The sequence below is a fragment of the Trichomycterus rosablanca genome, chromosome 15 (assembly GCF_030014385.1).
Source record: "Trichomycterus rosablanca isolate fTriRos1 chromosome 15, fTriRos1.hap1, whole genome shotgun sequence".
NCBI lineage: Eukaryota > Metazoa > Chordata > Actinopteri > Siluriformes > Trichomycteridae > Trichomycterus > Trichomycterus rosablanca.
The window spans coordinates 22,366,361-22,482,555 of record NC_086002.1 but is presented as its reverse complement, the minus strand read 5'-3'; the positions used below and the strand labels follow the sequence as shown (position 1 = coordinate 22,482,555).

The window sequence follows — 116,195 nt, the reverse complement described above, 5'->3', positions numbered from 1 at the left end:
TTTTATTAAGATAATTGCAGCAAGTAGTGTAATAATAATCATCAGAATATTATAAATAAGACCAATTACAAAAGCAAACCAAAATGACAGCTATATAAATACTATATGTAGAAAATAACATATTGCACACACACACACACACACACATACAGAGTATATATATATATATATATAAACAATATAAAGAAGTACTGTTTGTTTGTTCGTTTATCAGGATTTTAACCTCATAACACAAGATTCATCAGTTCACAAGGTTAAATCGAACACAGTCATGAACAAGTTAGTGTCTCCAATTCACCTCACTTGCATATCTTTGGACTGTGGGAGGAAACCGGAGCACCCAGATGAAACCTACGCGGACATGGGGAGAACATGCAAACAACACAGAAAGGACCCAGACCGCCCCACCTGGGGATCGAACCCAGAACCTTCTTGCTGGATCTTGTGACCTTGGCTGATGATCTACACCGGCTGTTAGATGCTGCAGAGTAGTGTTCATAGTTTTTACTCATGTATGAGAGGTGAATAAGCAAATGTGGCTCAGTGATGGTAGTGGACACTTGAATATCTACAAAAAATACAAGGGACAACCTTTGGGTTATAAAATTATACACGATCAGCCATAACATTAAAACCACCTCCTTGTATGTATACTCTTTTTCTATCAGCTCCACTAACCATATAGTTTACTAACCATTTACTGACTTTCCCTATGGGATTAATAAAGTTATCTATCTATAGGTGCACTTTGTAGCTCTACAGTTCCACTGTCGCTTTTTATGCTTATCTATGCTGAAAACACATTGAGCCGTGTCAATTCGAAATGTAAAAATTCAATTAATCACCACATAGATACGTTAAAAGCGCTTCATTAAACTTCCCTGACGCATTGTGCAATGTCAGTTTTAACAAAGTATTATGAATGTAGAAAATCAATTAAACACCACATACATGAGTTTAAAGCGTTTCTTTAAACTTTTCTGTAAATCTTTTCTGTTAATGTTATCCACAGTATTCAATGAACTTTATTATATTCGATGATTTAGCAGCTGTTGTCTAATGCTAGAAACTGTTAGCCTTTTAGCTAACGTTACCTGAAGTGTTTCAGTTCAGACCACCAGTTAACCTAAAACTCACTAGATAACATTACCTAACAGTTTCCATTTCCAAATTGCTCTCTATCTTAATCCAGAACTCATTAATAGACTTTCTGCTTACATTTTACTAAGTAAAAAGTTGTTAAGATTAAACGTTTATTTACCTCATACGAACGAACGATTCCTCATTTTCAACGGCTCGCGTCGCACTGTTGCCATGGTGACGCTGTTCAACATGGGCCAGATGATTGTGCTAGCTGGGTTAACTTAGAAACCTTCCGGGAACGTTACTGGAACAATACTTTATACACATAAGAAATAAAACTTTATACAAGCTTTAACTAATGTTCTCTTTTAGTTCTCATAAAACCATGAGAGAACGTTAGGTTTCATAGTTTTATAGTTGGTACTTGTAAGTAAAGGTTGATCTACATGGACCGTCTCAAGCAAAAGGCTGTTTTTTTTTGTTCCTACTAAAAAACTTTAAAGATCGTAAGAAAACCTTCCGGGAACGTTACTGGAACGTTACTTTAAACACATAAGAAAGAAAACCTTAAGGCAACTTTTAGATAACGTTCTCTGTTAGTTTTCATAAAACCATGAGAGAACGTTACCCAGATAGCATACGGGTGTGGGCCACTTCTGGCAACGTTACGGCACTGCCGGCTCACTGCCGGCATCGGCAAACAGCATATGAGCCAAAAGTGGCCCACATATAGGAAATGCTTATATGGCCCACATGTCCCAAAACAGATCTGGGCCACATCTGGCAAAGACATGGCACCACTGGCAAACTAAGTGAGCCAGTAATACTGGCTCTTATATTAAAAATGGTAATGTCCCACTTTCTAAAGCATTCAAATGCATTAATTTGCAAATAAATAAAACAAAAACGACAACATTTGCAAAATTAATGAAAATTAATATTACTACTGTAACTAAGAATAATAAGATACACTGTAAAACATTTCAGCCTCAATAAGTTATGTGAACTCATTTCTTCTTTTCAACTCAAATTGTCATGACAAGTTTTGGATGATTTTGAACTCAGGTTATTAAGTTTTCAGAAAATCTAACGTAAAATAATCAGTTGTCTTGACTACTTGTGAGTTTTTCTATGTTGTCAATGTTCATTTAACTCATGTCTGTAAGTTATCAGTTAAACAAAAGGTGGGGAAAGAGTGGGCGATTCCTATAGGTGGGACAATTTTTGAGTTAGACAGAACAATAATATTTTTTTAAACGTTTAAACCATGGGAGCATGGGGCTAACCTATTTTTTTCACAGTCGAAAAGCCATTAATATTAATACTGATAAAAACAAGAATAACACACGTTATACGATAGTGGACTACATTTAGCGGCGGAGGGACACACCTGACTCTGGACTACAGTTTGAGGCGGATTGATACACCGAGTGGAGTTTGGCAAGTTGGAGCGTTTACTACTGAAAGCATCAATGGTGGGAAGCAGGTGAGTTTATCAAAGTTTAAAACCTGTGTGATAAAAAGTGAAATTGTGTACGTCGACCATTAAATGTGACAGAACTGACGGATTTACTTGTTTCGTTATGTTTACCGAGGCCATAAACGCTTAACATTAGGTTAACAGTTAGCTACTACACCACTTGGGTCCATGGCAGATATTTTAAATGGTGGTTGTGTTGGTTTGTGCTGTAATGAGTATAACGGAACGTTAACTGTGGTGAAATAAACTTTGGTTTGCTTTTAAACGAAACGTCTGCATGCGTGCTCGGGTAAGCTAATAGTGGAAAAGATTGTTAGCTAGCTAGCTAATTCGTTAGCCATCCACTTTCAAAAGTAAATAATGACTTGTAATAATGTGCGTTTTTACACTGTGTTGATCTGCTGAGCGTTAAAGAATTTGGTTTTCTTTTTAAAGTTGTAATTGGGTTTAATTGACCTATGTAGGGATGAATGAAGAGAGCTAAATATCTCCCTATCCAGATAATAATTTTATTCACATACATTTTTGAGAACACAATTTAGCAGTCTTGTTTTTTCTCTCTGCAGAGTTCTGAAGATCCCTTTCATGAAGTGGAAATGGTCAAGGAAGAATACTACTGTTTTTATTTTGGGTACACATTGCTGTTTTTAAAAGATGTACCAAGAGCCAAGGTGAAAACTTATGAAATATTTGTTTAAATAAATGTTATTTATAAACAGAAGTTGTAAGTTGATTCATTATAAAGTTTAAAGAAACTGGGAAACATTTATTAGTCAAGTCTAGAAATGATGAACATAAGCACTGTTAACTTTAGACAATAAGTTATGTGAATATAGCTGAAGTTTTATGAACTTAAAAGTGTGTGTTAAAATAGTGAGGAATTGTACGTTTGACTAGATAGTTCATTTTCTAAAATGGATAAAATAAACATATTAAGTTATTTTGACTCAGTGCATCAAGTTGAAACAATGAATAAAGTGAGACATTTAAATGTTTGTTGTATTGTTATATTGATGGAAAACATGATTAAGTGATGATTATTAAATCACAGGGTGTGATGATTAATGGGATTGGGAGAGGGGCATCAGTAAAATTTGGATCTGGGCCACATATGGCATGGTAACAGCCCAGTTGTTTTACATGTGGTTGAGTTGTGGGTCATTTCTGGCCCTGCTGGTTTAAAGGTGGCTGAGATGTGGCCCTTTTATGGCTGTAAAACGGCCGAGTTCCGGCAACCGCATCTGATCCTCATCTGTGCCATCATTCCATGTGGTATGTGGGCCGCAAGTAAGTGCCGGATGTGGCCCAGATTCGGGCCATATCAAATTTGCTATCTGGGTTACCATCAAGCAAATGTAAAACATATTTCTATATGAAGAGCATCTGTTTCCAGATAATATACACTGAGGTGTAAAGCATAATGGAGCGGGTTCAGTAATTGTGTAGTAGTTTAAAAGTGTCAGTAAGTCTGTGTCTGTTGACGTCCTTGACGCTCACTCTGGCTGCACGCTTTCTGTCTGCTCTCCGCTTGCTTTTAGTTTTTAGCTATTTTAGTTATTTTTTATCTTTTATTTCTAAAATATAGAGCTCAATCAGCAGACACCGACAATAGATCGGCTGGAAAGGCACAGAATTACAGAACTACATTAAACTAGACATTTAGTTGACGGAGTTTTCCACTAGCCGTCAGACTAAACTCGAACACAGTTATCAGGACTACCATGGCTCCTATCACTACAGCGGGTTCTTCGTGCTGCTCCAACTGCTACAGACTTCTACGGAAAATCGCTGTGCTGGAGACGAAAATGCTCACAATCCTACCTGGAACGGACAGGAGAAATGGTTCCAGATCACTCGAGGGTGAGTCAAAATCTAACACAGAACAACCAGCTAAGCTAAGGCTAGACAGCTTAACAGACTTCCCGAAGCTTGACAGAATTCAATCAAAACAGGGGAACAGAAACGAACCATGTGAGAGAATAAGTCGGTGGCAAAAACTTGGAGCAAAACCAAAACCACAAAAGCAGCAGGTGGCTGTCTTAACCCCTTGTTAGTCCGGCCTATTTTTGTGCATTTTCCGCCTGAAAGACATACCTAGTTTCTAAGGCTTCTCATTCAAAAAGTTTATAAGATAACACAAAAATTATACTTCAGTGTTATAGAAAACCCTTTAAAGTATCAGAAAAACACAGCCAAATGCCATGATGTTATGTTACAATGATCAAATGATGACAAAAACACCCCAAAATGTAGGCGCTTTTTACATTTTTTTTTAAAGCCAAAGTTTCAGTGAGTATAAGTAGGACTGCAGGTCTGCAGACCATCTACAGAACATATCTAGAGTTGTAGCCAAAAGGGTTTTCTGTCACAGGCCCAAATTTTAGACCTCTAACTCATTCTGATTTTGAGTTATTGCACCTGGAGTGGCATCACACTTTACTGCTCTCCAAAGCTTTCCATAGCTTTCTAACTGACAATAAACAGATTATACTGCAGATAAAATGTGTAAAATGCATTATTTATACTTTATAAAGTCATTATTTATAACATTTGAGTGTTTTTTGGAGTGATGAACTCTCACAGTGAGCCAGTAAGCGCTCCCTTCCCCCAGCGCACACACACATATACAAACCGCTACTTTTGTAACAAGATACATGCAGCCGGTTGAACTTTTCACGAACTGAGTCGTTTAAATAGATTCACACTGTATTATCAGCCCTAAGAGAAAAGTTTGACTCACTCTACTGATTCAGAAGCTCACATTCCAGCGTGCGTAATGTGTATCCATGGTGACGGCTGGTGAAATACAGCTGTTTAGACTAATCCGAGAGGCTAAATGCAAAAAGTGGGGCGGGATATAAGCTGGTCCTCCAATCAAAAGCAAAATATGCTAATATTTTTGCATTTCTCCAATGAAAAACAAGTATTAGGTGGTGAGATGGATACTGTCTCTACATTGGCTGTAAAGGTATTGCGCAATCTCACAGCCAAACAGGGAACGCTATCTGTTAGAGGAAGGTTTTGTGATTACTGTGAGCGCTCTCTCATTATGATACGATCTGATATTCGCGTGTTATTGACTTATAAACTTATACAACATGCTTGTAACTATTCAAAATGGCCGCCGGTGTTTGTAAACATTTACAAAAAGTGGATTTTATCTGGAATGGAAGGACTAATGAACATAAATTTGGACTCAGATTGAAGATAGAATATCCAGGTATGTGCTGGTATAGCTCTCATGCTTTTGTTTGATATACATTTGTCGCGGTGGTGTTGTTTACCGAGTGCTTGATGCATTGCATGCTATGCATTGATGGCAGAGCTTTATCAGATGTAAAACTTTTCTGTAATATTTTGGATGCTGATGTATTTGAAGTAAAACAAACAGCAGAAATGTGATGGTGAAGTTGTGCTGGCTTGTTTGGTATAAATGTTGTCGGTATGAAAGTAAGTACCGCAGTATAATATTACAAAATATAAAGGCTGTATTTCTGGCAGAAATTTTTCAGACCTACAATTCTTTTGTGTTTTTAAAAGAACTTATAAACAAAATAAGCTCAATGTTTACGTTGCTAAAAACTAGAGATTTTAAGCTATCAGAAGGTTCCTTGTTTACCATCAATGATATTTTGACGGTGTGACAGTATACAGAGAAACATAAAAATTCAAAGCCCGTTCACGGGCTAAAGACCACCATGGGGTTTTAATGTCTTCCACGCCAGACTGTTCATCATGGGCTCGGAAAGCTAAAACTATTCCAAAAGCTAGCTCAATTGCACCCCGTGGAAAAATAGCAGGGTCGCAACAAAAACCGATCCCTTTGCTGAATCGTTTTGAACCGCTCAGAAATCTGATCGAGGTTATCCCCAGTGGTAATGGTAACGAAACAAAACCAGCGAAGCTGACTATAAAAGGGGACTCAAAGCGGGCTAGCAAAAACACGAGGCTGATTAAGCAGAGGCCCTTGCCTGACGCAGAGAACGCTCCGAAAACTCTGATCGTCGGTGACTCTGCCATCAAGAATATAGGCAGCAGATCAATGCTAACATGCTGTCTCCCGAATGTGACTGTCTCGGAATTAAATGAGGAACTTCCCAACATCCTCTCCCAGCATGGAGCGATCGACCGAATTATTCTGCACGTGGGCAGAAGTGACATTCGCAGAGAGGAGTCAGAAATCTTAAAGAACAATTTCACTGAACTGTTTAATACACTTGAGAAGCTGACTGCTCAGAAGTTCATCAGTGGGCCTCTCCCAGCCCGAGGATCTAATATGTTTTCACGGCTCCTCAACCTCAACACGTGGCTAAGCAGAACCTGCAGTTTGAAAGATATAAATTATATTGACAATTTTAACTTATTCTGGGGGCGCAGAGAATTTTTTTACCCAGATGGCACCCACCTAAGCAAGACTGGAGTGAAGGCACTAAAGGACAACCTCCATTTTGCTCTTCGCCACCCATCTGCTTCTTGGACTGACTCGACACAATACGTACATCCTCAACCTCCCTCACCTGCTTTCAACCATGAAGGACCATCAAACATACAATCCCCATCACTGAAGAACACATCTCAGGCTGAGTTTCTGACTATTGACGAAAGTTATTATGACCTTCATCATCAGACAGTGACACAGCAGTCAGCAGCAGAGACATCACAGTCATCCTGCAACTTCTCTCTCTCAACAACATCACCTCCACATATGGATTTTACAGAGAAAATGGAGAAACTGGTGTGTGTTGGGACTAAATTCTCACACTCCATCTCAGCCAGTCCACAGGTTTCACCCAAAAAGCCCAGGGCACCCCTTCCCCCCCGTGCTCTGAGGCCACTTCAGCACCGTCAGCAGCAGCCTTGTACTTCATCTACTCTGGCTGTACAGAGTTCAGAATGTTTAGCGAGTGCTACTGATAGCGACTTCAGAATACAAAACAATGATAACACGTTGTGATGTGTTCAGGGTCCTTGCTATAGCAGATATGATACTGACAACAGTTTGGAGAGTAAGCTTGGACCCAGTATGTCTGAAATGTTTTCTATTCCTGTGTTGATTAGAAATAGAAAGAATAGAACGCATTCAGCATATCAAGTCAACCAGTTTAACCTCTTACCTGTACCACGACAACCTCGGGCTGCCCCAGGGGCTCCTGTGGTTCCTTTAAAGCTAGCTCTACTTAATATTAGATCTCTAGCCAACAAATCTTTTTTAGTGAATGACATAATTTACATTTACATTTACATTTTCAGCATTTAGCAGACGCTTTTATCCAAAGCGACTTACACAGTGAGCGGAACACAATGAGCAATTGAGGGTTAAGGGCCTTGCTCAGGGACCCAACAGTGGCAACTTGGTGGTGGCGGGTAATTCTATCCTACAGTTTAGATTTTCTGTTTCTAACTGAAACATGGTTAGCAGAAGGCAGCAGTGCCACTGTTCTTAATGAAACAGCACCAGCAAACTTCAGTTCTATGAATGTGTGTGGAAGTGGTAGGAAAGGTGGAGGAGTAGCTGCCTTATTTAAAGATGTATTCCAGTGCAAAGAGACTGTACTTGGCAATTTTATGTCTTTTGAATACCTCTGTTTTATTTTAAAAGGTACTCCCAAAATTTTATTTTTAACCATTTATAAACCTCCAAGATACTCTGCATATTTTATAGATGAACTTGCTGAACTACTGTCAGTTATCTCCACTGAGTACAGCTTTTTCATCATAACTGGGGATTTTAACATCCACTCAGATAATAACAAGGACAATAACACCAAAGAACTTTTTGGACTTTTTGACACGTTTGGTCTATTGCAACATGTGAAAGGGCCTACACATACTCGAGGGCACACTCTGGATCTAGTCATTTCTAAAGGTCTTAACATTTCTTCTGTTATGGTCAAGGACTTGGCCCTCTCTGATCATTTTTGTGTCTTCTTTGAAATGCTGATCACTCCAGATGCTCAAACTAGCTCTGTTTCTGTTAAGAAAAGGAATATAAATGAAAGTACTAGTTCTCAGTTTATGGAGGCCATAGCTATATCACCAACTTTAATTGCAGAGTCGGTTGATGAACTCCTGGATAACTTTAACGTGAAAATATTGACTGTCATGGATGTGGTTGCCCTGGTAAAAGTCATGAAAACATTGAGCAAACAGAAAGCACCATGGCGTAACACAATGATGGTAATAGCTCTGAAAAGAGAATGCAGGAGAGCTGAACGTAAGTGGAGGAAAACTAAACTTCAAATCCACTATGATCTCTATAAGCAAAGCCTTTGTAGTTTTAACTCGGAGTTATGCAGGGCTAGACAGCTGCACTTCTCTAAGATCATTAACAGGAACATCAACAACACCCGCACTCTATTCAACGTGGTCGACAAGCTTACAAATCCTCCAAAACGGATCACGCCAGAACTTCTGTCCACAGAGAAATGTAATGAATTTGCTCATTTCTTCTGTGAAAAAATCAAAACTATTAGACTGACCATCAATGCCACTCAGTCAAACGATGAAACCATGCTGCCCCTACAGACACCTAGAAATAACATGACTATTATGTCACAATTTAATACAATAGACCAAAACACTCTGGAGAAAACAGTTCAGCATCTTAAATCATCGACATGTTGTCTCGACATGCTGCCATCTGAATTTTTTAAAACTATTTTTAACTCTGTAAAAACTGATTTGCAACACATAGTTAATGGCTCACTAGCATCAGGTGTTTTCCCAGAGTCACTGAAAACAGCTGCCATTAAGCCACTCCTAAAAAAGAGAACTCTGGATGCGTCTGTGTTAAACAGCTACAGGCCGGTCTCAAATCTTCCTTTCATAGCTAAGATCATTGAGAAAGTTGTTTACAGTCAAGTCAGCAGTTATTTGAATTGCAGTGGTTATTTTGACAAATTTCAGTCAGGCTTTCGAGCTCACCACAGCACTGAAACGGCTCTCATAAAAGTGTTAAATGATCTACGACTGAATACTGACTCAGGTAAAATATCAGTTCTGGTTTTACTGGATCTTAGTGCAGCCTTTGACACTATAGATCATAGAATACTGCTGGACAGGTTGGAAAACTGGGTTGGACTTTCCGGAACAGTCCTTAATTGGTTCAGTTCTTATTTAGAAGACCGGAGTTACTTCGTCACTATTGGCAGCTGTGAATCTGACAGGGTAGCTATGACATGTGGAATCCCCCAGGGATCAGTTCTCGGACCTCTTCTGTTCAATCTTTATATGCTGCCATTAGGCCAAATGCTACAGGCTAACAACATTGATTACCATAGTTACGCAGATGACACACAGATATATCTGGCTCTCTCACCAGATGATTACAGCCCAATAGATTCACTGTGTCAGTGTCTGGAGGACATCAATAACTGGATGAGCCAGAATTTTTTACAGTTAAATAAGGACAAAACAGAGATTGTCATGTTTGGCAGCAAAGAGAAGAGGATTAGTGTCAGTGAACACCTCAGTTCCCGGGCTCTAAAAACCAAAGACCAAGTCCGAAATCTTGGCGTTCTAATTGACTCAGATCTCACATTCACCAGCCATATTAAAACCATCACCTTCTACCATCTTAGAAATATAGCCAAAATCAAGGGTCTAGTGTGCCAACAAGACCTAGAAAAGCTCATCCATGCTTTTATCTCCAGTAGGGTGGACTATTGTAATGGTCTCTTAACTGGACTTCCCAAAAAGACCATTAAACAGTTACAGCTCATTCAGAACGCTGCTGCTAGAGTTTTAACTAAGACGAAGAGAACTGAGCACATCATTCCAGTTCTAAAATCTCTACACTGGCTTCCGGTTAGTTACAGAATAGAATTTAAAGTGCTGCTACTGGTCTATAAATCACTGAATGGGTTAGGCCCAGAATACATCTCAGAAATGTTTAGAGAATATAAACCCAGTAGATCTCTTAGATCCATGTACTCAGGTCAGCTAGTTGAGCCCAGAGTCTAAACTAAACACGGTGAAGCAGCATTTAGCTGCATATAACTGGAACAGACTGCCAGGAGATATTAGATGTTCCACAAATGTAGAAATCATTAAATCCAGGTTAAAAACTTTTCTTTTTTCTTGTGCCTATGATTGAGCTCGAAATTTTTGCTATTACCCTCATTTTATCATATTTCTTTTAGTTTTTCATGCTCTTAATAATTCTTTTTATAGAGTAGTGTACATTCTAAATTGTAATGTATATTTTACTATATTTTCTTTTAGTTTTCATGTTTTAATTGCTTATCTCTCTTGTTTTAATTTCGTATTTCCCAAATTGTAGGGTATATTTTACAATATTTTCTTTTAATTTTTCACGTTCTTAATTTTTTATCTCTCGATTGAATTTCATATTCTCTTAATTGTAACTAAATGTTTGCAAGAAGTCTTTCTGAGATTCTAGATCTCAGGAATGTTTTAATGCTTTTAATTAATTTTTTTTCCTTATGTGAAGCACTTTGAATTGCCAGTATGTATGAAAGGTGCTATACAAATAAACTTGCCTTGCCTTGCCTTATAACAGGGCTAAGTGAATTAGCATGAACAAATTGAGTATTTCTGAATGTAACTGTTGGCAGGTCAAATACTGCGCTTTTATCTAAAGCAACTTACAAACTTGTGATGAATACCATGAATCTAAGCAATTGAGGGTTTAGGGCCTTGCTCAAGGGCCCAACAGTCACAACCTTACAGTGGTGGTGCTTGAACCAGGGACCCTCCAGTTACTAGACCACTGACTGTAAACTCATTAACATGATGTATACTCTGCATTTTACCTACTAGTAAATAAGTAGTGGCAACCACTTATTTATTTATTTATATTCATAAAAATTTTGTCACCTGACCTGCTGACATCACATATATAATGCCTATGAAATTACATACAGAACCTTGTCTCAGTAGAAAGTAAAAGCCACTAGATTTTGTGCTACACAATGCTGTGACTAAGATAACTGTGACAGCGGTGAGTCAGTTGAGTGTCAACACAGACATAACTGACTATGTCTTAACTATCCTGGATAAATAAGGAGGGTCAGGAAGGGCATTTGGTGTAAAAACTTGAATAACTTTAACTCAGGTGTGTACCTACACTGTAGCTCCACTCTTCTCCTCCTCTGCTGAATAAACAAGTACAATCCGTTTCAAGTGAAAGAGAAAGCCCGTTTGCAGGAATATACAGTTGTTCAGGGGAAAATCACAGTAAGAAACTGAATTCACTGATGTAATGTGTGAATGTTATAAATCTACACTTCATAAAGAAGAATTCTGTTGTGCTTCAGTGTTTCTCTACATGTAAGAGCAGCTTAAAAGCATCAATCTGTAGGAAAAAACTAAAGCGTTAAAACAAATCTCTCTGAGAAGCTGAGGAAAGTAGTCAGAAGGTGAGTAAATTTATTTCTCAGTTAAAATAATGATTAAGATTATTACTGATCTGTGTCAAAGCTTTTTTTTTTTTTTTGCTTTAATACATTGATTAAACTAATAGTTTTAATTGCTGTGTAACAATATGAGCTATGATGAGACAAGACGGTTCGGACACATGCAGAGATGTATAACAGTGCTTAAGGAGAACAAGACACGACAGGATTACACAAGACAGGTTAGAACAAGACGAGACAAACAAACCACCTATGTGTAGTATTAAGCTTTGGGAAAAAGGTGTTAGCTCAGTGGTGTAACTAGGAGCTCATGAACCCCAGTGCAAAAAAAAAAGAAATTGGGCCCCCCTTCACAGATTTTACACACACACATATACAGTGCCTTCACTTATTCCACATTTTGTTACGTTACAGACATATTCGAAATCCGATTTGAGTATAGTTTTCTTTTAAAAAATCTACACGAAATAGCCCATAATGACAAAGTGAAAACATGTTTTCAGACATTTTTGTAAATCTTTTAAAAATGTAAACATTTAAACATAATTCACACCCTTTGCTATGACGCTTAAAATTTAGCTCAGGTGCATCCAGTTTACACTGATCATCCTTGAGATGCTTCTACAACTTGATTAGAGACCACCTGTGGTAAATTCAGTTGATTGAACATAATTTGGAATGGCACACACTTGTCTATAAAAGGTCTCACAGTTGACGGTGCATATCAGAGCAGAAACAGCAAGCAATGAAGTCAAAGGAATTGTCTTTACACCTCCAAGACCGTATTGTGTCAAGGCACAAATCTGGGGAAGGATACAAAAAAATTTCTGCAGCATTGAAGGACCCAAAAAGCACTGTGGTCTCCATTATTCGGAAATTGAAGAAGTTTGGAACCACCAGAACCCTCCCTAGATCTGGCTGCCCAACCAAACTGAGTAATAGGGGAAGAAGGACCTTGGTCAGAGAGGTGACCAAGAACCCAATGGTCACTAAGGCAGAGCTCCAGTGTTCTCTTGTGGCGATAGGACAACCATCCAGTAGGTCAACCATTGCTAACACACTCCACCAATCAGGCCTTAATGGTAGAGTGGCCAGATGGAAGTCACTCCTCACTAAAAGGCACATGGCAGCCCGCTTGGAGTTTGCCAAAAAGCAGAGAATCAAAATTCTCTGGTCTGATGAAACCAAACTAGAACTTTTTGGCCTGAACTACAAGTGTCATGTCTGGGGAAAAACAGGCACTGCTCATCGCCTGGCTAACACCATCCCTACTGTCAAGCATGGTGGTGGCAGCATCATGCTGTGAGGATGTTTTTCTGCGCCAGGAACTGGGCGACTAGTCCGCATAGAGGGTAAGATGACAGCAGCCAAATATAGAGAGATTCTTCAAGAAAACCTGCTCCAGAGTGCTCTGGAACTCAGACTAGGGCGACGATTCATCTTCCAACACGACAATGACCCAAAGCACACAGCCAAGACAACAAAGAAGTGGCTTCAGGAGCAGTCTGTGAATGTCCTTGAGTGGCCCAGCCAGAGCCCGGACTTGAATCCAATTGAACATCTCTGGAAAGACCTAAAAATGGCTGTCTACAGATGCTGCCCATCCAACCTGACTGAGCTTGAGAGGATCTGCAGAGAAAAATGGGAGAAAATGCCCAAAAACAGGTGTGCCAAGCTTATACAGACATACCCAAGAAGACTTGAGGCTGTGATTGCTGCCAAAGGTGCTTCAACAAAATATTAAGCCATGGGTGTGAATACTTATGTATATTTTCAATACATTTACAAAAATGTCTGAAAACATGTTTTCACTTTGTCATTATAGGCTATTTTATGTAGATTAAAAAAATATATACTCAAATCGATTTACAAATATGTCTGTAATGTAACAAAATGTGGAAAAAGTGAAGGGGTGTGAATACTTTCTGATGACACTGTATATTTTATTGTTTAAAATAATGTCATCAGGGACTGTTGGCCCTCGAGCACTTTCACATTATTCAGTCTGGCCCTCATAGAAAAAAAGATGGACACCACTGCTTTAACCGATTCAAGTTCAGTGTCGCGTTCAACTGCTACTCCAAATCTCCCACTTTCTGAGTTCAAAGTCGTAAGTACAATCAGAATCTACACTAGAGAAGATTTTAGTGTTTAACAGTTAAACATACTGATTCAGACATTTTTCATGTGCAGTTGCCACTTTATTACCACAATCTTAACTTTCATTCCGTGTCAAGTTCTGTCAAAAATACCTGCTTTCCACTCATACAGTCTTCTACAAAAGTTTGTGCACCTCTGGTCAAATTTTATTGTTGATCAACTGAAAATAAGTCACAACAAAATGGTATACTGGAAACTAGTTTAACAATGGCATTTCCTGCACATTTTAATGCACTTTTAATAATGTCTGATTATTTACTTAACATATTAGTTAGAAAACACACCTAACTGTGCTATAACGTTTTTGATAGCAAGAAAGCAGAATTAATGGTTCCATCAAAATTAATAAATCATTTTGAGGGTCGTCTAGATTAAGTTATTTTGGCAAATGAGAGACGAGCCTTTGTGTTCTTTTTAGTTTCCTTGTCCAGTGTCTTTATTTTGGTGGAACTGTGTACATCGACCTTAACTGAGGCCTGCAGATCTTTAGATTTTCTTCTGGGTTCCTTTGTCCCCTCCTAGAAGAGTCATCAATGTGTTCTTCAAGAAGTTTTTAGTAAATTGGCCACTCCTAGGAGGGTTCACTACTTTTTTCCATTTGTTGATAATGGATCTTACTGTGGTTTGAGTTCCAAAGCTTTAGCAATGGCTTTGTAATTGTTTTTAAACTGGTAGATTTTAATAACTTTATTTCACATCTGTGTTCGACTATTTGTAAAACGTTAGATTATGTGCTGCTTCACATTACCAGACAGGTTCTATTTAGGTGATTTTTAGATTTAGTAGCTAAGGGTGCGGTTACTTTTCCTTATAGGGCCACACACATAATTTTTCTTTCAATAAATGAAACCATTGTTTAAAACATTTTGTGTTTATTTCGTCTTTAATATTAAAATGTGTTTTATGGTCTGATACATACAGTACAAGTGAGAAAACTGAAATAAATATTTTTTCACTGCACTACATTACTGCAGGAAGATAAAAGTGATTAAGAATATAATCATCACACAAAATATTCCCAAAACATAATGATACAGTAGTTCCAATCATTAAAGGTAAGATGAACACAAGGTTTATTCAAAATACCACTTATAATGTATTAGTGATATTTTTAATATTATTATTAGTTTTTAACAGAGCTACTACAATTACTGTCTTTTTTATCTAAAATTTACATTATGATCAGCTACTATATTTAACATAATAAGAATCACATTTTGTTTATCATCATTTTAATCTATTGTAGTTTATTGCTTTAATCATTACTGTAGTTTATTGCTTTAATGCCAGGTTGCCACTGTTGGGCCTCTGAGAAAGGCCCTTAACCCCTTAACTGCTTAGACAACAAACTGACAAAAATCATGTTTACAGATTTGAGCAGGAAGAAGCTGAACAAAGCATCACCACGTAGAATTCGTGTGAAAATAGTAGATGGTGTTTATCTTCACTGCTCTTCATCTCATAATTCAATGCATTAGTATCAAATGCTGTAGAACAAACATGATCAGGTTTTTTAGTCACCTATCAGACTCGACACAATCAGAATCAATATAAACACCAGCACACACACACACACACCAGCTGAAACAATAATACAACATTTTACATGATTCATTGTTCACTGAAGAACCCTGATACAGATGAAGTTCTGCTAATGAGCAGTTCTGATTCCACAATACAAATGCATGTATGTGTATGTAGTGTTTGTGTGTGTGTCTAAGTGTGTGTGTGTTTAGGTGTGACTGTGTATAAAGCAACAGTAGCTTACCTTAATTTTTTTAGGTTACATTGTGGGTCCATCTGTAGATCCTTGAGCAGTTTTACTCCTGATTTTTTTGCATGATTGTCATTCAGATACAGTTCTCTCAGACGTGATGATGGATTTGATTTCAGAACTAAAGCCAGAGCAGTAAAACCTTCATCTGTAATACTGCAGCTCCTCAACCTGCAGAAGAAAATCATTTAATAAAAATCATACATCATCTTGTCCCACCTCCTCCTCCATTCAGATCCACAATCAGACAACATCACTGAGAAATCTTCAACATGTAAAACTATTTTATTATATTAATGATTAAGTGTTTTATCTTGTGTGGGGAAAAAGAGTAAAATATCAACCTCCTACACACATCAATAACAGTTTCTGTATGAATGATCTTCTGTATCTACAGTGTGAACATGAACATCTTACCCCAGTTTCTCCAGTTTACAGTGTAGATTCTCCAGTCCAGCAGAGAGCAACTTCACTCCTGAATCCTTCAGATCATTTTTATCCAGGTTCAGATGTTTCAGACTGGAGGAGTTTAAACTGAGAACTGAGGACAGAACTTCACAACTTTTCTCTGTTAGATCACAATTCCACAACCTGAAGAGAAAAAAAATAGATCAATCAGAGAAATGAAAGACGTCACCCTGCACCAGTAGGTGGAATCCAAGATCTTTGTAAGCTAGTAAATCATTTAGCATCAATCACACGACGACATCTACACAGACCAAGATGGCGGTGCGTGCACAATGCGAGGCTCAGTGTCTCTCCAGACTTTGCATATTAGTAGTTATTAGTCTACTGTTTTTTAGTTTTTGCGTTCCATACTGCCAGGCGAGCATCTCATATAGCCGGCAGACACTGATTAATATTGGTTTAAATAACTTAAACGGTAAATTTGATCTGCAACTTCCTCTGGAAATCTCTGGATCATCGTGGACTACGGAATTGACTCACTCAGCTGAACGAAGCCAGCGCAAGCGCAAAGAACGTAAACAAAGGCGAGGAAAACACGGAGGGCTATGGGCTAAGCTAACGCTAAACCCGCATCGTACGAGAAGGGTATCTCTGCAGACCGGAGCCAGCCGCAAGTAGGAGGGGCTAATACCGCAAGTGGGAGGATACCTGCAAGTGGGAGGGGCTTATACAACAAGTGGGTGGTACAACTCCAAAGTTCCTAAGGACAAAAATGTCCCATTGAAAACCACTGAAAATGCTATTTTTTAACCCACATTTATCTAAACATAAACTAATGCTTTCATTTAGGTTAAAATTTCATTTTAACCAAAGCTTTCAATTTTGAATTTATATATTTTTCTAACAGTTGGCACTACTTTTTCCCTTTAAAAGCATGCAGCAAAATTTCACAATTTTTACTGTTTTCTAAAAGGGTGCCTTGATAAGTGTGTCACTATTGATGTTGGATAATAGTGTGTGTGTGTGTGTGTGTGTGTGTGTGTGTGTGTGTGTGTGTGTGTGTGTGTGTGTGTGTGTGTGTGTGTGTGTGTGTGTGTGTGTGTGAAAAAGTGTCTTGAAAAGTGTATCACTATTGATGTTGGTGTGTGTCCAACTTTTTAAATCTTTTCTCTTTGAAGACCACACTCTGCATTATAAACTAATTCAATAATAAAAACGATGAGTAGAGAGAACTAAAACAAAATAGGACTTTGTTTGGGCTCGCTCAGGTTGTTTATGTAGGTGTACTGCAGCCATAGGTATAAGTATTAGCAGTAGTGCAGGAGTGGTCATTTTGGAGATGACAAGTCCTTACAGCACCCAGGAGGTGCTGGGATTGATCATGCACTCTGAGTCCAACTTATCTGAAGATGACAGCAGAGAGGACATGGACGAAGCAGCGGCAAAAATGAACTTCAAAAAATGGCAAAATATTTTGGTCTCCCTCAAACACCGAGGCGCTCCATTACATCCCAGAAGCCAGGTTTAATCCTGGGATCTACACACTATGCCACCGCCTGGATAAATTAATCCTTAGCCTCTGGAGGAGATGAGGGTGGTCCTGTAGATGACAGAAGGGCTCCAGGGACACATCATTACCTGTGACAATTTTCTCACCTCCTTTGCACTGGCAGAGGAGCTGCTCAGATGGAAACTGGCCCTGTTTGGCACAATTCACTGACACAAGCCTGAGCTTCCCCTCAGTTGCTCCAGGCAAGAGCGCTCTTCTCCTCCACCTTTGCTTTTATGAAGACTCACACACTGGTCTCTTAGTCCTTGACTGGGCAGGGATGTGCTGCTCCTAAGCATGAAACACCGCACAAGGTGGGAGAAATGCCCCACACATCAAAAAGAGAGGGCATCTTCTATCTTCCAGCTGCTGCAGGAATAGTAATTTATCCTACTTGCTCTCTCTTTCTCTCTCTCTCTCTCTTGCCCTATATATATTTTTACAGCAGTTTTGGGAAGAGGCAATTTTATGTCCTTAGGGACAAATGTGTTAGAATATTAAGGACCTCTTAAAGGTTAATTATTTGGGTGTTAGATTTACAAGAAGGGGGTTATAATGTTATGCTTCTACTATAGAATTACTAATATTGTTTAGTAATACCTCTTATCCAAAATCAGAATGTAAATGCATTTTATTTAACTTGTACCTGTAACCTGTACCTGACAATGATATTTGAACAATAACAGGTAACATATACTATTTTAATTGTATTTTTATTATGTTTCTGATGTCAAAGTTGCATATTAAATAGTGGGTTAAGACCGGAAATTCATTGAATACTACTTCTTTAGGACCCTGTCTTGCAAAGACGTTCTTTCGCTGATATCCACCCATTTTTGTATAAGCCCCTCCTATTTGCGGGTATCCTCCCACTTGCGGTATAAGCTCCTCCTACTCAGGTTCTCCAGTCTGCAGAGATACATACAGTGGGGCTAAAAGTATTTAGTCAGCCACTGATTGTGCAGGTTCTCCTACTTAGAAAGATGAGAGAGGTCTGTAATTTTCATTATAGGTACACTTCAACTGAGAAAAAAAAATCCAGGAAATCACATTGTAGGATTTTTAAAGAATTTATTTGTAAATTATGGTGGAAAATAAGTATTTGGTCAATAACAAAAGTTCAACTCAATACTTTGTAACATAACCTTTGTTGGCAATGACAGAGGTGAAACGTTTCCTGTAAGTCTTCACCAGGTTTGCACACACTGTAGCTGGTATTTTGGCCCATTCCTCCATGCAGATCTCCTCTAGAGCAGTGATGTTTTGGGGCTGTCGCTGGGCAACACGGACTCCACAAATTTTCTATGGGGTTGAGGTCTGGAGACTGGCTAGGCCACTCCAGGACCTTGAAATGCTTTTTACGGAGCCACTCCTTTGTTGGCCGAGCCGTGTGTTTGGGATCATTGTCATGCTGGAAGACCCAGCCACGTTCCATCTTCAATGCTCTCACTGATGGAAGGAGGTTTTGGCTTAAAATCTCACGATACATGGCCCCGTTCATTCTTCCCTTAACACGGATCAGGCGTCCTGTCCCCTTTGCAGAAAAACAGCCCCAAAGCATGATGTTTCCACCCCCATGCTTCACAGTAGGTATGGTGTTCTTGGGTTCTTCTTCTTCCTCCAAACACGACGAGTTGAGTTTTTACCAAAAAGTTCCATTTTGGTTTCATCTGACCACATGATATTCTCCCAATCCTCTTCTAGATCATCCATATGCTCTCTGGCAAACTTCAGACGGGCCTGGACATGTACTGGCTTAAGCAGGGGGACACACCTGGCACTGCAGGATTTGAGTCCCTCTCGGCGTAGTGTGTTACTGATGGTAGCCTTTGTTACTTTGGTCCCAGCTCTCTGCAGGTCATTCATTAGGTCCCTCCGTGTAGTTCTGGGATTTTTGCTCACCATTCTCATGATCATTTTGACCCCACGGGATGAGATCTTGACCCCAAGGGAGATTATCAATGGTCTTGTATGTCTTCCATTTTCTTACAATTGCTCCCACAGTTGATTTATTCACACCAACCTGCTTGCCTATTGTAGATTCACTCTTCCCAGCCAAACAGGTGCCATTAATACAGGTAATGAGTAGAGGACAGAAGAGCTTCTTAAAGAAGAAGTTACAGGTCTGTGAGAGCCAGAAATCTTGCTTGTTTGTGGGTGACCAAATACTTATTTTCCACCATAATTTACAAATAAATTCTTAAAAGATCCTACAAAAAAAGATTTCCTGGATTTTTTTTTCTCATTTTGTCTCTCATACTTGAAGTGTACCTATGATGAAAATTACAGACCTCTCTCATCTCTCTAAGAAGGAGAACCTGCACAATCAGTGTCTGACTAAATACTTTTTGACCCCACTGTACTTGCATTGTACACCGGTTCCCAGCATTTTTCTCACCAATGTACGATCTCTGTCTAACAAAATGGATGAGCTGCGACTCTGGACTATAACACACAAGTGAATCATGGAATGTAACATCATGATTCTGATGGAGACGTGGCTGAATTGCAACATCCCCATCAGCGCTGTGGAGCTGGATGAACGTAGCATGTTCAGAGCGGACAGAGTGGCAGCAAACTCCGGTAAGAGTAAAGGAGGGGGTCTGTGCAGTTATGTTAACAAATCGTGGTGTACAGACTCCATTGTTACTGAAAGTCACTGCTCTGTGAACGTGGAGTATCTGATGATTAAGTGCAGACCTTTTTATCTACCGAGAGAGTTCTAAACTGTTGTTGTTACTGCAGTTTACATTCCACCTGATGCCAACGCCAAGTTAGCTTTGGAAGAACTGAGTACAGCAGTCAGCAAACAACAAACTGCACACCCAGACGGAGTTTTTTATAATTGCGGGGGATTTTAATCACACCAACCTGAGGACTGTTCTACCAAAATTCCATCAGAATGTCTCCTTTTCCACTAGAGGAAAGAACACCCTGGACCGTGTGTATTCAAACATTGCAGTGGCATACAAAGCCACCCCCCTCCCCCACCTGGGACAGTCTGATCACCTTTCATTGTTCCTGCTCCCCAGGTATGTGCCACTCATCAAATGTGTGAAAACCACAACAAGGGCAGTTAAAGTGTGGCCAGACAGAGCCATCTCCTCCCTACAGCATCAGTTCCATAACACTGATTGGAGCATATTTTCGTCTGAAGCCTCCATGGACATAGACTTGGACACATACACATCATCTGTAATAAACTACATCAACACGTGTATTGATAATGTCACCTCTGTCAAGCATGTGAAAATCTTCCCCAACCAGAAGCCCTGAATGAATGCCGAGGTTCGACTTCTGCTCAAAGCATGGGACGCTGCATTCAGGTCGGGTGACACTGAGGCCTACAGCTCAGCCAGGGCAAATCTGAAAAGGGGCATCAGAAGAGCCAAACACACCTACAAACTGTCTGTTGAGGAGCACTTTCACAACTCTGACCCCCATCGTATATGGAAGGGCATTCAGACACTCACCAGATACAAACCATCACATCCAACCTCTCCATCCAACAGTGCGTCCCTCCCAGATGAGCTTAACAGGTTCTACGCTCGCTTTAACTTCAATGGACTTCACACCACACAGAGTCGACCACCTGAGGACTGCAGCCTCCTTACACTCTCTACAGCTGAGGTGTGTTCAGTACTAAGTAAAGTAAATGCGAGGAAGGCTGACGGCATCCCTGGACGTGTCCTGAGAGCATGTGCTGAACAGTTAGCCCAGGTCTTTACTAACATCTACAACCTGTCACTGGCCCAGGCTACTGTTCCTACGTGCTGGAGAACATCGATCATCATTCCGGTGCCAAAGTGTACTACTGCAGCTTGCCTGAAGGACTTCAGACCGGTAGCACTCACACCTATCGCAATGAAGTGCTTTGAGAAACTGGTTCTCTGCCATCTGAAAGCGGCACTTCCACCAGCACTGGATCCCTACCAGTTTGTCTACTGTACAAACAGATCAACAGAGGATGCCATTTCCACTGCCCTTCACTCCACCCTCACCCATCTGGACAATAATGACACTTACATACGGATGCTGTTTATTGACTTCGGTTCCGCCTTCAATACGGTTTTCCCAGCCAAACTGGTAGCCAAACTCAGTGACCTGGGAATCAGCACCCCTATGTGTAACTGGGTCTTGAACTTTCTAACAAACAGACCCCAGTCTGTAAGGTTAGGTAGTCAGGTGTCCTCTAGCCTGTCTCTGAGTACTGGTGTTCCACAGGGCTGTGTGTTAAGTCCACTGCTTTTCTACCTGTTCACCCACGACTGTGTGCCGCTGCATACAGTGTATCACAAAAGTGAGTACACCCCTCACATTTCTGCAAATATTTTATTATATCTTTTCATGGGACAACACTATAGAAATAAAACTTGGATATAACTTAGAGTAGTCAGTGTACAGCTTGTATAGCAGTGTAGATTTACTGTCTTCTGAAAATAACTCAAAACACAGCCATTAATGTCTAAATGGCTGGCAACATAAGTGAGTACACCCCACAGTGAACATGTCCAAATTGTGCCCAAAGTGTCAATATTTTGTGTGACCACCATTATTATCCAGCACTGCCTTAACCCTCCTGGGCATGGAATTCACCAGAGCTGCACAGGTTGCTACTGGAATCCTCTACCACTCCTCCATGATGACATCACGGAGCTGGTGGATGTTAGACACCTTGAACTCCTCCACCTTCCACTTGAGGATGCGCCACAGGTGCTCAATTGGGTTTAGTCCATCACCTTTACCTTCAGCTTCCTCAGCAAGGCAGTTGTCATCTTGGAGGTTGTGTTTGGGGTCATTATCCTGTTGGAAAACTGCCATGAGGCCCAGTTTTCGAAGGGAGGGGATCATGCTCTGTTTCAGAATGTCACAGTACATGTTGGAATTCATGTTTCCCTCAATGAACTGCAGCTCCCCAGTGCCAGCAACACTCATGCAGCCCAAGACCATGATGCTACCACCACCATGCTTGACTGTAGGCAAGATACAGTTGTCTTGGTACTTCTCACCAGGGCGCCGCCACACATGCTGGACACCATCTGAGCCAAACAAGTTTATCTTGGTCTCGTCAGACCACAGGGCATTCCAGTAATCCATGTTCTTGGACTGCTTGTCTTCAGCAAACTGTTTGCGGGCTTTCTTGTGCGTCAGCTTCCTTCTGGGATGACGACCATGCAGACCGAGTTGATGCAGTGTGCGGCGTATGGTCTGAGCACTGACAGGCTGACCTCCCACGTCTTCAACCTCTGCAGCAATGCTGGCAGCACTCATGTGTCTATTTTTTAAAGCCAACCTCTGGATATGACGCCGAACACGTGGACTCAACTTCTTTGGTCGACCCTGGCGAAGCCTGTTCCGAGTGGAACCTGTCCTGGAAAACCGCTGTATGACCTTGGCCACCATGCTGTAGCTCAGTTTCAGGGTGTTAGCAATCTTCTTATAGCCCAGGCCATCTTTGTGGAGAGCAACAATTCTATTTCTCACATCCTCAGAGAGTTCTTTGCCATGAGGTGCCATGTTGAATATCCAGTGGCCAGTATGAGAGAATTGTACCCAAAACACCAAATTTAACAGCCCTGCTCCCCATTTACACCTGGGACCTTGACACATGACACCAGGGAGGGACAACGACACATTTGGGCACAATTTGGACATGTTCACTGTGGGGTGTACTCACTTATGTTGCCAGCTATTTAGACATTAATGGCTGTGTGTTGAGTTATTTTCAGAAGACAGTAAATCTACACTGCTATACAAGCTGTACACTGACTACTCTAAGTAATATCCAAGTTTCATGTCTATAGTGTTGTCCCATGAAAAGATATAATGAAATATTTGCAGAAATGTAAGGGGTGTACTCACTTTTGTGATACACTGTAAACATACACACACACACACCCTTATACACAAACTTACATGCACATACACTAACATAAGCACACTCACAAACACACACATAAATCCACAAACACTTGCACATAGGCATACATACACCAGCATGCTCAGATTCTGACACAATCATATATATATATATATATATATATATATATATATATATATATATATATGATTGTGTCAGAATCTGAGCATGCTGGTGTATGCTCATGCTGGTGTATACACACACACACACTTGCATACACTCACTCACACCCACATGCACACAGAATAGACACTCTTGTACACATGCACTTGCACAGCCCACGACCACACACACGATCAACACAGTTGTTCGCTGGACAACTTAAATACATATAACTACTGAATTGTACTACTGTGACTGTATTACACATAAATGTCATCTTCCTGACCTACCACTTACCTACTTAGTACCATGTAGTGACCAATACTTGTGTCTAGTCTCGTCTCCCTTAATTACTTTTTAGTACAACCTCTGGCAAACAAAATGGATGAGCTGCGACTGTGCACCACAACACGTGGGTGAATGGTGGAGTGTAACATCATGATTCAGACGTGGTTAAACTGTAACAGCGCGGTGGAGCTGGATGTTCGAAGCATGTTCAGAGTGAACAGAGTGGCAGTAAACTCCGGTAGGAATCGAGGAGGAGGTCTGTGCATTCATGTAAATAAATCAAGGTTTACAGACTCAACTGTAACTAAAAGTCATTGATCTGCCAATCTAGAGGATCTGATGATTAGGTCTGATCACCTTTCTTTGTTCCAGGTGTGTGTGTGTGTGTGTGTGCCGCTCAGCAAACGTGTGAAAAGAGTTAAAGTGTGGCCAGATGGAGCCATCTCCTCTCTGCCGCCTTCATAACACTGATTGGAGCATTTGAAAAAGTTAAAAAGTGTTTCTTCAGCAGCTGTTTCTAATCATTCATTATTTATTCTTTGACTAAAAATTATTGGTGTAAATGTTTTTGATATACATGTTGTGTAAGGTTACAGTAATTATCACTAACAGCACAAATAAAAGAAATAATAAACACTAAAATCAAAGAGGGACATTTTTTTATAAATTAGGTGTGTGTGTGTGGGGGGGATAAAATCATTTAAGTAAAATATTGAAAAATAAACAAATGGTGAAATTTAAATGTACACCATCACCACTGTTATGCTGCAGCACTGAGACCTTCTACCTTTGTGACATCATTGTGATGACACTGAGTGTTCTATGAGAGCTCAGTTTAGTTGAACCTTCAGTGTTTGTACATAATTTCTCACGATGGCTGCTGAACAGGAGAGACGTGCTACCGACCGTCCTTCTCTAATGCGACGCTTTTTGACCAGTCTACGTCTGTGCTGGCCGTTCGATCGAGTTCGTCCTCAGATGTCTTTTCAGGACGTCTGTGGTGGCGAGATCGAACCGGAGGGCAGCGTGGATGCAGAGAACCAGATAGTTATGGAGGGATACTTGTTGAAGAGGGCCAGTAATGTCTTTAAAACATGGAGCAGGTTTGTAGAGAGCTAGAACACACGATGAGCAAACATTTAGGTAGAAATGAATGGATAATTAAACACCTCGTATCATCATAGTAATCGTTTCCTAAACATTGTACATGTTACTGACTCAGACTGATCAACGGCTTGTTAAATCAGAATACACGACGATTCAACTCTGAATGATTTAATGTGAAGCTCATTTTATATCATTGTATTAGTTACAGGTGAAACTGTCACGTGGGAAGAAGGGAGGACTCACACGCAGAGATAAATACAAATTATATATTTTATTTATTAATAATAAACAGAAAAATAAACAGGGAAAATAAAAGGGCAACAGAAAAACCGATCGGAACCTCCGACGGGAGAAGCGAACCAAAAAATGACAAAAAGGAAAAAACTGAAGAGAGCTGACGCGAACCCCGGTCTTCTAGGCGAGAGCCGGGAGCGTTACCACCGCGCCACTCTGGCACGGGTTAACAAAACGCGCGTAGACGCTGAAAGCGCTACGGAGCACCGTTGCGGGAAAAAACCTCCGCTGACTTCTAGCCCCAGCACAGCGGTAGGCTAGCGTGGGAATCAATCGGTGACAGATCAGCTTACGGTCGCCGTAGCTGAAGCACACCGATCTGAAAAAGAGAAAAGATACAAGTTCAGATTAGGCAAGCTCAAACATGCGGATTCGAACCGGGGTTGCTGGCAGACCAACCGAGTACCTTACGGAGTCACCACCCAGCGGTTGTGGAATCCAATGAATAGATTCAATATAAGCAATGTGGCGGAGCACTTGAACCAGCGCCGATTCACAGCGTGTATGCAACCGCTAATGCTAAATGCTAATGGAAATAAACAAACAGCAGTACGAGGACTGCACGGCGTCGCACCACGCTATGTCTAAGAGGAGAAAGGAATACTGACTACCTCGACCTTGCGGTCTACACACCCTAATGGCCTTGTGCCACCAGGGGAACCACCTAAGGCTACGAACAGAGTGTGGACGAGCTGCCACCAGGAGAGCGAAAACAAACAAAAGGTGCGACACCCGCTGCTGCACGGAGCTGGCTTAAATAGCCAGCCCCACAGCTGCGGGTGATCAGCCCTAATGAGCCACCTACCACTTAAGGCCTTGTTTTCTGAGCTCTGTAACACCTGTTTCGCTGGGAACCCGGGGCACGTTCACCAGCTACTACAGGCCTCGTTATAGGACCCCCTCCTCTAGGGACAGCTCCTGAGGTCCCAAGACCCGCAGCTCGGTTCCTACGGAACTCGCGGATCAGTTCAGGGTCCAGGATCTGACGAGCCGGTACACATGAACGTTCCTCAGGGCCGTAACCCTCCCAATCCACCAGGTATTGGGTGCTACCCTGGACCTTCCTGCTATCCATCAGCCGGCGGACAGTGAAGGCAGGGGCACCTTGGATGATACGAGGGGCGGGAGGCTTGGGAGGGGGTGAAACTCCCCCGCAAATAAATGGTCGGATTTGGGAGACATGGAAGGTTGGATGCACTTTCATCTTGGGAGGAAGCTCCAACCTATACGTCACCGGGTTGATCCGCTTTACCACCTTGAACGGACCAATGTACTTGGGCGCCAACTTGTGAGGGGCACCTCGAAAGGGGAGATCCCTCGTTGAAACAAGTACCCGTTGGCCTGGCCGGAAGGTAAGAGCCGGCTGCCGCCTGCGGTCAGCTTTGCGCTTCACAGAGCGCTGGGTGGCCACAAGTGCCTGCCTTGCTCAACGCCAGGCGGCGCGGCAGCGGCGGACATGAAGCTGTACAGACGGGACCGCTACCTGCTGCTCCTGCTCAGGAAAGAGCGGCGGAGGGTACCCGAACTGAGCCTCAAACGGTGACATACCAATCGCCGAATGATGCAGGGTATTGTGAGCAAACTCTGCCCACAAAAGTTTATCCGACCACGTGGTCGGATTCCCTGCTGTCAGGCATCTAAGCATCTTGCTCAGATCCTGGATCAGCCTTTCCGACTGCCCGTTCGACTCGGGGTGATACCCCGAGGATAAGCTGGCCTTAGCGCCAATAAGTTGGCAGAAGGCCCGCCAGCACTGGCTCACAAACTGCGGGCCCCGATCAGACACAATGTCTGACGGGACCCCATGTGCTCTCACCACATGTTGCAGAATGATTCGCGCAGTACCCATGGCGGATGGTAGCTTGGGCAGCGGAACAAACAGGCAAGATTTGGTAAACCGGTCGACAATTACCAATACCGCCGTGAATTCTCTGGACCTTGGCAAGCCTGTCACAAAGTCCAGGGCAATATGGGACCACGGTCTAGCTGGTATCGGCAACGGATGGAGAAGGCCCCTTGGGCGTTCCCTGGGACTCTTATTCAGAGCGCACACAGAGCAGGCACGGACGAAGTCACGTACCTGGTTCTCCATCCCCGGCCACCAAAATCTTCGGCGCAGCAACTCCAGGGACTTAGTCACGCCTGGGTGCGCCGCAAACGGGGAAGCATGAGCCCACTCAAAAACCTGACGCCGTACGGTAGAAGGTACATACAGCCTGTCAGGAGGTCCCACACCGGGGTCGGGTTCAGCCCGCTGGGCGTCCCGAATGACCTTTGAGATGCCCCAGGTGACTGGGGCAGCTATCTGGGTCGAGGGGATCACGGGATCAGGTCCGGTCTCCGGCCTAGTCGGTTCCCACTGTCTAGACAGGGCATCCGGTTTAGTGTTTCTGGATCCCGGTCTATAAGACAGTGTGAAGTGGAACCTACCAAAAATTAAGGACCACCGGGCCTGACGTGAGTTCATCCTTTTTACTTGCTGGATGAACGACAAATTCTTGTGATCTGTCCAGACAAGAAAAGGATGTTTGGCCCCCTCGAGCCAATGTCGCCACTCCTCTAAAGCCAACTTAATGGCTAAAAGTTCCCTGTCTCCGACCGGGTAATTCCGCTCAGCCGGAGTCAGGCGGTGCGAAAAGAAGGCACACGGATGCAGCTTCCTTCCTGGCCCCACTTCCTGGGACAAAATTGCCCCTACCCCGATCTCTGAGGCGTCCACTTCGACCACGAAGGGTTCCTCAGGATCGGGCAACTGCAAAACTGGTGCAGTCGTCAGGAGAGCTTTTAGCTTGTCAAAAGCCTGTTGGGCCTGCACCGACCACTTGAAAGGGACTTTGCCCGTAAGGACCATTAATGGAGCGGCGACGGAGCTAAAGTTCTGGATGAAACGCCGGAAAAAATTTGCAAAGCCCAAAAACCTTTGCGTCTGGCGTACAGAACTTGGAGTTGGCCACTTCTCCACAGCAACGACTTTAGCCGGGTCCATGCGAAGGGTGCCCTCAGCCACTACAAACCCCAGGAAAGAAACCGTGGGGGAGTGAAAGACAGACTTCTCCAGCTTGACGAACAACTGGTGATCGAGCAAAAGCTGGAGAACCCGTCGGACATGCCCTACGTGCTCGTCGATGGACCGACTAAAGATAAGAATATCGTCTAGATAGACATAGACGAATCTATCAAGAGTCTCCCGCAAGACCTCATTGATAAACCTCTGGAAGACTGCGGGGGCATTCATTAACCCAAATGGCATCACTCGATACTCATAGTGGCCAGTGGGCGTAATGAACGCAGTCTTCCATTCATCATCCTGCCGGATCCGAATCAAATTGTACGCGCTGCGTAAATCGAGCTTCGTAAAAACAGATGCTCGCTGAAGGGCTTCGAAAGCCGTGGCCATCAGCGGCAGCGGGTACCGATCCTTGATCGTTATGGCATTCAGACCGCGGTAGTCGACACAGGGGCGCAAGGTGCCGTCCTTCTTGTTGACAAAAAAGAACCCTGCCCCAGCTGGGGAGGACGAAGGACGGATGAACCCCTGTTTAAGGGCCTCGCGCACATACTCCTCCATGGCTACCTTCTCTGGACCGGAGAGCGAGAAAAGGCGCCCTCTAGGGGGAGTAGTGCCGGGCAACAAATTAATGGCACAGTCGAACGGTCTGTGGGGGGGCAAGTTCTGCGCCCGGGACTTGCTAAAAACCTCCCGTAAATCATGGTACACAGGAGGAACTGTGGCCAGATCCGGGGTCTCCATCTTGGGTACTGGCGGGTCGGGATTCGCGCCAGCCTGAAGCAAGCACGAATCTCGGCACCGTGTTCCCCAGATGAAGATTGATCCGGAGGCCCAGTCGATCTGGGGGTTGTGTCTTTGCAGCCACGAGTGCCCCAAGACCACCTGGAGGTGAGGAACGTGAGTCACTAAAAAAGTAATCCGTTCCTCGTGGTCATTCAGTCGCAACGTCAAGTGTTGCGTCCGGTGGGTAACCGGGCTGCCCGCTACGGCTCGGCCATCAACTGCATGGACCGAGACCGGCCTGGTTAGCGGTTGGACCTCTATCCCCAGCCTGCGTACCAGATTGATGTCCATAAAGCTCTCTACCGCCCCCGAATCCACACAAACCCTAAGGTTTGTGTCTCCCGAACCCCAAGACAACTGGGCCGATAGGAACAGGCCCTGAGTAGGGATGTTAATAGGGCCCTCTCTCGTCTCCCTGGCACGAGAGCGGCCTACCTGTTTAAAGGTCGTCGATGTTGGGGAGATGAGCCAGATGCCGGAAGGGCATCCGGTCCCGTCGACCCAAGCTGCATGGGTTCGGGATCCGGTTCGGGTGGAGAAGCTCTAGGAGAGACCTGTGCACGAACAAACGGAGGACAGGTACTCCGTTCTCGCGCACGCTGGCGAAGGCGCGTGTCGACGGATGTCGCCAGCGTATAAAAGGCCTTTAGTGTAGTGGGTGGGTCCCTAGTGGCGAGCTCGTCCTTGATCTTACCAGAGAGACCACGATGGAAGATGGCGGTAAGGGCTCCCTCGTCCCAACCACACTCTGCTGCTAGCGTTCGAAACTCAATAACATAATCCGCTACTGATCGACTACCTTGGGTGAGCTCGAGAAGGCGTGGACCCACCTCGCGGCCCCCCGAAGGGTGAAAAAAGGTCTCCTTAAGGGCTTCCTTGAAAGCGCTTTCGGATGAGCACTCAGGGGCATTTTGCTCCCAGAGGGCAGTAGCCCACTCTAATGCTCTACCTGACAACAAGGACACGATGTAGGCGACTTTAGAACGCTCGGTAGGATAGCGAGAGGGTTGTAGTTCGAACGCTAGTGCACATTGAAGGAGAAAGCCGCGACACCTCTTAGCGTCCCCCGAAAATCTTTCGGGGGGAGGTATGGGGGTGTCGCGGACTCCAGACTCCCCAGAGTGGGTCACGGGATTTGGGATGGGCTCAGAGGTTGGCGGATGCCAGGTGAGCGTAGCTACCCGCTGAGCCAACTCATTAAGGGCCACCTCATGTCTGCCCAACGCCACACCTTGGTGGCGTAACACGTCCGCGAGCTGTTGGGGCTCTGCTGAGTCCATAACTGGTCGCACCTTTCTGTCACGTGGGAAGAAGGGAGGACTCACACGCAGAGATAAATACAAATTATATATTTTATTTAATAATAATAAACAGAAAAATAAACAGGGAAAATAAAAGGGCAACAGAAAAACCGATCGGAACCTCCGACGGGAGAAGCAAACTAAAAAATGACAAAACGTGGGGCACGTTCACCAGCTACTACAGGCCTCGTTATAGAAACCCTGCAGAACCATTTCAGTACTATGCACTTGTTTTCTTTCTGTGATTTCTTTTTGTTTCTGTTTCTTTCCTTCAGGCGCTGGTTCCTGATTCAGGACAACCACCTTATGTACAAGAAGAAATCCAGGGTTAGTCACGTGTCCTTTGTCTAAAGTAAAATCAGTAGCAATGGTGGCCTTCATCAAAATCAACATGAAAAGGAGAAACTGCTCCTGAACAATCAGTTTTAAGCACTCGTTTGCTAAAGTTTGAGTTGTCTTGCCTGTGCTTTGATTTAAAACTGGAATATTAGAGGTAACGAAATGTTTGAGAAACCTTTTGTGCCCCAGCAGAATAGCATGGTGGACATAGCCGATTTACGCCAGTGCACGGCCAAACACTACAGGAGCATCGGACGCCGTTGCTGCTTCCAGGTGGTTTCACCTACAAAGTAAGTCCAGTGTACCATCAGGCATGAAAATTCATTTTCTTTCTTTTATTATGACACGCTGAAGGGCGTGGCTGTGCAACAGTTCTGCCAAAGAAAGATGAATTGAAAAAGGAACATTTTACTCTCTTTATAATAGAAATGACATGAAAACCAGAGCACTCTGTTGTGCTGTAGATTCGTGCCATGTTCAGGGTGTGTGTATGTGTGTGTGTGTGTGTGTGTGTAGGATCTGGGTATTGCAGGCTGATTTAGAGGAGAATAGAGAGGCTTGGATCAGAACCATTCAGAACATGGTTGCTAACACCGATGGTGACAGAACAGACGACTCCATCACTTCCCGATCAGATGAGGTGGTGGATTTGAGCCCAGAACAGGAAGGATCCAGTAGCTCCTCTAAATCACGTGGATCACAACACACACAGAGTGACTCGCTACGTCCACAATCCGCTTCTGGAACTTCAGGTGGGTTTGAAAGATTCACTCTGTGACTGTTTGAAAGTCGATATAAAACGCTGATTCTAACACAAAACACGTCTTTTAAGTCGAGAGCGTTGAAGCTACAGTTGGAGGGACCTCACACATTGAAGAGAGCCCGGAGGAACTGAGCACCAGCACTTCCTCCAGCGACTCCATCCACACAGGTCAGCCAGAGCTTTACTGAACCATTCAATGATATTGTGAACTGGTAGGATTTAATGATAAAACATTTGTAACGTATGACTCTGTAAAGCTCTAGACACGTGTTGTACATCTGATGTGTTAGAGATCATTGACTAACAGCGATTAAATGACATTTGTGTGAACAACAGCTGGTGATGAGAGCACGACTACAGGAAAGCACTCGGTCCAGAGAGGCAGCGCTCCTTCTGAAGGTCTGTCCAGCCTCACACCTTTCATAGAACAAATATTTTCTAGAGCTTAAATCATACTGCTCACGAGTTTTACTGAGAACTTTACTGATTAACAACACGCCCCGCTTTACAGAGTGCTTCAATAGCCGATACAGAGTGGGAAAGCTTCTGGGGAAAGGAGGCTGCGGTTCTGTGTTTGCAGGACTTCGTGAGGCCGATGGAAAACAGGTGAGATATTTACTCAGCTCTGCTCAGAGTGACACGAGAATTGTCGATCATTACAATGACTACACATGTCATCAAACTTGCAGTTAAAAAGCGAACGGCCCTTTTGGTTATTGTTGGCCGAGCTGTAAAGTACGTTCCCGTAATATTCGTTCCTGATTTGAATCGTTTTGTTTTGCATGTTTTAATAGGTTGCTATTAAGGTTGTGCTGAAGAGATTCATCACCATTGTAAGTGACATTTGTTTCACTTGTGAAATATAACAAAGATGCATCAACCATATAAAAAAACCTTATCTTATAAACGACATGATGCATTAAAATGCAAAATAGCATCTAATGTAACCGTCACTCTGCCTATTCCAACCCCATGCTAACCATGTCTGCTCAAATATTAGCTTGGCGAGAAGAACGCTCTCCCTGTAGAGGTGGCGTTGATGCTGATGGTGTCCGAGCCACCTCGCTGTAAATACGTCCTGGAGCTCCTGGAATGGTTCGACATGCCCGAGTGCTACGTCTTGATCCTGGAGTGACCCGCCCGCTGCATGGACCTCTACGAATACCGAAGGAACGGCTCACTTCCCGAATGTCTGGCTCAGATGATCATGTGGCAGGTGGTTCTCGCCGCCTGTCACTGCCGTAATCGCGGGGTTCTCCATCGGGATATCAAGGAGCAGAACCTTCTGGTCAGTTTCCACACCTTAGAGGTCAAGCTCATAGACTTTGGCTGTGGGGACTTGCTGAAGTCGACCCCCTACAGACGTTTTGCAGGTAATTGTACCTCGGCGTTCAGTAGCTATGACACACAGATGACAGCGATGGCATAGGAAAGCCGTGTGTGTGAGACCCGTTTCTCTCACGTTTATTCAGGCACCATGCTATACGCCCCACCTGAATGGATCGAGGAAGGTAAGTATCACGGTTGCGCTGCAACGGTGTGGAGCCTGGGCGTCCTTTTGTTTGTTCTAGTGTGTGGAGAGCTGCCATTCTGGAATGAGAGGGAGATCGCTGCTGGACACCTGATCTTCAAAGCTGGTGTGTCTAAGGGTAAGAAAATGCAGAAACATAAGAAACACGTCTCTTTTCGTTTTTTTTAAATGATGTTAAATAGTTTCTATTACAATGTTGTAACGACCCCATCACTGCACGCACAGCCTGCCGTCATCTGATCAGACGCTGCCTGGCGAAGGATCCGAATAAGAGACCCAGCCTCGAGATGATCCTGGAGCACCACTGGTTTCCAGAGATCCTTAGGAACTAAGTCCAGGTCAGTCAGAACACATAAGGATAGACCTAAATGGATATAGCTAAGAGTCTGTGTTAGCATATAGGCCAGATCACATGTTGCAATGAATCATCGTTACATTTTGCTAATAACATTAAAGACACCAGTTTAGTAATTGGTGTGTAAAGAACTTTTAACCAAATAAAATCATACATTTTTATAGCTATAACAACAATTCCTCATGTCAAACTGTTTTTTTTTTTTTTTTCTTTACTTTACAGGCACCTGCACGGGTTTGTAGCAGACAAATCATGGGTGAGCATATCGGAGACTAAGCAATGACTAAATGTGTATGAACAAAACCGTCCACTGATTGCTTTTATGCTATGTCAAAGTAATCTGAGAGCATGATCACCAGAAAAACACAACAGGAATGATTTGGAGATCAGCAACATTTTGTGGATCAGCTTGATGAGTCAGTCGACTGAATAATACTTTTTTAGTTTTTCAAGCTGCTTTTCATCTGTTTCCCCCCTCAGATAATTATTAGCTTAACATCCCCTTAACACATGAGGGAAATCAATCTCACATTATGTTTTCACCACCACAGCCCAGGTCTGCTACAAGAACACATCCAGAGGTTTCTGGCTGAGGTTCAGATCACCTCCATTCCTCAGCACCGTGTACATACCACGCCAGGTCAGAAAGGTGAGTGCTGGAGAAAGTGGCTTAGGCAGTTAAGAGTTTAACATCATTTAACATCAATGATTGATATGGGTGTGTGTGTGTTCTGGGTAATTGTCTTGTAGAAAGCCCCATCAATGAACGAGTCTAACCTACTGGAAGAAGCAACCAGATTAGATTTGGGCCCAAGCACCCTGATACCTGGCAGAAGATGAAACGTTCTTGAGTCACCACAACCATCTACGGTTGGTGTCTGGGAATGGAACCTGCAGACTTTTAACACATGTGTATTGTGCCTTGATTGCAGTTGATGATCATTTAACGGTCAGCACATTGTTTTTTGTCCCTACAGATCAACGACCACGTCTGTCGTCCTGAAAGCACTTTGACCTTCTCTGTGGTGGTGTATGAGACAAGAGATGAAACAAAACCAATAAAATATTGAATAAAACTGTTTGTACTGGCGTGTGTATTTTCTTTACCCACTTTATGACTTGCACAACACAGGAGAGCACATTTTATAAAGAATTGATGCAGAAATGTAGATGAATCCTAAACAAGTTTGGAATGACCTTTTCTTGCAGCTGTAGTTTTGTACAGCTGAGAATGTATGGATATGAAAAGAAATGATCAAAAAGACCCTTGACACATCAAAATGACAATTAGACACATTTTGTCCAGCAACATTCGAGGGAACAAGACTTCACCTAAATCACTAAAGTAAACCTGACCTTAGACCTTAGCAGAGGGTCTAATCTCATGTAACAAAAAGCTTTTCACTAAACTGATTTTGTTCATTAAAACATGTTACATATGACATGTTCTGACATTCCAACAACAAATATTTAAAACACAACATAAAGGCACTGATCTCCTAAACTCTAGTCCAGTGGTCATCAACAGGAACACTTTTCATGTGTTTAATCCAAGACTGTGCAACTCCCCAGCACATCACTGTTGTTTAGAACTCTTCCACTGGCACTCCTTATGTCTGTCCAAAGATCTCTCATTGTTCTGTACACGCTAAACAACAGAAACAGAAAAGAACACCCAACTGTTCACATAAGTCATTAAACAACGTGAACAGAAATGAACAGGCAACTGTTCACATAAGTGATGAAATATTATAGACGGAAATCTTCATCAACGACTAATTAATTAGAAATTATTCACGTTCCACCAAGCAAAGCACTGCATATGCTAACTTTTAGCCATAGTTTGAATATTTCATACTGAGAATTCCTTTTAAATATTCTTCTGTTGGACCTCTTTTGCTTCTTGGCTCACAAGAGCCAAGGTGTTACTCATTTGAGAGTCGTTGCCCCACCCTGCCAGGTGTGAATTGGGGTTAAACTGACTAGGAGGGCTTTATGGGTGGCTGACCAATTGGTGTGAAGTCTCTTGTCCCTGGGATGAAGCAGTGTTTGTGTAAAGGTGACTAAAGGTGTTGCTGGGTCTGAAATGCACCAGGGTCAGGGATGGACTGGTCATCGGGAGGGTCGGGAGTTTTCGCTGAGGAAGTGAAAAATACATTCTGTTTTAAATAATCCTGAAGTGTGCATTGGCCCACCACAGTATCCTCACTGCATGTCCATTGGCCAATCACAGAAATGTCCCTCCCCCAGGATAAACCGTAATCACAACCACCAGTACAAAAACTATGAATGAGTGCGAGATGGAGAAAGGGTCGAAAAAGCATAAAGGAGGTGCAGAAAAAGCACCGTGATTTAAAAAAAAAAAAAAAAAAAAGCTGCAAACAGATGCAGGAAAGTGCAGGAAACTGGACAACCTGTTTGGCAGTGAGGAACTACAGCATAGCCAAAGAGCAAAGAAGGTGAGTTAGAGTTCAGAGCCTCTGCTTCGTTAGTAACGCCGTTTAGGAGGAGACTGTGGGCCCATCTCAAATGTCGCCTATGCCCTACTTGGGGTACTTCCTAACAGTACAAACCATTTCTTTTAGCAGTCACTGAATGATTAATAAGTAGTTATCTATCATATCATAGTGCACTACATAGGGCGGTGGATATAATTTGAGATGGTACCATTAGTCTCTGCTCTTCAGAAAAAGTAAACACTATCTTGTCCTGGGTTGAAGTGCAAAAGCATAAACACCACCGTCTATAAAAGAATGAACTGCGAGCTTGATTAGTTTATAAAGGCTCCCCCGTCCCAAGTGTTTTTGTAAGATGTTGAAGAGGCATGAAATGAGCAGTTGAGGTGAAAAGGGGTTTAGCAGCTGTGTGGTGTGTGTTGTTCTTGTTGTGTTTTGCCACTATCGAACGCATTTTAAAACGGGGCATGTAGAATAAAAGAAAAATAAAGACTAAACCTCGCGAAGTGAAAGGCTGAAGGATGGACGACTAGAAACGTGAAGCTATTTGTAGGATCTCTCACTTGCAACCATACCACCCTGAGAACGCCTGATCTTGTCAGATCTCGGAAGCTAAGCAGGGTAGGGTCTGTTTAGTACTTGGATGGGAGACTGCCTGGGAATACCAGGTGCTGGAAGCTTTTCATCACACATCTTTACTTCAACCTCCTGCTGGAGGAGCCGAACATTTTCTTTTTTCTTCATCATCATCAAAGCAATACGTGAAGAAAAAGGCCAGCTGTCACTTTCATTCTGAGTAAAACACTTATCCATCCTGCCTGTATGATATTGGAAAAAACTGACATTGTGATTTTTCTTTTCCCTGCGATATGTATATTGCAATATTAAAAAAAGTGCAAAAATTTTCACCACATTATTAATAATATCTTACTCTAAATAAAGGGCTCATCTGTGAAAAAGGGTGGTGCCTACAAAGGATACAAAAGATTATGACAAGCTACATCTTTGTAGTGGGTTGAAACTGAGCATTAAACTAAGAAAGCTTCAATATCACATGAGGGAATTAACAGGATTGACAAAATTGGTCATTTATTATTTTATTTCACAATCAAAACCTCTTCAAGTAGTACACCTAATACACCTGTTCAAAATCCGAGATGCCTTAGTTACTAAGCTCACTACTGAGGCATCTTAATATTTCAATGTTATTTTTACTTAAGAACGAGTGAGAATCGGAAGCGTCCCTAGTGATGAAGGCAATCCCAGAATTCATTGCGGCATATCTTCTCTCACAGAAAAATAAACATGGCTGACGGTGCGGACAGGAAGTTATTTTTTAAAAGTAAATAAATAATTATTGATTTTTAACGAGTGTTTTTATTTGCAAGTTTGGGCTTGTCAGCAAATGAAACAGTTTTCTGTACACGAATCCAGATGTTAAATTGACATGTTAGTGCCGTCCCACCTCATTCCACAGTTTTTAATGGCAAGATGCTAAATGCTAAACGCGAAACCTGATGGAATCGCTAACTAGCTCACTAGGTTTTTGAACACACTGGTAGATATGTCATGGAAAATGAGAAGGTGTGAATTTTAGTTCAAGCAGCAAAAAATTTGTAGCATGACGAATTTGATTTAATTTGCATGAAGTGACATCGCACGTCCTGCGATGTGACTATTGCGCATGCACACATTGCGATGACGATGCTGTAATGATATATCGTGCAGCCCTATTTGATTCTCATCCAGTTGATGCTTACATTTAGGTCATGAGTTCGATCCTCACATGGGGCAAGGACCTTGATGTACCAGTTTAGTTACTGTGCCTAATCTAAGCCCAGTTAGCAGACTGGTTTCATGTCATTTAGTGACTTTAATCAGCACTGTAAATAGAACAGGTAGTGACCATACACTTACAGTCAGAAGGGTGTAAGTTTGATTCTCAACCAGTTTTTGATGCTTACATTTAGATTCTGCTTTTCAATATTGTGCCTAAACTACAACTACAAAAACTGCCAGATTCAGTCTAGCCCTGTTGCTGTCAGCCTCGTTAGCGCAGTAGGTAGCGCGTCAGTCTCATAATCTGAAGGTCGTGAGTTCGATCCTCACACGGGGCAAGGCCTCATTTAGTCACTGTGCCTAATCCAAGCCCAGTTAGCAGACTGGTTTCATGTCATTTAGTGACTTTCATCATAAATAAAACAGGTAGTAAACATTCATTTACAGTCAGAAGGGTGTGAGTTTTAGAATTTAGATTCTGATCTAAGCCCAGTTTGCAGATGGGTTTCATGTTAAAGATAACTTCCCCCGTGATAAAATCATAGCAGTAGTGCACGGTCTCTGGTGCCTTATTGCTTTACTATCTAATTTGTTTATGGTTACAGCACCTTTTCATGTAGTGAGTTGTAGAAATGTAGTTTTTACAGGATCCAGTGAAATTTTCTATATTAGTAATTTAAGTGTCTTGTCTTATCTAAGTGCAGCGTTTCATAAGAATGTCAGATTTTGGGGTTAAAATGTCTCTGTCAGCAAACTGGCTAAATGAAAACTTTCTAGATTAGCAGTGATTAGACGTGCTGAGGCGTAGTTATGGTAACAAACCGCAAATTAAAGAAACAGTGGCCACATTTCATGTCAGTCACGCTGACCTGTTTGAATGAGGAATGATGTACCAGCGTGTACTGTGTGATTGACGTAGTGTGCACCCCTGATCTAGACTCTCTATCAGAATGAATACTGCCAACCTGAAAGCAGTTTGCTTATTATTCACCGTAAAAAAAAGATTCTGATGTTAAAGCATTGGTTTTGTACTTCATTTCTCCGCCCGTCAGACTTGGCTCCCCTGTCATGCCACTCACTTTGAGAAACACTGGATTGGGCACAGTAACTACAATGATCCCTCAACTTCCTTGGCCCATGTGAGGATCAAACTCACGACCTTCAGATTATGAGACTGACGCGCTACCTACTGCGCTAACGCGCTAGACTGAATCTGACAGTTTTTGTAGTTGTAGTTTAGGCACAATGTTGAAAAGCAGAATCTGAATGTGAGCATCACGAACTGGATGAGAATCAAACTCACACCCTTCTGACTGTAAGTGTATGGTCACTACCTGTTCTATTTACAGTGAGACATCTGATAATAATATTGAAAAGCAGAATCTAAATGTAAGCATCAAGAACTGGATGAGAATCAAACTAGTGCTGGGCGATTTTCACGATTAATTTGGTTCATTTGCATGAACGTTTTCACACGATGTTAGAAATGAGACAATCACGATTGTTTACATACTTTATATTTTAATTAAAATACCAACATGTCACGAGGCAGAAAGTGACCAGACACTCATGGAATTTAAATCAGGGAAAGTTTAATATCAAAAGGGCAAAACTACGGTGGCCGAGAAGTGCAAAACAAATTAACATTTTAGAAAACAAAATTACAACAGTAAAAACAAAATTACAAAGGTAAAAAAAAAATACATTTTAGAAAACACAATTACAAAGGTAAAAACAAAATTACCAGTGCCGAAACAAATTTACAAGAGCTGAAAAACTTTTACCAATGCCGAAACAAATTTACAAACGGCAGCTCTGACGGAAAAGGTAGGAACAATATACAGGAAGTGCTTGTTGTTTACCTGCTGTCAATCAAACTGTTTGGCGGGGATAAAGTGAACAGAGTTGTGTCGGCAGTTGTGACGGTGAATGATCAGCGATGTTTTGTCCATTTTGTGGCAATCATTTTAGCCAATTAGTCCGCTTTTGTTTTTCTTGCGGTAAATCGTTAGAATTTTTAGAAGAGCAGTCAAAAGAAGACGTAATAAATTTGTGTATAGGGTATTTCAATAAAGGCCACTCCTACGATGTTATCGTTGACATGATGTCCTCCTTACATGGTGTTAACATTAGTTTGCGATCTCTTAAAACTAAACTTAAACAGGCTGGACTGTACCGTAGAAAGGGCTATTCTTCTACACACGCTGTCAGGAATGCTATAGGGTTGGAGCTTCGTGGACCTGGACAGCTCTTTGGCTATCGAACAATGTGGCAAGTACTCACGCAAAAGTACAATCTACGAGTAAAGAGGGATGATGTTATGGTGTTACTACAGGAGCTTAATCCTCGAGGATGTGAGATGAGAGCACGCAGAAGGTTTATTAGAAGAACCTACCACTCAATGGGGCCGAATTACATGTGGCACGCTGACGGTTACGACAAACTCAAGCCATTCGGTTTGGCCCTTTCGGGATGTATAGACGGATTTTCGCGGAAAGTACTGTGGCTTGTATGTGGACCAACAAATAACAACCCCTCAGTTATTGCTCACAATTTCATCACTTGTGTGCGAAACCTTGGTGCTGTCCCCATGAGATTGAGGACCGATTGCGGTACGGAGAACGGCATTATGGCTGCAGTTCAGTGTACCCTACGGCACCAGCACACTGATTACTACTCGGGAGCGTCTAGCCATATGTATGGTTCATCCACCAATAATCAACGCATCGAGTCATGGTGGTCCATATTCAGAAAGGGAAGGTATGTACCTGAGTTTCCGTTTTCATAACTACTGTTAAGACTATAGGTTTTTGCCGCTTTGTTGTATCAGTTATAATCTTCTAGATTAACTGACATGAACCTCACTATAAAGAACCTAAATTCAATAGTTAAGTGCGTGAAAACACACCGGTTAATACATTTGTTGTACAGTATATTTAACCTCACTGTAGACCGTTAATGTTAATTTCTATAGGTCTCAGTTCTGGATGGAGTTATTTGCAGACCTCCGAGATGCAGGATACTTCAATGGAAGTCATGAACACCAATGCTTGCTGAGATTTTGCTTCAGTGATGTCATACAGAAGGACCTGGATGAATGTGTGACACTGTGGAACAGTCACAGGATTCGCACTTCTAGAACCGCATCATGTCCTGGAGGAGTGCCCAATGAACTGTACTATTTACCACACAGGTAATTGATTGGTGATGGACTGCTATTTCCCTGTATCTGTTATTGTTTTATTTGTAGCTCATATGTAAATAAACTCTACTAATAAGATCCATTCCTCATTCTAGGTTTGGCTCCAGAGACTGTGGATTTAGAATTGAAGAAACAGAACTGGATGTTTTCCCTGAATCAAGACAGTCAGTCAATTCATGTGGTGACCAAAACATCCAGGAGTACTTGGATTTTGTTGTGGAGTGCAGTCAACTACAGAAGCCAATTAACTGGGAGTCCGCATCAGAACTATACTTATGGCTAAAATAAATTGCTCAGCTATGATTGTTTTAATTACATAAATTAACTGAGTTAATTTTTAAATTAACTTTTGCTGTCCATGACATCTGACCTCAATTATCACAGTAAGAAAATGTTGAAAAAGTTTGAAATAAATTGAGTAACAGCAATGCATAGTACAAAATATTTATTAAACTCTCAAAATGGAAAATAAACATTAACTCTTTATCTGTATTTCTTTTCCTATTACCTCTTTGAGATATCAGGACTTTAATAAATCTGTCCAAATGTAACCTAACATGAACAAGAACATGTTCACACGTGCATATAGACCTAACCAAAACATGCTTTTCCCCAGCTCATATCTACAAACTGATCACACATTTTAAAAACAGCCAAATCCTGGGGAATTCTGAATTCCAAAATCCATACGTGATTTAAACACATTGTAAGAATCTAGGAGTGGTAATTTTAATGTGTTTGAACATGTATTTGCCATTGGGAATGGTGAATCATCCAGAAACTCGATTTTTGGCAGTGGTTCCAATCCAGAGGGGGGAAGTGAAGTTAGTCCAGTTGCAAACATTAAAACATCTTCCACACACAGAGCAGCCTGGCCTTCTGTAAAGGAATATAATTATCATGCACATCCAAGTAGTAAAAATTAAAATTTATTATGCAATCTTTTGCACACCTTCACAATCAAGGAGATAGTCTGCCCAGTAACCCAGGGTTTGTCCTTCTCTGAGCCTTCTGTTGCTTCCTGATGGACTGAGGTCATGTTTGAAAAGTCTCTCAAGTTCAAGAGCAGTAAGTTTCTTTTCTGAGTAGCACAGGACAGGGGCCAGCAATGTAGGGTACTGCTGCAGTGCAGTTAAAAACTGAAGGGCTGAAAGACCTTCCTTAAATCTAAAGAGTACAACACAGTTACACTGCTGTATAGTGCCAATTACATACAGTATGTGTATAAACAATATGATAAACATTATTTAAAATGAATATCCATTAAAACAATCACCAGAAACATTTTTTAAAAAGTGTTATATCTAGTACATTATTGATGCTATACTTAACTGACATCAGTACTTACAGTGCCATTTAACAGCTGAATTGCAGACTGGCACTATATTTGTTTTTTTAAATGGAAGGTAACCAACCAAAAATTGTAAGACTAAGATATGCTGTTACCTGTCGATTACACACATGTTGCGGTCAATAATATACCATCGGAGATAGTCTGACACAACTGTTTTCTTTTCTTCAAGAGCTGCCACATGTCTCAGACAGCCAGCTGTCTGTAACATTGTGCTATGCCTCAGAGTACAGTCTTGCAGAGCCTCCACAGAAGCAGCATTCTCAATCTAAAAAACAAAAATGGGGCACAACAAGTAATCAACCATTTCATTAAAACAATATTCTTGTATCATTGTCTTATTTCATCAGCTCAACAAACCATGTAGGTGCACTTAGGAGTTCTTTGGTTTCAGGCTGTATATCACAAAAGGTTTTTTGGTAAAGACAATGGCTCTACATAAAGGCATGAGTTCAATACTGAATTATTTGCATGCATATACAACACTTCAATAATATGAAAAACTACTTACTACATGCACATGCAGCATTATAAACATAACCACTGCATTCATTAAAAACCCTTGAGGAACATTTTTTTACAATGTGTGTAGGCAATATGTTTCTTGGCATACCTTAACACCTTTGTAACTGGTGTTATGCAGTTAGCAGCGCTGCTGGAGATTTTAAACGCTTTAGTGTCACTGCTGGACTGAGAATAGTCCACAAACAAAAAATATCCAGCCAACAGCACTCCATGGGCAGCATCCTGTGACCACTGATGAAGGTCTAGAAGATGACCAACACAATAGGCAGCAGATGAGCTATCTCTGACTTTAGATCTACAAGGTGGACCAACTAGGTAGAAACGTCTAATAGAGTGGACAGTGAGTGGACACAGTATTCAAAAACTCCAGCAGCGCTGCTGTGTCTGATCCACTCATACCAGCACAACACACACTAACACACCACCACCATTTCAGTGTCACTGCAGTGCTGAGAATCATCCAACACCTAAATAATACCTGCTCTGTAGAGTCCTGACCATTGAAAAACACAGTAAAAGGGGGCTAACAAAGTATGCAGATTGGACAACAGATGGACTATAGTCAGTTTTTAAACAACTACAAAATGATCCTATATGGTAAGTGGAGCTGACAAATAATCAAAGAGTATATAAACAAGGAGGTGGTTTTAATGTTATGGCTGATCGGTGTATAAGCTCAGTCAATAAATGTATATACTGTATATGCTCACCTTCTCATTACATTACATACATAGCTTAATCCTACTTCCTGTACTATCACAGAATAATAAATGTAGCCATTCCTCTGTGTATGTGAGCATGGAAGTAAACTTTTAAGAAACAAATCGATAAACCCTGCCCTACAATAGCCTTACACTTTTCTTACCTCTCGCAAAGCTTTCCCTATTTCTTCTTCAATTATTAAATCAACTGTTGCTTTGAATGAAGGCTGGCCTGCTAGGTAATGTACAAGATCTTCTGACAGGAAATGGGGACCTGGACCTCCATGCACAACTGACACTGCAATCATCTTCCCTGCCAAGTAGTACTCATCCTCCCTGACAGCTGTGAATGAAAATTATTCTTATTTCTATATTCAGATAAGCTGAAACTCAGCAAATTGTTGCTTGATATCTATGGAACAGTTCAATTAACAAATCATATAAATGATGTAACATAAGTGGAAGTCACAAGTCTAACACTATAAATACCGTTTGCATTGTAGACCAAGAAACGTTGTCCTGCTGGTCCATCAAAAATTGGCCGATCTTTTAGATGTTTCATTAATAGAGTTAGAAACTCTCGTCTAGGACCACCTGCATCAATTCCATCTTCAAAAACACCAGCATCATCAGTAAATCTGACCAGCATGTCACAGGTTTCTGAATAGGTTGCACGCTTGAAACCTCGGATTGCTCCATCCCAAACATTTGACCTTGAGATGTTGAACCGGCTGACTCTTCCATGATCAATAGGATGTGACAGATTTGTGATGATTTCAGGTAGTGTAATGTTTACCTCCCTATAATTACACAAGAGTGACTTACATAGGAAATTCCAGACAGTACACACTGTTTGACAAAGCTGATGTGCAGTAAAAGGCTGATTTCACATATTATTATTAGGGCTGTCGAAGTTAACGCGATAATAACGCATTAACGCAATCTCAATTTAACGAGATTAAAAAAAATAGTGCCGTTAACGCACTAATTACATTACGAGATTTTTTCACTTCTAAAACTAAAGCAATTCATTTTTCACCCACGGGAGACAGATTGAATTATTCTCACTGACCACGCTCACACGCACGTTTAATGTTCTTTAGTTCCGTTTGACAAAAAAAACCCTTAAAAATAGAGCTAACAGCGAAGATAACCGGTTACAAAAGCAGCGACCGCTGTGTTTGTGTTCAATACTCTGTTCACAGTGTCGATACAAGTGATTCAAGAATCGATTCATTGTAAGCGCAGCGTAAGTTTCTTTTCTCAGTCATCTCTCCGTGTTTACTGTTATGATGAATGATGCGGTTGTAAATAAACACCAAATACTACAGAACATTTTGTGTGACTCGCTTACCTTATAAAGCTCAGGCTTAATTATACTGGTTATTACCACAGAGCGGGAGTCGACTCATAGTCGTTTACGATTTACCGAGGTGAACCACGAACGTGCTGATAGAATCGGCTCAGATGGGATCGGACTGTATTATCTTTTTAAAGTAAATATTTCAATCAGCAGAATCGCATCGCATGTATGATGTGCACAACGTTAATTACGTGCGTTTATTAATGAACATTAATTACGTTAGCTTGTCAGAAGCTTTCTCAATAATGTCTGTGCGGTGTTTTTTTTTTTACAATTAGTGATGGCAAGCAACTGTTCCACTGCACTATTTTACACTAAAAACTACACTATTCCATCATGCTCCAGATTGCATCATTCTAAATAGGTATCGGCGAGTACAAAAATACATGTACTTGTACTCGGTTGGGAAAAAATGGTATCGATGCATCCCTAGTGAAAACACACTCACTTCGTGTAGAAACGTCCATCAAACCATCATCACGATACAACCACAGAAAAGTCTGTTACAATAACCGCGCATCTGACATATATACGAAGTCAAGGTTCTCTGCTGGATAGTATTACTGCCTAATATGTGAGTGAATAAAACTCCCTTACAGTTTTCTCTTGTCCCAGCAGTTTTTAACATAAGTACATTTAGCATAAATATGTTCACCATTTTAATTGTAACATTTCACTTAAAATCCTTGTTTTCTATAACATTTACACAGATTTTTTTTAATGCGATTAATCGCGATTAACTATGTAAAATTCTGAGATTAATCGCGATTAAAAAATTTAATCGTTTGACAGCCCTAATTATTATATAAGTTATTAAATCTTTTATCAGTAAATGTAAAGAGAAAAACTAAATTGCCACCATCAATAACTGCTAGCTTACATGGTCAAGTCTGGTATATTCTGAACATTAACAGGAACAGGCTCTTCATCCTCCTCATCCTCAACACATGGTGCATAAAGGTCTGTGTATTTACTGTAGGGAAATTATCATTCCTGTGTTAAAAAGGTACTATATCCATTTTACACTAAAACATGCTTTTTAAGTGATTTACAACTTATGTAGATCCCTGAAGGGCTTTCTGTAGGATAACCATTCTACAGATGTTTTTAGAAACAATTTATCAGTTTCTTTTCTATCTAGTCTAAATTTATATAATCAAAGTTTCTATTAAGCGAGTCTTTTTTTTGCTTACCTGTAGCAAAGAGACTTGGCCTGATTGGATCCAGGTGGATCCAGATTATCCTCAGAATCTGATATTAGAATCTAAAAAATAGGGAAGGACATTAAAGAACCTAAATGTCTAACACAACAAAACTGAAAGCAAAAAAATGGAGGTAACATCTGCTTCAATACCTGTCCAGCAGATATTGTAGAGGAAGAATGTCCCATTGCATCTCTAAAAACATGTTAAAATTGCTTACTTAGTGCAACAGGGAAAGCCATAATAATCTGGATAGTTTTGTTATGTTTCACATTATTCTTGTACTATTTCATACTTAATTTAGTCAAAAAAAAAAAATTACGTTAGTACTTACACTTCATCTTCGGGTTTGTTTTTGGGAGTACTTTGGTTCTGGGGTTTAAAAACCTGAGGGTAAAAACATACAATTTTCAACAAACTTATATAGCCTGTATTATTCTTCCCTTATGAGATATACATATATACAATTAAAACCACCTCCTTGTTTCTACACTCACTGTCCATTTTATCAGCTCTGTTTACCATATAGGAGCACTTTGTAGTTCTATAATTACAGTGTGTAGTCCATCTGTTTCTCTGCTTGCTTTGTTAGTCCCCTTTCATGCTGACCTTTAATGGTCAGGACTCCCACAGAGCAGGTATTTCTTGGTTGGTGCACTATTCTCAGTCCAGCAGCAAGATCCACTCATACCAGCACAACACACACTATCACACCACCACGTCAGTGTCATTGCAGTGCTGAGAATGATCCAACACCTAAATAATACCTGCTCTGTGGTGGTCCTCAATTTTGAAAAGCAGGGTAACAAAGTATGCAGAGAAAAAGATGGACTACAAACTGTGATTTTAGAACTACAAAGTGCTTCTATATGCTCAGTGGAGCTGATAAAATGAACAAAGGGTGTAGATACAAGGAAGTGAACTGGTGGTGCGTTTTTCACACACATGCACACTCACGCACATGCACGTACACGCACACTGTTGAACCAAAATACTGGCCAGCATTATGCATATACTCAATTCTCCCATGTACATCTTCCCTAAATTATGTTTCATGTTAACTCACCACGGTGTCAGCCTGATTGAATTCAGTTCTGCTCCTAGTTGTGATGACAATTTCAGAATCAGAGTCTGATTCTGATCTAGCATCCACTGCAGTTAAAAGAAACAAAAGCACTACATTATGTGTCACAACAGTTTTAAATATATATTTTAAAATCTTCAGATTCACAAACCTCCTCTAAAATGTTTGTCTTGGCATAGGAAAAAACTGATTCTGCAATATGTCTTTCCTATTTCTTTTCTATAGTCAGCCAACATGAATGGCCTTTCTGTTCCAGGCACATGGACCACTTCAGAGCAATCTGGAAACAAAAGGACGTATGGTCCTTCATCCATGTCCTTGTTAAAGACTCTCATTTTATGGACAGCAAGTTTCAGTAAATCAGGGGCTGTTATTTCTGGGTCTGTAAATAATGGAAGTGTTTTGCCTCTTGCAGGTTTCAAATCACACCCATGTGGCACCATCAATCCTATGTTTATCTAGAAAAATTTAAGACAAAGAATACGATTACTGTAAATCCTAATTTATATGATTGTTGCATAGCACACCAAACTGGTCTACTGATTAAAACATGAACTAACTGTAAACCTATTTTCTTGCTGACAATAGTCGTTTATATATAACAAAACATATATTGTGGAACCTTACCTGAACTTGTCGTCTTTCATGTTTAAGTCGTCTCTTTGGCCCACAGCTAAAGGACTGTCTTTCTTTTGATTTGTTGTTTTTGTAATCCATAAACTGTTTGTACGACTGGCAAGGTTGTTTAGCTGGAATAGATAAAACTGATCATCCACACAATATGACATTAAAGTTAGCAGTCCCAGCATACGTTGTGGCAGGGTTGCCAACTCTCTCGCAAAAGTTAAACACCCCAACACCCCACCCATTAACTGGGTGCATTATACTTTAATAATAAAAAAAATCTCTGCCAAAGATACCTAACGCTAGCTAGCGTTTACATTACACTTACTTTCTTTAACATTTCCAGATGTTTTAGAAGTAGCCCGTTCTTCTTTTGACTGCTCTTCTAAAAATTCTAACGATTTACCGCAAGAAAAACAAAAGCGGACTAATTGGCTAAAATGATTGCCACAAAATGGACAAAACATCGCTGATCATTCACCGTCACAACTGCCGACACAACTCTGTTCACTTTATCCCCGCCAAACAGTTTGATTGACAGCAGGTAAACAACAAGCACTTCCTGTATATTGTTCCTACCTTTTCCGTCAGAGCTGCCGTTTGTAAATTTGTTTCGGCATTGGTAAAAGTTTTTCAACTTTTGTAAATTTGTTTCGGCTCTGGTAATTTTGTTTTTACCTTTGTTATTGTGTTTTCTAAAATGTATTTTTTTTTTACCTTTGTAATTTTGTTTTTACTGTTGTAATTTTGTTTTCTAAAATGTTAATTTGTTTTGCACTTCTCGGCCACCGTACAAAACAGTGTACAAAATCAGGTTTAGTCTAAAACCAGATAGACTAAAACAGTTAAAAGAAGTCAACAAGTGTCATACACGGTAACGGTTAGATTAAGAAAAAAAATAGCACAAACACGATCGGCAAAACGAGACACAAACAGAAGAGTTTCATTAAGATTCACTGAATCAAACACAGCCGAACTGAATCAAAATTCCGGAGCTGATGAGCGTGATCAAGATTGGCTGACCGGGACATGTGAAAGTCACATGACAGCCCGTGGGAGCATGGGAATTGTAGTCCATATTGTTAGAAGCAGAACGTGCCCCCTCCATCCACCCCCCAGTCACAAGAGGACGAAACCAAAGCTGAGCTGAGTGATTACTTGATGCTAGTGTTGTGCGATACTGCAAAATTTGGTATCGATCCGATACCAAGTAAATACAGGGCCAGTATCGCCGATATCGATCCAATACCGATACTTTTTAATAATTAAGGTAGATGCATCATTAAATTGCTAGATCTGAATGAATTTTCATGACCTTTATGTGTATATTCGTAATACATTTTTTTTTCTAAGTAGCTGCTCTCAGAAGGGTTGTAAATAAATTCAGTTGTTTAAAGCGTTCCAATTTCTTGTTTCTGGTGCTTTACTCTCTCACAACGTTACCATCATGGAGTATCACCACTCATAGTTGTGTTGTGTGTAGTGACCGAATATACGTATGTTTCCTTGTTGATTTAAAATAAAAAAATGATGCTATTCTTTTTACATTTATAAGCACAAAGTCAAAAGAAAAGAGCTCTCATTCACCAAAACACGGAATAAGAGCCTCACTACATGCTCTGATTCATTTGCCTAGGGTGCGCAAAGTGCATAAGGTGCATCTATACTTATAGTTTACACTATTATTTCCATAAAATCTAAAAACTAAAATAAAAAGAAAAACTAAAGTATTGATCCCATCACACTAGTATCGATCCGATACCAATACCAACGTTGGTATCGATAATATCGAGAAATAAGGAGCACAAACACGATCGGCAAAACGAGACACAAACAGAAGAGTTTAATAGGCTCTATGCACGCAAGCTCTGTGATGCGTTTCCGTTTAGTGTTAGTCGGGCAGTCTAGCTTCCGGTTTGTTCTAAACACCGGCAAATTTCTAAACACAACGTGTCGTATAGCGGCGAATATATAGAGTTTGAGTTCTAAAATTAGTAAGAAGGTTTTGCCTTTTCAAAAACAAGATCGGGGTGGATCGGAACATTCTCAGGGTTCATGTTGAACGCTGCATCCTGCGGGTAAAAGAGCATAAGTTGTACGACACAGTGATCGCTATGTCCATTTCTGGGAGCATAAATCAGCTGTTTACTGTATCATGAGGTTGGACCAGTTGTCAATGGATGGAGCTAAACATTCGTTTTTGTCTGCAATTTTTTTAAAGAACGTGCACATTTAAATATTGTAAATATATATTATAGTTTATACTCTTTCTGTTTTTAAACAAAAGCATAAAAAGCCAACAAAAGCCTCTTCATTATGTAAACATACCTTTTATATCTACACTTTCTATTTACATTATTTTATCAGTTCTACAATTACAGACTGTAGTTCATTTGTTTCTTTCTATACTGTGTTAGACTCCTTTCTGTTCTTGATGACCAGCACCACCACAGAGCAGGTATTATTTAGGTGGTGGATGATTCTCAGCACTGCAGTGACGCTGACATAGTGGTGGTGTGTTAGTGTGTGTTGTGCTGGTATGAGTGGATCAGACACAGCAGTGCTGCTGGAGTTTTTAAATACCATGTCCTATACTCACTGTCCACTCTATTAGACACTCCTACCTAGTTGTTCCACCTTGTAGATGTAAAGTCAGAGACGATCGCTCATCTATTGCTGCTTTTTTTAGTTGGTCATCTTCTAGACCTTCATCAGTGGTCACAGGACACTGCCCACGGGGCGCTGTTGGTTGGATATTTTTGGTTGGTGGACGATTCTCAGTCCAGCACTGACTGAGGTGTTTAAAAACTCCAGCAGCACTGCTGTATCTGATCCACTCAAACCAGCACAACACACACTAACATACCACCACCATGTCAGTGTCACTGCAGTGCTGAGAATGATCCACCACCTAAGTAATACCTGCTTTGTGGAAGTCCTGACCATTAAAGAACAGAGTGAAAGGGGCTAACAAAGCATGTAGAGAACCAGATAGACTACAGTCAGTAATTGTTGAACTACAAAGTGCTTCTACATTGAGTGTGTAAAACAGTTTTTGCTGTTTCTCACGTTTTGTGAATCTGGCAGTTGTTTAGCATTCATTTCATGATGAATAGACCACTTGAATGGTGTTAAAAAGACTTGAAATAAAATCTTTTTACATTTAACTTAAAATGGATTTTTTTTTAATATGGATTTGCTACCCCATTGCTGCCAGCTTGACACTGATAAATTCTGTAATGACTTTAAGTCTTGATAACCTGCTATAATAAACATACGAATAAAAAAATATTAAAGTTCCTCCTCGCATTTACAACAAATATGTTTTTTTGGAGAAAGACATGTTAATACTGTAACATCTAATTAATCAATTGACAGGAAAATGTATGATGGTCTGACATAACATTTGATAATGAATAAAAGATAACTTATTGATATATTGGCAAACAAAACTTTTTTACACTTTATCAAAAGATTGAGGGTAAATTGCTAATATATTCAGTCAGATATGTTAAGTTTGTTTTATGTTTTATTAGGATTTTAACATCATGTTTTACACTTTGGTTACATTCACGACAGAAACGCTATTTACTCATTACACAAGATTCATCAGTTCAAGTTTTAATATCAAACAGTCATGGACAATTTAGTATCTCCAATTTACCTCACTTGCACATCTATGGACTGTGGGAGGAAACCGAAGCATCCGGAGGAAATCCACACAGATACAGGGAGAACATGCAAACTCCACATAGAAAGAACCCCGACCGCTCCACCTGGGAATTGAACACACACACATACATTACATATATATATACTGGTCGGTTAGCTCAGTTGGTTAGAGTGTGATGCTAATGACGCCAATGTCGTGGGTTTGATCCCCGTATGGGCCACACACCCCTTAATGATTAATGGTAGCATGGCTGAGAGAGAGTCAGGTGAGCATGTTCTGTGTTTCAGGACTTTCTAACCTGAGTAATTTGATCTCTGAAAGTGAGAATATCACCCTGTTTTTCTGGCTTCATTTCACCTAATGAACGTGGCATGACCTTTATAAATGCTTACAATCAATTTTGAAAATGGCAAAAATAAATAAATAAATAAATAAAAAGAGAACTGCTGTGTAATTTAGTGAATTCTTGCACTGCACATGGCAGAAGACTAAAAGAAATGTAGACCGTGTAGAAAAAAGGATTAGGAAAGTATGAGGTTAAAAGCATCAGCTTTTATTTATTCTTAAATCATAACAGTTGACCAGATAAAACATGAAATATCTGTGGAATAAGAATCAGTGTAAATGTAAGAAACTCTGTGTCTGTTTTATTGGCATTTTATTGAGCAAAACTCATGAGAGTTTAACAAGACGTGGTGCTTTTAAAGATGTGAATTTCCCTAAACACCATAAATCTTTCCTTCTGACTTATTATTATTTCATTATTATTTATTATTTTTTTAATTAATATTAACATAAAGAGTAAAACCCTAACAAGACCACTATTTATCAATAAACACAATTCATTAGCCATCCTTTTAAGATGTGTGTTTACATAAACAACACCTGACATTTAATGAACCTAAACAATGTTAAGGTTTTAATTACTTATTTATTTATTTATAAGGCTGAACGACGGACGTCTATAAGAAGCAGCTTGTTTACAGCGTCTCTCTCTTACAGCCACACCACCCTGAGAACACGTGATCTCGTCCGATCTCGGAAGCTAAGCAGGGTCGGGCCTGGTTAGTACTTGGATGGGAGACCGCCTGGGAATACCAGGAGCTGGAAGCTTTTATCCACACACACCCACCTTCACTCCAAACCTCCTGTTACACACTGACCCAGCGGCTTTTTCTTCATCAAAGCTACACAATGACACAAAGATCAGCTCAAACTTTCATTCTTACTACAGTAAAACACATTCAACTGACTTTTAAAGTGAAGTTGAACATGTTGTACAGACATCGTCTCCATCTAGTGGTGCTAGAAATAATTTACAGCTTGTTGCTTGGGTACAGATTTTATAATATATAAAAATTAAAGAGTGTTTATGGCTCTTTTGTCCCAAGTGTTTTTGTAACGTGTTGTAGACCTGCAATGGCGACTGTTTTTGGTATACAGGAAAGAAAAGGCCGAATGCATGTGATAAAGTGCTATATGGCAACACAGCACTGTATAAATATTGGACAGAACACATGATGGGTTATTTTACCTTGTTGGGTTGTGCAGTTTAACCATTGTGCTGAGCTGTGAGGTTCTTTTTACCATGGATCAACTATGTAACTTTACTTTTTTTTAAATGAAAGGTTTACATTGCTGTGTTCAGGATTTCCTCTTTAGTGATATTAAATGTTAATAGCTTTTCTGATCTAAAAGATGCTGCTGCCTTTGACCTTTAAAACTGAGTAATTTGTGAGGTCATTAAAATAAGTGAAATGTTTATTTTGTACTTTGGTTTTTTATTATTTGTACAAACATTTGTTTTATGCAACTTTAAACCTGTAATAATAGATGAAAAATTTAAATGTGTCTTTATTTGCTTTAACTGAGCTAAAGTTTTTCACAGGGACAAAAATGACAGTTTATGTAGCAGGGCTGGACACGTAAGTAAAATGTTATACTGTTTATTAGCATGAAGTAAACATTAGCAAGTCATGTGACTCGTGTGTACTGTCATGTGAAAGAGCTATGCGCGTGTCTCTGTGGCGCAATCGGTTAGCGTGTTCGGCTGTTAACCGAAAGGTTGGTGGTTCGAGCCCACCCAGGGACGAGTGCTTTTATTGCACAACCTGCCTGTTGATCAAACGGATATTAGACACAACAACAATGTGTAGTACCACAGAATAGTGGAAATAAGTAACTGAAAACATCCAGTAAACAGTCCTACAAGCACAAATATCCACCTGATAAGTCACTGGAGACCAGCTGTTCTGGTTTCTGCAGATGTTAAATGAAGACACTCGCCCAACGTGGGGCTCGAACCCACGACCCTGAGATTAAGAGTCTCATGCTCTACCGACTGAGCTAGCCGGGCTTAAGCAGCATGCCAGAACAGACAGCTCATCAGATCAGATTTACTGTCACTTTTAAACACAATTACTGAACCCGCTCCATTATGCTTTAAACCTCAGTGTATATTATCTGGAAACTGATGCTCTTCATATAGAAATATACTTTACATTTGCTTGTAAATTAAAATATCAATTCAAGTTGTTTTTAGTTCAATTGAAAAAATATTAACAGTAGCTCAACTTCCTAAAACCCAGAATCTACATGTATAAATCCTACATTCATTCCACAAAGTTCACAAACTACATGATTTAATGAGTGAAAACTTGATGTTTGGAGCCCGTCTGGTGTGCAGGCTGGTACTGTGTATCAGCACTACTTACTGTGTGCAGGACCTGAGTCGTATCTGCTCCAGTCACTGGTTGGTGACATTAAGCTCAGTCAAGAACTTTAAGAAATATATAGTTTAGATAGTTCACACATATAAGAACCCACAAAACCTCTTAGATGTGTATTAAAAAGGCGGTTTCAGCTGTTGAATTGGGTCAGTGTAGAATTATAGATGTACTGGCCGGTTAGCTCAGTTGGTTAGAGCGCAGTGCTAATAACGCCAAGGTCGCGGGTTTGATCCCCGTACGGGCGATGCCTGCTTTTGGACTTAAACTAACAAACAAGTGATTCTTCTCTAACTAGCAGGTCCTATTGACCTGGACTTCAAACATTGTCTCTGACAGTGTGAGATTTCTTTACTGCCCCTCTCATTCAGGTCAGAAACATGCCATTATCTCAATTTACCAAACTTAATGACCCTTCTGTAAATGGTTTAATGTGCACACTGCTGCTACTGGCCTGTTTTTCTTTTCTACAATGTAAGTTCATACCTTCAGGTTCATGTTATTTGAGATCTCTCCATAGTCCATGGTTAATTTCATATAGTTGGTGACACCATGGTAATGTGTATGGGGTAGAGGTTTAAATAGTTGACAAATGAGTCAATAACCATCCAGCTGTGTTACTGAACTTTAATAAATGTACAGCTGCTCTTTAACACGGGCCTTTATGGTCAGAAAATCTTATTTTTTTACATTCAGCATTAAGCCCTAAACAATAATAACAACAAATTAAAAAAAACAGTTGTCACCTATAAATATAAATCCCTTTATTGTTTAGTTTATTTGATGTATTGTACAATCGTATCAGCCCATGTATTAGGAGTGTTTTTTATGAGATAATTCATTCTTGCTCACACTTCCACCACTACACTCTTACACAACCACTACTGAAGGTCACCTTCATACAAGCACTATCATACACTCATACATGGATTACTATACTCTTTCACATATACTACTATACCCTCTTACAACTATAATCACACTTTCTTTTATTTACTATCATACTCTCATACATGGATTACTATACTCTTTCACATATACTACTATACCCTCTTACAACTATAATCACACTTTCTTTTATTTACTATCATACTCTCATACATGGATTACTATACTCTTTCACATATACTACTATACCCTCTTACAACTATAGTCACACTTTCTTTTATTTACTATCATACTCTCATACATGGATTACTATACTCTTTCACATATACTACTATACCCTCTTACAACTATAGTCACACTTTCTTTTATTTACTATCATACTCTCATACATGGATTACTATACTCTTTCACATATACTACTATACCCTCTTACAACTATAATCACACTTTCTTTTATTTACTATCATACTCTCATACATGGATTACTATACTCTTTCACATATACTACTATACCCTCTTACAACTATAGTCACACTTTCTTTTATTTACTATCATACTCTCATACATGGATTACTATACTCTTTCACATATACTACTATACCCTCTTACAACTATAGTCACACTTTCTTTTATTTACTATCATACTCTCATACATGGATTACTATACTCTTTCACATATACTACTATACCCTCTTACAACTATAATCACACTTTCTTTTATTTACTATCATACTCTCATACATGGATTACTATACTCAAACTTTCATTCTTACTACAGTAAAACACATTCAACTGACTTTCAAAGTGAAGTTCCAAATGTTGTACATCGTCTTCATCTAGTGGTGCTAGAAATAAAAATTAATTAAAATAAGTGAAATGTTTATTTTGTACTTTGGTTTTATATTATTTGTACAAACATTTGTTTTATGCAACTTTAAACCTGTAATAAAAGATGAACATTTTAAATGTGTCTTTATTTGCTTTAACTAAGCTAAAGTTTTTAACAGGGATAAAAATGACAGTTTGTGTAGCAGGGCTGGAGACACCTCACTATTGAAGTGGAAGGTAAACCCACACTCCTGCAAGAATGGAAATAGTAAGTAAGTACAATGTTTTTATAAAGCTATAAAACTACTTCCACTGAACAAAGTACACAGCATTCATATGAAGAACAAAACACAGACCTCAAATAACACGGTATGTTATTTGGTATTTGGTGATGTAAGGTATGAACTTACATTGTAGAAAAGAAAAACAAGCCAGTAGCAGCAGTGTGAACATTAAACCATTTACAGAAGAGTCATTAAGTTTGGCAAATTAAAATAATGGCATGTTTGGAGTTGAACAGCAGCTTAGCATTAATAAATCTCCATTAGCCCTGTATCTCTCAGGTAGCTTTAGAGAGGACTACAGTCAGTCCTAGACGTTCTTCCAAGCAGTTCCTCTAATGTCATGTTTAGTTCTCCAACATGCTTCTCTAACTCTGTTCTTTCTTTCTTAGACCTTTTACAATCTGATCATCTGAGTTTGATTCCTGTGTATTACAGTGTTTACAGAGTCCAGATACAATTTATCTCCAGTGTGAATGCGCTGGTGTAATTTGAGATGACAATGTTGATGAAAACTCTGAGATCCACACTGAGATCACTGATACGGTTTCTCTCCAGTGTGAATGCGCTGGTGTAATTAACTCGATTCTGCCACCTTTATACGCCCTGCATAAACTGGCAGATAGATAACTCCTCCACCAATCACCACGCTGTAGAAGATGTTTAGTTCAACTCTGTTTAATGGCAAACAGGAAGTAGGGTAAAACTACAAGAAGTACAAACAACATGTTTATAAACTTCAGCACATCAAGACATGAATATCAAATGATATTTAAGTTTAAAGTCCATATGCATATATTCCAAGTTATGCATTTTAATACTAATAAGCAAACATGTGCAAATTCATTTAACTTAATGCATCATGAGCTAACCTGATTCAAGCATGTAATACATAATCAACTAATACTCTTAATAAACATCAATTAAAACGTCTATTAACAAATAAACATACCCACAATGCATCCAAAGGCATGAAATGAACTTCACGAGGCTCCACTACATTCTCGTGCACGAATCGCTTCACTTACCGCTGCTATGAATCATCATCAGTTACCAAACAACTCTTAAACAAACAGTTAACATTTACCACATGAACTGTATTAACAGCACAAACTCTGTTAATTAAAATCTAGTACAGACTCTGTTAGTATCTGATTCCAGATGCAGATAATGTTTCTCTCCACTGTGAATGCGCTGGTGTATTTTAAGCTCACTCTTTATATTAAAACTCTTTCCACACTGTAAGCACTGATATGGTTTCTCTCCAGTGTGAATGTGCTGGTGTCTTTTGAAAGCACTCTGTTGATTAAAACTCTTCCCACACTGTGAGCACTGATACGGTCTCTCTCCAGTGTGAATGTGCTGGTGTCTTTTGAAAGCACTCTGTTGATTAAAACTCTTTCCACACTGTGAGCACTGATATGGTTTCTCTCCAGTGTGAATGCGCTGGTGAGGTGTGAGAGCACCCTGGGTCCTGAAGCTCTTTCCACACTGTGAGCACTGATACGGTTTATCTCCTGTGTGATTGCGCTGGTGTATCTTGAGAGCACTCAGGCACTTGAAGCTCTTCCCACACTGTGAGCACTGATACGGTTTCTCTCCACTGTGAATGCGCTGGTGTACTTTGAGCTCAGTCTTTGTCTTAAAACTCTTTCCACACTGTGAGCACTGATACGGTTTCTCTCCAGTGTGAATGCGCTGGTGGATTTTGAGCTTACTCTGTGAATTAAAACTCTTCTTACATTGTGAGCACTGATATGGTTTTTTTCCAGTGTGAATGTGCTGGTGTATTTTGAGACGACACTGGTACCTGAAGCTCCTCCCACACTGTGAGCAGACGTTTCCTTCTTCCTGTGTGTGACTGAGAGACGTGTTAATGCTGACAGTACCAGAGGACGTTTGGCAGCAGAAATCCTTGTTCAGTTCTAAAGCAGAAAATAATCAAATACATTTATAACATTATAAATAATCAAATACATTTATAACATTATAAATCATCAAATACATTTATAACATTATAAATCATCAAATACATTTATAACATTATAAATCACCAAATACATTTATAACATTATAAATCATCAAATACATTTATAACATTATAAATCATCAAATACATTTATAACATTATAAATCATCAAATACATTTATAACATTATAAATCATCAAATACATTTATAACATTATAAATAATCAAATACATGTATAACATTATAAATAATCAAATACATTTATAACATTATAAATCATCAAATACATTTATAACATTATAAATCATCAAATACATTTATAACATTATAAATCATCAAATACATTTATAACATTATAAATAATCAAATACATTTATAACATTATAAATAATAAATACATTTATAACATTATAAATAATCAAATACATTTATAACATTATAAATCATCAAATACATTTATAACATTTATAACATTATAAATCATCAAATACATTTATAACATTATAAATAATCAAATACATTTATAACATTATAAATAATCAAATACATTTATAACATTATAAATAATCAAATACATGTATAACATTAAAAATAATCAAATACATTTATAACATTATAAATCATCAAATACATTTATAACATTATAAATCATCAAATACATGTATAACATTATAAATAATCAAATACATTTATAACATTATAAATCATCAAATACATTTATAACATTATAAATCATCAAATACATTTATAACATTATAAATCATCAAATACATTTATAACATTATAAATCATCAAATACATTTATAACATTATAAATCATCAAATACATTTATAACATTATAAATAATCAAATACATTTATAACATTTATAACATTATAAATCATCAAATACATTTATAACATTATAAATAATCTAATACATTTATAACATTATAAATAATCAAATACATTTATAACATTATAAATAATCAAATACATGTATAACATTATAAATAATCAAATACATTTATAACATTATAAATCATCAAATACATTTATAACATTATAAATCATCAAATACATTTATAACATTATAAATCATCAAATACATTTATAACATTATAAATCTTCAAATACATTTATAACATTATAAATAATCAAATACATTTATAACATTATAAATCATCAAATACATTTATAACATTATAAATCATCAAATACATTTATAACATTATAAATCATCAAATACATTTATAACATTATAAATCATCAAATACATTTATAACATTATAAATCATCAAATACATTTATAACATTATAAATAATCAAATACATTTATAACATTATAAATAATAAATACATTTATAACATTATAAATCATCAAATACATTTATAACATTATAAATAATCCAATACATTTATAACATTATAAATAATCCAATACATTTATAACATTATAAATCATCAAATACATTTATAACATTATAAATAATCAAATACATTTATAACATTATAAATAATAAATACATTTATAACATTATAAATCATCAAATACATTTATAACATTATAAATCATCAAATACATTTATAACATTATAAATAATCAAATACATTCATAACATTATAAATAATCCAATACATTTATAACATTATAAATCATCAAATACATTTATAACATTATAAATAATCAAATACATTTATAACATTATAAATAATAAATACATTTATAACATTATAAATCATCAAATACATTTATAACATTATAAATCATCAAATACATTTATAACATTATAAATCATCAAATACATTTATAACATTATAAATCATCAAATACATTTATAACATTATAAATCATCAAATACATGTATAACATTATAAATAATCAAATACATTTATAACATTATAAATCGTCAGATACATTTATAACATTATAAATCATCAAATACATTTATAACATTATAAATCATCAAATACATTTATAACATTATAAATCATCAAATACATTTATAACATTATAAATAATCCAATACATTTATAACATTATAAATAATCAAATACATTTATAACATTATAAATCATCTAATACATTTATAACATTATAAATAATCAAATACATTTATAACATTATAAATAATCAAATACATTTATAACATTATAAATAATCAAATACATGCATACCATTATAAATAATCAAATACATTTATAACATTATAAATAATAAATACATTTATAACATTATAAATCATCAAATACATTTATAACATTATAAATCATCAAATACATTTATAACATTATAAATCATCAAATACATTTATAACATTATAAATCATCAAATACATTTATAACATTATAAATAATCAAATACATTTATAACATTATAAATCATCAAATACATTTATAACATTATAAATCATCAAATACATGTATAACATTATAAATAATCTAATACATTTATAACATTATAAATAATAAAATACATTTATAACATTATAAATAATCCAATACATTTATAACATTATAAATAATCAAATACATTTATAACATTATAAATCATCTAATACATTTATAACATTATAAATCATCAGATACATTTATAACATTATAAATCATCAAATACATTTATAACATTATAAATCATCAAATACATTTATAACATTATAAATCATCAAATACATTTATAACATTATAAATCATCAAATACATTTATAACATTATAAATCATCAAATACATTTATAACATTATAAATCATCAAATACATTTATAACATTATAAATCATCAGATACATTTATAACATTATAAATCATCAGATACATTTATAACATTATAAATCATCAAATACATTTATAACATTATAAATCATCTAATACATTTATAACATTATAAATCATCAAATACATTTATAACATTATAAATAATCCGATACATTTATAACATTATAAATCATCAGATACATTTATAACATTATAAATCATCAGATACATTTATAACATTATAAATCATCAGATACATTTATAACATTATAAATCATCAAATACATTTATAACATTATAAATCATCAAATACATTTATAACATTATAAATCATCAAATACATTTATAACATTATAAATCATCAAATACATTTATAACATTATAAATCATCAAATACATTTATAACATTATAAATCATCAAATACATTTATAACATTATAAATCATCAAATACATTTATAACATTATAAATAATCAAATACATTTATAACATTATAAATCATCAGATACATTTATAACATTATAAATCATCAAATACATTTATAACATTATAAATCATCAAATACATTTATAACATTATAAATCATCAAATACATTTATAACATTATAAATCATCAAATACATTTATAACATTATAAATCATCAAATACATTTATAACATTATAAATCATCAAATACATTTATAACATTATAAATCATCAAATACATTTATAACATTATAAATCATCAAATACATTTATAACATTATAAATCATCAAATACATTTATAACATTATAAATAATCAAATACATTTATAACATTATAAATAATCAAATACATGTATAACATTATAAATAATCAAATACATTTATAACATTATAAATCATCAAATACATTTATAACATTATAAATCATCAAATACATTTATAACATTATAAATCATCAAATACATTTATAACATTATAAATAATCAAATACATTTATAACATTATAAATAATAAATACATTTATAACATTATAAATAATCAAATACATGTATAACATTATAAATAATCAAATACATTTATAACATTATAAATCATCAAATACATTTATAACATTATAAATCATCAAATACATGTATAACATTATAAATCATCAAATACATTTATAACATTATAAATAATCAAATACATTTATAACATTATAAATAATAAATACATTTATAACATTATAAATCATCAAATACATTTATAACATTATAAATCATCAAATACATTTATAACATTATAAATAATAAAATACATTTATAACATTATAAATAATCCAATACATTTATAACATTATAAATCATCAAATACATTTATAACATTATAAATAATCAAATACATTTATAACATTATAAATAATCTAATACATTTATAACATTATAAATAATAAAGTACATTTATAACATTATAAATCATCAAATACATTTATAACATTATAAATAATCAAAAACATTTATAACATTATAAATCATCAAATACATTTATAACATTATAAATCATCTAATACATTTATAACATTATAAATAATCAAAAACATTTATAACATTATAAATCATCAAATACATTTATAACATTATAAATCATCTAATACATTTATAACATTATAAATCATCTAATACATTTATAACATTATAAATAATCAAAAACATTTATAACATTATAAATCATCAAATACATTTATAACATTATAAATCATCTAATACATTTATAACATTATAAATAATCTAATACATTTATAACATTATAAATAATAAAGTACATTTATAACATTATAAATCATCTAATACATTTATAACATTATAAATAATCAAATACATTTATAACATTATAAATCATCAAATACATTTATAACATTATAAATAATCAAAAACATTTATAACATTATAAATCATCAAATACATTTATAACATTATAAATCATCTAATACATTTATAACATTATAAATAATCTAATACATTTATAACATTATAAATAATAAAGTACATTTATAACATTATAAATAATCTAATACATTTATAACATTATAAATAATCAAATACATTTATAATATTATAAATCATCTAATACATTTATAACATTATAAATAATCTAATACATTTATAACATTATAAATAATAAAGTACATTTATAACATTATAAATCATCAAATACATTTATAACATTATAAATCATCAAATACATTTATAACATTATAAATCATCAAATACATTTATAACATTATAAATCATCTAATACATTTATAACATTATAAATAATAAAGTACATTTATAACATTATAAATCATCAAATACATTTATAACATTATAAATCATCAAATACATTTATAACATTATAAATCATCAAATACATTTATAACATTATAAATCATCAAATACATTTATAACATTATAAATCATCAAATACATTTATAACATTATAAATCATCTAATACATTTATAACATTATAAATAATCTAATACATTTATAACATTATAAATAATAAAGTACATTTATAACATTATAAATCATCTAATACATTTATAACATTATAAATAATCAAATACATTTATAACATTATAAATCATCAAATACATTTATAACATTATAAATCATCAAATACATTTATAACATTATAAATCATCTAATACATTTATAACATTATAAATAATCTAATACATTTATAACATTATAAATAATAAAGTACATTTATAACATTATAAATCATCTAATACATTTATAACATTATAAATAATCTAATACATTTATAACATTATAAATAATAAAGTACATTTATAACATTATAAATCATCTAATACATTTATAACATTATAAATAATCAAATACATTTATAACATTATAAATCATCAAAAACATTTATAACATTATAAATCATCAAATACATTTATAACATTATAAATCATCTAATACATTTATAACATTATAAATAATCTAATACATTTATAACATTATAAATAATAAAGTACATTTATAACATTATAAATAATCTAATACATTTATAACATTATAAATAATCAAATACATTTATAACATTATAAATCATCTAATACATTTATAACATTATAAATAATCTAATACATTTATAACATTATAAATAATAAAGTACATTTATAACATTATAAATCATCAAATACATTTATAACATTATAAATCATCAAATACATTTATAACATTATAAATCATCAAATACATTTATAACATTATAAATCATCAAATACATTTATAACATTATAAATCATCAAATACATTTATAACATTATAAATCATCAAATACATTTATAACATTATAAATCATCAAATACATTTATAACATTATAAATCATCAAATACATTTATAACATTATAAATCATCTAATACATTTATAACATTATAAATAATCTAATACATTTATAACATTATAAATAATAAAGTACATTTATAACATTATAAATCATCAAATACATTTATAACATTATAAATCATCAAATACATTTATAACATTATAAATCATCAAATACATTTATAACATTATAAATCATCTAATACATTTATAACATTATAAATAATCAAATACATTTATAACATTATAAATAATCAAATACATTTATAACATTATAAATCATCAAATACATTTATAACATTATAAATCATCAAATACATTTATAACATTATAAATCATCTAATACATTTATAACATTATAAATAATCTAATACATTTATAACATTATAAATAATAAAGTACATTTATAACATTATAAATCATCTAATACATTTATAACATTATAAATAATCAAATACATTTATAACATTATAAATCATCAAATACATTTATAACATTATAAATAATCAAAAACATTTATAACATTATAAATCATCAAATACATTTATAACATTATAAATCATCTAATACATTTATAACATTATAAATAATCAAAAACATTTATAACATTATAAATCATCAAATACATTTATAACATTATAAATCATCAAATACATTTATAACATTATAAATCATCTAATACATTTATAACATTATAAATAATCTAATACATTTATAACATTATAAATAATAAAGTACATTTATAACATTATAAATAATCTAATACATTTATAACATTATAAATCATCAAATACATTTATAACATTATAAATAATCAAAAACATTTATAACATTATAAATCATCAAATACATTTATAACATTATAAATCATCTAATACATTTATAACATTATAAATAATCTAATACATTTATAACATTATAAATAATAAAGTACATTTATAACATTATAAATCATCTAATACATTTATAACATTATAAATAATCAAATACATTTATAACATTATAAATAATCAAAAACATTTATAACATTATAAATCATCAAATACATTTATAACATTATAAATCATCAAATACATTTATAACATTATAAATAATCTAATACATTTATAACATTATAAATAATCAAATACATTTATAACATTATAAATCATCAAATACATTTATAACATTATAAATAATCAAAAACATTTATAACATTATAAATCATCAAATACATTTATAACATTATAAATCATCAAATACATTTATAACATTATAAATAATCTAATACATTTATAACATTATAAATAATCAAAAACATTTATAACATTATAAATCATCAAATACATTTATAACATTATAAATCATCAAATACATTTATAACATTATAAATAATCTAATACATTTATAACATTATAAATAATCAAATACATTTATAACATTATAAATAATCTAATACATTTATAACATTATAAATAATAAAGTACATTTATAACATTATAAATAATCTAATACATTTATAACATTATAAATAATAAATACATTTATAACATTATAAATAATCAAAAACATTTATAACATTATAAATCATCAAATACATTTATAACATTATAAATAATCAAATACATTTATAACATTATAAATCATCAAATACATTTATAACATTATAAATCATCAAATACATTTATAACATTATAAATCATCAAATACATTTATAACATTATAAATAATCAAATACATTTATAACATTATAAATCATCAAATACATTTATAACATTATAAATAATAAAATACATTTATAACATTATAAATAATAAAATACATTTATAACATTATAAATAATAAAATACATTTATAACATTATAAATCATCAAATACATTTATAACATTATAAATAATCAAATACATTTATAACATTATAAATAATCAAATACATTTATAACATTATAAATAATAAAATACATTTATAACATTATAAATAATCAAATACATTTATAACATTATAAATAATAAATACTGTTAGTAATTGTTAAACTGAGATCTGATGCTAAAGTCCTGTAACGTGATTCATCCTGCATTCATCATTTCCTGCTCACACTGATCTGCATGAGCACAATACAAGCTTTCACTGTATGATGCTTCATCCCAGCTGCCTCTGATTCTATTCAATCCAAATCTTATTTTACTCAAGATAAAAAATATCTTACTGAGATCATCTTTATCTTCAGCTTCTTCCTTCTTCACAGGCTTCATCTGGAAACCTCCACACTGTTGGTCCTCTGGGGTGAGGTGTTCCTCAGAGGTGACGTGTTCCACAGGAATGAAAGATCCTTCACCTGAAATTCATCAATATGTGAAGAAGAAACTCAACAACTGGAGGAAACTGAAGGTTGTGGGTTTAGTTACCACAAATAAATACTACTTAGATTTAATCTAGACTGGAAGTATCAGCACTTCTCCACAGGACAGTACGGTACAGGTTCTAATCCCACTATCCACATTCTCTTATTATTTCTACTATACTAACCACACTGTACTGTACTAACATGGCAAATTGCTCCACATTTACTTACAGAAGTAACTTCCATCTTCTTCCTCCTCCTTTTTTATTAGTTTCTCTTGGAATCCTTCATTTTGTAGATCTATGGGGGTGACGTGTCCCTCTTCTGCTGACTGCATTATTAAAAGATCTGACAGGCAGACAGACGGACAGATAGACAAATGTAGTTTATTCCCTATTAAAGAGAAATCCAGGAATACTCTTTTAGACTGTTTAACTGTTTATTTTTAATGTTGTGAGGCTGTAAACAAAGTGAAAATGTTGAAACTATTGTGGGACTGAGCAGCATCGGACAGAAAAGACTTCTAATAGAACTTTTTGGGTTGGTTTCACAGACAGGGATTAAGCCTAGTCCTAGACTACACAGCATTTTGAATGGAGATTCTCTATTTAAAGCTAAAAGTAGTCCTGGACTAGCCTTAATCCCTGTCTGGGAAACAACCCTTTGAGTTTGGTGGAAGTGGTTTAGTGGCCCAAAGTGAAATGATTAAGTCTGATGTTCTTTACATCTAGTTTCTCATCCACTCCCAATAACAGTGCTGTACTAATACTTTTAACTTTTACTATAAACCTGTAAAATGTTACATTTAAAATGTTAGATTTAATAATGAATAAACTCTGAATCCGTTACAATCAACTGATTAATCGGTTCAATGAATCGGTTCATCAGTACTGAATCATGTGTGATGCTAACAGTTAGCGGAGCAGCTAATAATTTGTGTGTTTAAATAAAAGTGGAGTTAAAGCTCCTCAAATCCTCACAGTGATGTTTTATTATGAACTCTAGTTTTATTATGAATTAGAATGTAGTTATAATTAAATATAAGAGTTATAATTAAATACATATTTTACTTACAGATGAGGCTCTACAGTACAATCGCAAGCAGCTTCTTGTTCTTCTTATGATGGTTAATGGCGGATGGCAGAACAACTTAAGACGCAACAGCGCCACCAACTGGACTGGAGTTGAACAGCAGCTCAGCAGTAATAAACCTCCATTAGTCCTGTATCTCTCAGGTACAGTGTTGGGGTAACGAACCGATTCTATTGAACGACTCTTTGAAACGAAATAAAAGAACCGAGTCGCTCCTCTAGTATAAGGACAAATAATTAAGGAATAAACTTTAATAATGTTAAATCTGATTGGTTCATGGCGTGTATGTTTTAAAGCAGAAACAAACACAAGCACATCTCTGCACAAGAGATGATTTTTCTGAAACTAAATAAATAATCTAAACAAATGGAATTTGTTTGTAGATGTGATTCCAGTATACAGTATTTGTGTGTATGAGGAACGATATTACATTTTTCAGGATGTAATGAGTAAAGTAATCCCATTACAATTTTAGTTAAGTAATAAGTAATGAGTAATGGATTACTGTTTTGAGTAACTACCCCAACACTGCTCAGGTAGCTTTAGAGAGGACTACAGTCAGTCCTAGACGTTCTTCCAAGCAGTTTCTCTAATGTCATGTTTTGTTTTCCAACTCACACATCACTAGCACCACTAGATGGAGACGATGTCTGTACAACATGTTCAATTTCACTTTAAAAGTCAGTTGAATGTGTTTTACTGTAGTAAGAATGAAAGTTTGAGCTGATCTTTGTGTCATTGTGTAGCTTTGATGAAGAAAAAGCCGCTGGGTCAGTGTGTAACATGAGGTTTGGAGTGAAGGTGGGTGTGTGTGGATAAAAGCTTCCAGCACCTGGTATTCCCAGGCTGTCTCCCATCCAAGTACTAACCAGGCCCGACCCTGCTAAGCTTCCGAGATCAGGGGTTCTCTCAGGGTGGTGTGGCCATAAGCGAGGAATGCTGTAAACAAGCTGCTTCTTATAGACATCCGTCGTTCAGCCTTATAAATAAATAAATAAGTAATTAAAACCTTAAAATTGTTTAGGTTAGTTCGTTAAATTTCAGGTGTTGTTTATGTACACAAATCTCAAAAGGAGGATTAATTAAATGTATTTATTTATAAATAGTGTTCATGGTTTTACACTTTATGTTAATATTAATAATAATAATAATAATAATAATAAGTAATAATAAGTCAAAAGGAAAGATTTATGATGTTCAGGAAAATTCACGTTTTGTTAAACTCTCTTGAGTTTTGCTCAATAAAATGCCAATAAAACAGACACAGAGTTTCTTACATTTACACTGATTCTTATTCCACTGCAGATATATGCAAGCCATAGCCTAGTGGTTAAGGCACAGGACTAGTAATCCAAAGGTTGCTGGTTCAGGCCCTATCACTGCTGGGTTGCTGCTGTTGGGCCCTTGAGCAAGGCCCTTAACCCTCAGTTGCTTAGATTGTATACTGTAACTGTAATGTAAGTCGCTTTGGATAAAGGCGTCCGCTAAATGCTGTAAATGTAAGATATGAACTCAAGATATTTCATGTTTTATCTGGTCAACTGTTATGATTCAATAATAAATAAAAGCTGATGCTGTAACCTCATACTTTCCTAATACTTTTATTCTACACGGTCTACATTTCTTTTAGTCTTCTGCCATGTGCAGTGCAAGAATTCACTAAATTACACAGCAGTTCTCTTTTTATTTATTTATTTTTATTTTTTATTTTTGCCATTTTCAAAAATGATTGTAAGCATTTATAAAGGCCATGCCACGTTCATTAGGTGAAATGAAGCCAGAATTGAAGATGGCAGAAGAACAGGATGATATTCTTACTCGCAGTGATTAAATTACTCAGGTTAGAAAGTCCTGATACACAGCACATGCTCACCTGACTCTCTCTCAACCATGCTGCCTTTAATCGTTAAGGGGTGTGTGGCCCATACAGGGATCGAACCCACGACCTTAGCATTATTAGCACCACGCTCTAACCAACTGAGCTAACCGGCCAGTTCAGCTGTTTGCTTTAGATCTTTGTACATAATTCTACACTAACTCCATTCAACCAGCTGCATGGCAGCACAACAACCATTTGAGATTCTGCACACTTTCAGTGAAGATCTGTAAAAATGAGCAGCTCCTAAACTGAATTTGGTTGTTATTGCACCAGAAATGCAGCAGTTTCATGTTATTTTAATGATCCAAGATCTCAGTCCTACTTCAGACATCACTGTCTAGTCATTTCTTATGTTCAGACTTTCTTAATACACATCTAAAAGGTTTTGTGGGTTGTTATATGTGTGAACCATGTAAACTATATATTAAGTATATACAGTGGGGCCAAAAAGTATTTAGTCAGCCACTGATTGTGCAAGTTCTCCTACTTAGAAAGATGAGAGAGGTCTGTAATTTTCATCATAGGTACACTTCAACTATGAGCCAACTACACAACAATACCACTTGAAAATGGCATTGCTTAATGTTCGTTCACTCAACACAAAAAGTACTGTACTCAGTGAATTTATATCTGACAGTGAACTAGACTTTTTCTGTCTCACTGAAACTTGGCATAAACCCTTGGATTATTTTACGTTAAATCAGACCACGCCAATGGGATACTCGTATATTGATGAACCTCGTATGGAAGGGCGAGGTGGTGGTGTTGCTGCAGTCTATAGGGATGATATTAAAATAACCACTTTGTCTTTTCCTGCTGCTCTTTCTTTTGAACACCTGGCTTTCAAGTTGTCAGGGCCTACTCCTCTGGTCACTGCTGTAGTTTATCGTCCGCCAAAGCCAAACGCTTCCTTTCTCTCTGATTTTTCAGATTTTTTAACCCAGCTTAGTGCCCTCTCATCCTCTGTACTGCTTATGGGTGATTTTAACATCCATATTGATGACAACAACTGTAAATTTGCCAGGGAATTTTTGGAATTGTTACAGTGTTTTAATTTCACACAACATATACATTTTCCAACTCATAAAAAAGGTCATACTCTTGACCTTGTCTGCTCTACTGGTGTCCTAGTTCATCAGCCGTCCAGCCATGACCTTACTGTCTCTGATCATTTGACAATCATCATGGACATTGAGGTCACTAGGCCCATCACTAGAGCTAAACGTAAAATATCCTTCAGGAATCTTCAATATATCTCTCCCTCTGCTTTCTCAGATTCTCTTGTTAAAAAGATGTCTGTCTGTCCTGTACTGTCTAGTAATTCATCTGACCTTGTCGATTACTATAATGACATACTCGCCTCATGTCTTGATGAGCTGGCTCCTTTGAGAACCAAATTTGTTTCATTTAGTCATTCCGCACCATGGTACACAATTGAGCTTCACCAAATGAAATCCCGTAAACGCCAGCTTGAAAGACTTTATAAGAAAACCGGTCTAACAGTACATTATCAGATTTATTCTGATTATCTTCAACATTACAAAGACGCTCTTACGGCAGCCCGATCCACTTACTATTCCGAACTCATACATGCTGGATCAACAAATCCTAAGACTCTCTTTTCCACAATAAATAAACTTCTCAAACCAGTTGACAATACTACCAATTCCTTTACAGTTGACAAGTGTAACTCTTACCTCTCATTTTTTCAAACAAAAGTTGAGAATATCCACAATTTTCTGACAGTTTCCCCTGTCATCTCTGTTTCTCCGCCTATCTCATCTCAATTTATTACCCAGCCTCTGTCTCAGTTCTCACCTGTGTCTCTTTTGGACCTATCTGAGATCTTAACAGGGATGCGAAGCTCCACTTGTGTTTTGGATCCTGCTCCATCAAAACTTGTTAAGGGTTGTTTTCCAGTTATCTCATCACTTATCACAGAGATAATCAATTCCTCTCTTAGTTCTGGCTCAGTCCCTCAATCACTCAAATTGGCTGCTGTTACTCCCATACTTAAAAAACCTGGACTTGACTCTAACATTATGAGTAACTTTCGGCCCATTTCCAATCTTCCATTTCTGTCGAAAATACTGGAACGTGTTGTTGCCTCACAGCTCAAAGATCACCTAAATTCCAATAATCTATTTGAATCATTTCAGTCTGGTTTCCGCCCCCGGCACAGCACTGAGTCAGCCCTCCTCAAAGTCACAAATGACCTTCTTCTTTCCTCAGACTCTGGACAAATTAATATTCTCGTCCTCCTTGATCTTACTGCAGCTTTTGACACCATTAATCACTCCATTCTTCTGTCCCGCCTTGAATCCTCTGTCAACATCACTGGTACTGCCCTTTTGTGGTTAAGGTCATATCTCATAAACAGACAACAGTTTGTTAATATCAACAATTGTAGTTCTGCCATTGCTCCACTGTCCCAAGGCGTTCCCCAAGGCTCAGTGTTAGGTCCCCTTTTGTTTATTCTTTATATGCTCCCCCTTGGTGACATCATACGTCGGCATGGTTTACATTTCCACTGCTATGCTGATGATATTCAGCTTTACATCTCCTCCAAATCCATTAATACTGAACTTCACTCCACTCTGACAAATTGCATCACTGAAATGAAATTGTGGATGAAAGCTAATTTCCTCAAATTAAACTGTGAAAAATCAGATATGATCATCGTAGGTCCTACAACCCTGGCAAAAACCACAAAAAATTTTCAAATTACCATTGATAATGACACTTTGTCTCCGTCTTCTAACATCCGAAATCTTGGTGTAATTTTTGATAGCAACCTCTCTTTTGACCGCCATGTAAATCACATCACCAAAACTGCTTTCTTTCATCTAAAAAACATAGCACGTCTACGTCCATCACTCTCTTTTTCTGCCGCCGAAACCTTGATTCATGCTTTTATTACATCCAGAATTGATTATTGCAATAGCATCCTTTATGGTACATCTAACAAAATCCTAAAAAAACTTCAGTATATCCAGAATTCAGCTGCTCGCCTCCTTACTCATACTCGCTCCCGTGATCATATTACACCTGTTCTACAAAAACTTCATTGGCTTCCCGTTGCTCAACGCATTCAATTCAAAATTCTTCTATTCACTCACAAAGCTCTCCATAATCAGGCCCCATCCTACCTCACCGACCTGCTCCATCAGCACATTCCCTCCCGTAGCCTTCGCTCTTCTGAGGCTAACCTACTGTCCATACCCTCTAGGACCAAGCACCGGACCTGGGGTGACAGGGCCTTTTCCATAGCTGCTCCATCTTTATGGAATGCTCTCCCCAAACACCTACGAGATTGTCCTGACCTGTCCAAATTCAAGTCACTTCTCAAAACTCATCTATTCAGAGTGGCATTTAACTTGTAACAACACAAAATAAATGCTTTTATTTTTGCTATTCTTTTTAATAGTTTTTATACTTAGATCACGACAGAAATGTGAAGTCCTAGATCCTAAAACTTGTAAAGTTTTCAGTTTCCTGATTGCATGTAAATCTGTCCTGTTTCTGTCTAATTTTAAGAAATTGTTCTATATTTGTTGTTCTCTCTCATAATTTAGCTAATTTTTAATGAACTGTCTTATGCTGCTCTCTTTGTTTTTATCTTAATTATTCTTGATGTTGATGTACTATTTTGATTTTGTACTATGATTTGTATGGTGTATGTACGTATTTGTTTTGATTATTTGTCTTATGTAAAGCGTCTTTGAGTATCTTGAAAAGCGCTATATAAATAAAATGTATTATTATTATTATTATGAGAGACAAAATGAGAAAAAAAAATCCAGGAAATCACATTGTAGGATTTTTAAAGAATTTATTTGTAAATTATGGTGGAAAATAAGTATTTGGTCACCCACAAACAAGCAAGATTTCTGGCTCTCACAGACCTGTAACTTCTTCTTTAAGAAGCTCTTCTGTCCTCCACTCGTTACCTGTATTAATGGCACCTGTTGGACCTCGTTATCTGTATAAAAGACACCTGTCCTCAGCCTCAAACAGTCAGACTCCAAACTTAACCATGGCCAAGACCAAAGAGCTGTCGCAGGACACCAGGAAGAAAATTGTAGACCTGCACCAGGCTGGGAAGAGTGAATCTACAATAGGCAAGCAGGTTGGTGTGAATAAATCAACTGTGGGAGCAATTGTAAGAAAATGGAAGACATACAAGACCAATGATAATCTCCCTTGGGGTCAAGATCTCATCCCGTGGGGTCAAAATGATCATGAGAACGGTGAGCAAAAATCCCAGAACTACACAGGGGGACCTGATGAATGACCTGCAGAGAGCTGGGACCAAAGTAACAAAGGCTACCATCAGTAACACACTACGCCGAGAGGGACTCAAATGAAGATTAAACCAAAATGGAACTTTTTGGTAAAAACTCAACTCGTCGTGTTTGGAGGCTGAGTTGCATCCCAACAACACCATACCTACTGTGAAGCATGGGGGTGGAAACATCATGCTTTGGGGATGTTTTTCTGCAAAGGGGACAGGACGACTGATCCGTGTTAAGGGAAGAATGAACGGGGCCATGTATCGTGAGATTTTAAGCCATCAGTGAGAGCATTGAAGATGAAACGTGGCTGGGTCTTCCAGCATGACAATGATCCCAAACACACCGCTAGGGCAACGAAGGAGTGGCTCCGTAAAAAGCATTTCAAGGTCCTGGAGTGGCCTAGCCAGTCTCCAGACCTCAACCCCATCGAAAATTTGTGGAGGGAGTTGAAAGTCTGTGTTACCCCAAAACATCACTGCTCTAGAGGAGATCTGCATGGAGGAATGGGCCAAAATACGAGCTACAGTGTGTGCAAACCTGGTGAAGACTTACAGGAAACGTTTGACCTCTGTCATTGCCAACAAAGGTTATGTTACAAAGTATTGAGTTGAACTTTTGTTATTGACCAAATACTTATTTTCCACCATAATTTACAAATAAATTCTTTAAAAATCCTACAATGTGATTTCCTGGATTTTTTTTTCTCATTTTGTCTCTCATAGTTGAAGTGTATCTATGATGAAAATTACAGACCTCTCTCATCTTTCTAAGTAGGAGAACTTACACAATCAGTGGCTGACTAAATACTTTTTGGCTCCACTGTATATAAGTTCTTGACTGAGCTTAAACCCGCCAACCAGCGACTGGAGCAGATACGACTCAGGTCCTGCACACAGTAAGTAGTGCTGAGGGAATCATATGAATACTTATATGAACGGAAACATTGTATGTCGGTCTCCACTAGAGACTAGAGGAAAGGACACGCCAGGTTTGCATGAGAAAACCTCAAGTTTTCGTTAATTCTGAATTAACTTATCCGGTTTAATCACTTAACCTGCTTTCTGGAATACCCCCTGGTCGTGATGTTAGTGAATTAAACCTACATCTCTCTGATGATCTGACCGATGAGCTGTCTGTTCTGGCTTTTTGCTTAAGCCTGGCTAGCTCAGTCGGTCACTCGAGCTTGAGACTCTCTTGAATCTTAGGGTAGTTGGTTCGAGCCCTACGTTGGGTGAGTATCTTCCTTTAACATCTACTGAAACGCCCGCCCGCCACGCGGGAAATGCAATCTCTAGTTATTATTATTATTTCATTTTTGTAATATATAAAAATTAGAGAGCACTGTGTAAATATTGGACAGAACACATGATGGGTTATTTTAACTTGTTGGGTTGTGCAGTTTAACCATTGTGCTGAGTTGTGAGGTTCTTTTTTTTTTACCATGGATCAACTATGTAACTTTACTGCAGCTTGTATTTAAATGAAAGGTTTACATTGCTGTGTTCAGGATTTCCACTTTAGTGATATTTAATGTTAATAGCTGTTCGGATCTAAAAGATGCTGCTGCCTTTGACCTTTAAAACTGAGAAGTGATTTGTGAGATCATTAAAATAAGTGAAATGTTTATTTTGTACTTTGGTTTTTTATTATTTGTACAAACATTTGTTTTATGCAACTTTAAACCTGTAATAATAGATGAAAAATTTAAATGTGTCTTTATTTGCTTTAACTAAGCTAAAGTTTTTAACAGGGACAAAAATGACAGTTTGTGTAGCAGGGCTGGACACGTAAGTAAAATGTTATACTGTTTATTAGCATGAAGTAAACATTAGCAAGTCATGCGACTCGTGTGTACTGTCATGTGAAAGAGCTATGCGCGTGTCTCTGTGGTGCAATTGGTTAGCGCGTTCGGCTGTTAACCGAAAGGTTGGTGGTTCGAGCCACCCAGGGACGAGAGTCTTTTATTGCACAACCTGCCTGTTGATCAAACGGATATGAGACACAACAACAATGTGTAGTTCCACAGAATAGTGGAAATAAGTAACTGAAAACATCCAGTAAACAACAGTCCTACAAGCACAAATATCCACCTGATAAGTCACTGGAGACCGGCTGTTCTGGTTTCTGCAGATGTTAAATGAAGATACTCGCCCAACGTGGGGCTCGAACCCACGACCCTGAGATTAAGAGTCTCATGCTCTACCGACTGAGCTAGCCGGGCTTAAGCAGCAGGTCAGAACAGACAGCTCATCGATCAGATCATCAGAGAGATGTAGGTTTAATTCACCAACATCACGACCAGATTAAGAACTAATTCACAGTTTACACAGTTTAATTCACATAAGAACCCATATAATATAATAGATGTGTATTAAGAAAGTCTGTTTCAGCTGTTGAATTGGGTCAGTGTAGAATTATGTACAAGGATCTAAAGAGAGAATAGATGTACTGGCTGGTTTGCTCAGTTGGTTAGAGTGTGGTGCTAATAACGCCAAGGTCGCGGGTTCGATCCCCGTACGGGCCACACCCACTTTTGGACTTAAACTAACAAACAAGTGATTCTTCTCTAACTAGCAGGTCCTATTAACCTGGACTTCAAACATTGTCTCTGACAGTGTGAGATTTTTTTTACTGCCCCTCTCATTCAGGTCAGAAACATGCCATTATCTCAATTTACCAAACTTAATGACCCTTCTGTAAATGGTTTAATGTGCACACTGCTGCTACTGGCTTGTTTTTCTTTTCTACAATGTAAGTTCAGACCTTCAGGTTCATGTTATTTGAGATTTCTACATAGATTTCTTCCTCATGTACAGAAAGACGCAGTTCAGTTTGAGAAGCGCACAGCGTGAGAGCGAGTGAGTCTGCGCGTTCAAATGAATCAAACGAGTCAATTCCTTAATTCGGTTCTTTAAGTCAAACGACACTAATTTGATTGTACTCAGCAATGAGCAGTTGGAAGCTAAGGGAGTCGATTCTTTTTGATGAAGTCAACATTTTATATGTTATACACAATACTTAAAAGAGTCGGATCACTATCGTTAGCTGTCATTTAAAAATACAAAAACAAACCATCTCATCTAACAAAATAGAATAAAATAATGTATAACAGTTTAATGATGCACCATACATACAGTGAAGCAAAAATAACATTCAAAGCTCAACAACATAAAAATACATCAAATCACCTAAATATTATCTACATAACACATACAGCAAAAACATGTGAACGTGGAAGCATGTGTGTGTGTTGTGTATGTGTGTGTGTGTGTGCATGCTTATGAATATTAATAGAATAGATACGTATGTAAATACAGACTTTCAGACAAATATCATTAAAACTTTACATCCAGAAACTACTTTCACTAACCTTCTATTATTAAACCACGTTGTTTCTGGAGATGTTTCATGTGCATAAGTACTTCTTAAAGCTGGATTTATATTTCATGTTACCTCCTGTAAAGTAAGTAACAACACATTGAAGCCAGATTTATATTAGATGTGTTTTTCTTTGTCAGTGGCACAAGTAACTTGCTCATCTGTAAAGGTAATATTATTGCTGAGGAGTAGATCAAGCAGTGCTTAAAGTGTGTGTGTGTGGGGGGGGGTGTATTCCTGTATTCACATGTTGGTGTGTATACACTATGAAGAAGAATCAGTTTCCACTGTAGTGATTATAATTTAATTTATCACTAATTCCTCTTTATATGAAATCCTGAAGCCATGGCTGGATTACTGACCGGGCCAGTGCCCAGGGGCCCTCGAGGTCAGGGGGCCCCGGGGGGAACCCTGGCCCAAAACATTTTGCAATGCCTATCAACATTTATGATACAATATATATTTATTTCCTAGGTCCCTCAATTTTAAGGAACCTCTGACTATCAGGGACTTTGACCCCAGGGCCTCTTGGGGGCCCTAGCCATGATTTTGGGGCTCCAAGACTTCTATAGAAGTCGTTCACCATGGGTTCTTGACTTTCTAGGGACCTACAAATTGCCAGGCAAGCTACCGAATGCGCTGACCCACTAAGGGGAGAGGGGCGTGTTGATCAAGCGTTGGGTCATCAAGGTGGAGGTGCGGAGGGACGCAGAGTGTAAGTGCCTTTCAATACATTGCAGACCGCGGTAATTCAAGACTGTGAACACTTTTACAGGGTGCCGTGACTGAACAAAGGTTGAGAAACACTGGTTTAATGTATTAATTTATTTATGTTTTTGGAGGGGGGGGGCAGACTATCCTTAATCCGTCCTTGCCTGAAGCACCTCAGTCATCGGGCCTCACAGAGGAAATTCAGTAATTGAGAGAAGCGGGACATCTAGTGGTGATATTCAGAAATGTCAGGTGCGGTTTTGTACGTTCAAGTATTTAATAACACCTAACCTTGAAGGTGTGTCGGGTTCTTTATTGTCTGTTTCAGATTGCCAGGACTTGGACCTCCTCACTGTGTCAGGCCAGGTTTTATACAAATGTTGTGTGAAAGTTTTTAATAAGTCAGTACTCAATGGAAGGCCTGACACAGCGTGGAGGGACAAGCTTGGAGTGGGTTTGGACAAACAGCCAGTGTGGAGGGTACTGTACAAGCCCCCTCTCACAAAGAGATCGGGTGATCTGCAGTGGAGAATTCTGCATGGTGTTATAGCTGTTAACGCTTTTGTTTCAGTTATTAATCCAGAGGTCAGTGCTTTGTGTGTTTTCTGTGGTCTCAGAGAGACAGTTTTTCATTGTTTTTTAGAATGTCGGAGGCTAAAACCCCTTTTTGACACACTTGGTTTGATCTATCAGAGGGTTGGGGTTGATTTTAACCCTATCGTTTTTATATTTGGGGCTGGATATAGTCAAAAAGAAAGAGTTAAGTGGCAGTTGCTTAATTTTTTATCTGGCCAGGCAAAACTGGCTGTATATAACTCTAGCAAAAACAAAATGGAGGATAGATCAGGCCAAGAGGTGTTGCCATTGTTTCTAGCTCTTGTAGAGTCCAGGATCCGTTTTGAGTTTGGCTTTTATAAGCTCATGAATACCATTGAGATTTTTGAAATAGAATGGTGTTACAAGGATTTTTTGTGTAGTGTGGAGGAAGGAAAGCTAGCCTTGGCCAGCCCCTGGAACTGAGTGTGTAAAGGTTTTTTTTTACTGTCTTTGTCTTAAGTGTCTTAAGTTATTGTATTGTGTGTTTAAATTGTGCTTTTTTGTGCAAAAATTGAATAAAGTTGTTTTTTTTAAATCAATCTCTCTCTCTCTCTCTCTCTCTCTCTCTCTCTCTCTCTCTCTCACACACACACACACACACACACACACACACACATACATGCAAAAGCTAGCAACAAACACAAGCGTTGTCCATTTATATATTACACATTCCTAAACACAATTTTACCCTTATGTTTTATAAAGCTATTTGTTTGTTTTATTTAAATTTCCCTACAATTTTACTGATTTGACCTAATATGAATTTTTTATTATACACTGCTCTATTCTCCCACTCTGTCTTATATCCTAGTATGGGTTATTTTTTGGGCTACACTGTCATGTCTCTAATGGCTATTTGTCCCACCTAATTGTACAATATTAAAAAATGCGACAAATATGGCGATTATAGTACATTGTAATAGGGTTTAGGGTTGCATAGAAGCCCGGTTGAATTTCTTTTTTTAACATGTTTAAAACTGCAAAATTATTAAAATTAAACTTTAGTTACAGAAAAAATCATGTGTAATCAAATCAAATCGATTGTGGACCGATTTACTGAGGAAAAACTACGGTGGCCAAGAAGTGCAAAACAAATTAACATTTTAGAAAACAAAATTACAAAAAAAAAAAAAATTTACAAGAGCTGAAACACTTTTACCAATGCCGAAACAAATTTACAAATGGCTGATCTGACGGAAAGGGTAGGTACAATACACAGGAAGTGCTTGTTGCTTACCTGCTGCCAATCAAACTGTTTCTCAGGGATGAAGTGAACGGAGTTTGTGATGGTAACACTAAACAATAGTGATGTGCAGATGAAGCCTCATTAAAGCTTTTGAAGTTTTTCCTGATTGTGCTGAAAATACCTGAGTGGGGGAGGAGGGGGTGGTTAGGGTTGCAACTATAAAAAATATAACGTGTCTTACACCGTCATGAGAACATTATCAAAATGTTTTATTTAGGGTGTTTAACAAATATTATTTTCATTCTTTATAATAATAAGTCAGAACCATATTTTAGGCAAAACAACACACTCAGCCCACTGTGCTACTCATACAGCGGTGTATTAAACAGGTTGTTATGCTGATAAACCTGCTCACACACACCGTTACTAAGAATTAAAGCGAATACTTAATATAATAACCAAACAGTTTCTAATTTCCACGGTAGCAGCAGTATCCTTCTGTTTCATACAAAGCTCGTCCTGTACCAGTTCAATACGGAACGTGGCATTTAGTCTCCAAATAAAGAACGATTCTGTATTTTACGGGGCGGTTGGTAACCCTACACTCTAAAAAGAAATGTGTTAAAAACGACACACACTGTGTGGAATTTCAACACATGTGAGGAGTGTGCTCAGGGACGACACATACTATATGTTGATTTAAACACAGTAAATGTATCATCCTGTTTTTGCACACCCACCGTGTTAGGATAATTAACAAACACAATGTGTTGTTCTTACACAATGTGTGTTGATTATGTGTAATCAAGAAAATGGGTAAAATAAAGACTAATACAAATGTAGCCATTTTATTTTACTGTATAATATTACAAATGTTTAAATAACATTCTTTTTTGTGACAAGTAATAAATTAAAACAAGATTACAAACAGTTTAACAGTAAAGGTACAAAATATATCTACTTTGAACTTACAAGGTACTGTGTTTCTCTCTCAGAGAGTCTTGTGTAATCACAATACAAAATAATAACTGAATTAGACATTTACAACATTTAATATTTTGAATAACATTCTGATTAGTCAACCAACCAAATAAGTAATCAGAACACAACTAATATTCCTCCAAATTTGTCATCAGATGTCTCTAATTATTCACATAGGCTGTTTAACAAATTATTAAACAAGTCACCTGAAAACTACAGTTACAGAATACAGGCTAAAATGTTTCCTTTACCAGAATAAAGTAAATCGGATGATGAATTTTGGAAGAGTTGTGCTTTACCCTAAATATATCCACCACTACCAACTTTAATGCTAATAACAATAAGAAATGTTGCTAACGATTCGATTTAAAGAACCGATTCTTCCGAAACAATTCTGTACTTCCGAACCGACTGCATTAGGGCCTCTTAAGCACTAATGAATCAATCGATTCAGTTTTTCGATTCGTTTAAACGGATGATTTAAAAGAACCGATTCAGTAAAACGAACTGAGCTAAACTAAGCTAAAAAAATGTAAAAATGATTAAAATTCGCTTCTCATAATGAGATTTAACTTAAATAATGTTACTACATAATCACATAGTCCCAATAGATCAGTTAAGTAAGTTACCTTGAGAACACTGAAAACACAGAGGGTTGCTATGGTAACCTTATTCACAGTCATTCTGTTGTGGCGCCATTTTGACCAAACTAAAAGTCCGATTTACGGTTAGCCAGTTAGCTAACGATAAATAATACCAATAAAAAGAAAGACTAGTCAGGTTTAACAGAACATTTATTACTGAATAGGAACAGAAAAGCAAACTTAGGTTTATATTAATGTAATTCAGTGCCTCCTTTTTTACTTAACTAAGTCTATTGTGAGTCTATTGTAAGTTAAAACAGGTCACAGAGTTAAAACCTACTTTTTAAAGCTTTGCTTGACTTCATAAAACACACAACAAAACACTGATAAACATGAACTAAATAAACATTAATAAAACATACTCAATACTAGACTAGTTTGAAACCCCACTGCTTTTGCATCTTACCAATAAGGATGAGTCCTGCTCCTTTCCTTGCATGGTCCAAAAAGGGGAAATCAACCATGAAACACAGATATACTTGATAGGAGAAATGTGACTGGTTAATGCATATTTTTATTTATTTATTTATTTTTAATCTTCCATGGGAAAGAAAAATCTATATTTCTAGTCAGAAATGCCATTATTTTATCCAACAAATGTAATTAAAATTGAACAAATATATATTTTTAAACCATGTATTCTCTCACAGTTCTACACATAAATGTGTAGACTAACTATTGGAGTTACTTTACATGTCTGTGTAAAAAGTGGCCAAAAATGACACAAAACATGTTACAGATCGCAGGACACAAGAGTTGTTGCTACTCGATATTGGAAAAAACTGACATTGCGATTTTTTTTCTTACTGCGATATATATTGCGATATTTAAAAAAATATTAATAATATTAATAATGCATGTATCTTACTCTAAATAAGGGGCTCATATGTGAAAAAATGGTGGTGCCTACAAGGGATACAAGAGATTATGACAAGCTACATCTTTGTACTCGGTTGAAACTGAGCATTAAACTAAGAAAGCTTCAATATCACATGAGGGAATTAACAAGATTGACAAAATGGGGCATTTAATATTTTATTTCACAATCAAAACCTCTTCAAGTAGTAAATATTATTAATAAAACTCTACAAACAAAATAGCAGCTATACACCTGTTCGAAATCCGAGATGCCTTACTAAGTTCACCACTGAGGCATCTTAATATTACAATGTTATTTTGATTTAAGAACGAGTGAGAATCGGAAGCATACTTAATGATGAAGGCAATCCCAGAATTCATTGCGGCATCTCTTCTCTCACAGAAAAATAAACATGGCTGACGGTGCGGACAAAGTTATTTTCAAACGTAAACAAATAATTATTGATTTTTAACGATTTTATTTGCAATTTTAGGCTTGTCAGCAAATGTAACAGTTTTCTGTTCACGAATCGAGATGTTATATTGAAATGTTAGCGCCGTCCCTCATCATTTTAATGGCAAGATGCTAAATGCTAAACGCGAAACCCAATAGAATCGCTAAGTAGCGCATTCAAATAACCTGCCTTATAAAATTTAATGACTTATTAGAATCCTCTCTACTGAGGCAGCTGCATATGTAGGTAGTAAGACAGCGAGGCGGCTCACTAGGATTTCAAACATACTGGTGTAGATACGTCATGGAAAATGAGAACGGTGTGAATTTTCGTTTTGTGTCAAGCAGCAAAAAAGTTGTAGCATGACGTATTTGATTTAATTTGCATTAAGTGACATCGCACGTCCTGCGATGTGACTATTGCGCATGCACACATCGCATTGACGATGCTGAAACGATATATCGTGCAGCCCTAGTAGTTGTGTAGAAAAAATGACACATTACTTATAGAGTGTAGTTTGACTGTTTCTTATATAGTCAGTGAGATAGAAGAGAGCACCAAAGCTTTGAATCAGTCCCGCACATTACTGCTGGTTTAATACAAGCTCCGATACACTGAGTCCAGTGTTACAAGCTTGTGAAACAAGTGAAACAAGCTTCAAAGCCTCGGTATCAAATGTTCCGTCCCTAATAAACAATGTTCTGTCCATTTTGTGTTAATTATTTCAGCCAGTTGGCCGCTTTTGTTTTTCATGTGGGAATTCCTTAGATGTTTAGAGAAGCGGACAGTAGAAAGAGATGCACAGGCCACGTCTAAACGTCTGCACAAACAATCTAAAAACTTCCTACAAGAAAAACAAAAGTGGGTCAACTGGATAAAATGATTTCCACAAAATAGACAAAACATTGTTTAGTGTTACCATAAACTCTGTTCACTTTACCCCCGAGAAACAGTTTGATTGACAGCAGGTAAGCAACAAGCACTTCCTGTGTATTGTACCTACCATTTCCGTCAGATTGGCCATTTGTAAATTTGTTTCGGCATTGGTAAAAGTGTTTCAGCTCTTGTAAATTAGTTTTTGTTTTTTTGTAATTTTGTTTTCTAAAATGTTAATTTGTTTTGCACTTCTCGGCCACCGTACTAAACTAATCAAAATACAATGTTTTTCCTGCTTCTCTCTCTCTACTGTTACCAGGAAAAAAACAGGGCTTTACTCCCTTCCTCTGCTTTTAGGTTTGATTAAAATAATAACAAAAAATTACATAACTAAGTTAAACTTTTAACTACCAGAGAAGATATACAACACGACATAAAAAACTTTGGCGGTTTGTCTGGTTGGTGGCGCAGGAGGGGAAGAGATGACTCCCGCTCAGCCAAAACAAAGTACATGCTCGGAGCTTCTCAGGAATGGAGTTCCAGAGTTTGGGACCAGATATACTAAAATCCCTGTCACATAGAACAAAGCCTGAAAGGGCGGACAACAAGTATTCGTTTAACAACGTTTTCATCTGATGACCGAGGTGAACGAGTAGGTGAGTATGGATGAAGTAAATCAGTGAGATATGTAGGTGCTTGGCCATGCAAGGCTTTAAAAACCAACAAAAAACCTTTTTATTGAATGTGGTATTGGATGGGTAGCCAGTGGAGCTGTTTAAGTGAAGGAGTTAGTTAGTGTTAGGACCCTGAATTTTGTACATGCTGTAGCCTCTTCAGCCTGGAGACAGGGAGCCCATAAATAACAGCATTACAATAGTCCATTACAAGAGTTTCAGTTGAAGAGAATGAAAGAAAGGAGCACAGTCTAGAGATGTTCTTAAGGTGAAAATACGCAGTTTTAGCAAAATTTTTTTATGTGAGATTCAAAAGAAAGAGTGGAGTCTAGAATGACACCAAGATTGCGGACCTGAGACAGGGAAGAATTGGTAAAATCTGGGAATTTTAACATATCATATTACTTTTTACAATTCTCCAAAAGTGCCACCAGAGGGCGGCAACACAAAAAAATTTTTAAACATATGTTACAAGAGCTCGTTTTACTATAATGTTACGACCCCTTTTGATGGTATAGGGGTATTGACGAGATCAGTATCTAAAAAAACTGGAAAAAATCAGAAAAACAATTCACAAAATATATTTATGGTACAATTAAAAAAAAAAAAAAACAAAAAAAAAAAAAAAAAAAACAAGGGGTTCTGGGCTTATAAATTCTGTTTTAAATATCCCTAAATAATAATCCTGAAGTGTGCATTGGCCCACCACAGTATCCTCACTGCATGTCCATTGGCCAATCACAGAAATGTCCCTCCCCCAGGATAAACTGTAATAAAAAAATACATATTATAAAACAGATAGTTTTGGTCCTAAAATCTGGCTGAGCCACGTTCGAATCCGTTGTAACCCAGATACACGCCCACACCTATGACCACCTCACATCATTCCATATTAATACGCCACTGTCAGTCTGCACGGTCAGTGCAGAAACTTTCTGATGCAGGGAAATTATGGCTGTAAGTGGCCACTGAAGTGAATCTTCACTGCAGTCGTACCCTGACTTCAGAGAGCTGCAGACAGATGCAGAGAAGTGCAGGAAACTGGACAACCTGCCCTACTTAGGGTACTTCCTAACAGTACAAAACATTTCTTTTAACTGAATGATTAATAAGTAGTTATCTAAGCTACTGTTACTACCGGGTGCTTTAAACAAGCCATTTGAAGGACTATTTTTGTGAAAGTTGTATTATGTCATGTACAACATATGGATATATTTTGAGATGGTACCATTAGTCTCCGCTCCTCAGAAAAAGTCAACAATAGCTGCGTCCGAAATCGCATACTTACAGAGTACGTACTAGATTGGAGGAAGTATGCACTACTTGGCCGGTAAAGAAGTACATACTTTCAGTACAGAAGTATGCAGTATGCACACAACACCGCTAAGTACTACGTCCACCATCTTTCCAACGTCAAGTTATGACATGACGTAATATCACCATAGTTACAGACTCATTACAAACCCCACTCGCCAAAATGTTGGATATTTATCGTCTTTTTGTTATTTATTTGTCTTTAAAATTTTATATTATTTATCTTAATTACACTTGTGAACAGAGGACTCAGAAGGCCGCTATCTTTCTTGTTTCTTATTACTCATCAAACGCCCACGCAGCTCCAGTTGCATTATGGGATACATTCGTGGACCGCAAGTGTGCATCGCTTGCATTCTCAAACATGGCTGCCCAATAAGTAGGTCATCCGGGTACTTCTCGCGTACCTCTTTGTGTATACTATGTATTCGGACATATTAACCACTCTCGCGTCCTCATTTCGCGTACTATTGAGTATGGAAGTATGCGATTTCGGACGCAGCTAGAATCTTGTCCTCTATAATACAGAAAAGAAAATGCAGTTGTTCAGGAAATGTTTAGCTCACATGGTTCATTTCCCTTGTCAACATATTAAAGTATTTACACAAGCAATTTATTTCTTTGCTCGTTGGAGCAATGCGCTAATTTGGAACAAACATGAAACACGTGTGAATAAAAGTGCGAAAAAAGCATATTTGGAGTGTTAAAGATGTAAAGACTGATTTAATTTCTTGCAGTTTAATGAGACATGATGGGAAAATCCAATAGAACCATTTAAGAAACTGTAAACTTTAAGAAATATTGAAAAACATGTAATTGTGGGTGATAGATGGATAGAACTATTAATTCCAAAGGAAAGTGTTGGGAAAAAAAGTGTCGCACACTAGTCAACAAAACAAGTGACTTGATTGTCACCACGTCAATGGAGATTGCTACCAGGATGAGTATTTGTTTTCGACTGAAATTCCATACCAACACGCCATATAAAGTCTTTAAAATGCCCGCTTTCTCTTTTCTCTCTTTCTCTCCCCCATGCCACACCGCCTCGGTGATAATCCTCACGTCGCTTATATGACTTAAACAGTTTATCACTTCCCGCCTCAGCGTTGTCCTGCTTTGCGGATCATCAGGCATGACAATCTCTAAAAGCGGCTCATGCATTTGGACAGAGAGAGTGTGAATCACCATGGAGCATAAACATTTAACAATAAAATAAACCCATACATGCACAAAGATTCTTTTTTTTTTTTTAACCAAGATTTTATATTATCATTTCATATTGATATTTTACAATTCTCCAAAAGTGCCACAAGAGGGCGACATCACAAGCACTTTTAACATGGTCACAAGATTTTATATTTCCATATCATATTACTTTGTTTTATTAACAATTCTCCAAAGATGCCACAAGAGGGCGACATCACAAGGATTTTTAACATGGGCACAAGACTGAGCTCCACGTGGACCAAACCATGAAGGTGCTTGTGATCCATAATCCCATTGCTGAGAATTTTTTAATTTTTTTTTATTTAACCTTTATTTAACCAGGCAAGTCATGAGAATGAGTTGGTAGACGTATCTATTCTGATAGAGGACAACCATGTACTGAACGGATGTGGAAACTGAGCCTGGGCATGCATGCTGGTAATGAGATTGATTTATGGCCTCAACCTTGAGTTTCTTGTGAAGCTGAAATAAACATTCGAAGTATTCCAGAAACTTAATCTGGAACTTGATGGAGGAAAAGCTGTACAAGAAGGTTTACAGTCTCAAGAGGAAGTTTAATATCAAACATGGTCACGGACTAATTTGAATTTGAATTGTTTAATAAACTATACAAAGTACAGAGAATCCTTTGTGCTTCATGTCTTTATTTTATTAAAACATGATTAATTCTACAATATAAATACTGAACCTGTGTAGGACAATATTTTGAAGTAAAGCTAAACTTTCCTGAATAAGTAATGGCTAATTAGTCAAATAGATTAATTAATAGATATAATTATTAAATAGATTAATATTATCTACTAGCAGTTGAAGAATAAATACTACACACTTTTTGTTAGTAATTATTTGTGTAATAAAATGAGATGTATTAAGTAGATTTTATTTACTTTCTATTAGTATTTCAGAGATGTTCAATCTGAGTAAAATCTACCCAAACAAAATGAGTGTAAATTGTTACCTCACATGTTTTGAGTAGATTCTATAGGTAGTGTTTTAGTGTAGGTAAGCTGATCAAACCAGGTGGTGCATGCACACTGTTAGGATGAATCTTTTGGTTCAAAAAGGTCCTGAAGAAAGCAGTCGGGAAGTCCAGAAAGTACTCTTTAAAACACTTTATTAAGTGTAAAAATAATCTGTGAATATATATCAGAGCTAGGCCGATCGGCGCTCCTTACTCCTGCAGTCTAGACACACAACCACGTAAGCAAGCAAGAAGACCTTCTCTCAGCCCGCCGTCCTTTTTTAAACCAATGAAATGTGCTAAAGAGGCCCAGGCTCCGCCCTCTGCCAAGAGATTATGGCAGCCGCCATTTTGAATAGACCATGTGGCGGCCATGCGGCATGCATGTCGTAAAGCTTGGAAAATGCCGTAAAACTTCCCATATTAAATGTACGTCTTTGTTCTGAAAAACCTAACAAACCCCCCTTGAAAGCATCTTAATGCTTTCACAATAACTTTTAACTATAGGTTAGGTGTTTCTAGATCCCAGGAGATAAGGATAGCCGTCAGCAACCCCCCAATTTAACCCCTTCTGACTACATGGCCACTGGGCTGAATTTTATACAATACAACGTTTCTAAAAAATAAAAAGGCTACCAGTTAAACTAAAGGAACCGTACCTATCGCAACAGCTCCTAACCCTGAAACAAACAAACAAACAAAAAATAATAAAAACAGGAAATCAAAAATAAAGTAATTAAAAAAATAGGAAATCAAACACGAGAAAAATAAAATAAACACAATGGGTGCGTGGCTTCTACAGGAAGTCCGTTCAGGTTGTCCTCCACCAGACGGAGCTGCAGATATTCAGAAGGGGCCCATAGCTCCTGTGTCTCTGCATGACTCCTAATGTCTTATGGATTCTCCCCTGTCGGTCTTACCTGTTTCCACAGCAGCACAAACATTTCCTAAAAATAGCAGAGTACCAAACATATATACATTGTAAACAATCCTGAACTAACCCCTTGCGTTTTGTAGCTAAACTATGTGTGTTGCACTTAACTAGTGTTTTCAAAGATGGTCTATGTGTCTGCGAACTATATGTTTATGTTTTTGTCTCCTAGTCTAACTAAATTCTACCCCCTCGTCTTGTTCCGCTCCGTTGATTCCGCTGGACTCTTCTTCCACATGGTTGGTTTTGTCGGGCTTTTCTGCTGTGTTTAGTTCCCTGTAGGCAGGTCCAGTTAGTGGCACTTCTGTCCCTTGGAGTGGGTCTTCCAGTCCCCTCAGTGTCTGCCTCTGCCAGTCCTTCCAAGTCTCCTTCCTTCATCACGGTGTGTGATTAGTAGTGCTGGTCCTCTCTCCTCATCTTGTCTGGTCGGTTTTACCTTTAATTAAGCAGAGTTAGTAGCACTTATACTGCTCGAAGTGGGTCTTCCGGCCCACCTTCAAGGGTATCCTCCTCATCTTCATCTACATGATATCTAGACAAATCAGCCAACACCATCTGGATAACTGGTGGATCCTGCCCCCCTCTGCTTCCTCTACTCACTATATCTATTACAAATCTTTCTATTAATACCCTGATGCACGGGATACCACAACAACAACATATCACTAAAATTATCAATCCTACACATACTGACCTCACCAAGACCCCGGTAAGTAGATTCCCTGACCAGTTCTAGCCTCACTGACTTTACTAACCAATTGCTAACCATGCAATAGGAAACTTAATCAATTCCACTGATTATTCCACAAAGCAATTGCTATATTGGTTTTCAGGACCGACTGCTCGACACGGACCAGAAAATAACTTACCACACAAACGGTTGGACTTTAACCAACCGACCTGAACCCGTTCAGGCTTTCACAGTTGGACTCGGACCAACTGACCTGGTACCAGGCTTTGAGTTTGGACTCTAACCAAACTGGCATGGACTCTAACCACACCGGATCCTTTGGACTCACCAGGAGTCAAGGCATGCCCACCATACCTTTGTCAGTGAAAGAGGAACCACACCTTAACATTTATCAGTAATTATTTCTAATTATCTACAAGAGAATTCTCAACATACCACTAAAATTGCCAATCCCACACTCTCATACTGACATCACTAAACCCGTAATAACTTCCTTCCATGGCCCAAACATCCCTTCTAGCCACTTAACCCATTCATACACACATACAATCATACAACAGACAAACATATAAGCTACTTTCCCAGCCCTCACCGCAGCCACCCCACTCCCAACAACGGGATACACGGCCACGGTGAGCTTAGACACCACTGCCGCAAGGCTTTCTGGGTAAAGCCCGTGCCAGACCCAGTGGCGACGCTACACTGTCCCCTCCCTAATGGTCAACCGTCCCGGTGACCCACTCACCAGCGTCCACTGGGTGGCTCCATGTCCGGACCGCACCCCATTACACTGCCGAGTCGCTCTTCCACCCACTGCTGGACCGGGCACCCTGCCCCTGCAGCCACCTGGGCTAGCGCACTCGGACAGACCGGGCATATTGGCTCACCAAACCATCAGAGCCACCCAAACACCACGATCCCACTTCTGACACCAATGTGGCGCCGGCGAGTAAGGAAGGTTAGCGTCAGGGCCGCAAGTGAGCTGCCTTTGGCAGTTCATTCAGTGTTTTAGCGACAGACACCCATTCATACACACATCCCTTCTGAAAAATGTCCCCTGTTTATCGGTTCTGGTTTGTTGCTCCTGTAGACATTTTAGACCGCTTTAAACAACCTTTCGAGCAAAATCAGTAACACGTATTAAGAAAAAGATAAACTGATAGGTTTTAACGAGACACACCCTAGAACAGAAGATTCCTGCCTAGTCGAAGAATACGAGTATTCTTTTAACATTCACTGGCACAACTCACTCGGTTGTCCAAACACAACTCAGACAAAAGAACGTAAACCTCAGTACAACAACAGTGTCTACTGGAAACAAACAATTACTTCACTGCGAACGACAATGGCCCTATGGAAACAAACATATACTTCAAGGCAATCGACAGTGATCCCCTGGAAACAAACAATTACTTCACCGCGACCGACAATGGCCCTATGGAAACAAACAATCACTTCACCGCGACCGACAATGGCCCTATGGAAACAAACATATACTTCAGGGCAATCGACAGTGATCCCCTGGAAACAAACAATCACTTCACCGCGACCGACAATGGCCCTATGGAAACAAACATATACTTCAAGGCAATCGACAGTGATCCCCTGGAAACAAACAATTACTTCACCGCGACCGACAATGGCCCTATGGAAACAAACATATACTTCAGGGCAATCGACAGTGATCCCCTGGAAACAAACAATTACATCACAGTTGTCTCTCATACTGCATTAACCCTTCCTGCTATATAAAATTCCACTTCAAACAGTTCAAACTGATCAGAGCAGAAGGTGCATACACATTACATCTAACATTTTCTACACTTATTCTACTTCATTATCGTCGCATGCTAGAGAGCCTTCAAATTTTCTAAATCACATTTTTTCCAATACAAATCACCAATCCACTATTTATTATTTTCTCTGCCATACTTAAAATAACAACAGCTCTGCTATATCAACTTCCATCAGTCCTACAAACCCCTGACTTATTTTATTTATTCATTCAGATTTTTACCCCAACTTTTGGTCACTGGTACTAACACACCTCCTACTTCTAACAATACAGACTCCATTTCCCACAATCCAACAGACTCTCACATGACCATCTCCTGCTCCTAGTCAGCCAATCCCTCATGCTCATCATCACCAGCGCTTTGATCCACTTTGGCCATCTGAAATCACATTGAACTCTACTTAACCAGTTCCATTTAGTTAACTCACTGCAAAGTACTACCAACCTATACTATCTCTATTGTATTATTGTTACATCTCCCTACAAATGTCATTAACCCCACATCACTATGGTACCTGCATCCCTACTCTCACTAAAACACAAGCACTTGTAACTCTTTCTAATTTACTCTTGTAACCAAAACTTTTTCTACACGAATTATTGTTATTCTAATACCTTACTGTAAAATACATCCAAAACCTCTATAAGATGTTATCGAACCCCTCACTTTTTATTATGGAACCCAGATCTTCAGGTGGATGTCTATTAAAACACACTACTGTCCCACACGGTCTTGAGATTTCACTGCATAACGTCTCCATCCAGTCTCACATCAGCTTTCCCTTCCTCTTGTCTGATGATGTCATTACTTTGGCATTCTGTACCTCAGCACCCCATATGCCTCTTGAACACTGCTTTACTCAAACATCAGAATGCAACAACAGCCATGACACACATCTGCAAGATCTGGTATTCATAATTTTTACATCATCTTTGGTACTGCATAAGTGTCCACCATCCTCAGCCAGTACACAGTAGATTAAATATCAGACTTCTCTTTACTCATGCAGGGCCTGCAGTTTATGGCCTCAACCCCCCGCTGGGTTGCTGTGTGTCTGTGAAACCTATGACCTGGGTCTCCAGTCACCCCCCTTCATGTACTTCTCTCCTAACAAGTTATTTTCTTCTCACTATTCCCTCAATCTTTAAATTGCACTCATCTATGATCATGCATAGTATTGCCACAAGGTTTACTGCACCACATTGAACCAATCTAACTTCTTCAATAAACTATATAATATAAAATGAGTGAGTTGACCCGATCAATTAGCTAGAAAAGATTCATCGGATACAACACAAGCATCAAATATTAACAATTGCCAATTAACAATTTCCAAAAAATATTACCAATTAAATTGAATCTTACCGGAGTCCGTGTAAGCAATTATATTTAATCTCCTGAGACCCGAGCTTTGATTTTTTCAATGCATTTTTCCTATTCCTTTTGTTTTTAACCTTATTAGTTGGGCGACACGGTGGCTCAGTGGGTAGTACCGTCGCACACTGTCACAGCAAGAAGGTCCCCCCTCCGCGGAGCCCGCATGTTGTTGTGTGGGTTTTCCCCGGGTGCTCCGGTTTCCTCCCACAGTCCAAAGACATGCCAGCGAGGCGAACCAGAGACACTGAACTGTCCATGTCTGTGCCCGATATAACCTGAATCCCGTGCAATGAGCAACCACCGCTCCTGTCATAAATGCAACCAAAGTGCAAAACATAACGTCAAAATCTTAATAAAGAAGCAAACAAACTTTATTAGTGTTCTAGTACTTTTGCTACCACTAGCTGGCAGACAAAAGTGTCCACTAATGGGGACAATCGATCGAAGTTTAGCAGGTCAAGGAATAAGGCATAACAAAACCAAAATGTAATGTCCTCATATGTGAGGTAAGGCTGAAGATTACCTTCACCAGGCGTCCCTGAATCTGCATGCATATACGTACCTGAATCTGCATGCATATCCGTAGGTCTGCCAGTCCAGCTGCCCCAGCACAATGTATCACAGGATTTAATACACAAAGCGGCATATTAAACATAAATTCTTATTCCTGCCATAATACTCCCCCCTTTTTCAAATTTTACAATCAAATCTTGAAAATAAAATATTAAATAAACCTTCTAAATGTGTTTATCCTGTTGGAAAGCACAGAATTTTAAAGTTAGTTCAATCAAAGTCTGGTGTTAGCTGGACCTGTAAACAAATAATGTCGTTAGTGAGCAGTGGAAGGTGTGCAACAGCTTTGTCGGCAGTGTCACCTCTGGCATTGTCCTGTAAAATTGGAACAAAACTTTACTTAAATAGTTCCACTTAAATTGAATAGGAGGGACAATGACACAAAGTATCATTTGCTATAATTTTAACTAAGCCCACTTGTTTCCTGTCTGTTGCAGCATCTCTGGATGCAAATCCTTTCACAAACATTTCCAATTCAGGATTCCTATCAGGCACAGAAAAAATAGATAGAGTAATACAGTCATGATGTTCACCATCTCCTGCAATTAGTAAAAAGTGGTAGGATTAAGTACATTACAGCATTTGATAATAATGTTCAATTTTAGAGGTACACTGTAGTATTTATACAATCATTAACTTGATACGTGAGATGTTTTCCTTTCAGTTATAGAACATAATTTGGCACTAACCGAGTTAGATAAGTATAACCCTCAAGATCACTTAGTATAACTACGGATATTTCTGTAGCAGACAAAGACAGAAAGAAAATTCTGCACAAATCCAGAAGGGATCAGAGTCCCTGTCTTTTACAGAAATAGTGGTACCTTCTGGCATTATTTCCAATTTAATTCAAGAGGCAAACAAATGATCACACCTCATAAGATTTATAGGGCTATGAAATCTCACTCTTTACAACTACACAATATTTTAGAAACAGTAACATGTTAGCTTTTACCTTTTACTTGTATTCAGCATTTGTACACAGTGAAAAACACGACATCACTCTCAAATAAACATAAGCTTTGACAATATATAATCTAATATATTACCATATGTCCTAATCAGAGGTGGAAAGAGTACCAAAAAATTGTATTCAAGTAAAAGTACTATTACTTTAATTAATCTTTACTTAATTACAAGTAAAGTTACTACTCTGAAAATCCACTCAAGCAAAAAGTAGAAAGTAACTCATTTAAAATGTACTCACCGAGTAAACAGCAGGGGGTCTCCTCTGTGTAATGTAAACAGGAGTGGATACAAACCTCACAACAGTAGTATTTTATTCAAATGCAATAGTAGAAACGTTGTCCTTAACTCAAATGCAATAGAAGAAACATGTTGATGCAACAATTAAAACAGTTAGGGATGTGTAATGTGTCATTTCAAATGACATAAAACTTTTTTTTAAACTGTACAACCACCAGCGATGTGTCGCAAAATGATTCGAACCAAGAATCGGCTCTTCTAACCGAAACAAAGGAACCGACTCTTCCGGCAGTCGCCATGTAAACACGCGGCTCTTCAAAAGGAACCGAGACAAAAGACTCGACTCCCTGTCGCAACTCACTGAATTCGCGATTTCTTTAGCGGTTTTTATTTTTATTTTGCTCGGTAACAGATGCTATTCAAAATGTAACAATTACTAATACAAAACATACTTAAGCAAAAGCTAAATTACAGTCTGTGAAATGTGCTTTAAAAACTACTTTGTTACTGTAACCAGTGTAAACAAAGCCTTAACACTGAGCACTGGTCTCGTGCATGCGGCGTACGTCATCATTCACCGACGCATGCGCACCGATCGAATTTGCCCAAAAATCATATCACCGTTATTGAAACATTTTCCATCGCGACATACATCGACATCAAATCACTGTCCAGCACTACCCCATACATTAAACAAAGAAACAATATAGCAATCTCTCAATAATACATGCACCAATACACCCAGCAAATCACCTATCACGACTAACAAGCGCTGTGTTACTCACATAATTTTAATCTTATTCACTATAACAACTCTGATTAAGGAGATTTTCCTTAATTATGTGTGAAAATGTCCTATGTCACACATGGATGAATTCCACTCTAAGTACCCCCTTTCCTGGTTTAAGAACCTTAAAGTTCAAGAACGCTATCTACCTTAAAACACACTTAATAAGGTACCATAAATACTTCATCTTAACTCAGTTATCTTAAGATTATAAAAATAAAGTTGATTATAAAATTAACTGCAGCACTTACCCAATCCAGGCGTACAAAGACAAAGATAGCCGATGGACAAGATACGGCAAGCTGCTCACATAGAGCCAAAAAGGCGGATACACAGAAAACCACGCTCAGCTCTCCCAGAGCCAAAATGGTGGACAGACAGAAAACCACGCTCAGCTCTCCCAGAGCCAAAATGGTGGACAGACAGAAAACCACGCTCAGCTCTCTGGTCCAAAATGGCCGCCGAACAAAAGAAACCACGCTGCGCAACCCAGTGCCAAAATGGCGGACAGACAGAGCCAAAATGGCGGACAGACAGAAAGCCACGCTGCGTTCTCAAGAAACAAAATGGCGGATAGACGGGAGACCACGTTGCATTCCCAAGACAAAATGGCGTACAGACAGAGCCAAAATGGCGGACAGACAGAAAGCCACGCTGCGTTCTCAAGAAACAAAATGGCGCCGACAACAAAAGAAACCACGTTGCACATCCAGCACACGGTTTCACAGACAAACATACACAGAGACTTACTGACAAACAAAACTCCTGATGTACTGTTTTTCGAACCTGATTTAGAATTTAAAGTAGTCTAATTAACCGAACCCCGCTCCCATAACAGTCAGGTCCGAATTTAGAATAATCTTAATGATCAAATCTAGTTTCCAGCACCAAAAGATTCTTTCAAGATTAAACGGCGCTCCGTTGCCCTAACAGACAAGCCCGTATATAGGACAATCTTATAGATCGAATCCCGTTTCCAGCACCGGCAGATTCTTTCAAGATTTCCCACACGAATTACGAATTCCGCTCCCATAACCGACAAATTCGTTATAATTTAGAACTATCAAATTAATTAAGCCCCGCTCCCATAACAGACAGGCTAATTAAAATGTAGAACAATTCGAATTAGACGAGTCTCGCTCCCATAGCAGACAGACTCCCCTTTCCCTCCAATAGTGTTCCATACACAATGGCGCCCTTAACATTTATTTTAACCGGTTTGGTTCAAATTCAGATATCAGGAAACACACATTTTTTAGCTCCAACATATATTCACAGTTTTAAACTATCTAATGATACTTTAGTAATTTAATCAGACACTTACGGATTCTGAGATTCACTTTCACACTCAGTACACTAAATAATAAATGCATCTAATATATATACAGAGAACGTCTGTTTACTTTAAGTAGGCGCGCCCTTGTACTGAGTACAAAAGATTTTTTCAGTCAGCTGAATTAATTCTGATGCAATTCTCAGACCTCTTGAACCATCCTCTGCTACCATTTGTTAGGATGAATCTTTTGGTTCAAAAAGGTCCTGAAGAAAGCAGTCGAGAAGTCCAGAAAGTACTCTTTAAAACACTTTATTAAGTGTAAAAATAATCTGTGAATATATATCAGAGCTAAGCCGACCGGCGCTCCTTACTCCTGCAGTCTAGACACACCACGTAAGAAAGAGGCCGAACCTTTCTCCCCGCCAGTTTTTAAACTCAGCTAGGCTCCTCCTCCTTTACTGCTGGTGGAGCCAATGAAGTGTGCTAACAAGCCCCGGGCTCTGCCTCCCCCCCCCTTCTGTAGGAGTCAGGGAGAGAGCCTAGCCGGCGACATGTTGAACAATAGACCATGTGGTCTGGATGTAATTTATGTTTAATAATGATGTTATGTTAAAAACCTAACAGGCACCGGCGCCTCAGGCTCTTTCAAGCTCAACAAGAAGCAGACCGAGGCGAAGAAGCCCGCGGCCAAACAAGCCGCCGCTCCTAAAGTGAAAAAGGCCGCAAAGAAACCCGCCGCTGCAAAGAAGCCCAAGAAGGTAACAGCCAAGAAGCCCGCCGCTAAGAAGTCCCCCAAGAAAGCCAAGAAACCCGCTGCCGCCGCTAAGAAAGCCACCAAGAGCCCTAAGAAGCCGGCGACCCCCAAGAAGGCAGCCAAGAGTCCTAAAAAAGCCAAGGCAGCCAAACCCAAGACCGTTAAGCCCAAAGCGACCAAGGCCAAAAAAGCTGCACCCAAGAAGAAGTAAACATGTTCCTAATTTATTACTTTTGTTTTATTAAAACGGCTCTTTTAAGAGCCACCTATTTCCTCCCATAAAGAGTCGCGTTTCCTAAACTCATACATACATATAAGCATTCATGCAAACATACAACTATTCATACAAACATATTTTGTGGAAAGAGTGATAAGCAAGGAGTTAAAAACACTAAGTATGACTGGTCTTGTTTTATGTGTATTAATGATTTTGTCACACATCCCCATAAAACTGTCCGTATAAATGTGTATATGTATGTGAATTTACGTATATGAGCACCTTACATAGTGTAATTGTTAGTGTAAATGTTATTGTGACATAATATAATGTAATTGATGCTTAAGAGAAGCTTTTCTGTATCATACATTACACGGGCGGGAGAACGGAGGAGAAGAGAGGGGGGAGGGGCGGGGCAATATGTGAGGGGGCGTGTATGTGTATCCCTGAGACGTGACGGCGCGTTTAGGATTGGCACAGCTGTGCCTTCGCTCTAAGCCAATAGGAGAGAGGCAGTTTGCCTATATCATACCGTTTCGAGCGCTATCCCAGCTTACTTCAGTTTTGTTCGACGAACGCATCTGATCATCAAAATGAGTGGCCGAGGAAAAACCGGTGGTAAGACTAGGGCTAAGGCCAAGACTCGTTCATCACGTGCCGGCCTTCAGTTCCCCGTGGGCCGTGTTCACAGACTGCTACGTAAGGGTAATTACGCCGAGCGTGTGGGAGCTGGTGCTCCTGTCTACTTGGCTGCCGTGCTGGAGTATCTGACCGCTGAGATCCTCGAGTTGGCTGGTAACGCCGCCAGAGATAACAAGAAGTCTCGTATCATCCCTCGTCATCTGCAGTTGGCCGTGCGTAACGACGAGGAGTTGAACAGACTGCTTGGAGGTGTAACCATCGCTCAGGGCGGTGTGCTGCCTAACATCCAGGCTGTTCTGTTGCCCAAGAAGACCGAGAAAGCGGCCAAGTCCAAGTAAAGTCGCTCTCGTGTTCTAACCAAAAGGCTCTTTTAAGAGCCCCCCATTTCCACAGAAAAAGTGCAATTTCCCCAGATAATGTGTAAATAAATGTAATATCGTTTCATAGAATCACACGGCATAAAACACATGATTTATGTCATGGTAAAATGAACAAGTCATTAAGTATTATTATTTTCTCTATATTTACATATATCCCTATATATGTGTACACAAGTGAAGTTACAGATCACTTGCAGTAGCAAAACCAACAATATAGACGATTAAAAGTGGTGCAACAAACGTGTTTGTGTAATACACATGGAACAATAATAATAATAATGCTAATAATAATAACAATAATAAGCAAAATGGACGAAAAAATCAAGAATACTTTTTTAAAAAGTTTATATACTTTAAATGCGATTGTAGGCTGTTTTAAAAGCACAAAAAAACAATGTAAAGTATTATAAATCCCGCCAACAGCATAGAGGAAATATTATGTTTTCTGAAACGAGGCAGTTGCAGAACGCCGACCAGTAAGCGACATTTGATGTAAGCACGTTCGTCCAATGAGAAAAGAGCGTAATCAAGACGCCCAATGAGCGCGGAGCGGCTCTGGTACTTAAAAAGAGCGTGTTGGGCGGGTTAACATATTCTGTCCTACAGTTGGTGAAGTGCAGAGTTCCAGACGCGATGGCAAGAACCAAGCAGACCGCTCGTAAGTCCACCGGTGGTAAGGCGCCGAGGAAGCAGCTCGCCACTAAGGCTGCCCGCAAGAGCGCCCCGGCTACTGGCGGTGTGAAGAAACCTCACCGTTACAGGCCAGGTACCGTGGCTCTGCGTGAAATCCGCCGTTATCAGAAGTCCACTGAGCTGCTCATCCGCAAGCTGCCCTTCCAGCGCCTGGTTAGAGAGATCGCTCAGGACTTTAAGACCGATCTGCGCTTCCAGAGTTCTGCCGTCATGGCTCTGCAGGAGGCCAGTGAGGCTTACCTGGTCGGTCTGTTCGAGGACACCAACCTGTGCGCCATCCATGCCAAGAGGGTGACCATCATGCCTAAGGACATCCAGCTGGCCCGCCGTATTCGCGGAGAGCGTGCTTAAACGAACCCACTCCATCCAGTTATCCCCAAAGGCTCTTTTAAGAGCCACTTACATGATTCCACTGAAATGGGCATTTTTCATAACTTTTTTTTATTTATTTATTGTTCCATTGTGTGTGCGTGTTCTGAGTTCTAATTTAGTTTTATTTATCAAAATATAAATATTAGGGAAAAACTGTTTAATGTGTTTTTGTGTGTGTGTGTAGAGATGTACTTTAAATGTTCTTACAACAATTATAAACAAGGTTACATAAGTACAGCTGATTAAAGATTGGCAGGTGGTGTCTTATAACACATGATTAATAATGTTTATAGTGGTGTATGTTTATGGGGTTCTATAAAGCATTGAGTTAATAAGAGTAATATAGTCGTTATGAGTAGTAGAGTAACAACAAAAACATGACGGTAAAAAAGAGGGAGCCGTAAATTGCAGCAGTGGGTAAAATATTACGCTACTAATGCAAAAAAAAAAAAAGATTAATAATCAGTAATTATTATTCAGAATAATATAACAATAATAAAATACTATTCTAGGTACTTAACTCCAATTAGATACATTTTAGAACAGACATACTGTAAAATATTAGGTGTAAATAATCATAATTACTCATAATAATGATTTTATTTGTATTATAGTTGTTGTAAAAATAGTATTATTGGTGATGGTAGTAGTAGTAGTAACTGTAATTATAATGTTATTGAGAACCAATAGATGATTAGTGGAGCGTTTCTTTCATCTCGTGGCCAAAATGTGAAAACACGAACTAAATCTGTGTGTTTATGTGTGTATGTGTGTGTTTTCTTTTATGTATGTATATATTTATGTATTTTTATGTAATATAAAAAATTGTTAGGAGGATTTAGTGGCGTTGGTGTTGCACGGTGTACACAGTGTCACGTGGGAGAGAAAGGACTCAAACGCGGAGGTTTAAATAAATAAAAGTTTATTTATCAACAGAAAAAACACAGAACATCACACACAAGACAGAACTCAAAAACAAACATAAGGAACCCCGATGGACTTCAGCTGGGGAATGCAGGCAGCAACAAAAAGAACGCGCCCGGTGAGAGCCGGGCGCGTAACCAGCGCGCTGCTGCAGCGGGGGAAAGCAGATGACTTCATGCGCTTAAGGCGCTACAATTATTTTTGGCTACAATGCCTCGAAATCGCCTCAGGCGCAGTTCGAGGTAACAGACGGCTCCGTTATCAGCCGCAGCTAGAGCCAATCTGTTAAAGCCTACGAAGAGGGTGCAGATTCGAACCGGGTGAGCTGGCAGTACGGCCACGCGCTTGGCGGTGTCGCCACCCAGCGGTTGCAGAATCCCAGCCTACATGTTTTACGCTACAAAGCCCCGAAATCGCCTCAGGCGCAGTTCGGGGTAACAGACGGCTCCTTCATCAGCCGCAGCTAGAGCCAATCTGTTAAAGCACACAAAAGGGTGCGGATTCGAACCGGGAAGGCTGGCAGGACAGCCGCGCACTTAGCGGTGTCGCCACCCAGCGGTTGCTGAATCCCAGAATAATTATTTTTAAGCTACCGAAAACCCCGAAATCGCCACTGGCGGAGTTCGGGGGAAACAGAGGGCTCCGTCATCAGCCGCAGCTAGAGCCACTCTGTTATGCAAACTGAGTAAAGCTCCTAGTGCGGATTCGAACCGGGGGTGCTGGCAGATCAACCGAGTGTTCTACCGAGTCGCCACCCACCGGTTGCCGAATACCACAACTAGAATATCTAGGTAGACATTAGCGGGGAGAGGACCAGCGCCGTATCACGGGGCTGGCTTCACCCGCTAATGCTAAATGCTAACGGGCAAAATAAAAACAGTACGAGGACTGCACGACATCGCACCACGCTACTTCTAAGAAGGTAAAAGAAAAGCTAATTACCTCAACCTTGCAGTCTACACACCCTGATGGCCTAATGCCACCGGGGGTACCTCTAAAACTACAAAAGAAGCGTGGGGGAGCCGTCAGCAGTCCCCACGGACACCGCAGTGCCCAAAACAAAAGGAACAAACAAGACAAAAGGTGCGACACCTGCAGCCAGGCGGCGTGCCCTTAAATAAGGGAGCCGCAGCTGCAGGTCGTTCTATCAGATCTCTCGTTTAGCCTTCATACGGCGTGTTTGCATACTACCAATGTACAGCCATACTGTAGATTACACTACAATCATTAACACGATCTTTGTGTAAAATACATACATATGTATATATATATATATCATAAAATTTAATAAAATATTGCTATGGATTATTTTATATTCGGTTTTAAAACATGTATCGACCTCAGATTAAGCGGGAACAGACAACAAAGAACAGATTCTAGTGAATGGGGCAGAAGGGGGCATGGAACGGTATGTTGTCTGTCCAATAGAAACCCAGGACTTTGGACCAATCAGAGTTACGTGTTCCAACTTGGCTTACTCAGCATGCAGGGTTAATAAAGCGGGCGTGTAGAGCGTCTACATTCACTTGCAGTTTGCTCTAGAGGAAACAGCAGCATCATGCCCGAACCAGCGAAGGCCGCGCCCAAGAAGGGCTCCAAGAAAACCGTCCCCAAGACCGCCGGTAAAGGAGGCAAGAAGCGCAGAAAGGCCAGGAAGGAGAGCTACGCTATCTACGTGTACAAGGTCATGAAACAGGTCCACCCTGATACCGGGATCTCCTCCAAGGCTATGGGCATCATGAACTCCTTCGTCAACGACATTTTCGAGCGTATCGCTGGTGAGTCCTCTCGTCTGGCTCACTACAACAAGCGCTCCACCATTACCTCCAGGGAGATCCAGACCGCCGTGCGCCTGCTGCTTCCCGGTGAGCTGGCCAAGCACGCCGTGTCCGAGGGTACCAAGGCCGTCACCAAGTACACCAGCTCCAAGTAAAGCGCCTTAGTCGCTCTGGCAAACCAACGGCTCTTTTAAGAGCCACCCATCTTATCAAGTTAAGAGAATTTTCTTCTTTTTAAGTATTATGTCTGAATATGTTATACCCACTTTATCTAGGTAGCCTCACATGTTTGTAATATCTTACCTTTTATTTATATATAGTACTATTGTTGGGCCCTGACTGCCACTATGTGGTGAGTTTAGGATAACTTGCAGAATAAAATATCACTGTACTAAGATAGTGTGACGCACTCGGAGCTGTAGAGAGAGTTGTGACACTCCTTGATCTCGCCGCCACGCGGTCACGTGGTTCATGTGCCCCTTCAATAGTTCCAGATAGATCCGCGCTGTCATGTTCTCATATGGGACAGGCAGCAGTGAATGACATTAAACGGTAAATAATAAAAATGTGTACAATTTCTGGGTATTTTCAACTGCCTGAAGATTGATGTTTATAAAGACTTTTTAATAGGTCGTTCTTGTTAACACACAGTACATTATATTAGCACACAATACATAATGCAATGACATTAAGTAGTAGAGACAATATACAGTACAGAGATTAAAGAGGTTTTTTTTGCATAGGAGTTTTTTTTTTTGCATAAACTAATCTCCCTTCACTTTCCTGAGGATTCATAGTAATACTTTTGGTTAAACACTAAACCATGTGGCTGGATTCATAAGGTTTACCTGCACTGAATGAACAGATTCATAAACACACTACCGTACCAGAAACATTATAGTGCAGGTACAGGAAATAGTATTAATTCATCTCTTATTTCATGAGTGATTAATTATTGATTCCTACATGTAATACATGAATGAATAAAAAAAAAAATACTCTTTACCTCCACTTGAGTAAAAGTACCGAAGTATTTACCTTCAAATGTACAAATGTATGAAGGTAAAAGTAGCATGATTTATTATGGCTCTAATGTTTCATTATCATTTCTGTAAAAAGACTCTTGATGAATCAACTCATTTTGGGTGAAAAGACTCGTGTCAATTATTAATCTGACACTAATGTTTATTAAAATTATCATAAGAACAAAACACTGATTGGTGTGATCGCTTCACGCTTCCTTTATTTTGACAATGTTACGTTTTTATTCACACATAAACCAAAAAGAAGATTGTTCAGAATGTAGTGGAGAAAAAAGTAAGACATTTGACTACCAAATGTGGTGGCGTTAACGTAAAAACTCACCCAACTAGTTACATTTACTTAGTTACTGTCCACCACTGCTAATGTATGCCTTAATGCAGGAGCAATATATTAATTATTTTAGTAATTAAGGTACAAGTGTCATCAGTTATTCATGAGATTCATACAGGTCATCAGGATGACCATCACAAATATTACCTCATGTCATGTTCAGAATCAGATTTATTGGCCAGGTATGTGGATACACACAAGGAATTTGTTTCCGGCTGATGGTATCTCTCTAGTAATGGTACGATACAGTGTACAAGCAACGTATACATTAAACACAAAATTATCCAAACTATAAGATTATATACACACAATATACAGATATGTAATTTAGCAGCATCTGACATATTTACAAAACAGTAAAGTGCACAACATGTAGGATGAGTACTACAGTGTAATCAATTTGGCAGCAGATTAATATTTTTACGCTTACGTGTTATGTATTATCAGTCATTTATTTATTTAGTAGGGAGATCGCCTGTGGGAAGAAACTGCTTTTAAATCTGGTGGTTTTAATGTGGATGGATCTATAGCGCCTGCCGGAGGTAAGGGGTTGTGTCCAGGGTGTGAGGAGTCAGTGATAATTTTCTCTGCCCGTTTCTTGGTTCTTGAAGTATACAAGTCCTGGAGAGAGGGGAGAGGAGCACCAATGATTTTTTCAGCTGACTTCACCTGTCGCTGCAGTCTGTTCCTTTGTTGTGTTGTGGCTGCACCAAACCAGACTGTGATGGAAGTGCACAGAACTGATTCGATGGCCGTAGTGTAGAATTGTCTTGGCAGTCCCAGCTTTCGCATTTTCCGCAGAAAGAACATTCTCTGTTGGGTTTTCTTGATGGTGGAGTTGATGTTATACTCCCACTTCAGGTCCTGGGAAATAATAGTGCCCAAAAACTTGAAGGACTCCACAGTTGAAACAGGACTGCCTAAAATTGTGAGTGGGAGCCGTGCTGGTGAGTGTTTTCTGAAGTCCACTGTCATCTCTACAGTCTTGAGCGTGTTAAGCTCCAGGTTGTTCTGACTGCACCAGTGCACCAGCTGGTCGACCTCTCGCCGGTAAGCAGATTCATCTCCATCGCAAATCAGACCAATGATTGTAGTATCATCTGCAAACTTCAAGAATTTCACAGATGGGTCACTGGAGATGCAGTCATTGGTGTAGAGTGAAAAGAGCAGTGGTGAGATAACACATGTGAAGCATGGGGGTGGATCAGTAATGGTTTGGGCTGCCATTTCATGGCATTCCCTTGGCCCAATACTTGTGCTAGATGGGCGCGTCACTGCCAAGGACTACCGAACCATTCTGGAGGACCATGTGCATCCAATGGTTCAAACATTGTATCCAGAAGGCGGTGCCGTGTATCAGGATGACAATGCACCAATACACACAGCAAGACTGGTGAAAGATTGGTTTGATGAACATGAAAGTAAAGTTGAACATCTCTCATGGCCTGCACAGTCACCAGATCTAAATATTATTGAGCCACTTTGGGGTGTTTTGGAGAAGCGAGTCAGGAAACGTTTTCCTCCACCAGCATCACGTAGTGACCTGGCCACTATCCTGCAAGAAGAATGGCTTAAAATCCCTCAGACCACTGTGCAGGACTTGTATATGTCATTTCCAAGACGAATTGACGCTGTATTGGCCGCAAAAGGAGGCCCTACACCATACTAATAAATTATTGTGGTCTAAAACCAGGTGTTTCAGTTTCATTTTCCAACCCCTGTATATGTATATGTATATATAACTATATATATATATATATAAAACCATAACAATAACAATGTTTTATCTCTTTCTACTTTATTCAAAGGGGAAAAAAAGAAAATATAAATTAAAACAATAAAAAGTAATAAAATGAAACATGTATATATGTAACACTTTCTCTTTGTGGGTTAATTCAGACTGTTCCTCTGTTCGGGTGTATCAGTCCGTGTCTCTCAGACTGTTGCAGGTAGATACATACTGTGCTGCTACAGTGCTGCTCTCCTTCTCCTCTCCTAACATGATGCTTAGTTTCTGACCACTGTTGTTTGTGTAGTATGTAGATTCAGATTTGAGTAGCTCTATAAGCATGACAGTAGGAAACAATATTGCCAAATGGTCGGTGTTTTCCTTAGGACTTATAAAATCATTCTACAGAAATCAGCATGCAGGGTTTCTGTTGGATGTTTGTCCCATTTAACAGAACTGTGAAATTTCAGTGGACCCCATACACATTCACTGCCATGCTGAAACTCCCTGATGCAGTAATGAGTACAGCCGTGGCCTAGTGGTTAGGGTACTGGACTAGTAATCAGAAGGTTGCTGGTTCAAGCCCCACCACTGCCAGGTTGCTGCTGTTGGGCCCTTGAGCAAGGCTGTTCAATTGCTCAGCTTTGGATAAACGCATCTGCTAAATGCTGAAAATGTAAATGTAATGATGAGACCAAGGTAAGTGTACTGCATTGTGTGCTCCAGGGCAGTGCTGACCATGGTAAACTGGTGCCATGTGTTCCTGACATCTAGGATTGTTTTTGGAACACAATCATTTTTGTTTTCTTCAGATTTACTGCTAGGGCCCAGTTCTGGCTGTACTGCTCCAACAGGTCTAGGTGCAGCTGCATAGAGTAGAAATTTTACTTCCCCGTCCTGCAGAGTGAGTCCGGGGGCTGCACACTAATTCATTTATGTAGATATTAAACAGTGTCGGACTCAGACTGCAGTCCTGCAATTCTGTGTTGTGTGTTGTGTATGTTTGTCACCGGTTCTTACAGCACTTTTGTTTCTTAGTAGTATCTGTGTGTGTTTGAGTAAAATGTATGTACACACACACACACACACATACATAAAAGAACACATATACAGTTGTATGGCAGTTGTATGGCATGTGTAGGGCAGTTGTAGCCTAGCGGTTAAGGTACTGGACCAGTAATCAGAAGGTTGCCGGTTCAAGCCCCAAGGCCCTTAACCCTCGATTGCTTAGATTGTATACTGTCACAGTACTGTAAGTCGCTTTGGATAAAAGCGTCTGCTAAATGCTGAAAATTTAAATGTATGAACGTAACAGCTACAGCCACGCTCCACTAATTGTCTATTGGTTCTCCATAACATTATAAGTAACTAGTTATATTATAAGTTACTACTACCACTACCATCACCAATAATACTATTATTACGACAACAACTATAATATTAAAAACTAATTGATTATTATGAGTAATTATGATTATTTACAGTTAATATTTTACAATATGTCTGTCCTAAGATGCCTGTAAGTACCCTGTGTTGAGTACTTAGAATAGTGTTTTATTATTGATATTGATACATTATTCTGAATAATAATTACTGATTATTATTCCTCTTTTTTTGCAAGCTGCAATTTACTGCTCCCTCTTCTTTACTGGCATGTTTTTGTTCTGTTACTCTGTTTAATGCGAAGTAAAACACAGCTACCAAGCAGGACTAGGTCGAGTCCAGGGTGCTTAACTGTCATGTAGCAGAAATGAAAGAAAAAAATAAACAAAACAATTTAGAATAATAATGATGATAATAAGAAGAATATTTTAATAAACTAACATTCATTTAAGTTATTCCTACATATTTGTGCTGTAAGATCTACAGAACATCCCCGTGTCAGTTTTAAGTTCACATATACTGACACATTTCTAAAACAACACATGGCTCCAACATCCACATTCTACTGATCTTTCTAACACTCACAAAACAGATTCAAGTCTATTTTAGTTATTTATCTGATACATCTCTTTTATAAAGTTGCACTTTTTAATGTTTACCTTAGAAATGGCTTTAACACAGCTAACACCGACACATACAATGTCTTATTTCACTTATTTGGATTTTATTGATACACAGCTAAGACCACTTTCACTTTAACCAAGATGTGTCTGACTTTGAAATATGTTTATGAAACGTTATGCTTTAGCAGAATATGACTTATAACGTCCCATTTCTCACAATACAGTGAAATATACAAACACATTTTTAACACAGATGTCACTTATAAAGACTTTATAAGTCAGTATTGTTCAGCACCGAAGAATCTGAAAACTTATTAACTCAATTTTTATTTATTTACTTAATGTATTCATTGTTTATTTAGTTAATCACTCATTCATGACTAACACCCACTTTAACAAAACATTAATGGCTCTAGCAGTCCAGGTGAGACATATCCATCTATTTTACTTACATTTTTTACTCTCTCACTCACACACACACCTGCAAAAGCTAGCAACAAACACAAGCGTTGTCCATTTATATATTACACATTCCTAAACACAATTTTACCTTCACCCTACACCTCGTCCTACACCGCTGCAGGTGTTTTAGATGTATTTTTTTATCCTAACGTGTCTCTAATGCTACTTTCACAAGCACTGAAAGGTTTTTAAAGCTATTTGTTTGTTTTATTTCAATTTCACTACAAATTTACTGATTTGACTTATGACTTTTGATCATACACTGCTCTATTCTCCCACTCTGTCTTATATCCTAGTATGGGTTATTTTTTGGGCTACATTGTCATGTCTCTAATGGCTATCTGTCCCACCTAATTGTACAATACTAAAATATTTGACAAAAACGGCGATTATAGTACATTGTAATAAGGTTTAGGGTTGCATAGAAGCCCTGTTGAATTTCTTTTTTTAACATGTTTATAACGGCAAAATTATTAAAATTAACTTTAGTTACAAAAAAAAAAAAACATCAAATCGATTGTGGACCAATTTACTGAGGAAAAACTACAGTGGCCAAGAAGTGCAAAACAAATTAACATTTTAGAAAACAAATTTACATCAAGGTATATATAAATCCATATATATATATATATATGTCAGAATGCATATAAATGGAGCCACTTAATGCTGTTTAATGATAATAGTTGACCATTACACTCTCAGCTTAAACAAAACTTCAATCCTAACAATAATAACAGGACGATATTTTAAGTGTATCCAGAGCGGTAGAGAGAACAGAGTGGCGACACTCCCGTAGAGAACCGTTGTAATGTTTTTTGTTTTTTTACTACTTTTACTGGAGTAATATTTTACCGTGGATATCTCTACTTTATCTCAACTACATGGACTTTAACTCGACTACATTCTGTACCTTCTCCACCACTAACATTAGACAAAATGAACTTGTGCATATTCACAATGAATTCACTAATGTATTACATGTAGGAATCAAGGTTATAATAGTTTTGGATTTTTCATAATAGTTTAGTTTTATTTCATTGTGACTTTTTTCTCTCTAATTTAGTTAGTTTTAATACGTTTTTATAGTGGGTTTGCTAGTTCTTTTGAATTTTTATTATTTTTTTAATGCTTAGTTTTAGTTTAGTTTTTATTAGTTCTAGTATTTGTTTTAGTTTTTTTATACTTTGGGTCATTCTTCAGGTGCAGGATTCAAAAAGGTCAGAGTAAGTATTGTGTAATAAAAACTCAACAAAAGATACCATTTAAAAATGTTTTTCAAATACTGTTGAACAACCAACTGTCCACAAAAACTGTAACAGTCCACAAGATATCAGCCGTAAGTGCAAAATGTGTATAATACTGCTGCTGAAATGTAGTTGTTGACAGTTACCATCTTTCAGTCAGTTATTTAAAATGAGTCTGTTCACATGAACTGGTAAAAGTGAGGATATTTACCTGTCCATAACCCTGCCACTGAAAACAGGCGCTCATAATATGAACCATATCTAGATGCAACACCAGTGGTGTAACTAGGAGCTCATGGGCTTCAGTGCAAAAAAGAAATGTTGGGCCCCCTCAACAAATTGCATCTGCTGACAGCTGGTCAGAATAAATTAAAAGTCACTCAGAAGTTACACTTCAAGTCCAAAATCCTGCCTCTGGTATTTTTACTGCACAGTTTTAGTTATTTTAATTTTACTTATCAAAAATATTGTAATATAATAATAAGGACCTGGCGAGTGCAGCCAATGGTAGTGAGGTGAGTGGTTAATGTCGTGGAGGCCCCCCTGCCATGGGCCCCGGTGCACCTTCTGTATCTGCCGTAGTTTTTCCTGCCCTTGTAATTCACACAAGAACTATTTTTCCTTAAAAATGTTTCCTCTCACCTGTCATGTAATGTGAATTACACATCTAGTGTCTGGCCCTTTAAGAATGTTAAGTGTACTATAGTGCGCAGGGAGCGAGTGTGTAGTGAAGCTATCAGAAGTTCTGTTCATCAGAGTTCTGCTTCATGCACTTTTAAGAAACAAAAATTACCACAGAGACGCAAATTTACGTGACACAAACAGCTCAATTAAAATAGTTTTATTAAAAAAATTATCTCGATTATTTTTTTTTAATCGCGATTAAAAATGTTAACGCTTTAATCGCGTTAATTACCGCGATTAACGACAGCCCTAATAATAATATAAACTAATTCATGAGACACACATCAGGGAGCTCAATCTGAGAACATCAACTTAACTTTTGCTGTGGTCATTTTGCAGGCTAGCGTGGAGAGCAGAAACGGAATGTAAACATGAAGTGCCGTCAGGGAGCCCAATCCCCCCAATCTCAATCCGCTCCCTACTCACTCCCCCTCTCCACTCCGCCTCCGTTTGCGCGTTCACGTGGAGGGTCCCTCTGTAGTGGAGTGTTAGTGAGGAGGGAGCGGATTGGGAAAGACCGCATGAGGTACCGTACGGTGCTCGAGTGGAAAACATCGATTTCATCAGTTCACAATGCTCATAAATAAAATGATGAACACGAAAACGAAGGCTATTCTATTTATAATATTAGTACGTTCTCGTTAGTTTTGTAAACGCCTAATACAGTTACAGTTAGTTATCGTTTTTTTTTATTTTAACAGCACCGGGTTTGTTTGGCGAGATCAAGGAGTGTAGCATCTCTCTCTCTACGGCTCTGAGTGTATTATATTAACTTTAAGAGTACAGTGACATTTTATTGTGTAATCTCCTAAACTCACCACATAGTGACAGTCGTGGACAATTCGTGAAAAACAGCAGGGCCCAAAACTAGTAATATATTAATAAGTAAATAAAAAAATAAAAAAATCATGTGAGGCTACCTAGATAATGTGTATGACATGTTCAGATCTAATATTTAAAAAGAGGAAAATTCTCTTATCTTGATAAGATGGGTGGCTCTTAAAAGAGCCGTTGGTTTGCCAGAGCGACTAAGGCGCTTTACTTGGAGCTGGTGTACTTGGTGACGGCCTTGGTACCCTCGGACACGGCGTGCTTGGCCAGCTCACCGGGAAGCAGCAGGCGCACGGCGGTCTGGATCTCCCTGGAGGTAATGGTGGAGCGCTTGTTGTAGTGAGCCAGACGAGAGGACTCACCAGCGATACGCTCGAAAATGTCGTTGACGAAGGAGTTCATGATGCCCATAGCCTTGGAGGAGATCCCGGTATCAGGGTGGACCTGTTTCATGACCTTGTACACGTAGATAGCGTAGCTCTCCTTCCTGGACTTTCTGCGCTTTTTGCCTCCTTTGCCGGCGGTCTTGGGTACGGTTTTCTTGGAGCCCTTTTTGGGCGCGGACTTCGGGTTTTTAAATAAACTTTATTGTACAAATTTATATCACATTACAAATATCATTTACATCATACACGTACAGTAATATTACATTAATTGATACATTTCATGTAATAATACAAATATTTACATTTTCTTTTAGAATTAATTAAACTCGATCACTATTTGTCTAAAGTCCATTAAAAAGGTCCCGCTGGTTCGGGCATGATGCTGCTGTTTCCTCTAGAACAAACTGCAAGTGAATGTAGACGCTCTACACGCCCGCTTTATTAACCCTGCATGCTGAGTAAGACAAGATGAAACACGTAACTCTGATTGGTCCAAGGTCCTGGGTTTCTATTGGACAGAGAACATACCGTTCCACGCCCCCTTCTTCCCCATTCACTAGAATCTGTTCTTTGTTGTCTGTTCCCGCTTAATCTGAGGTCGATACATGTTTCAAAACCGAATATAAAAGATTAAATAGCAATATTTTATTAAATGTTTGTTAGATTAGATAGATAGATAAAGATCGTGTTAATGATTGTAGTGTAATCTACAGTAGGCTGTACATTGGTAGTATGCAAACACGCCGTATGAAGGCTAAACGAGAGATCTGATAGTAAACGTAAAATTACTAATGATAATTCAAAGCTTTTAGGGCTACACAAGTGAACTAAAAAAAAATGCATCAGTGAATGTGTTATTTTTACTTATAATGATGCTTTCAAGCTTTTGGGGCTAAACAAGTGATTTGCAAATGTACGCATCTGTGAACGTACTACTACTAATAACAATATTATTAATAAAGCAGAAAGACTTCCTCTTTTGTAGAAAATATGGGTGGCTCTTAAAAGAGCCGTTGTGTTAGCGTGGAGGTCTGAACGTTTAACCCCCGAATCCGTACAGGGTGCGTCCCTGGCGTTTCAGAGCGTACACCACGTCCATTGCGGTGACGGTCTTTCTCTTGGCGTGCTCGGTGTAGGTGACGGCATCACGGATGACGTTCTCAAGGAAAACCTTGAGCACACCGCGGGTCTCCTCGTAGATCAAGCCGGAAATACGCTTCACACCGCCACGGCGAGCCAAACGGCGGATGGCGGGTTTAGTAATACCCTGGATGTTATCACGGAGAACTTTGCGGTGACGCTTAGCGCCTCCTTTTCCAATGACCCTTTGGTCACTGGCCTAGTACCTTAACCACTAGGCTACAGCTGGCCCTGAATATGTGTCACCTGGACTGCTAGAGCCATAGATGTTTTGGGTGTTAGGGTCATAAATGAGTGAATAACTAAATAAATACATAAACAATGAATACATTAAACACATAAAAACATAAAAAATGTGTAAAGCAGTGTTTGGATTTGTCTGTGCCGAACAACACTGATGCAAGTCTTTATAAGTGACATCTGTGTTAAAAATGTGTTTGTATATTTCACTGTATTGTGAGAAATGGGACGTTATAAGTCATATTCTGCTAAAGCATAACGTTTCATAAACATATTTCAAAGTCAGACACATCTTGGTTAAAGTGAAAGTGGTCAAAGCTGTGTATCAATACAATCCCAATAAGTGAAAGAAGACATTTTATGTTTCAGTGTTAGCTGTGTTAAAGCCATTTCTGAGTTTTAAAAAGAATTATAAAAAAAAAAAAAATGCATGTTAATAAGTGAGATCTCTTGTGTAAGTGTAGGAGCCATGTGTTGTTTTAGAAATGTGTCCGTATATGTGAACTCAAATTAATTAATTAATTAATTTTCTTTTTTTATGGGGTTGGTGTTCTGGGGGTTTTTATTTCCCTCTGAGTTTATGATTTAGGTGTGTGCGAGTTTATCCATCTTCACCGTAATGTGTTCGCGAACAGAACTGTGAGTGCAATAGATAGAAACTGCAATTTCTTAACAAGACTATTTATTTACTGAAGTCAGAAGTAAAGCCGGTTAAGGTTTACAATTTAATTCCCCATTATGGTACTAAACACCGTGAAATACAAGAACGTGAACAAAGCACAACATTCAGGTGTGAAGCTTTGCTAGCTCAAATACAAAAGCAACAAGGTCTTTTTATAGCACTTTATGTACTTTTTGGAAATCACAAAGCTGGTCTTGACTGCTTCAAAGGACTAAAAAACAGCAAATAAAGTCATTAAGTTCCAAAAGTTATAGAAATAAGATTTTGTGTATTGATAATGTGAAAACCTACACTTTTAATGCCCACCTGTTTTCGTGAAAGTAAATTAAATAGTGAAATTATGTTGATGTTTTTACTCTGCCTCCTTCTAATTTAATTGCCTGATAGTAAAAATAGGATTAATTTAGGGTTAGAACTAGCTTGGGGTTATCCTAATTGGGTTAGATACATGTTGGGGTTATCATAGTTACGGTTAGAAACATTTTGGGGTTATTATAGTTTGGGTTAGAAGGAGGTTTTAAATTGAGCTCAACAGACATCATCTGTGCTGCCTAGGAACACAAGACGCACCTGGAGATGACGAACCACACCTGGGTCCTCATGCCTTCAGATCAGGTAGCGAGCACAATGAGTGCCAGCCGGAGTGTGAGTGCCACCAAAAACTTTAATTCCTCAGCTGTGCAGTGGGGCTTCGGTCAGGCCTCCGTGCAGGACACTGGAGCTTCTTGAAGCCGAGCTTCTCTTTATGTTTGTGGATTTTGCTTTGTGCACAGAGGTTTAGTCCTGCTGGAACAGGAAGTGGCCTTCCCCTTTAATCTAATTCAGTCATGGTCTTTATCTCACTTGCTTATGACACTTGTTAACACTTGTTAGCTATGGTGGCGGCTGAAACACATGAATTACCAAATTAGAAAAGGCATCAATGTGAATTCGGTTGTTTTATTACCACTATTACAATAACCAGTCTTATGGTTAACATTCAATATTCTGCTCATTCCTTATGCCTTCATCCAGCGTGTTTACATTCTACCAATGTACAGCCATACTGTAAATTACACTACAATCAGTTTATACCATCTCTGTGTAAAATACAGACTGTGTACACCGTGCAACACCAACGCCACTAAATCCTCCTAACAATTTTTTATATTACATAAAAATACATAAAAATATACATACATAAAAGAAAACACACACACATACACACATAAACACACAGATTTAATTGCAAAATTTGGTATCGATCCGATACCAAGTAAATACAGGGCCAGTATCGCCGATATCAATCCGATACCGATACTTTTTACTTATAAAGTAGCTTATTTATTTTTATGGAGGGAAGAGCAAGGAAGTGTGATTTATGAGATGAATGGATCATCAATATGCTGTACAGTGAGATATGTAAGTGCTTGGCCATGCAAAGTCTTAAAAACCAACAAAAAAACGTATTTATTGAATGTGGTATTGGATGGGTAGCCAGTGGAGCTGTTTAAGTGTAGGAGTTATGTGATCACGTGATCTTGTATGTGTTAGGACCCTCGCGGCTGAATTTTGTACATGCTGTAGTCTCTTAAGCTTGAAGGCAGGGAGACCATAAAGAACAGCATTACAGTAGTCCAGTCGGGAAGTGATTAGTGCATAAATGAGAGTTTCAGTTACATAGTAGAAAAGAGAGGAGAGCAGTCTAGATATGTTCTTAAGATAAAAATCAGCAGTTTTAGCAACATTTTTTATATGTGATTCAAAAGAAAGAGTGGAGTCTAGAATGACACCAAGATAGCGGACCTGAGACGGACCTGAGGGAAGAATTGGTAAAATCTGGAAATTTTAACATATCATATTACTTTTTACAATTCTTCAAAAGTGCCACCAGAGGGCGGCAACACAAAAAAAATTTAAACATAGGTTACAAGATCTCATTTTACTATAATGTTACGATTCCTTTTGATGGTATAGGGGTATAAATTCTCCCCTTTGTTAGTTTTCAAGAAAATGGCATGAAATGGGTTGCAGTTTGTCTTCCGACTTCACTCGCAAAATCCGCGATGGGACTGAAGCTCCCAGCGACAGCTGTCAATCAAAACGGGATTCAGCCTTTCGACTGATCCTCCAATCATCTTGCAGAAGCTCAGCGTCCAGACCCGCCCACAGCCCCATTCACCCCCAGAGACGCTCAGCATCCGGGGGCGGGACAAAATCGTGGCATTTATCCAATGATAGTGCGAGTTTCGAAGTCCCGCCCATGCAGCCCCATAGAAGCAAAGAGACGCTCAGCGTCTGTGGGTAAATGCATTGACGCTCCGGGAATGTATGAGTTAACAAAATCAAGTCGATTTGTGATAAGTAGCTGATTCTGAACGTCTCATCGTCTTCAAGATGAACGTGTTCTAACGCATTTGTAGTCAATGAAATGTTAACACTGCTGTACATATTTGACCATTTAATTTTTGACATTTTAGGGGAAGCTGAGCTTCCCTTGCAGTCTTACAGAAATCGCCACTGGTTTACACTCTATCTTTATCCTGACATTCTTTTCTTTGTTATTTATTTCTGGCGGTCTCCTGCTTTAACTGGAAACCCCGCCCTCAGGCACGCCACCCTATTGCTCATTGGTTGCAGTGGAGAACAGGCTGCAACCAATTAAAAGCCACTTGTACTGGATAGCTCAGTGGTTAAGGTACTGGACTAGTAAACAGAAGGTTGCCGGTTCAAGCCCCGCCACCACCAAGTTTCCACTGTTGGGTCCCTGAGCAAGACCCTTAACCCTCAATTGCTCATTGTGTAAGTCGCTTTGGATAAAAGCGTCTGCTACATTTACATTTTCGGCATTTAGCAGACGCTTTTATCCAAAGCGACTTACAGTCATGACAGTATACAGTCTAAGCAATTGAGGGTTAAGGGCCTTGCTCAAGGGCCCAACAGTGGCAACCTGGTAGTGGTGAGGCTTGAACCGGCAACCTTCTGAATACTGGACCAGTACCTTAACCACTAGGCTACACTGCCGACTATTGTCTGCTAAATGCTGAAAATGTAAATGTAAATGTACTGCTGATGTTTAGTCATTCCACCATGCCTCTCATTGAATGCAGTGGAGAAAACGTTGCAACCAATCATTAGACACTTGTACTGCAAAAAGACAGAAAGAGCGAATAACCAAACAAATACATAAAAACAGAAGAAAAAAAAAATGTGTCCCTCAGGCACGTAACAATATCATATCAGTATTTTTTTATTTTGC

General features: G+C 38.2%; 7 protein-coding genes, 1 long non-coding RNA gene, 6 other non-coding genes and 2 pseudogenes across 17 annotated transcripts; 9 read left to right on the top strand and 7 right to left on the bottom strand.

Moving 5' to 3' along the window:
• The first annotated feature begins 11,864 nt into the window (after positions 1 to 11,864).
• On the top strand, positions 11,865 to 24,397 carry LOC134329165 (uncharacterized). The gene is made up of 3 exons (XR_010014819.1): positions 11,865 to 11,943; positions 12,074 to 12,161; positions 24,215 to 24,397. It is a non-coding gene; the product is annotated as an uncharacterized LOC134329165 (long non-coding RNA).
• A 774-nt stretch (positions 24,398 to 25,171) lies between these two features.
• Positions 25,172 to 34,700, top strand: LOC134328749 (serine/threonine-protein kinase pim-1-like; annotated as a pseudogene).
• Positions 34,701 to 36,641: 1,941 nt separating this feature from the next.
• Positions 36,642 to 36,760, top strand: LOC134329641 (5S ribosomal RNA; annotated as a pseudogene).
• A 1,364-nt stretch (positions 36,761 to 38,124) lies between these two features.
• On the top strand, positions 38,125 to 38,197 carry trnam-cau (transfer RNA methionine (anticodon CAU)). The gene has a single exon. It is a non-coding gene; the product is annotated as a tRNA-Met (tRNA).
• A 793-nt stretch (positions 38,198 to 38,990) lies between these two features.
• trnam-cau (transfer RNA methionine (anticodon CAU)) lies at positions 38,991 to 39,063 on the bottom strand. Its single transcript has one exon. It is a non-coding gene; the product is annotated as a tRNA-Met (tRNA).
• Positions 39,064 to 39,925: 862 nt separating this feature from the next.
• Positions 39,926 to 41,520, top strand: LOC134328779 (uncharacterized). Its single transcript, XM_063010003.1, has 3 exons — positions 39,926 to 40,619; positions 40,834 to 41,052; positions 41,157 to 41,520. Exons 1-3 carry the CDS (start codon positions 39,961 to 39,963, stop codon positions 41,347 to 41,349), a joined length of 1,071 nt encoding a protein of 356 aa, XP_062866073.1. The 5' UTR covers positions 39,926 to 39,960; the 3' UTR covers positions 41,350 to 41,520.
• LOC134329109 (G2/M phase-specific E3 ubiquitin-protein ligase-like) lies at positions 41,521 to 48,104 on the bottom strand. The gene is made up of 9 exons (XM_063010355.1): positions 47,915 to 48,104; positions 47,439 to 47,745; positions 47,270 to 47,355; positions 46,540 to 46,590; positions 44,128 to 44,434; positions 43,803 to 43,981; positions 42,508 to 42,680; positions 42,014 to 42,228; positions 41,521 to 41,940 (listed from the first exon to the last, which is right to left on the bottom strand). The coding sequence occupies exons 1-9, from the start codon at positions 48,002 to 48,004 to the stop codon at positions 41,705 to 41,707; spliced, it is 1,644 nt and encodes a 547-aa protein (XP_062866425.1). The 5' UTR covers positions 48,005 to 48,104; the 3' UTR covers positions 41,521 to 41,704.
• A 4,474-nt stretch (positions 48,105 to 52,578) lies between these two features.
• On the top strand, positions 52,579 to 52,697 carry LOC134329741 (5S ribosomal RNA). Its single transcript, XR_010014962.1, has one exon. It is a non-coding gene; the product is annotated as a 5S ribosomal RNA (ribosomal RNA).
• Positions 52,698 to 53,602: 905 nt separating this feature from the next.
• trnan-guu (transfer RNA asparagine (anticodon GUU)) lies at positions 53,603 to 53,676 on the top strand. Its single transcript has one exon. It is a non-coding gene; the product is annotated as a tRNA-Asn (tRNA).
• Positions 53,677 to 53,867: 191 nt separating this feature from the next.
• trnak-cuu (transfer RNA lysine (anticodon CUU)) lies at positions 53,868 to 53,940 on the bottom strand. Its single transcript has one exon. It is a non-coding gene; the product is annotated as a tRNA-Lys (tRNA).
• A 2,023-nt stretch (positions 53,941 to 55,963) lies between these two features.
• Positions 55,964 to 81,844, bottom strand: LOC134328776 (zinc finger protein 239-like). Of its 4 annotated transcripts, none has more exons than XM_063009998.1 (8): positions 81,824 to 81,844; positions 79,844 to 79,973; positions 77,291 to 77,376; positions 68,579 to 68,725; positions 66,886 to 67,002; positions 66,520 to 66,648; positions 58,118 to 58,232; positions 55,964 to 56,043 (listed from the first exon to the last, which is right to left on the bottom strand). In XM_063009998.1, exons 4-8 carry the CDS (start codon positions 68,601 to 68,603, stop codon positions 56,031 to 56,033), a joined length of 399 nt encoding a protein of 132 aa, XP_062866068.1. In that variant the 5' UTR covers positions 68,604 to 68,725; positions 77,291 to 77,376; positions 79,844 to 79,973; positions 81,824 to 81,844; the 3' UTR covers positions 55,964 to 56,030. The 4 variants fall into 4 exon arrangements, with proteins under 4 accessions (XP_062866068.1, XP_062866067.1, XP_062866064.1 ...); XM_063009997.1 differs by lacking the exon at positions 55,964 to 56,043 and adding an exon at positions 56,960 to 57,013; XM_063009994.1 differs by lacking the exon at positions 55,964 to 56,043 and having other exon boundaries at positions 56,986 to 58,232.
• On the bottom strand, positions 76,069 to 76,141 carry trnak-cuu (transfer RNA lysine (anticodon CUU)). The gene has a single exon. It is a non-coding gene; the product is annotated as a tRNA-Lys (tRNA).
• Positions 81,845 to 97,983: 16,139 nt separating the features above from the next.
• Positions 97,984 to 99,471, top strand: LOC134328902 (histone H2A-like). Its single transcript, XM_063010139.1, has 2 exons — positions 97,984 to 98,360; positions 99,264 to 99,471. The coding sequence occupies exons 1-2, from the start codon at positions 97,984 to 97,986 to the stop codon at positions 99,454 to 99,456; spliced, it is 570 nt and encodes a 189-aa protein (XP_062866209.1). The 3' UTR covers positions 99,457 to 99,471.
• Positions 99,472 to 101,953: 2,482 nt separating this feature from the next.
• On the top strand, positions 101,954 to 102,388 carry LOC134329016 (histone H2B-like). The gene has a single exon (XM_063010258.1). It carries the CDS (start codon positions 101,960 to 101,962, stop codon positions 102,332 to 102,334), a length of 375 nt encoding a protein of 124 aa, XP_062866328.1. The 5' UTR covers positions 101,954 to 101,959; the 3' UTR covers positions 102,335 to 102,388.
• An 8,313-nt stretch (positions 102,389 to 110,701) lies between these two features.
• LOC134328387 (histone H2B-like) lies at positions 110,702 to 111,502 on the bottom strand. Its single transcript, XM_063009489.1, has 2 exons — positions 111,453 to 111,502; positions 110,702 to 111,092 (listed from the first exon to the last, which is right to left on the bottom strand). The coding sequence occupies exons 1-2, from the start codon at positions 111,500 to 111,502 to the stop codon at positions 110,717 to 110,719; spliced, it is 426 nt and encodes a 141-aa protein (XP_062865559.1). The 3' UTR covers positions 110,702 to 110,716.
• Positions 111,503 to 111,934: 432 nt separating this feature from the next.
• LOC134328386 (histone H4-like) lies at positions 111,935 to 113,559 on the bottom strand. The gene is made up of 2 exons (XM_063009488.1): positions 113,528 to 113,559; positions 111,935 to 112,220 (listed from the first exon to the last, which is right to left on the bottom strand). Exons 1-2 carry the CDS (start codon positions 113,557 to 113,559, stop codon positions 111,935 to 111,937), a joined length of 318 nt encoding a protein of 105 aa, XP_062865558.1.
• Positions 113,560 to 116,195: the final 2,636 nt, after the last annotated feature.

What these genes read in the sequence shown, in the direction of transcription:
- LOC134328386 (XM_063009488.1), bottom strand. Translation starts at nt 113,559, where the DNA reads ATGAGGACCCAGGTGTGGTTCGTCATCTCCAG. An exon ending in GTGTGGTTCGTCATCTCCAG is followed by an intron (nt 112,221 to 113,527) that starts GTGCGTCTTGTG and finishes CAGTGACCAAAG; the next exon opens with GGTCATTGGAAAAGGAGGCG.
- LOC134328779 (XM_063010003.1), top strand. Translation starts at nt 39,961, where the DNA reads ATGATGTCCTCCTTACATGGTGTTAACATTAGTTTGCGATCTCTTAAA. An exon ending in TCCATATTCAGAAAGGGAAG is followed by an intron (nt 40,620 to 40,833) that starts GTATGTACCTGA and finishes TAATTTCTATAG; the next exon opens with GTCTCAGTTCTGGATGGAGT. An exon ending in CTGTACTATTTACCACACAG is followed by an intron (nt 41,053 to 41,156) that starts GTAATTGATTGG and finishes TCCTCATTCTAG; the next exon opens with GTTTGGCTCCAGAGACTGTG.
- LOC134328902 (XM_063010139.1), top strand. Translation starts at nt 97,984, where the DNA reads ATGAGTGGCCGAGGAAAAACCGGTGGTAAGACTAGGGCTAAGGCCAAG. An exon ending in AAGACCGAGAAAGCGGCCAA is followed by an intron (nt 98,361 to 99,263) that starts GTCCAAGTAAAG and finishes GCGCCTGGTTAG; the next exon opens with AGAGATCGCTCAGGACTTTA.
- LOC134329109 (XM_063010355.1), bottom strand. Translation starts at nt 48,004, where the DNA reads ATGGATTACAAAAACAACAAATCAAAAGAAAGACAGTCCTTTAGCTGT. An exon ending in CTTGGTCTACAATGCAAACG is followed by an intron (nt 43,982 to 44,127) that starts GTATTTATAGTG and finishes TTTCATTCACAG; the next exon opens with CTGTCAGGGAGGATGAGTAC. An exon ending in AACATGTGTGTAATCGACAG is followed by an intron (nt 42,229 to 42,507) that starts GTAACAGCATAT and finishes TGTACTCTTTAG; the next exon opens with ATTTAAGGAAGGTCTTTCAG.
- LOC134328776 (XM_063009994.1), bottom strand. Translation starts at nt 68,603, where the DNA reads ATGGGAGACAGCCTGGGAATACCAG. An exon ending in AGACAGCCTGGGAATACCAG is followed by an intron (nt 67,003 to 68,578) that starts GTGCTGGAAGCT and finishes TCTGCCTGTCAG; the next exon opens with ATCTTTTAATAATGCAGTCA. An exon ending in AGAAGATGGAAGTTACTTCT is followed by an intron (nt 66,649 to 66,885) that starts GTAAGTAAATGT and finishes GATGAATTTCAG; the next exon opens with GTGAAGGATCTTTCATTCCT.
- LOC134328387 (XM_063009489.1), bottom strand. Translation starts at nt 111,502, where the DNA reads ATGTATCGACCTCAGATTAAGCGGGAACAGACAACAAAGAACAGATTC. An exon ending in ACAACAAAGAACAGATTCTA is followed by an intron (nt 111,093 to 111,452) that starts GTGAATGGGGAA and finishes TGTACAATAAAG; the next exon opens with TTTATTTAAAAACCCGAAGT.
- LOC134329016 (XM_063010258.1), top strand. Translation starts at nt 101,960, where the DNA reads ATGCCCGAACCAGCGAAGGCCGCGCCCAAGAAGGGCTCCAAGAAAACC.